The 144,179-nt window shown below is 35.8% G+C and overlaps 4 protein-coding genes across 6 annotated transcripts in view; all 4 read left to right on the top strand.

Moving 5' to 3' along the window:
* Window positions 1-19,548: 19,548 nt before the first annotated feature.
* On the top strand, window positions 19,549-47,959 carry LOC120629513 (guanine nucleotide-binding protein subunit gamma-e). 3 transcript variants are annotated; one of them, XM_039898461.1, is made up of 4 exons: window positions 19,549-19,603; window positions 25,715-25,776; window positions 33,413-33,535; window positions 45,273-47,959. In XM_039898461.1, exons 3-4 carry the CDS (start codon window positions 33,423-33,425, stop codon window positions 45,376-45,378), a joined length of 219 nt encoding a protein of 72 aa, XP_039754395.1. In that variant the 5' UTR covers window positions 19,549-19,603; window positions 25,715-25,776; window positions 33,413-33,422; the 3' UTR covers window positions 45,379-47,959. The 3 variants fall into 3 exon arrangements, with proteins under 3 accessions (XP_039754395.1, XP_039754393.1, XP_039754394.1); XM_039898459.1 differs by having other exon boundaries at window positions 19,558-19,603; window positions 25,711-25,776; XM_039898460.1 differs by lacking the exon at window positions 19,549-19,603 and adding an exon at window positions 20,154-20,241 and having other exon boundaries at window positions 25,711-25,776.
* Window positions 47,960-72,025: 24,066 nt separating this feature from the next.
* On the top strand, window positions 72,026-82,947 carry LOC120629157 (apolipoprotein D-like). Its single transcript, XM_039897978.1, has 4 exons — window positions 72,026-72,198; window positions 72,930-73,158; window positions 79,758-79,847; window positions 81,565-82,947. The coding sequence occupies exons 1-4, from the start codon at window positions 72,088-72,090 to the stop codon at window positions 81,777-81,779; spliced, it is 645 nt and encodes a 214-aa protein (XP_039753912.1). The 5' UTR covers window positions 72,026-72,087; the 3' UTR covers window positions 81,780-82,947.
* Window positions 82,948-98,419: 15,472 nt separating this feature from the next.
* Window positions 98,420-133,504, top strand: LOC120629489 (ionotropic receptor 75a-like). The gene is made up of 16 exons (XM_039898430.1): window positions 98,420-98,464; window positions 111,670-111,685; window positions 114,179-114,360; window positions 116,629-116,851; window positions 121,073-121,171; window positions 121,896-121,972; window positions 122,430-122,557; window positions 124,801-124,855; window positions 125,868-125,980; window positions 126,746-126,963; window positions 128,170-128,208; window positions 128,568-128,752; window positions 129,766-129,901; window positions 131,179-131,341; window positions 132,332-132,508; window positions 133,288-133,504. Exons 1-16 carry the CDS (start codon window positions 98,420-98,422, stop codon window positions 133,361-133,363), a joined length of 1,932 nt encoding a protein of 643 aa, XP_039754364.1. The 3' UTR covers window positions 133,364-133,504.
* A 7,033-nt stretch (window positions 133,505-140,537) lies between these two features.
* LOC120629158 overlaps window positions 140,538-144,179 on the top strand; it is a 5,496-nt gene continuing 1,854 nt past the window's right edge. The window contains exons 1-2 of the mRNA XM_039897979.1: window positions 140,538-140,712; window positions 142,004-142,217. Coding sequence (XP_039753913.1) covers window positions 140,605-140,712; window positions 142,004-142,217 — 322 coding nt within the window. The 5' untranslated portion in view covers window positions 140,538-140,604. The remainder of the gene's footprint in view (window positions 140,713-142,003; window positions 142,218-144,179) is intronic.

Genomic DNA, 144,179 nt, shown 5'->3' on the forward strand with positions numbered 1-144,179 from the left:
GTTATTCATCCCACTGCAGGGCACGGGTCTCCCACTATAAGAACGGTTTAGGTCGCAATCCACCACGCTGACCCAGTGGGTTGGTGGACTTTACTCGCCTTTGAAATCATTATGGACAACTCTCAGGCATGCTGGTCTCCTCAAGATGTCATGCTTCACCGTTGATATTTCTTGCTTATGATGGGAGACGAACTCGGACCCCGAAATTGAAGTCCGACCCAATGGACCCAATGGATGAAGAGTCGAAATCTTTTTTTTTTTTTATACTTGAAGTAATCCTTATGGAACGCAACGTGGAAGCACGTAGGTTTTACCTATCTACTTTAAATTAATGAAAGCTCCCATATTCATTATTCAGATCAACATAGTAGTTGTCCCGTTATTAACTTGTTACCAGTCGCATCAAAGGCTCGACTTGGCTGCCCATCAACATTGGATGGATCAATATAAATGCAAATGAGCTAATAAATTACGCACGATATACTCGTAACATATTCTCCAGTACGAGTTATGAAAAACTTAAGGATATTCATTGTAAGAGTTAAAAAAGCCTACCCTTAAGCATTTATAACTCATAATCGAGATTTTCTTACTTTTATATCATCTGCATACCCTGTGTATACCCTCTATGCACGCCACTGGCCATGTCTAACATCAAACTGCGAGGTACCGAAAGAATCTGCACCGTTACGTTATTGAAATACCATCGCCACGTACGAAGCGTTTAGCTTTTTCCTTTCTGATCCGCACCGCCTGGAATGTGCTCCCATCTTCCGTCTTCCCCGCTACCTATTATCTGGGTACCTTCAAATCAAAAGAGAATAGGCATCTTCTAGGCAAGCGCGCCCCATCGTAGGCTGCATCATCACCATCAGGTGTGATTGTGGTGAATCACTTGTCTAAACATAAAATATATAATATATTAAAAGATCACTTTTAGTGATAAGGCCGCCTTTGCACCCTAAGTACTATTACTGTTTTCCTTGTATTTTTCCTATTGGGTTGTGTTGCAATAAAGTTTCTCTATTCTATTTCTATTCTATATATATATATATATATATATATAGAATAGAAATAGAATAGAGAAACTTTATTGCAATATATATATATATATATATATATATATATATATATATAGAACGGGCGCACCAAGTTACTGGAGGAGGCGCCACTGACGCGCGAACTCCGTACCCTCAATGTGATAGCCGAGAAGACAGATTTATTTATTTTGTTGCACTCTGAGTGAACTCACAAATATAGCGATTTGGATTTTATCATATACATTATAGTTATATATATAATTAAAACTAGCGGACCCGCGCGACTTCGTCCGCGAACTGTTTTGACTGTTTTGTAAAACTTTAAAGAAACTTCAAATCCGATAATTCCGATATACTTACACGTTTGGCGTAACGTTTACCGTTCACGCGTCGCACGCATCTGAATCTTTCAAAATGGATATTTTTAAATGAATCTTAGTTAGATCGATTATCGCCCCCGAAACCGCCTGTATACTAAATTTCATGAAAATCGTTGGAGCCGATTCCGAGATTCCAATTATATATATATAACAATTGCTCGTTTAAAGATATAAGATTTACGTAACATCCTGCATTGTCGTATTAGGATAACTTTTTCCTGTATGACAAAATGTAAGATTGGGAATAAATAAATAAATATTTGCGTTTTATACCGCGATGTAACTTAGCCGGTATATTCGTAGGTTTTTGTTTTACAAGTTACAAGTTAGCCCTTGATTACACTCTCACCTGATGATGCAATCTAAGATGGCAGCGGGCTCCATAAAGGTCCATTAGATCCTATCTCTCAAAATGTCACGACGTCATTTCTAGTTGAACTACTTTCCATCATAAGTCACTTCAAATAATGTTCTGGTGATAATAGGCAGAGAGCTAATGGGAAATTTTGACGACGTATTTGATAAAAGCGAAAGACATTATGTCTACGTCTCACCGATGGGTATCAAGTGATGGCCATAATAAATTAAAGGTGCTCTTTATAACAATTTTTACATATCTTATTTGCAGTTTCATGCCAGAATGCGTTTCTCAGTCCTCCATACTCAAAAATTCAAAAATTCAAAATGTATTTATTTCAAGTGGCCTAATATAAGCATTTTTGAAACGTCAAGTCTGTCTATGTGTAGTGACTCTTCCATCGGTTCGGAAGGCAGATTCTACCGAGAAGAAGCCGGCAAGAAACTCAGTAGTTGCTCTTTTCCAATGTCAACAATTTACATTTTACATTTTAAAAATCATTTTTCTACCTTGTGAGAGATGAAAGCGGAGCCGGATGCTTCAGAACAACCTTGTCATTAAGAAATTCATCAATTGTATAAAAATCTCGCTGTAATAAATTTGTTTTAATACATTCTTTAAACTTATGCATCGGTAGGTCCAAAATTGCCTTAGGAATCATATTATAAAAGCGTATACTCAATCCCACAATTGACTCGTTTAATATGGCACGTCCACCTTGTGGACTATTATCAGCGGTGCATTTTTTGGAACGGGTTCACAATTTTAAAACTTTTAATAACAATACTTAGGCCTTCAAGTTAACAAAAGTGCCCGCCTGAACAAATAACTAAAATAGCTTAGTTGTTCTTAGTGCTTAGTTCTTTCTACTAAGTGGCTGCTTAGATTACTATTAGTGTTGTTTTTTATTATTATTATCATTATCATTGGCATATCAAAGGTAAGAATGTGATTATAAGGTAAGAGATGATTGCTTTTTTTTGTGCACGAAATATATTATATTTGCGAGATACCAGCGAACTATCATTATCATTTAAATTAAAAATGCTAGGAATGTAAAGGAATAACAATTCCAAATACAACCTTAAAAATTTTCTGCAAGCTCTTTAGCTATGATTGTAATTAGGATCTCCGAGGTGACAGTTTGACGTTGCATAGATTTTACAAGATTATGTTACTGTCGTCGCTATAATGGAATCCCCCATTTTACCACATTTTAATCGGAACTTTTAATATAGCTGGATTTTATTCTATTATTTATCTACTTCTATGCTAATAGATCCCCACAAAAGATTCTGAAACAGTTTAACTTATTAAAACACCCAATCTGACCTACTTACGATAAGTGAAATAACTAAGTTCATTTAATTATGATGTTAAATAACAGTACGACTAACCAAGTATGATAGGTAGAGTGTTGAAATATTTATCAGTGTGTGTATTTTATCTTTAACAAGAGACAATGGCTATTTTTTTATTTAAATTTAGGAAAGACATTGCTTTATCTTATTTTAAAATAATAACTTTAAAATATCATTGCATATAACAATTCATAACTAAAATCTTTAGCTACGAACGCTTGATCAAACTTGTGAGTGAACTCAGAAGGCAGTAAGACTGTGATAAGTACAGCCGCCAACGCCTTTGAGTCAATACGCTTTGAGTCCAGCGGCCGACTGAATGAACATCTATTGCAATAACTCCTATATTGCCCCACGGGCTTGCAAAGATCAAATATTGCAATAGAAACGCCGTCACTTTTTTTACAGTGTCGAAATGTGTCTGCCTTGAAATGTGTAAGCTCAAACTTTTGACAAGAATACTCTTACTGTGATATTTGTTCGATAATAATCGTAAAGTAATCTTAGAGTATCGAAACAACGTAACGCTTGAGCAAAACGGATCTAACTCACGTTCTCTAAAGCTCAAACTTATTTGCACTGGTACAGCGAGTACTACATTAAAATGATTATGTCTGTACTGGAAATAACATCTAGTTAGTTATATCCCTACCTTCTAATAATTCTTACTTTGAAGGCATATACTATAGTTATTGGAAATGATGTGAACATGATAGTAGCGTGGTGTTCAGTCTAACTTTCAGACATATACCGACCTAAATGTTTTTATTTGAATAGGTCAAACTTGTGATGACTGTTTTAAGTCTAATAAAGTCAAAGTCAAAGTCAAAAATATCTTTATTCAAGTAGGCCCATAGGTGGCACTTTTGATGCATACATAAGAATTACACGGCGGTGAGATGATGGCAATAACCACATTCGTAAACTTAAAACTAAAGCTACGAGGGTTCCAAACGCGTCCTGGTCTAAGAAGAAGCCCACAAAAAACTTAGCCGGGTGTTTTTTTTTTTTTTATCACCATCTTACAATGTCATTTTAAATTATTAGAAGAGTAACCTGGTTAGAGCAATAATTTACACCCAAGCTTTTTTATCGTTTACGTAGTCCTTTATACTATAATAGGACTTTTCTATAGGCTTACGTTTAATACAAACTTTGAACTTTTTAAGAGACATCTCCAAGATGTCAATTGGTAGTTTATTCTTCTAATGTTTAAATTATTGCAGTCACATTTTTTCTTAAATTTAGAAATGTTTTTATGATAATAGCGTTGATAACCCAGTGGGCAGGATTTCGACCCTACTTTCGGGGGGCTGAGTTCGAATCCCAGCACACATCCCTATCTTTTCCAAGTTATGTGCGTTTTAGGCAATTTAAATATCACTAGCTTCAACGGTAAAGGAAAACATTGTGAGGAAACCTGCATCCCGCCATGGAGGATTATGGAGAAGTCTCGTTCTCCATAATGCTCTCAAGAGCTATGTGGAGTCCACCAATCCGCACTGGGCAAGCGTGGTGGACTACCTTTCCAGCATTTGGAAGCAACAGATCAAATTAAGCAGGTACTTATTCGAATATTTTTCTGCTGCATGAAACGACCGCAATTGATTGAATTGATATCGCGAAATATATTTTTCCAACGACTTCTGAGTCACTGTTATACGGCAAAAAAAAAGTCACCGAGTAGTCCAGTAGCTAAGTAATGTGACATATGGTTAAACTCTAATCGCAGAGTGATAAGAAGTGGCATATCTGAAAGTTCCTTAGTTTTATAATCTCTGGTCTAAAATCTGTACGGATCAAAAGTATTATTGGATTTCTGTCTTTATGATATTCCTTTTTGCGCTAGACCACAGTTTTTTCTTTTATTTGCCTCTTGCACTGGATAGAATGTTCGAGAAAAAATATTATTTTCTGTGGGACTCTTACACAGTCTCGACTGGTATTCATTAGTCAAGAACACTCCTTGCAAAGTGTCCTGCCTGACTGATAAAAGTCCCATAAAAAAAAACCTAAAAAAAAATTTGACAACAAAAGCACCGATTTTCTTAGTCAGCGCCAAGTAAAATGTAGATAGTTACTATGGACAGATCATATACTTAGTATTCCTTTTTATATAGTAGCAAGGAAAAGTACCAGTATTTTTCTACATTTTACTTAGCACCTATTTAAAAATCTTGTAAAAAATATTTATTTCTAGCTTTTTAGTTGTAGTGGACTCTATTATGTATCATGAAAATTAAGCCTTATTTGCTATAGGTACTCCGCGAAAAGCAAGAGAATCTGTATGGTGTAATTTATAATTTCTTCAATCCTTATACTCCGCACCAAACAGATCTTCGGCAAAGTACGTTTACGCACGTTTCGCTCCGAAACCGGGGCGAAACGTGCGTAGAGGGTACATAAATCCTTAGGAGATGTTAAATAAATAAATAAATATACTACGACAATACACACATCGCCATTTAGCCCCAAAGTAAGCGTAGCTTGTGTTATGGGTACTGAGATAGCTGATAATTATTTTTTTATGAATATAATACACATAAATACTTATAATATACAGATAAACACCCAGACACTGAAAAACATTCATGTTCATCACACAGACACTCTCCAGTTGTGGGAATCGAACCCACGGCCTTGGACTCAGAAAGCAGGGTCGCTGCCCACTGCGCCACTCGGCCTTCAACCGTGTTGACTTTACAATGAATAATTGTAAAGTTAACATCTTCAGTGGGTAGATTTGCAATCATATCTGAGTTATAATAGGTGAATGTCAACTGCTTCCTTCCTTCAACCATCTACAAAATATTGCTTAAACGCAAACCCCTCATTCGTTTTTACGCGGCATCGTACCGAAACGCTTTAGCCGCTGGCAAGTCTTTGTCGGTAGGGTGGTAACTAGCCACGAGCGATTCCTTCCAATAGATCAACAGACCAGAGAATCAGTATTATAAATTCCCAAATTTCTCACTGCCGGGGATCTAATCCCGGACCTCTTACTAATAATACCAAGGCGCACACCACTGTACCGGAGAGTTCGAGCAAAGTAAAAATACATCATCACGTCAACCCATTACCAGCCTACTACAGAGCACGGGTTTCCTTCCACAATGAGAAGGGGTTAAGGCCGTAGTCCACCACGCTGACCCAGTGCGGATTGGTGGACTCCACACACCTTTGAGAACATTATGTAGAACTCTCAGGCATGCAGGTTTCCTCGCATATTTTCCTTTACCGTTGAAGCAAGTGATATTTTAAAACGCACATAACTTAGAAAAGTAAGAGGCGTGCTGGGATTCGAACTCGGCTACCCGAAAGTGAAGTCGAGCTCCTACTCAATGCGCTATCGCCGCTCAAGATACATTGGAGTCTTATATTACATTTTGCTACTGATATTGTTTCTCAGTTTAGCTGAAGGAAATTTAAAGGTAACGCACACTATGACGTGTCGTTTATCACGAATAAGAACTGCGAGCTGGCTCGCAGTAATAGTCGGCATATACAACTATGATAACATTGGATAGAAGCAGGCGTTACTTTGCGGAATTCTATGATATATTATGAAAATTAAGCTTAATTTGCTATACTTCGCGAAAAGCAGGAGAATCTGTATGGTGTTATTTATAATTTCTTCATTCCTTATACTCCACACCAAACAGATCTTCGGCAAGGTACCCTCTGCGCACGTAATTAATATTTAGTCATTGTAAAGTCAACATTCCTGAGGATGCTCCTGTTTCGGAGCGAATTGTGCGTAGAGGGTACATTGCCGAACAGCTGTTTGGTGTGGAGTATAAGGAATAAAGAAGTTATAAATTACACCGTACAGATTCTCCTGCTTTTCGCGGAGTATAGAAAACTACCTAAGCTTAATTTTCATAACTATGATAACGATTCAGCCGTTTGTATATTTTCATTGTAAGTTAGGTTGCTGCTGGAATATAGTTTATACTAGTATACTAGCATTTGTTGAGAAGTGAAGTACTTTTTTGTTATAACTATCTCAATATGTCTCAGTCCTAACGCGTTACAAAACGGACACTTAATCAATACGTAACGCGACACGGTTCCACGTGACGTCTCGCCTCCAATGTGGAATAACCTTGTCGCTGTTGGCAGTTGTACTATTATTGTCTCCGCTTGTAATATATTTCTTTCATGTCTACCATCTCGCCTAGTAATAATAGACAACTAGAACTGCTTGCCACTCCAATCACTCGCACTCTACTTCTATAGTGAATTTTATAAGCTGCTTTATGAAATAAAAAGATAAACCAATATACATCCAATTTATACAATTAGTAAGAAAATAGATGCATTAATGAACACGCACTGTCTCAATGTGTCTTAGTCCTAACGCGTTACAAAACGGGCACTAAATCAATACGTAACGCGACACGGTTCCACGTGACGTCTCGCCTCCATTGTGCGGTACCCTTGTCGCTGTTGGCAGTTGAACAATTATTGTCAGCCCTATTGTCTCTGTAGGGTTGCCAAGCGCTTGTAATATATATCTATCATGTCAGCCATCTCGCGTGATTATAGACATCTGGATCTTACAAGCTATGAGAGCCTAGTAACAGCGGTAGTAGGCCAGTGGTAAACGCTTCAGCCTCCCTTCCGCGAGAACCGATTTCAATCAAATTATGGCGTTTTTAATTTATGCAATTAAATATAAATTCATATTAAAGTTAACATTACTGTCTTTTACGGTGAACTAAATAGCCCGTTCGCTTGAGAGTTCTCTATAATGATCTCAATTGTGAATTTTACCAATCCACACTTGGCCAGCGTGGTCTAACCTAACCTTTTTTTTTTCTCGTGGAGAAATCCTCATGGATAACACTACACCACGGGGAGGTGCAGTGGTTATGCCGGACTCTTACCGACTAAAACCCCACGGTGTTCCAACTCATCGCCTGGTGACTGGGTCATGGGAACGCTTTTGCACACAACCGCAACCCAGCCAGCGGTGCCTACTGAGGCAGGCACTTCTCTGTAACAACTTCGGTTACCACTGAACACCACCGAAGGCAAACCAGGAACACGGGGTATGCCTTTCAACTCGAGGACCAAACTCCGACGGGCGACAGAATCCCCGTATCTATCACCCGGAGGTCATTCTCAAGGGGGCAGACGTCGGTTGTGCGCCAGCTGTCTACGCCCAACTCTTCTGCGGCGGAGCGGATTAGAGTCTAACCTAACCCTTCTCATTCTGGAAGGAAACTTGTGCCCTTTAGTTGGCTGGTAACGAGTTGATAAGCAGTAGAATGGCCCCATATATCAAGAGCGAATTATATCGCCACTCATCGCCAATATGCTAGGATCACAAAGTTTAGCTGTGGAACTATGTGTAGGTAAAAATTTTAACGAGACAGAGAACACTCGATTCTTACTCGAGATTTTTGTAAGCACTAACGTAGCGTTGTTTCAAACTATGTGCACCCTGCACATAGTTTGAAACAAGGACCTATCATATCCTCTTAAATAGAGTCAAGTAAAATCACGTGTTTGGTTTATAGGTAATCAATTAAGTTTGTAGATAATATTTTTTTCTCTAAGGACCAAAGATTCTTAGACTTATCCAGACAAACAAACTTAGGTTTTAAGGGGTTCCAAAAAAGAACTGTTTGAAGACTGAACAATGAATGCTCAATTTTAGTGTAAAATTGATTAAAAAAAAAAAAAAAAAATTCAAAATTTCTTTATTCATGTAGGCCTATCACAGGCACTTATGAAGCGTTCATACATAATTGTTTACATAATTGTAACGGGATGGTGATAACTTCGTTCGCCAACTTAAATCTAAAGCTACGAGGGTTCCAAACGCGCGATTTTAATGCCATCAGTGTATTTATTTATTTTTTTGCATGAAACCAAGATACATAAAGAATAATGTATTCACTTATACTCACGCTCTTTCAAGATACAGAACCTTCGGCTTTTAATGGATTTCTTTAACACAAAACCATATTTAAACGATTGATATAGATGAACTCTCTAATCACTAAATCGACATATAACGTCAGAATTAACTGACGACTATTGAACATTAATAATCTAAATAGTGCCAGCCTGAGTTGCAGATGAACAAACACAATGTAGTTCTAGCCTGTGTTAACACGTTTTGTTTTACGCAAAATTAAACACCTAGAAACGAAATACACAAAGTTATCTAGTTAGAATGAACTGGCTCTGTGTAGAGTGAATATTGAGCATTAATCTTTGTAACCGCACCCGAGAGCTTCGGAACTGACACAAATGTGCGCCGCTCACTTGTTACACTCCCTGGGGACCAATTTCATCACTTGTTGAGAACCTGACAGGTGATTTTAACGTGTCTACTCTCCGATTTACTTATGTTGTGCGATGATTAAAAGCACGTTGCACGCATCGTAAGATTTCCACGCATTAGACTCAATTAAGAAAACACAATAATTAAGCTTTAATTTAGTTTTATTATTGTAAAATTAATGATAGTACAAGACCTAGAAAATAAATACACAAAGTGATCTACGTTGGAACAAACTGACTCTGTCTCGAGTGAATTTTGAGCATTAATCTTTGTAACCGCTCCCGAGAGCTTTGGAGCTGGCGCAAATGTGCACCGCTCACTTGATACTCTCCCTGGGGACAAATTTCTAAGAATATGAGAGGTGATTTTGACGTGTCTACTCTCAGGATAACGTATGTGGAGTATGCACGCACGGGGTTATTTTAGCGCATCAAATGCAATACAAAAGAGCTTGGAATTGCCAAGCTCGTTCTACTTAATTAATAACATTATACTAATGTTCACGCGTGTTATGAAAAAAATGTTTGCTCGTAAATAATATTATTTATTTATTTATTATTATTTACTTACTATTTATTTATTGTTATTTAACTAAAACGGGTCAAGACCGATTACACTAATGAAATCAATTGATTGCAATATAATATAAAACAAAATAAATTGAAATACTTGACTAATTAAATGAATCGATCATATAACTATATAGAATTAAACAAACTGGATGATTAAAAATGATAAAGATGGAAAAAAATGTACATAATATATATTTTAATTAAATTTATAAAAATTTATTCATTATTAATTTTAGTTTAAGTCTTTGTTTGCACACCATTATGAAGTTAAGAAAATAAAAGAACAATAGAAATACAAAGACGCAAGTAGAATACAAAAGGCAGCCTTATCGCTTAGTACCGAACTCTGCAAGGCAACCTTAGGATTAGGACAAAATCTTTCATTACTCTTTAAAAATATTATTACTAGTTATTGGTAATTCTTTGCCCACCTTGGAATTTTTTAATGATGTCTACTCTCGTATTATTTAACGTGTACCACCATTTAGCATTTCTCCTCTATGTAACCTGAGTGATAGGCCATAATAAATTTGCCTATACTCGACACATTTAAGGATTCACGACTTAAGAAACATAAGTAAGACGCTCATATATATTACTTATGTTTCTATGAATAATAATATGTGGCAGTCCTTCAACTTAGCACGTTCACGGAACACAGCATCGTTCAACTTTAATGAAAACAAGAGATATAAAGTACAAACGATTTCCCAAGTTACTCACATGAATACTGAAAAGTTAACGTTAGAATAACCTGACTCGTATGAATACGGAGTATTAATCTTTGTAACCGCTCCATTGGGCTAAGGAGCGGACACAAATGCGCGCGCTCACTTGCTTCACTCCACGGGGACTAATTACATCACTGGCTAACTGCAAGTGGATATTAACGTGTCCACGTTCTGTTAAAGAAATACGTTAAAAGTGTCTAGTATCTTGAAAGAGCGTGAATATAAATGAATACATTATTCTTTATGTGTCTTGGTTTCATGTAAATAAATACACTGATGGCATTGAAAATCAGTTTCACACTAAAATGGGGCATTCGTAGTTTTTACCCCGAAGTCTTCGAAGAGTTATCTCTTTGGAAGCCCTAAGTTTGGTTGTCTGGAAGAAGTCGAAGAATGTTTGCTAACAATGTGTAGGGATTTTTTTCTAAACATTATACTAGTTGCTGTTTTTTTTTTATCTTGAGAATTATTGTCCCGGTGTTGGGCATTGGTCTTTTCTCTGCTGAAAGGGATTAAAAATGAATATGATTCTTATGCAAGCAAATTTAATACGTTACCTAAATTTGCATAGAGAGTAAAAAAGAAAATAAAAGAAACGGATAGGCTTAAATACTCCTAGTGCATAAAAACTGTCTTATTTATAGAGCTGATGTGCAACGTTGTGCAAGTATGTATTCATAAATCATATAAATGTATCGTATAGGTACGTATCATCGGAGTTTTGAGGATACAAACATACTAATTTATGTGTTAATTTAGTCCCCTTGGAACGCACGCCTGTGCGGGAAAAAAATCCTGGACATGGGATACAAACAAACAAATACACTAACAACGAGGCACATTTTGGTATTTATAATATGCTAGCGACCCGCCCCGGCTTCGCACGTGAGCAATGTATGTTAGTAGGTACGAGTATGTTATTTAGCGGGAATGTTGCGGCCGCCATCGACTCTGCCACCGCTTTATAAATTTAATATCCTCTTAGATAATCATTTTAATGATAAACTGTAAAGGGATTTGATTCGACAAAGAATGATAACCGTTTTCTTCAAAATAGCTTGGTAAATAACTCATATTTTTTTGTAACATGGCTACCGTGGGTTATATAAATCTTTTAGGAGACAAACATCGAGGACTTTTTAGCAGTCTGTTTAGAATATATTTCGTGGTACAGAAAGTTCACAATGTAAGCGCAAAAATAAGTTAACATTACAAATAGATTGCATTACAGAGTAAAGATGCTGTAGTGGCAATGACGGAAGCTCGGAGAACCAGTTGATGTTGGAGTCCCGTTGTGCTGGAATGGCGACCCCATTAAACACAGCGTTGATCAACCCTCAATTAGATGGACAGACGACATTAAACGAGTTGGTAGGTGCGCTGGGAACAAACGTCCCAGGACCTTGGATGTTAGAGCTCCCATGTCCAGAAGTGGACGTCGGCTGAGGTTATGAAGGGAAATAGGAACAGTACCCGCAGATAAATCTAGTTAGAAATTATCATTTATTCTAAGAGCAGTTCACAGCCCTGCTTTAAATAAATTCAAATGACTTGTGCGAGTGCTATACTTTCTATACAGCCAATCGACTCTATTTATGGAGCGACATATTTATTATGTACTCCTGCATGGTTTTAAGTCTCTAATGAGCAAGGCAGAAGGTATTTGGATGAGTAACCCGTAACTAAGTTAAGTGAAACGATGAGAAAGTGTTGTGGTTTTTGGAACGGTATCATTGCAGGGATATTTTATTTTTAGTACGAGCGACCCACCGCTGGTTTGCACGGGTGTAATGTAAGTTATTATGTACTTTGAATTTGTGTTTCGGAAGTTTGAATGTCGCGCCCGACACCCGTCCTACCCCCGCTTTTTAAATATCTGTTCCGATTGTCTAAGATATTCATTTTAATGATACTTAAAATGAAAATCTTACGGGACACTTTGGTACGTCATACTGCACAGGACAAGTTCACAGACAGCCTCGTAAAATGCGTTATTTTATATCCTTTAAAATAGTTTTGTAAATAACCCTTTTTGTTTTGGAGAATGTTAAAGATATGGTTACTAAAGGTTATCCCGGACATTTTTACTGTTAATGAGTTGTTATGATGTGGGTGATGATGATGTATTGTCATTTTCCCGCGTCCCAAATCGTGTTCTTCACCCACAGCTGGGGTCTATTCAGCTCGTTAAATGTTATACTTTTTGCACTTGTATCAAAATGTAATAATTCGGAGCTTTGCGTCTTCTCGTCTACAATCCCCCAGTGCCTGAAGACTAAAGTCGGAGCACCGATGGACGTTGTGGTATTAAATTGCTGGAATGGCGACCGGTAAACGCAGCTTAGGCCGGCCCCAAATCAGGTGGACAGATGACATCAGGCGAGTCACTGGGAGCCGCTGGAGGCAAGCGGCCCAGGACCGTGGATTGTGGAATTCCCTTCGATATACCTATGTCCAGCAGTGGACGTTATCGAAATGTAGTACTTTCTGACATTGTTGATCAATCAAGTCAAACTTTGGAAATAAAGAAAAAAAACGTGTGTATACTTATGTACACGAGTTAGAAGTTATACTTTGGCATAATAAGAAAAAAAACTTTTCAAAAATTTTACCGCGCGCCTTATTCTACATGTAGAAAAAACGACACTAACAATAGAAAAAACATATTTCATACCTTGAAAGTTTATTATAAAGCACTATCTAGTTAAATAAAGTTTATTTAAATATCACAAAAAAAATATTTCTACATAATTATCGGACAACCAAGTTTCACTCAACACTAAAATTTGAGATTTTTGTACAATTGAATCATTTAAATCACCGGAATAGGCCCGCAGACTTTGACAATTGAAAGTGTACACTGTCAAACCTTATAGCTATCTTCAGGGTGTCGGTTTTTTGTGAAGGTGTGCGCGCGCATCGTAAAAATTTTCTCTCATCATTTTCGCTAACGCTGTTTTAGTATCCTGAGGATGCTAAAACAGCGTGTCTGCTCAAACGGAAACGCGGCTAACATAACAGGCCAGTTTTTTCTAGAACGCCATTCAACTAGAACTAGCAATTCGTTGGGTTGATTGCGAATTGGTGCATTCGCGTGTCTAGAAGTGGGGCAGGTGTCGCTGTGGGAAAATTTATTCATTTCTGCACCTGTAGATACTCTATACAAACGTCCACATAAACTATACGTAATGTGTATGTTGCACAAACCGCCATAATATACAGAATTGAGTCGGTTTCCATTGATTTTTGTAGTTTAAACCATAAATAAATTTAATTTGATACTTTGTTTGACAATTTCCTGATTTGAAATTCTTTACCTTGACCCATCTCCTTAGCGAAACAAGAAGTGAGTAAGTGAGTGAGTCGCGTTTCTAAAGGTTGAGCAGGTGTCGCTTCGGAAAAATTTATTCATTACTGCACCTGTAGATACCTACCATAAACAAACACTACAAACTTCACAAAAACTAAGTAAATATGAAGCACCGTTTGGATAGAAGCAGGCGTTAGCTTGCGGAATCCTATGATATACTTTGAAAATACAGCTAAAGTTACTATACTCGGACAAAAAGCAGGAGATGCTTGGCGTAATTTATAATTTCTTAAATTTTTGTAGGTACTCCATAAATAGGTGGAGTACCTATAATAAACAGATCTCCGGAAATGTACTCTCTACGCACGTTTCGCTCCGGGCATCCTCTAGAGATGTTGACTTAACAATAAACCATTTAATGAGGATAATTTTGTGAAAGCTGAAAAGGAAAAAGTCTTAAAATACTAGGACTCTGCTCACGAGATTACCGCCTTGTGGAGTGTTTAGTCAACAGTTATTGTTTCCATAGTGGTTTCAGTCAACGCAAGACTCGCAAAAAGACACTACCTTAGGCTGTATCATCACTAACCATCAATCAGGTGTGATGGCAGTGAAGCGCTCGTCTATAAACAAAAAAAAACAAAAAATAATCTACACTGTAGAAAATTATTTTATATAAGCAAATGATAATAATAAAACAATTATTAACAGCGCCATCTAGTGGTACCTAAGCCTTTTTCCAATGATTGTCACTCGATATCGCTCTTTCGATACCATGTTAGCTGTACTTAACTTTCACGCAATCGAATAAGTAAATGTAGTAAGAAAATCTCACACTTGGCACTCTTTACATACTTTATGGAAGCGTTCATATAAACTAAACGTGGCAATATTTTTTGTCAAATAGCCTAAACCTTCGTCTAAATAATTATAATAATAATATCTTTATTTAATCAGAGAATAAACGCATACATTTCATAAGAGCTCTGTCTCCTACGGTAGTTTAGTGTTGCAGAAGGCAAACGTATGACAAATGAACAGGCAAAATTATATAAGGGAAAAAAATAATGATATAAACTTTTGAGGTTGGTGCATTTGGTTGGTGTGTGAGTGTGCGCGTGTTTATATATGTGTGTGTGCTTGTGTGTAGGGAACAATCAAATGAACTTTGATAATTTACTATAAAAGTTGAAACTCTTTTGACAATCTGCTCACATAAGAAAATATATACTAGCTATATTTTTGTTCTTTCAACCTTTATGCGAAAATAGGATATGGTAAATACTCTATAGAATTGCTCACATAAACTATAAGTAATGTGTATGCTGCACCGACCGCCGCTATAGAGTATTGAGCGGGTTTCCATTGATTCTAGTCTAGAACCAACCATTGTTATAGAAGACTACATGTTTTTACACAAGCTTATGTTATAAATATGTTATACGTATGTTTAGACCCCCTGGTGCAGCGGTAAGCGCTGTGAATTTAAGTAGGAACGCCCGGGTTCGATTCCCCGCAGGGGTAATTTGGGAAATTATAATTTCTGAGTTTTGTCTGTTCTGGTCTGATGGGAGGCTTTGGCCGTGGCTAGTTACCACCCTACCGACAAAGACGTGCCGCTATGCAATTTAGTGTTCCGCTGTGATGTCGCGTAGCAACATATTAGGGGTATGACTACCCTACTCCCCAACAGGTTAGCCCGCTACCATCTTAGCTTATTTGTTGTGGAATAAAAAAAAAACTTAACTCCGAAAAGCTAGATTTGCGTGGGTGGGTTCAAACTCGTTACCTCCGAAAGGGATGCAGATGAACTGTCACCGCTTCGTCGTTGGTATAAAAAAAACTGCAAGACGTCTTGTAAAGGTCGTGCCGTATGACAGTGGAGTCAAGCTAGTGTACCTTACTCATACTCATAGGCATTAAACGGTCAATATGCATTTATATGTAGACAGCTCGTTGTGTGCGCGGCTTGTTAGTGTGTAGGGCCCTTGTGTATTTGGATGGTGTTATGCTGTACCGAAATATTTAATACATTTTTTTTAATGCATTATGTTTTCACAATTAAAGCTGGTTTTGGTCTAGCTAGTTGCCTTTTGTGACAGAGCTATTCCGGAAACTTACTACATGTATATTGCGATGGACGATTGGCGCAGTGGGCAGCGACCCTGCTTTCTGAGTCCAAGGCTGTTGGTTCGAATCCCACAACTGGAAAAATGTTTCTGTTATGAACAATTTTTAAATATTTTTCAGTGTCTGGTTGTTTATACGTATTTATATATAATGTTCATAAAAATATTCAACAGTTATCTTAGTACCCATATCACAAGCTATGCTTACTAGCTGGCGTTGTGTGTATTGTCATAGTATATTTAATTATATTTAATCTGCCATCAAGCAGTGTTCAAATTCAAATTCAAAAATGTTTTATGACCTATCACAGGCACTTATGAAGCGCTCATACATATAAAATGTTACCATTAATGTTAGGTGAAGGTGATCATACAGTCGTTAACTTAAAGCTAAAGCTAGAGGGTTCCAAACACGCCCTGGTCTAAAAAGAGACGTGCTGCCAAGCGATATGGCGTTCTGGTACAAAGCTGCATAGAAACTGGTATAGGATATGAGTTTAATAAAACTGCCAGTTCAGGCAGCATCCTCAGGAGAAGTTAACTTTACAATGAATAATTGTTAAGTAACAATAAGTATAGCAAATTAAAATTAATTTTCATAACATATCATAGATTTCCGCAAAGTAACCAAATATTGGATAGAAGATCCAATATTTGTAATAATATAGATTTCATTCCAACGATAAAAAAGTCCAGTGATATGTGAAAAGGTACGTGGTTCCAACAATCGAGCAGTTGGTTCAACAAACTTGAATATTTTATCATTACAGCTAAAATATTTACGTACAAATTGCGACGAAAATAGCATGGGAGAGCTGGCATTAAACTTTCATACAAACATGAGGGAGTCATTGCCAGAGTTGATTCAATAATTGATGAGGCTTTTCTTTATCAAAATACTGAGATTCCAGTTTTTTATTACAAAATTAGAGAAACGAGTGAAGGATCATTATTTTTCTATTACGGTCGAACATCGATAGCTTTTATTACAACAAGAAAACATCAGAGGAACGAGTGAAAGATCACTTTTTGTCTATTTCGGTCGAGCATCGACGTCGAATAGTGATCCTTCACTCGTTTTTCTGTTGTTATAAAAGCATAACTTACCTGGAGTTTTGATTTATTGATGAACGTGTGAACATTGTTTAAAGGAAATAGGTGGTTTCATAGGTTTAAACTTAATCACAAGCCCCATGCTTAATCTCTCAATCGACCGGGTTTTAGTAAGGTTTATTATTTTAATCCTACAAAAAGGCCATAGCTGCAATGCCATCGTGTGGTTTGTGATGATGCAGTCTAACATAGTAGGGGGTAAACCTATAAGTGTATGGCAGTTATGTTTACCCTATATCTCTTTGATCCCCAGATAAAGCAGTTCATACAAATATTTTATAGTAAAGGATAAGTCAATCAAGGTATTGGACAAACTGCCCAATTTCAAAAATAAGCTATTAAAAATACTTGGATAATCAGATTTTGTTTGTTTAGTGCATAGTGTTCTCTCTTTCTTTTTAAATTCATTAATATAGAATTCGTTTGCCTTTTTTTTCTCCTATTATACTTATTAGTTGCTCTTTTTTTCCTTATTTTTCGTGTTATAGTTTCCACATTTATTAAGCGTCGACTTGAATAATTTTTAAACATGTAGTATCTACCTTTAAGTCAAATCATATGTATTTCTATTACTTTAGCTTTTATCAAATGTCAATGTATTACATGTGATTCTGGTAGTAGTGCTTTGAATAAACTTGCCGAGTTCGTCCCAAAAAGTGACAGCAGCAGCCGAATCTCCTCAAATGCTTAAGCGCCGTAAATACTCCCTTATTTGTAATGACTACGTTTTTGCGGCGCTTGCGTTTGAGACTCTGCGCCCATGGTCTTTGGACACGAAACATTTTATTAACATCGTGTCCCAAAAATTGGTCCTTGCGTCTGGCGACCCAAGAGCTGGCGCTTATTTAGCCCAACGGCGAAGTCTAGCAATACAAAGGGGCAATAGGTCATTTTGGGTACCATGCCCATGAGTGAACAGTTAGACGGTTCAGTCAGTTTATTTATTGTAAATATTAATTTTAGTTTGTAATTATTATTTCCCTTTGAATAAATACATTTATCCTTAATGGGTTTCACACACACTTGGTGGCACGTCTATAGAGTGGTAATTAGCCATAGCTGAAATCTGACCAGACCAGGAAAAGTTATTTATTCTTTAGAAATTATTAATTCCCAAATTGCACCGGCCGGGGACTCAGGACGCTCAGGACGCTCACTGCGCCAGAAATGTCGTCAACATTTAATTAGGCAAAAAATATACTTCTATCCTCTCAAAAAGCAATCAAATGAAGCATGAAATACATTTTCCTCTCAAAAGTAATTAATTATTCCGTGGTCCGTTCATTCGTAACATTTTCACTTCAGTACGCTCTTGAACTCATTATAATAGCAATCGAAAGATTTCTAAATTCTCTCACACAAAGTATTTAACCGCTATAAAATTAACATAGTATTATAATTAATTTCATTTTATTTCGGAATTTAAAAGATAGCATGTATCATTCATGTGATGAGATTATAAAGCGTTTGTATCTAAGCAGACGTTTTTGACTGGTGGCTTAGACATGGCCGTGGGAGATGCCGCGTAAATTATAAAGCGTATATTATATTCTAAGCTCTCAACAGGTTAACTCTTAGTGGAACAAGAAAAGATAGTATTTCGGATTTTGACAGAATTGTGTTGCCTTCGAAATGTTAAAACCGCAGTTTGCAGAGACCCTGTTTTCTGAGTCCAAGGCCGTGGGTTTGATTTCCACTACTGGAAAAGGATTGTGGGATAAGCATGAATGTTTTTCGGTGTCTGGGAGTTTATATGTATATTCCAAGTATTTATGTATAATATTCATAAAATTATTCATCAGTCGTCTTAGTACCCATAACACAAGCTACGCTTACTTAGGGGCCACCCTTTGAATTCTATAATTAAAGCCATCAATATGTGTAAAATTAATTCTGAGGGATGTCCAACAATACCTTACTTTTGTTGAATGTTAGCCCAGAAGTGGGAACGCCATCTAGGTATAATAATTGAGCTCAACTTTCATAGAAGTTTAAATGCTTTTTTTTTTAGTCTTAGGTTTGTCAAAATCAAAATATCTGAATATTTTATTTTTCACGGTGTCATATTTTTCGGTTATATACCTACTTATGTTATTAACTTTAAAGTGCCCGTTTTTCATTAATTATTAATATACAATATACTTTCGACGTTAAACCGCTCAGCCCATATATTGTTTTCTTTACAAATACTGTTAACGACTGCATAATGCCCTTTTTCAAATGGAGCGTGGACAGCGAAACCGTACTAGGTTCGTATTACAGTACTAGCAGTAGTAGCACTCAAGCCCGTCAGTAGTCAATAGCAATCACGGTACGAAATTAAAAAAAATACTCTTTTTGACAGCTGTCATTTTTGTATTTTGAATATATTAGTTGCCTCTGTTGGCTTTTATTCTTTTGCGTACTGTGGTGTTTCGCGTAGTGAAAAATAAATTTAAAAAAAAAACAAATTTTGACAACATTTGATACACAAAATTGTTTTTTTTTAATTTATTCTTCATATAAATTTTGTTCCATTCAAAAGTTCGTTGTGAATTAAATGTTTCTATTTAATCGTACTTTTGCAATAAAATAAACAAATTTTTTCAATTTTTGCTAATTGTTAACAGACTTAATGTGTGTTTATGTGTGTGTGTGTCAGTGTGTAGGTATGTAGCAGCTTGGCTTTGCAGTAATACAATTAGGGTTAATTAAATTACTTTCGTGGCAAGTTCTTGAGTTGAGTGAGTAAAATGGTAATGTAATTTTTTTAACGTTTTCTTCTTCTACGAAAGAAATTTCAGTGTAATTGTGCTATTTTGTTATTGAAAGTAAAATTGAAGTGGGCTACAGTAATCGTTCGATATTAATTAATATCTTATCCGATTAAAACTATAACCGAATACTGATTAGTTAATAATCTCAGATCTATATCGTTATTTTTATGTGGAGCAATTATTAATTTCAAATGTAAGTGTACCAACATATTGTCTTTGAAAAATGGTGTTGTTTAAAGAATGACTATGATCTTTAAACTTCTTACGTGATAACGAGACACAAATTCCTTGTCCTAATATTATAGGGATTATATCCGGTTCTATTGCAGGTTCGAATCTAGTCGAGTAACTTAAATCATTAACCCTTTTACCGGCCCAGTACAGGGCATGGGTCTTCTTTTAGAATGATAAGGGTTTAAACCATACCACGCCGGCCAAGTTTGGCCATTGTGGAGAACTCTCAGGCATGCAGGTTTCCTCACGGTATTTCCTTCACCGTTTAAAGCAAGTGATATTTAACAGCTTAAATTAAACACGCACATAACTCCGAAAGTCAGGGGTGTGTGCCGAGTAGCTATATTTTGACGAAAACCACGTATTGAACTGTGTTACAGCTTCATGCTCACAATAGGTCACGTCGGTCGGTCGGTCGGTCCTCAGAATAAGGAGGGTTAGGCTGTAGTCTATCACTCTAGCCAAGTGTGGAATGGTAAGGAGGACGATAAGGAGAACTTTCAGGCATCAGGTATTCTCACGATGTTTTCCTTCACCGTTAAAAAATTGATGTTTGAAGGCCAACCCTAAAAACAATTTTTAAACAAACACGACCTGACGTGACGTGTTGACAATGGTATCGAAGCTAGGACTTTATGACCCGTTGTCAAACAAGTTTACCACTAAGCCTCGAGCCGATCTGAGATAATAGACGGCCGATTGGCGCAGTGGGTATCGACCCTGCTTTTTGAGTCCAAGGCCGTGGGTTCGATTCGCACAACTGGAAAATGTGTGATGAACATGACTGTTTTTCAGTGTGTTTATATGTATATTATAAGTTTGATGTATATTATTCATTAAAAAATATTCATTAGTCAACTTAGTTTCCCATAACACAAGCTACGCTTACTTTGGGGCTGAACGGCGATGTGTGTATTGTCGTAGTATATTTATTTTATTTGTTATTTTAATATGGGGCTTTATATAATAAAAGTTCTAATGTAATTAAAAATGTATTCACCCCGAAAGTTTACCATGTTTCTAAATTATTTATGTGCGCTACGCTCCGTTAGAATACCTGTCCGACCAAATACCCAAAGGGTAGGTGTTCTAAATAGTCACACGTTACTCATTTAATATTCCGCGAGCCCTTGGTATCCTTCAAAGTGTAAAGAAATTTTTTATAGGTATTTTTCTTACAGTGGAAGCCTAAATTTGATGCCTAAATTACGAGCTAATGCTCGTTTTCACTAACGACGGACCAGGCAATGACTAGTCAAAGAAGATTCCTAGGCATACACTTACCTTTCTCTAGGCAACTCATATAACCTAACTTGTCTATTGTTCTTGACACAGTGTGTTGTATTTTGTGTTTGCATTATCATATATTTCATTTTTAATATGGATTTAAGGTTATTAAAAAAACCAATTTATGTTTTTTTCATCTGTCACGTGTCAGTTGCAGAGTACCCTAAACTTTACGATCCACCGAATTAGTGTCGTAACTTTAGACGACGCCTAGCTTCGTTTGTAACGTAACAGTTGTTGAAACGTTTATTTTTCTTTCCGAATCACCTAAGTTACTAGGCATCCGATTTAGGCGTTCCATAGGTTTAGTGAAAATGGGTATAAGAAACATAAAGCCATGAAATATTAGTAAACGTAACATATTCCTATGCAATTGTATTTTTTTTTTATTCCACTACAACTGAGCCCTTAACTGCAATCTCAACTGGTGGTAAGTGATGATGCAGTCTATGTTTGTAGCTGGCTTACCTGTTAGGAAGTTTGGTAGTTATAACTGTCATAGGTTTCCACGCGACATCGTACCGGAACAATAAATCGCTTAGCAGCATGTCTTTGTCGGTAAGATGGCTACTACCCACGGCCAAAGCCTCCCACCAGACCAGACCAAGGAAGATTCAGAAATTATGAATTTCTAATTGCCTCAGCCGGGAATCGAACCCAGGACCTCCTCCTTAACTTCACAGCGGTCACCATTGCGCCAGAGGTCGTCAAAGATCTGGCTAATTGTAGAGTTTTGACGACCTTCTTGGCGCAGCATGCGTTGTGTTTTTATAATTGGGAGGCCCTGGTTTCGAGGTAATTTTAATTTCGATATGATGAAACAGGGCTACTACAGGGCACGGGTCTCCTCCCACAATGAGAGGGGGTTAAGGCCGTAGTCCACCACGCTGGCCCAGTGCGGATTGGTGGACTCCACATACCTTTGAGAATATTATGTAGAACTCTCAGGCATGCAGGTATCCTCACGATGTTTTCCTTCACCGCTGAAATAAGTGATATTTTTTATTTCTTAGAACACTTCCCTAGTATAGTCCTTACTAATATTATAAATGCGAAACTGGGTTTGTTTGTTTGACTTTCCTTTATAATAATATTAGCTGTTGCCCGCGACTTCGTCTGCGTTTGATTTTGTTTTTTGATTTCATGCATTCAATTTAGTTGTAAGTCTAAAAAATTAAAGTCTTCAGTATCGCTATGCCTTAAATGAGGGGTTTGCTGCTGTCCGCTGAGGAGTTCTGTCGTATATCTGCAACCACATTCAGATCTACACAAATTTTGGACAAAATTAAATTATTAACACATTATAACCTCTATAGTACAAAAATAATAATTTAAATCGGTTATAATTTGTCGGAGTTATGATGTAAAATCGTCTAACACTTTCGTCCCCTCTCCCAAAGGAACCAAGCCTAATGTCGGGATAAAAAGTATCCTATATTACTTCTAACACTTTCAAAAATATGTGTACAAAGTTTCAGGAGGATCGGTTGAGTAGTTTTGGCGTGAAAGCGTAACAAACAAACTTACATTTACATTTATAATATTAAAGTAGGAAGTAGGATGAGTAAAGGCATCTTCTAGACATGCGCGCTCCATCTTAGGCTGCATCATCACTCATCATCAGGTGTGATTGTAGTCAAGCGCTCTTTCATAAAAAAAAAAAAAAATATATATATATGATAAATGAACCCTTGCATCACGTATCATCAGGTGAAATTGCGGACAAGCGCTCGTCTATAAAAAATGTATATTTATTTATTTATAAAGGACAACCAACAGTAGATACATTAAAACTTGCTTTTTTTTTGGAATGAGTCACATAGTAAATGTTCAACTATTTACAGGTTATCACAGCATGCATTCAAATGTAAAAAAGTCATTCTTATAAATTATTTACAATTAATTATTAGTCAGTTAACATAAACCTTTAAAGTATAAATATTTAAAGCTAAATTACAATAAAAAATTTAACTTAATCAATTATTAGGAGACAAAACAAAACAAAAATGAATTAAATCGGATTAAAATAATTAATATTGATGTCTTAAAAGTAATAAATAAAATTAAACTTAATAAACTAAACTAATATAAGAGTATATATGAAAAATAAACCTTTGACAGCGCTAGGTGCATGGATGGTTGCGATCTTAGCGCCATTAGATAACGTTTCAGAACAACACAATGCTTCATTGCGCGAACAGTTCGCTTTTTGTATCAAATATAATTACGCGAACTAATCACGCTATTGTTTGTGAATTGCATTTGATGTAATGGCAGCGTGATGACGGCTTTTGGGAAAAGTGGTCAATGAACGCCTTGTTACAGTAAAATGAGTCTAATAGACCGACTCCCTGGCAATACTGGCAGTTTTAGTAGCTAGTTTATTTTTATTTTCTGTATTTGACGGCCGATTGGCCCAGTGGGCAGCGACCCTGCTTTCTGAGTCCAAACCGTGGGTTATATTAACACAACTGGACAATATTTGTGTGACTAACATGAATGTTTTTCAGTGAGTGGGTGTTTATCTATATATTATAAGTATTTATGTATACTATTCATAAAAAATATTCATCGGTTATCTCAGTACCCATAACACAAGCTACGCTTACTTTGGGACTAGATGGCGAAGTGTGTATTGTCGTAGAAGTAGAAGTTTATCAGGTATAGTGTTATCAGGTATCCACGCTTAACGCACCACTGGGTAATTAAGTGAATCAGTATTAATACGTTTCCTTGAGTTAGTATACCCGGTAAATCCGATTAGCGAGGCCTACTTACCTATGTTATAAATTCTTTACTTTGCTGCCTCAATGAAGCGGTGTTAGCACATTGTGTAAGAGCTCGACTTCACTTTCGGTAGTTCCGGGTTCGAATCCCAGCACGCACCTCTAACTTTTCAAAGTCATGTGCGTTTTAAGTAATTAAAATATCACTTGCTTCAACAGTGAAGGAAAACAGCGTGAGGAAACCTGCATGCCTGAGAGTTCTACATAATGTTCTCAAAGGTGTGTGGAGTCCACCAATCCGTACTGGACCAGCGTGGTGGACTACGGCCTTAACCCCTTCTCACTGTGGGATTTCACTAGGCAACTCATGTAATCTAACTTGTCTATGGTTCTTGACACCATGTGTGGTTATTTGTGATTTTATTATCATATATTTAATTTTTCGTATGGCTTAAAAAAAATTTAAAAAATTAGATTATCATCGCTCTTTGTTTAAATTGAATTAATTTAATGTAACTCCTGCCTAACAAAATTTCTTGGTCGACATTATGAAAAACAACGAAACTTCTGATGCTAATGAATCAGTTTTATTTTCTAACTGTTCAAAAGTGAACTGTTGTATTCGTTAAACCCACTATTATTATATATATGTCTTCCGGTATACTAATTGTGTGTGTTCTTTAGTTACAAATCTGAATTCTATTATACTTTATTCTTCTTCGGTTAGATTGAATCCATCACCGATCTTTTTTTAAATTAAGGAAAAGAGTATATTTTCTTGGCTTGACTGGTACATAGGGCATCGCCAGAACGCGATCTTTAAACGCGATCGCGAGGCTTCCGTGTGTTCTTAATTCTGTGTGTCCCACCACACCAGGTCATCAAAAGAAAACAAAGCCAAACAATAGAATTCCATTAACATTTGGACGGCCGATTGGCGCAGTTTGCAGCGACCCTGCTTTCTGAGCCCAAGGCCGTTGGTTCGATTCCCACAGTTGGAAAATTCTTGTGTGATGAGCATAAATGTTTTTTAGTGTCTGGGTGTTTATCTGTATATTCAGAGTATTAATGTTTATTATACATAAAAATATTCATCAGTAAACTTGGTACCCATAACACAAGCTACGCTTACTTTGGGGCTAGATGGCGATGCGTGTATTGTCGTAGTAGGTATATTCATTTATATTCATTTTTTGTTTAACCGTTATACAGTTTCGGGAGCTGTAAAACGGAAATTTAACACAGAGTTTGCGTGGAATTGATAAAAACGCTACTTATCTGCACAAAAAGGAAGTGTTTTGTTTTAATCTCATCGAAGTAAAAGGCTTATTTCAAAGTTTCAGCTCTACGCCGAGTTTCCAGTGCTCTTCAAACAATGAGCTCTGCAAGTATTTAATCGCACAAAATTGTTTCAGACAGCGGCCGGAACCCTTCGTACTTGGAAACAAGTAGCTTCATTTCGGAAAACACGAGAGCATAAGGTGAGCTGATATGCATTTTTATTTTAATTTTTGGATAGGCCGCGAATTTTTTTTTTACTATTCAACTACAAGTTAAACCTTGACTGCAATCTCACCTGGTTGTAACTGATGGTTATCGGCGTGCATAGAGGATATGCACAGGGTATGCAGATTATATAAAGTGAGAAAATTCTCCAGTACGACTTATAAAATATAAAGGGTAGACTTTATACATCTCTTACAATGACAATCTTTAAGGTTTTTATAATCATAATCATAATCATTTATTTGCAAAAAACATGTCAAATTATAGCCCAATGTTTAGCCCATTTAAAGGCATGCAAATCTTAACTTATTAATAATTAATAACATTCAGAATTTGATTAATTACAATTGATTTCATTAAAGCTATATAATTACAATAAATATTTAATTAGTTATATTTTAGTTAAATTAGCTTAGTTTATTTTGTTTATGAACTGTAGCAAAATATGACAGATTTTCATACGATAACAAATTCATTATTAAATAAATTAATTAATAAAAATTCAACATAAATCATATAAAATGCATATATATATATATATATAACTCGTACTGGAGATTTTTTTTCACTTTATATCATCTGTTCGCTTATTGCACATCATCACATCACCATCACATCACCATCACATCACCATCACATCAACTGCTAGACGTCCACTGGACATAGGTCTTTTGTAGGGAGTTCCAAATTCCACGGTTCTGAGCCGCTTGGATCCAGCGGCTACCTGCGATGCACTTAATGTCGTCTGTCCACCTCGTTGGGGGTCGACCAACGCGCTTACCAGTTCTGGGCTGCCATTCCAGCACCTTGGGACCCCAACGTCCATCCTTTCTCCGAACTATGTGCCCATCCCATTGCCACTTCAGCTTCGCGACTCGTTGAGCTATGTCGGTAACTCTGGTTTTTCTACGAATCTCCACATTTCTGATTCGATCGCGTAGAGATACTCTGAGCATAGCGCTCTCCATCGCCCGCTGAGTGACTCTGAGCCTTCTTATGAGGCCCATAGTTAACGACCATGTTTCAGAGCCATAGGTCATCACTGGCAACTGTTCATCACTGGTCATGATGCAGTCTAAGATAGTAGCGGGCTAACCTGTTAGGGAGTATGGTAGTCATACCCCTAATCGGTTTCTACGCGACATCGCACCGGAACACTAAATTAGGTAACTAGCCACGGCCGAAGCCTTCAACCAGACACTAGACAGCCACTAGCAAAATTGCCTCGTAGGTTTACAATGGCTTTCACAGGGTTTACGACCAGGGTATGCATAAAGCAGGTACGAGAAGATGGCATAAAATGGAAAAATTTCCCCCTCAATACTAGTTATATAAAATAATTTGGGTATGCAGTGCTTTTGTGCATGTATGAAGTGCACGCCACTGTTGGTTTAGTGATTAACGAGTTCAACTACGGTTCACGAGGTCCTGTGTTCAAATCCCGTGTTGTGCCAAATTATATTATAAGTATTTTCTATTAATCAATCGGTATCAGCCCGCTGGAAGTTTGGTTAGGAAGTTAGCGTTATCAGCCTCCGTGCCTCGTAGAGCACATAAAGTAGTCAGTCCCGATTATCTTATATCTTTAAACGAGCAATTCTTGTATATATATATAATTGAAATCTCGGAATCGGCTCGAACGAAATTTTCATGAAATTTAGTATACAGGGGGTTTCAACAGGGGGCGATAAATCGATCTAGCTAGGATTCATTTATATTGGAATCTCAGAATCATTTGTATTGGACATACGACTATTTTTTTAAGTCGACTCATTCGCGGACGAAGTCGCGAGGGTCCGCTAGTTATTATTTAATTGTGGTAAAAGTCGTTAAAGCCCACACTCTTTTTTTTCGCACGTCTGTAGGCTGGCTGGTAGAAAATGCATTAAGTCCGCCGGGCCGGTTTCAAATTCCAGGGTTTACAAAAGTAAACCCCGGAATTTGAACCCGGCCCATCGAATGTGAAGTCGAGCACTTACCCACTGGGCTATCACCGCTTTTTGGACATAGTTTCAAAAAAAAAAGAATTTTATTTCATGAAATTGTGACGACCGATTGGCGCAGTGGGCAGCGATCCTGTTTTCTGAATCAAGGCCGCGGGTTCGATTCCCACAAATGGCAAATGTTTGTGTGATGAACATGAATGGTTCCCAGTGTTTTTGTTTTATGCTACAAGTATTCATAAATATATCATTAGTCTTCTTACTACCCATAACACAAGCTTTGCTCACTTTGGGGCTAGATGGCGATGTGTGTATTGTCGTGGTATATTTTTGTTAAATTAGAATTTTGAATTTGTGTTTTGAAATTTTAATTTAGAATTGAAATAAACAAACTGGCATATTATAGCGTGTGTTATATTAAGTAAATATATTATCGTAAAGAAAGTATTTTGTGTAGTGCGCAATACGTTCGCGAAGTTATTATAAACAGCGACAGCCGTTTGTGCTCCAAACAAACAATTTGAAGCAAACATCCTACAGAATGTAACTTTAGTCATAAAACTCGTTACGCTAAGAATAAACGCTATAAAAGACACATGAGCTCCATTCGAGGAGCACTCTAGAAACAGACATCTTGAATCGACAATCGACATCTTATTATACGTACATAGACTTGTTATATTACTGTATAGGTATCTACATTTTATATAACTAACTAAAAGTTGTCAGGCCGATTGGCGCAGTAGGCAACGACCCAGCTTTGCGAGTCAAAGGCCTTGGCTTCGATTCTCACAACTGGAAAATGCTTGTGTGATGACCATGAATGTTTTTCAGGCACGGCTTTGCCGTTAGGGTGGTAACAAGCCACGGCCGAAGCCTCCCAGATCAGAACCGAAAAATTCAGAAATAATAAATTCCTAGATCTGATTCCCTGCTGGAAGTCGTACCCGGCATCCCAATATAATGGACAAAGGACATAAAGCTTTACTGGCTTTAATCCATAAAACCAGGCCAATCTGCACGGTGCAATTTATAATTGTCTCAATCATTTGTACCATGCCGATTTTTCAAAATGCGTAGAGGACGCACGCTACCAGAGCATTCCCAAGAAATGTTGACTCTACAATACACAGTTGCTGAGTACTTTTTATACACTATAGCTTGTAGAACTTCCAAAACCCGCTCTTTACAAACGTTTCGCTCCGATAAACATCGTGAAGAAACCTGCATGCCTGAGAGTTGTCCATAATGTTCTTAAAGTAAATAAAGAAATAAATATACAACGACAATACACACATCGCAATCTAGCCCCAAAGTAAGCGTTAGCTTGTGTTATGGGTACTAAGATGACTGATGAATAATATACATAAATACTAATAATGTACATATTAACACCCAGATACTGGAAATCACTGAAATCAGCCCGCTTCGTAGGCCAAAATTTTGCTTTATTTTATTTAAACTTACATCATTAAATTTTTAATTTAAGTCTCATAATATATTAAATCATTTATTTCTCTCCGTATTCATTTTATTCTCTTCTCCAGCGGGTGAAGATCATTATCTACACCCATGTGCACCCAACAATAGAATATCATCATAGTAAATAAAAGCTGTATTTGACAGTTTGACAGTTCAAAAATAGGAGTGCTCCGATCGTCACCAAACTTTACAGCATTACTCGCCAGGTCAATCCGGAGATTCCCTGAAAGTTTCATTGAAATCGGTCGAGCCGTTTCGGAGCCTATACGGAACATACTCACACACTTTCTCTTTTATATATATAGATCATGGATTTTCGCAAAGTAACGCCTGCTTTTATACAAAAATAACCTATGCCCTGTACCGGTAATGGGTCGATATGAAGATGATCATATAATTACGCGAAGTAACATCAACTTCTATCAAATAGAATATAGTCAATAATATGTGTGTGCGGACTGCTTTAGGATATTTTGAAGTTTTCTATGAAAGATACATAAGTTGACATTATGAAGCAAGTATCTGATTGAATGAAGATTCCGTTTTGGATTTGTATAAGTTCAAAAGCAGTCGATCAGTAGGTAATGCGGTAACGTTGAGTGAGCGTCGAGTGGCGCACTTGACCTTTTAATGACATGCATCGTTTGAAATATCTTTCAATTTGTATCAATGAAGCCTCAAATAACTTTATTACAGTATCCCTAGTACATAATTGCTCGCTCGCATTCGAATAGTCGATTTCGAGAAAGGAATAATCAAATATCGGAGTAAAATGGATTTTATTTGGATAAGATTAAAGCTTATATTTGCCTACAATCCTAAAGGATTGTACTAGTAGACTAGTACGTCTTCAGTGGCGTGCATAGAGGGTATGCACATGGTATGCAGGCAATGAAAAATGACGAAAATCTCCAGTACAAGTTATAAATACTTAAGGGTAGGCTTTATATAACTCTTAAAATGCATATCATTAGGTTTATTTTACCTCGTTGGAGATTTTCTCCATTTTATATCATCTGCATACCCTGTGCATACCCTCTATGCACGCTACTGTATGTCTTTGCCGGTATGGTGGTAACGGCCGAAGCCTCCCAGTAGCAGGCCGGAGAAAATTCAGTAATCATAAAATTCTGAAAATTCAAAATTCATTTATTTTAATTAGACCTAATATAAGCACTTTTGAAACGTCAAGTCTGTCTGTGTGTAGTGACTCTACCACCGGTTCGGAAGGCAGATTCTACCGAGAAGAAGCCGACATGAAGCTCAACAGTTGCTCTTTTCCAACCTCAACAATTTACTTTACACATATTAACATTCATTTCTCTATCTCGTTGAGAAGGGCAAGCAGGCGTAAATCTTGCATACACCGCTGCCAAACGTCACTTTTCCATACAATAAATAAACAAAAGGGACGTTTGCAAGCAGAGATTGCAAGATTTACGCCTGTCACAAGCCTGTCGCGAGATACGTAATCACCTTGCGGAGCCAGATGCTTCCAAGCAACCTTGTAAATAAATTCCCACACTATCCCTCCAGGGTATCGAACCTGGACCCTCCCTCTTGAAACCACAGCTTCATCGTCAACAGTTCATTATCTTTGACACCCGTCCCCTCCGATGCTATCCATTTCAAAATAGGAACATGGTTTTTTCGGCAATTAAAATCAAAATGACCGTGAGAAAAACTTTAATTACAAGCATGACGGACTGTACTATCATTTTTTCCTTTATTTCTATAACTATACAATAATGAGAACATTCGGAAAGAATATGTAAACGATTTAGAACTCTGTCGCAGTAGTTTACCGCATTAGAGCTTTTGATTTTGCTAGTGGAATTTAATTCGACAAGGTTCTTCTAGAGTCTTTTGAGCGCGCATGTTTAATAGTTTTTTGACCTTATAATCTAGTATGATTTAATCTGTTTAATATATTAAGCTAATTTGGATTTTATACGAAAATGGCTTCCCATGTAAAATAAGCTACTTTGACTTAAAGTAAGCGAACGGAATGTAATGGCACGTATATTAAACTAGCTTTTACCCGCGGCTTCTCTCACTTTTATAGTTTTTTCTCACTTTTACAAAGGTTTAAAAAAATGTCTCGCTGCAAATATGAACATAAATTACTTAAAAAATCAGAAACTTACTTATAAATTTTCATCCCCTATTTGATGCCTATGGAGATGGAATTTTTAAAATATGTGAAACATATATTTCTTTATTATCAATCGAAAACCTAAAATCAAAGTTTTATGGAATTAACTTGAAAAATTCATTGATAAATGAAGGATTTTATACAAACTTTCATCCCCAATTTAACCCTCTTAGGGTAGGAATTTTCAAGAACTTTTTCATAGCGGATTCCTACATTATACTAACTATCTATGTGCAAAATTTCAGCCCGATCCGTCAACTGGTTAGAGCTGTAAGTTGATAGATCAGTCAGTCAGTCAGTCAGTCACCTTTGCCTTTTATATATATAGATAGATGATCCAATATACAATCTTATTTTGTAATCTACAATCTATTTTAGCTTATCAATAAATCAAAATCAATGATTTTTTTAATTTCTGTAATTTTTGTTTGTGTATTTCGTATGTAGGTTTATAATAATTGACTAACGGCCGACTGGCGCAGTAGGCAGCGACCCTGCTTTCTAAATCCATGGCCGTGGGATCGATTCCCACAACTGGAAAATGTTTGTGTGATGAACATGAATGTTTTTCAGTGCTGGGTGTTTATCTGCATATTATAAGTATTTATGTATATTATTCATTATAATATTCGCTACTATAATGTATAATATACATAAATACTTATAATATACAGATAAATACAGATATTAGCTACGCTTACTTTGGGGCTAGATGGCGATGTGATGGCGATGTCATAACTCTAATAGGTCAGCCGTTAGCCATCTTTCAGACTGCATCACCATCAGGTGAGGTTGCTATCAAGTGCTAACTTGTAGTGGAATTAAAAAAATAGGAAAGTAAACACGTTGCTGTAAACGCTTAATTCGGCGAGTTATTTCGACGCAGTAATGAATGAAATTGGAGCAATTGTAGTTGTAATTAATCTAGCATGCCTGTTTGCAATTCTCTGTGGTTCTATTGTCTATGCCATTATTTACCTTTGCTTAGGATTTTATTCTCGAAGTCAGAATAAATTTATTTTAATTTATTTAATATATCGTCAGCCTTATTACTTGTCAAAATTCGTAACTCCCTACAGCAGTTGAAAAAAAAAAGTTAACACGACAGAACAGATTAATGAAACTAGCTTAAAACCATTACATATTACGACTCCCTGGAATAAGGAAACTGCGTTCAAATCGATCTATCAGTTTCAGCGCTACGATAAAACAAACATACAGACAAACTGGTTATTCTTACAACACCCTCGTTTTAGAGTTGGTGGTTAAAAAATAGATGTCACTTATAAACCGCATGGAGACAATAGGAAAAAATATTAAACGTATGAATTGAGTTCACGTCTTCTCATTCGATGCATATTCAGAGTGCTGACACACTTGGATAATAACAGACTGTTATTTATTTGGGCTGAGATACGAATATCGCCCTTATCATAAACCAGTAACGGCGATAAAGGCTTAGTCGATTTTGACAGATGGCCCTCTTTTGGCTCCCGCAAGAGATGAAGAATAATGGGATACAAAACACAGGCGACTACTGGGCATTACGTCTAATTCATTAATTTTACACAAAGCACTACAACCCAAAACACACTCTATTTTAAATTTAAATAGAGTTGAAATTCAAATAAGCGGAGGTTTAACTAAATTTGCGCAAGCTTTGATTGTGTGTGTAGAGGGGTTGTCATAGAAACTGTAACACCATGCGCGCGCATTGAGCACTCACTCACACACCCCTAAATTCTCCCCTTACACCAAATGAGACAGCTTACGTACACTCAACAACATAAATCATTACAATTCAGAAATAGAACGCGTTCGATACCCAATTCAAAATTAAGTCTTTTACCCTATAAAGTTCCAAATAAAATAAAAAGTTCGTTTCTTTTAAAAATATGCCTTGTTTGCCACGGATTTCAGTGAAGCTTTTTGGCGTAGGTGTTTTGTATAGGACAGTACGTCATGCTCGCTTACATAGGCGCCAATACGTACACACTTTACTAATCTGTGTGTGGGTGTTTTATACCACAGATTCTGCGCGATGGATGCCAGTATTCTCGCAGCCATGGACAAAGAGGCACTGAAAAAGCAGATCGAAAACATGAAGTACCAGGCCTCCATGGAACGCTGGCCGCTATCGAAAAGCATTGCAGCGTGAGTAGATTCTTATTATTTTAAAAATCGAAATAGTGTAGTGACGTCATATTATCGTGAAGTGCGGAATTAGGTGGCCGGGAGTGGTTGGCGAGTGAGTGCACGCAAAATTAATGCTTTCCATTGCGTATGTAAAGTTTATAATAGCGTGTATCGGAGATTAAGTGAGACGTTCGACTTTATCGGACGGTATCGTGCTCTAAGGGGTCATTTTGAATTTGACGAGGTATTTTGTAAGTTCATTTTATTGGTTTTTTTTTCATGTTTCTTTTTAATTTTATACCTATCCAAAAACATTTTCTTTCATTTCTCGTATTAAATTATAACGTTTATTTTTATATCTACGTATCTAATTTATATTTTTTTGTTTTAATATTTTAATAATATTAGCTTGTTTACAATTTTTTAGTTTCGTATTCGTTCTAAAATTATGATCATGTTCTTAGTCTCCGTTAAATCTCAATCCGAATCAATTGTCTATAAAAACTCGGAAATTGTAATTCTGGGAATAGGAACACGGCTACCTAATTATTTAGCTGTAACATAGGGGCTGTGACGACAAAGAAAATTGGTTGTTCGATCCATTCTGACAACGCTATAACATTCTTTTGTTTGAATGTGTGTTTTAAAACCTTCAAAAGGCAAACGAAATTCATTGAAAAAAAGTAAAGAAATCGCAGTGAAACCATATTTAATTAAATACCTACGTAATTTCGAAAAGGTCACCTTTCTAAACGTTAAAATCGGCCTTACTTAGTTCAAAAATAAATATAATATGTTATAGAGTATTGCTACATTTACAAAATTTAATTCAGAGTTATATTCAGAGGTCCTTGTGCAAACAATGATTACAGAAATATTTTCTTGTTTAATGTCATTGTTGTTACTAAAATATAAGAGTTGTATTTGGAAAAATATTAGATTTTCTCTTTTTCAATAAAATTCTTTCTCTGTTATTACAAGAAACGAGAGCGCAAATCATTTAATTTCATTTGGCAACATTGATCCACGCCGGTCTTGCCTTACTACTTGCCTCGTAGAGCACGTAAATCAATCATTCCTTATAGTAGTATCATAAACACACCTGATCATAATCGTTAACTAAGAATTGCAGCATCTAAATAGTAAACGATAGTAGAGTAAACGAATTGACTGTGGGATGGTGATAGCAAAAAAACTGTTTGTGAAGCTTCTACTCAGTACAGAGCACGTTTGGAAGCCTACTAGCTTAGTTCAAAATTAAGAAATCTAGTGGAAACAATTGTGTATGTATGATATATAGGTGCCTTCGAAAGGCCAGAAGTAAAGAATTTATGAATTTAAATTTCAGCCCGCCAAGCTAAATTGAAGCCATGTCTCTCTCAAAACATATATTTTGCCCAGCTGTGGGATATTAGTCTGATAACAACGATGAAGTACAAAAACTTAGACAACAAGTTAGGTATAGATCAAAATAATTGTCTGTAAATCTAAATTTAAGCCCGCCAACCCACATTGAAGCCATGTCACTCACAAGAGATAGCTTTTGCCCAGCTGTGGGATATTAGTCTGATGACAACGATGACGTACAAAAAATTGGAAAACAAGTTACCTAGGTATAGATAAAAATAATTGTCTGTAAATCTGTAATTTGAATTTAGGCCTTCTGAATTAAGTTTCTTGATGCACTAGCTGTTGCAATCGACTTCGTCCGCGTTTTTTACTGATTTTCAACAATCCTGGCCTAAAAGCTATCTCATCTCCGCCTCAAATAGCGCTATTATGCGCAACGAGTTAAGTAAGTCTACCATTATCTCGTCCTATTTCATTCGGAAATAAGACGAGAGAACGTGCAAACATAATAACGAGTACTACTACACGGCGTCTTATGTCATCTTAGCCGTGTCTTATACAAAGAATCTATGCAAAGTTTTATCAAAATCGGCCTTATTGTTGAGTCATTGAACCATACTGTCTATTGGTAGCAAACTTTTTTTAATTCTCGGGCAATTCTCTGGTATCAAAGCTATTCCGAATGCGTCACCAGGATACAATCTAATTCTATGCAAAATTTCGTCAATATCGGCACTGGTTGAGACGACAATAGGTAACAAATAAAGAAACAAACAGTCTCACATTTATAACATGACTTACTTTTGCCCGCGACTTCTCCCTCGTTTATCGAATTTCGTTCTCCCAGGATAAACAAAATCTTCTATGTCCGCGTTCCGCACTCTATGTATATACATAGGCAATGATATATTTTTCTAAATTCCGCGGAATTGTTTTCCGGATGCTTTTCCAGGATAAAAAGTATTCTATGTCCGTCTCCAGGATATGTGTCGTATATTGTTCTAACCGGTGTTGTATTTCATCCGTAACAAACAAACAAACAGGCTTTAACTAACTGTAGCGGTCTCCACATTACAGAACTAGGTGGCGCCACAAAAATCCTGCATCGCGCTTGCGAAGTGTTCACAAATAATGCCTATATATACAACTTCCAAAAGCCAACTGCCGAATTAACCGGCCCCGATTTTTGACGTCATCCGGACGTGGATCCTTACCACGGTCACGGGGGCGATCGGACTAAACAATGATTAGTCCAAAAGTCCACCAACAGTCAGATTAACGTCGAACCGAGCCGAGGTCCGAGTCCTCGCAGGAGGCACCCTCGGGTCGACGTCTCCCACTCTCCCCCCCGATGTCGTCGAGCCCTGGGGCTCTTCTCATGGCGAGCTTTCGCGCTCGTCCCACTCCCCCGGTGACGCCGTAGCAACCCCTCAGGTGGTTATCGGCAAGTGTCCTTCCGAAAAAGCAAAAAAGCAACTGCCGAACCCCTAAGAGAGTAGCCCGATACCATTTAGGCTTAACTTATCACCTAATAAGATTGCAGTCGAGGCTAACGTGTAATAGAACAGAAAGCATGATGCCCACTTAGCCAATAGTACATTTATAATTATAACAGGAAAATAACCAAAAGATAAGGTTGCCTCGAGTTTCATAAATATAAATTGCTTGGTAGGAATATGAAGGAAACAGCAAAGCAATTTTAGTTCCCATTATCCTGTTTTGTTCATAAAGCTTATGTTTTGTTCGGTGTATTTTGAAAGAACAAAAAAAAACCATCTATTTTCTATCTATAACTGTATCTATTAAAAAAAAATTGATACAATTATTTTGGGTGAGCTTACTTTATAAGTCTAAGTTATAACTACTTTTGAAACTTTTCATTTTGTAGCACTTTTGAAGTATGTCATTTTGTAATGAGCGACTTTACCACCGGTTCGGAAGACAGAATCTACTGAGAAAAAGCCAGCAAGATACTCAGCAGTAGTTTCTTTTCAAAATCAACAATTTACTATATTTAAATGTATATTGGAAGTGGTGATGGCGCAGTGGGCAGGACTTCGACTTCACTTTCGTAGGGCCGTGTTTGAATCCCAGCACGCACCTCTAACTTTTCTAAGTTAAGTGCGTTTTAAGAAATTAAAATATCATTTGTTTCAACGGTGAAGGAAAACATCGATAGGAAACCTGCATGCCTGAGTTTTCTCCATAACGTTCTCAAAGGCGTGTGAAGTCCACCAATCTGCACTGCGCCAGCGTGGTGGACTACGGCCTTCACTCTTCCTCATTGTGGGAGGAAACCCGTGTTCTGTAATGGGTTGACAATATGTATGATGATTGGTAGGTCATCGGGTTAAGGATGTTAGTAGGATAATTGGCTACCTTTGGAATCATCATATAATTTCGTTGTACCTAACCTTACTCTGTGCTTGTAACTTGTCCTGCAGAGTAAGGAGTCATTCTCTCGTATTCTCAGGCAACGTGTCTAATGAATTTCACTATGCGGATGTTGCATATAGCTTTTGGATGGCCAAAGATGGCATAAAATAGAAAAATCCTAATGCTATACGTGTATTATAAAAATTAGGGTAGGCAATGCTTTTAAGCATGTATGAGGTGCATGCCACTGCGCGGCTGTGCATTGCTTAATATTGTGTTTTTAGAGTATAAAAATATTAGTGCCAAATTCAGTCAATAATCACTTATGATTTTTAACAATGGTCAATCATACAGAAAATTTTTACAAACAATATTTTCTACTACTTTTAGTAATATTTACAAAGATTTGTTTATTTTACTACATTTAGACCATTGAAAATCAATAAAAACATTGAAACGTAGAAGAAGACTTACTTTATTTAGAGTTTGGATTTTCTATATTATAACAATCCCTCTCAACTATTTGTTACCAATAGTAGCTTACAAAAACGATATTAAATCAATGATTGCTACAATAATTTCTTATGAAAGTTAAGCTTAATATGCTATACTCCGCGAAAAGCAGGAGAATCTGTATGGTGTAATTTATAATTTCTTCAATCCATGTACTCCACACAAGACAGATCTTCGGCAATGTACCCTCTACGCACGTTTCGCTCCGAAACAGGAGCATCCTCAGGAGATGTTGACTTCACAATGAATAATTCTTAACAAGTATAGCAAATTAAGCTTAATTTTCATAATATATCATGGATTTCCGCACAGTAACGCCAGCTTCTACCCAATAAAATAATTTCTTGTTTTAAATGAATTCATTAGCTTAAAACGAACGCGTTATTGAATCGGTATTGAATGAAAAGACCTTAATTAAATTAGGAAACATTTAAAAAGTACTTAATTAAATTACAAATACGATCGCCTTATGTACAATAACCAGCTGCTATCCTTGACTTCCTCGGAATGGTATTTCTAATTTTCTGCATTCCTATCTCTGTATTCCCAAGGTTTTTCTGACTAATATTACGGAGAATTTTAAAATTTTCAAGACCTTTCATTACCAGCTTTAGCTTCCCAGTTGTAGTTTAAAAGAAACTTCATTCATGTCTTTTGCGTAAACGTCGACAATTTACTTATCTAAGTTTGCCTTTTTTTTTTAATGCAAACGTTGGCAATCCTGTCTTACTCTAACTATTTATGGGAAGCTAGATTCTGTCCGCGACTTCATCTGCGTGGACTTCAGAATTGGATCTAAAGCTTCGCTCGTTAAGAAATTTTAATCCCACCACGGTTACTATTTGACAGATTGGGATAGAAAGTACATGTCCTTTTCCATAGCATTAGTGGTATGCATACCAAATTTCAAAGCTGTCTGCCCGCGGCTTAGCTCCTAAACAATTTTAAATTTTTACTCGGGAACTACTTAAGGAATCGGGATAATAAGTAGCCTATGTTCTTTTCCATGTCAAAGGCTACATGTATGTCAAATTTCATCCAAGTTCGTTCAGTCGTTTTTGCGTGATTGGGTAACAAACATCCATACTTTCACATTTATAGTAGGACTAGCTGTTGCCCGCGACTGCGTTTGCGTTTTGTTTTTGTTTTTTGAGACACATGGACATTAAATTTAGGCGTAGTTGTACTGAAATTCTCAAGTTGTGTATTCTTGTAAAAAAAAATCTTTTTGCATGATGAATATCTGAAAAGAACTGTCTGACCAGTCTCAGCTCCTCCTATCTCTTACAAAAATTAGTAATCGTTATAGGACGAATGGAAATGCCATTGTTAGTTGATTTATATGCTAAAGGTTAACGAAGAACATTTCCACCCTTTTTTAAATAGTCATTGTGTAAAATCGTCAAACTTTTTCATCACCTCTCCCAAAGGAACTGAGCTAAATTTCGTGATAAAAAGTGTCTTATATTACTTCTATTGTAGTGTAGTGGGCCTCATAAGAAGGCTTAGAGTCACTCAGCGGGCGATGGAGAGAGCTATGCTCGGAGTATCTCTACGCGATCGAATCAGAAATGTGGAGATTCGTAGAAGAACCAAAGTTACCGACATAGCTCAACGAGTCGCGAAGCTTAAGTGGCAATGGGCCGGGCACATAGTTCGGAGAAAGGATGGACGTTGGGGTCCCAAAGTGCTGGAATGGCAGCCCCGTACTGGTAAGCGCAGCGTTGGTCGACCCCCAACGAGGTGGACAGACGACATTAAGCGCGTCGCAGGTAGCCGTTGGATCCAAGCGGCTCAGAATCGTTGAACTTGGAACTCCCTACAAAAGACCTATGTCCAGCAGTGGACGTCTATCGGTTGATGTGATGATGATGATGATGATTACTTCTATTACCTCAAAGAATATGTTTCCAAAGTTTCGTGATGATCGGTTCAGCAGTTTTTGCGTGAAAGCGTAACAAACTAACTTACATTCACATTTATAATATTAGTAGTTGTAGGGATGTTTTATATTACGAGTATGGAATATAAAACACTATACTTAGGAGGCACCTCGTAAAGGACATGTTATCATCTTCAACTACGAGACGGGTTTAGGCGGGAGTCCACCAGGCTGGCTAAGTGCAGATTACTCTACTTCACACGCCCTTTCTAACCGCTAGTTCTAAAAAAAGATATCTATAATTTAAACTAGCTAAAATTAACATTTTTAACATAAATTTTAAAAAACCTCCAATCAATAAACTTTGTAAAGAATCAAAAAATACGATATCTCGTGAAAACTAATGAAGATAAAATTTCTTTGAGTTTCAATATTCCTTCCCAAACAAAGTACTTATCCCATGATGTTGTAATAAAAAATTTGCTAAAAATTGCGTCACCTTTTCGCAAAAAGTATTATTTCGCGACCCCATACGTATAAAGGCGATAAAGTATGATGGAAAGGTCTTTTAAAATGATATCCCGCCTACATTAACCGTTTTCCGTCATTAAGCACGGTTCCCGGAATACTTATTTGGCTTTGTTTACAGTGAGTGACACCTAAAGATATGAAAACGGTTTTAACGCAGGTAGGTAAATAGGTTTTTTTTTTTTCAACTTGCTTAGATCGATCGATCCATGAAAAGCGGACATGAGTAGCTTTGCTCTGAGTTGATCATGTAGAGACACTCGATAGAGATTAGAGTAAAGAGAGATATATAGAGAAAGTGAGATATAGGGTATCAGCAGGGCTATAACTAACGTGTCCATCTGCTTGAGCAGGGAACATGGAAAAGGAGAAGTTTACCCCCGTTTATTATTAGGATACCATTTCCACTTGTACGCCAGTGTCTGAGAGTTGATATAGCTGTGTGAGAAAATAATTTTTTATCCTTTCCCCTGGGATATAATTGTCTCCTGCCCATGCTAGCCGTGCGGGAGTGGGTATTACGATAAATAAAAGGTTTATTATCTTTCACCAGGCTTAAAAATTATTCAATATATCAATGTAAAATATTAAATTTACATGGCACCTAATCAACCCATCACTGGTCCACTGGTGTGTCCACCAGTCCGCACTGGGCCAGCGTGGTGGACTACGGCCTTATTCGCATTGTAGAAGACCGGTGCCCAGTAATGGGTTGAAATGATGATGATGGTGACAGAGTTCATTACTCGAAAACGACTCCTCTATTGCGAACGAATCTTGTACTTAGTTACTGTATTTACACCGGCAACGCGGCCTTCAGACTGGAACACATAAATGTATATTTATATAGTAGGTAGAAATAAGAACGGCGGGAGTATCGCCCCGGCCAAGCTCTATCACAAAAAGCTCCACCCAAACTCTAAAACTTAAAATAAAGAAAGAATAACGCCTTTTTATATGGACACACTTAGTTTCCCAACGTCCCACTGCGAATTTTAAAAAACAGACTAGCTGTTACCTAGGTTATCGCACTCAGACAAAAAATTAAAAAAAAAAATCTTCAGTTTATACTATTATAAACTGAAGATTTTTTTTTTTAATTTTTTGTCTGAGTGCGATAACCTAGGTAACACCTAGTGGTATTATCATAGCATAATAGGTGTAAATTAAGAAAGAAAATTATCCTCAAATTCACGACCCTCTGTTGTTGCGTGATATATGAGCAAACTAAGCAGACAACCCATAATATTTGCATTTACAATATTCAGGTATGGGTTTAGAATTATTATTTTCGTTAAGATAATTTAGGATTAGAGGCGTCTTTACGCAGCCGAAGTCGCGGGCTGCCATAAGTTTAAACTAAAATAGCCCCACATCAATTAGGTTAACGCGCCTTTCGCTAGACGAGTTATATCTAATCATAACAATAAATCTATTTTAGTTCAATTTAGTAAACTAAACTAAATATACAGATGTAAGAGCCCATGCACATGGCGTGTGTTTTACGCGCGAAAGACGGTAAATCGCATGGCGGTACGTCTTTGTTAATAGGGTGGTAACTAGCAACGTCTGAAGACCCCCAGCTGACCCGACCAGAGTAAATCCCGACCAGAGTAAATCCCGATTGCGTTTACATGAAGTTTTCAATTCATGTAAACGCAATCTAAAGTCCCTTCGCTGGACAGAAGCAGCGCAGAAACTTGTAGAAATCCCTCCTAAGATTTATGTCTAGCTGCGGAAAGCAGTCGGTTGAGAGATAGTTTTTATTGCGCGTGTGAAATGCGCTGCGTATACAGTCCCAAAAAGAAGTATTATATGGATAATCCTACTTCCTACTATATATAATATATAATAATAACAATATATAAATGTGAAAGTGTGGATGTTTGTTACTCAATCATGCAAAAACGGCTTAACAGATTTGGATCAAATTTGGCACACATGTAGCCTTTGACATCGGAAGAGAACATCGGTTGCCTTTTATCCCGTCCTAACGTAGTTCCCAAAAGAAAATTGAAAATTGTTAACGAGCTAAGCCGCGGGCAGACTGCTTTGAAATTTGGTATGCGCGTCACCTATACTATGGAAAAGGACATGTACTTTACTCTGAAATAGTTCCCGTGGTTGTTAACGAGTGAAGCTTTAGACCCAATTCTGAAGTCTACGCAGACGGAGTCGCAGGCAGAAGCTAGTCATATTATAATTGAGTGTTATAGTTTGTTGGTTTGTTCTTACTTCACGCCCGAACTAAGCAACCAATCTACTGTATTATTGGCATAGAGTTAGTTGAAAGGAATACCAGGAAAACAAACGGTTCCCACAGGATTTGCGAGAGACCGTAATAAAAACTGATTCAAGATTCAAAAAATTCAACGCAAGATTCAGAAATCATAGTCATTTAGATCTAACCACACTTCCTTAATCCATACTAAATAAATGCGAATGTGTCCCTTGTCTGTTTTCGTATCAACCTATGCAATGATCATAATGAAATGTCACACACTATATGATATACCTTGCATCCTAGAAATTGATATAGGATTAGGATACATATTTCCCCGAAAACACACCAGGGTATAACTTTACCAAAATATAGCCTTTACCTATACAAGGATTAACAGCAAAAACCTGAAAAATTATCCGGCACGGTCGTTATTTATTACCTCAGGAATTTGAAAATTTCGGCGTAATGGATGAATATATTATTTTATAAATCAAAAGACATTAGTGAAATTTACAATATTTGCCTCAAAGGCGCTACGCGAAGTTCTGTAATTTATAAAATGCATTAAATAGACATGAATTAATAAATAAAACAAAACAACATTTAGACTAATGACAACTCATATCTCACTCATATTTTAGAAATCTTTTCACAAGGATTTTTTTAACGCACTATTTAAACTAGTTCTTAGTACCTACTCTATAGTAGGTCCAAAATCACACAGCACATTCTCAATCCCACGAATTACTTCTGTACGGATTATGCAGATGTTACTTATTCACGTTTAATCGCTAGGCCATAAGCTTTTAAGCAAGTGTGCGAGGGTGAAGGGCGAGATATTAATCTTTACCAAACGAGTACCGCGAGCGAGTTTTATCTTTGATAGCTCTTGCCGCTGCGACAAACTAGTAGAGTAAGAGTTCTTGACGGCAGTGTGAACATTTAACAATCAACTGTGAATAAACACGGTGACTATTTTACGGAACACAAAAGTGACTCGGTCAACCAACGTTTTTTTTTGTCTAAATAACTTATTATCATCATGGGTAACCCGTTGACGGTCCAGAATGAGAAGGGATTAGGCCGTAGTCCACTCCGCTGGCCAAGATTTATAGACACCACACGCTTTTGAGGACGATATCAAGAACTCTCAGGCTAGCTGGTTTCTTCATTACGTTTTGCTTCAGTGATATTTTAATTGCTTAAATTAAAAACTCAGAAAAGTTGGAGGGACGCCCCGGGAATGTAACTCGGTTTTCCGAGCCTAAACCCTAACCAAAATAGGGTATCACCGCTTACAAGTGGATATAATTTTTTTCAAATTAAAAAAAATACATATATAAGAAGTATCCTAAATCGAGTGTAAGCGGTGCCATGCGGCGGCGGTATCTATTCTACAATTTATGATTTTATGCAGCAGAAAAAAATATTCGAATAGGTACTTAATTGGATCAGTTGCTTGCGTAATTCTTAGTGCAGAAATTGATTTTTTAATATTTTAACATTAAATTTTATTTGGCTTACTGCCAATTGTTTTGAATATTACTTACAGATAGTAATTATTATCATATATCCAAGTAAATATAGTTATAAGATTGAATGGATGGAAATTCGTCGGAGTAGCAACTTTAAAAACTTTATTTGTTAAGTGATTTACTCTCGCGGTAACGCGAGTGGATCGGAATACAATTTCATAAATAATTCAGTGTATAAAAGTGTCTTTGGAAATTTATGTAATGCGTATTCCTAACATCGCTAAGCCATTTGGAAAATTAGCTTTGTTCATCCAATTTTGTCGTAAACTTAGTTAAGTGCATTGAAATTAACTACTCTTAGGTTGGTTTTACTTTTGTATGGTCTTAAGTAACTTACCTAAGTATAGAAATTATTTTTTTAGGTATTTCCTGATTTATTTAACGTTTATTAATAATTTAACGTGTATGTGGAGTTAGCACAATAAGTCTTCTTCAAACTTTTTGGTTTTTAATTTGGCATATTTTTACAACATATCCGCTTAGTAAAAGTTTTTATTTGAGTTCAGTTCAAAGAGGTAAAGGTTGCAATCCCCTTTTAATCGCAAAGTCACTTAATCTTCTTGAGCGTCCTTATGATTTAATTCCAGACCATTTTGGAGAAATAGTAATTCCGTTATGGCAATTTGTGAACAATAAATTCAATAATTCTTCACAGAATCAAAAACATACAGAACCCACATTCAGCCATTATTGCATGCAGTACATTGTGTCCAAAAAAATGGAAACTCCCCGCGCACATATCACTGAGTGTGATACGTGCGCGGGGAGCGCGGAATGTTGCTAGCTCACAAACTTTTTCCCATTTCGTGGTAAACGTGTTTGTGGTAAACAAGGGCTTACCTTTAGTGTAATAAAAAAAACGAAGCGCATCCTTAATCTCTGCATAGACAAACAATAACAAACAGATGGTGAGCTTGGCAGTATTCTGTATTGATTTTGACGATGCTCCATCGAGGTTACAATTATATGAGAGACCGTATATTTAGTCTTTCATTTTAAGATTTCTAACCAAAACAATAGTCATATTTTTGTCGTCGGACACCGAAATTCCCTTAAAACTATTCGATATTATTGCTTAGAGCTACTGTAGTAACTCTAAAGTCTGGTCGGGTCTATAGATAAAAAAAACCATTAGAATCCTAAGCCTTAATCTTAATAAATGGTATTAATATTAATCTCAAGCAACTCATATGCAAAAACGCCCACGGGTTTCGTTTTCGTGGCTACCAATAATAGGACTTATTACCTGCAAGTAAATAGTGAATACGTTTATTTGAGGCTACACCTCTGGCTGCATCATCTATTATTATAATTTATCATATTTACCAATCTCTTTTTTTGTTTCAGAATGAGAGAATACGTAGAGGAAAATGAGAAAAATGATCCTCTTATACACGCCCCAGACAAGAAAAACAACCCTTGGGCCGAGAAAGGGAAATGCATCATCATGTAATCATAATCTAAGTAAAAACAACAAAAAAATATCACCAAAAATTCTAAAAGACATTATATCGTTTTGGCACGACGAAATCGTTATTGGTCTGGTCCGATCCACCGGCGCAATTGCAGATAAAAGTAAGATTGAAAAGAAGTAACAAACGAAATTGAACATTCGCAACTGCCAGACAATATAAAGAAAAATAGTAAAATAGAAACAAGTCAGAACGAAGAACGCTAGCCTTGCCAAAACACCAGTTCGATTCGTTTTACCAGAGATTCCATAAAAACGGTTTTCGTTCCCCAAGATAATCTAGTCCTCATAATAAAAATAATGTAAGGAATGTACATTTTGACTGTGCGCGTCGCAAGTATGTACTTATGAGTGTTTTGTTAAAAGGATTAAAAATGGTTGTAAATACGTTAAATTTTGTATTTCTAGTAAAGTAACGTTCGGTCGGGTCTATCGGTAGAGGATAAAATGGAAAAGTTAATGTGGGAGGAGTTAAAATTGTAAATTTAAACTTAAACATGACAATGTATGTTCATACCGACGTATTTTACTTTGAAGTTGAGAGATTTTAATTTGATGGGGAAACGCCTTGAAAATGTTTAAAATAGAGTAATATGATTGAGGAATCCAAGCACTTCCACGCAAAGAAAAGCAACTTCCTCTAAGAAATTTGCGTGGATCTGCTTTGGATTCTAATTTAAACAGACGAAGTACGCAGAACTTTGTTGAACTGCTTCGGGTAGTTTAGTTACATAAACCGTAAGTTTTTCTCATATTTTGGTCGTGAACAGAAACTTTGCCATCGCGATAGTTTTAAAACACAGTTAAATGTGAAGATTCATTGAGCTCGTGAATCTTTAGATTTAAACGATTAAATATAAAATAATTATAGTTAAAATATAGGGTATAATCGCACATCACAACTTAACATCTATTTGCTGGATCACAGAAATACGAATAACAACCATGAATTTAAATTAGGTATTGGCAATAAAGAAATCTTAGGCGAAGTGTTAAAATGACGAAATGTTAAATGTAGCGCAGTGAAAATTAATCTTAAGGTAACTTTCATGAATAAATGCGACATAATCTTGTTTGAAACAAAAGTAATGATAAGTTGATATAGGATACTTTTTTATGAACACAGGTACATTCCGCAGTGCCATTAACTAGTAATGCTTCTACTAAATAAATCTTAGCGTCTTATCTTCTACGCTCCTCATAAGCTTCGTTATGTATGTTTCATTATTTATGACCCCTCTATATATCCTCGTATTGTCCTTTTCTGCATTATCTTTCCACATTATGATTGGTTTGAGTTCATCTTCCCCTTCCCAAATATTTAAAATTAGAAAAATAAATCTATTAACTATGACTTTAAATCTAGCACTTGATTAGCTTAGTATTAATTCAAGATATAAATTGAAATAAACTTTACCTATGTCACGAAAATTATTCGCGAGCTATCGTAGTTTCCAAAATAAACTTCTTCTAAATTATATCTAAGATTAACGGGTCTGAATTGCTAAAATTCCTCTTGATTATAATATACATCTCCAAAGGTGGTGTTGTATTAATTAGGAGGTCTAATAGCTTCACAACCTCGCGTAGTGCTATTGATCTAACATTCCATTAAAATGGAATGACCTTTAATCCTAATTTTGAATAAAATAGAAAATTTAAACTTACGCACGGTAGGTAATTATAGATTAAATTAAAATCTAACCTAAAATTATAAACATAAATTTATAAAAAAAAAAACCTTCCTCCTTACCATTTCTAGACACGAACTATGGAGAATCATTCTGGCTGTGAGTATTTCCCATTTGTTTAGATGCTTATCATTGTCGTTTGTCCGAAATTTTGCTAAAACCGACAATAAATTGTTATCGCGGACTAACTTCTTAAATGATTTCATCTTTGCAATTTTGTCCCCCCTTAAAAATCTCATGTCAATTTCTAATTCATTATTTGTTCCTACGTCCATCACTTCATCTATTTTCAAACTATGCTCATCTTCTTCATCTACTTCTTCTTCCTCATTAATAAGTTTCACTTATACGTTCATTGAAACTGTCCTTTCTTAGTCGAGAATAGATTTAAACATAGGAAGTTAGAGAGTAATTCGTAGTCTTAGTTATAAATTAAAAGCAAAAAATCAAAGTTGTTTGTTAAATTACACGATAAAAGTTGCAATTCAGAGAATTAGCCGTAGTTATATAAAAGAAAATAATAAAAATGTAACGAGTTGATTTAAAAATGTTCTAGTAAATAAATTAAGGGATCTCAGTCGAGAGTTTGAACGCGATGACAAAGTTCTGTTTGACCACAATCACTTAAGCGAGTACAACAGTATATACATTTTCAAGGTGGTCCTCTTTAAAATAATATATTATTGCGTGTTTTGTTTTTAATATATAATAGTTTATTTTATTTCTAAGTTTTTTTGTTTGAATTAAGTAAACCAAAGATTTTTTGACTTCCTTCTTGGGCAGTTCTGTCCTTCCTAATCAACAAGTACATTTGTATTAAATACTTCGTCATATATGTGTGTGTGCAATAAATAAGTTGTAACCATGTGACGTATTATTTAATATTAGTGTTTTAATTAAGCTTAATCGGTACTTTTTAACGGATTAATCAAAAATTTAATAACTAGTTAAGGTGATATTGGAAATGATTTTTTTAGAATCAATAGGCTAAGGTATTATGTTATTATTAATATGTAATCAGTAATCACTGAAATAAATCAAAATCTGTAATTTCTGTGCTTATTTATTCTCCTATAAATATATTATTTTTTCTTTCCTACGCACAACTTTTACAAAAAGTTTATAGTAAGAGTTATTTTATTAAAGAAGTTAGCGATAATGCAGTCTAACGTCAGTTTTCAATAATCAATATCTGCGATGGGAACTCACGGACTCAGACGTAGAGTCAAGCAACACATTTCTTTCACTCTTACTTTCTGCATCTTAGCTGCGACCAAACTTTCTCAGAACTACAGTCGACTAAGATGGTCTTGGACTAAATATATCCATAGATATAACTAAATAAAGATAGGATCAGTGTACAGTTGACACCAAGAGCCACATGGCGGTAACCTGGTAAACCAGACCTGGGTACTTGCGTTTTTCCTCTGTCACAGCTGTCATGAGGTTCCCGTCATAAATGTGAGGCCCACAAAAACCCTCATCACGTCAAGGTTATTAGCTAGAGTCGTCCTGTCAGTAATAAGGGACAAGAGTCTGTAGAGCCAGACATCGTCATGCTTGAATACCGGCTCCGGTGAGTACTTATAGTGCGGTAACCTTCCGACCTAGATACCGTACGTTAGAGCAAACCTTAGACATAAGACCTTGGCGCCTTGGTTGTGTGTGTGCAACATCTCAGAGCTTGGAAGCGCAGAACAGCCGAAAAGCAGATTTCTGAGTGACTTGCCAAGATATCGACATGCTTGGCAGATGTCGTGAGTGCCATCCTACATAATGTACTTTCGATATTTCCACGTCTTAACCACCTAATCCTTATAAGGCACAGACAAACCCTGCTGTTTCCTCAAATAAATCTCTGGGCGAAGCTATTTGCTGAATTTTTTTATAATATAAGCTTCTGTGCAAGTCCTTCGCCTTCAATTATGCCTCCCGATCGGAATGCTTAGTACAACCGGTTTCTGCCAGTCGATGTTAGCCAAGGAAAGTGATTTATCATGTTCTATAATTACCGCACCTAAATCTCCATTTTTGTATCAAAGGTCCTAAAATTTGGTCCTAAAATATTCAGATTATGCGTGACGATTATCTAGACGTTTAGCCGGCCCCTACCACCTTACTTTCAGAGGATGTAAAATGTCACTACAGACGATTTCGGGTGATACATCGGCACTCACCACTGATTTTTCGGAGTTATTATTAAGCGGGAAACATCGTGAGGAAACCTGAATGCCTTCTCTCTAAAGTTCTCTCTAAAACGTTTTCAAGGGCGTGTGAAATCTTCCAATCCGCACTTGGCCAGCGTGGTAGACTACGGCCTAAACCCTAATCATGATCCGTGCCCTGCAGTGAACTGGTAATGGGTTGATGATGACGATGCGATCGAACATTAAAGTTGGTGACCTTTTCTATTCAATGAGTCAAGCAGGTCTGAATTAATTTTCGTTTCTTGGGTTCATTTTAATAAGAAGTCCATCTCCACGACGCAAGCCGAATTCCTTCATGATCTGTGAAATGGTTGAGCCAAACATAGGTAACAAATAAACAGACAATCCTTCGCAGTTTTTATGTTATTAACCATTGCTCGCGGCTTTGCTGGTGTTAATGTAGATGATCTTGATCAATTCCGGTTGTCTTACCTTGATATTAAGTCCTTGTCTGTACGTGCAACAAGTTACGTGCAAAAATTTTAAGACGATCGGTTGAGCATATAAGACGTGAAAGCTTACCAACATACATTCCCGTTTATATTCTTAGTTAAGATTAGGATAGTTTAATATAATAAAGCATAGTATGGGTTATGGATAGTATAGGTACAAAAACGTTGTGTAATTTTGAGGTCTGAGTAAACAAAACTGTATCCTAGGGATATCATAAAACCTAATCAAGGCTGACGCGAGAGGTAAAACTGGTTAAATGCGGCTAAAACCGGATCAGACCGCCTCTTGCCGGTGGAATACTGGCTTAAAGGATTCACCAAATGATATACCGGCTTTAACAGCCCACTGCAAAATAGTAATATATTGTAATAACACCGAAATAGGGCACTGGGATAAACATAAAGAATATTCTAGAGATTGTATATGAACGGGTACGCTCATAACATAGTTGTGTAGATTTAGTATGTTGAATGGGCTTTTAGCTACTTCGGTATCAACATGTCCTTACCATGTATTTGACAGAAGTAAAGAAAAGGCAAAGGTCGTTACCTATACAGCCGTCTGTACCGTAATTAAACATAATAAACTTCATTTAAACAAAACAGTCTCGTATTTTCTTTTTTGTTTGTTGACAATGTCAACGTAGATAGTTTTGTACATCCCTACTAATATTATAAATATAAATGTAAGTTTGTTTGTTACGCTTTCACTCGAAAACTACTGAACCGATCATAATGAAACTTTTTATACATATTCTTGGTGGTATTAGAAATAACATTGAAAAAAAAAATTACGTCAGATCTCATCAGATCAAAATCTTAAATGCTCATATATGACTATAGGTGTAGACAATGTAGCAGTAGGTACGCTGCCTCCCAAAATTACGCGGGCGAAGCCGCAGGGCACATCTAGTATAACTTATATACGTAAAATTATGTATATATATATATATATATATATATATAAACATATACATATATGATATTCATATTATATAAACGTACCTATATATGTATGTCTAATGTATGTATAATATATATGGATATCTATACACATATACCAGAAAGCCCCCACGTGACATTACGCTGTTAAACGAAATACACGTGATCAGCCCATAGTCAGTCACCCATACAGCCACCATAGTCCTATACTATTGCTAAACAACTGCGAGCACGCACGATAGAGTCGTGCTTCGCGCACTCTTGCACGTTGTAACATTACAGACAAATAAGAAGTACGGAACATTTAGAATATTAAATATTTCAAAAACTTTAGAGTAAAAAAAAGGTCGTAGAACAAAAGTTGTTAGTTTAAACGTAAACAACTACACGCAGAGAGCTATCTCTTATTTATATTTAACCTGTATATTGTTCAAAGACCCTCAGGTGTTTTAGCAGGGTCGTTTTCTCACTTTAAAGTCAAAGTCAAAAATATCTTTATTCAATTAGGTCCATAGGTGGTACTTTTAATGCGTGCATTAAATGAGAAATGTGTACACGGTAGTGAGATGCTGGCGATAACCATATTCGTAATCTTACAACTTAAGCTACGAGGGTTCCAAACGCCTGGTCTAAGAAGAAGCTCGCAACAAACTTAACCGGGTGTTTTTTGTTATCACCATCTCACAGGATCTGAGACGTGGTCGCTAACTATGGGCCTCATAAGAAGGCATCAGAGTAAATCAGCGGGCAATGGAAAGAGCTATGTTAGGAGTATCTCTACATGATCAAATCAGAAATGAGGAGATCTGTAGAAGAACTAGAATTACCGGCATAGCTCAACGAGTCGCGAACTAAAGTGGCAATGGGCGGGGCACATAACTAGGAGAACCGATGGACGTTGGGTTTCCAAGGTGTTGGAGTGGCATCCCTGCACCGGTAAGCGCAGCGTTGGTCGACCCCCAACCAAGTGAACAGACGACATCAAGTTTGGAACGCCCAAAACCTATATCCAGCATATATTTTCTAGCCATAGAGGAAAGGTAAAAGCTAAATGCTGTTTAAGAAACTTGTTTCATGCGCATGCCAAAACATGCACATGTCAACGATGCACTTTACTGATTCTAGCTTTCACCTTAAGGCATAATATCTCTTATTTCGAATTCAACATGGATAACTCATTTGGGTTGGAACCCATAAATGCACAGACGGCTTATATTTTTTGCAAATATTAAAGTTACATTGTAGTTATTATTTAGTAAACAAAATGAAATTACATTTAACCTAAATGACGGCCGATTGGCGCAGTGAGCAGCCACCCTGCTTTCTGAGTCCAAGGCCATGGGTTCGATTCCCACTAATGGAAAATGTTTCTGTCATGAACATGAATGTCTTTCAGTGTCTGGGAGTTTATCTGTATAATAAATAAATAAATAAATATACTACGACAATACACACATCGCCTTCTAGCCCCAAAGTAAGCGTAGCTTGTGTTATGGGTACTAAGATGACTGATGAATAGTTTTATGAATAATATACATAAATACTTAGAATATACGTATAAACACCCAGACACTAAAAAAATTCATGCTCATCACACAAACATTTTCCAGTAGTGGGAATCGAACCCACAGCCTTGGGCTCAGAAAGCAGGGTCGCTGCAAACTGCGCCAATCGGCCGTCGTATATTATAAGTATTTATGTATATTATTTATAAAATTATACAACAGTCATCTTAGTACCCATAACACAAGCTACGCTTTCCTTTGGTCTAGATAGTGGTGTGCGTATTGTCGTAGTATATTTATTTATTTATTTTAATTTAATAAAAATTATTTTAAAGGTAGTGCAAAGACATAATGTCATCGTTCATCCATATCTTTAATATCACCATATCAAATGACAATGTCTTTTTAATTCATTTTCTTTATTCTTTCCCGAAGGGAAAATGCATTGATTTTATGCTACTTACTTTTATTGTCAGCTCACATAGATAACTTAAATAAATAAAAAAATCCACACCCGGATTTATGCGCTTCCCGCAACCCTATTTCTCTGTTATAACACTTATATTACTATTTTTAGTGGCCCGCAAAAGCCTCTAAATCACTCGCTGAATCCCTCTAAGCCATATTCCAGGCCCGGTTCACCTGAATGTTTCTCTTCGTATGCGGTTTTTATGATATCCAAAGAAATCCCTAACTTTGATTACTCCTTCTATAATTTTTACGGTTGATAACGTTATGACAGCGGGAGCGGGAGATTAATTGCATAAAACGCACAAGTTAGAGGTGCGTGTTGGGATTCGAGCTCGCCCCCCGAAATTGAAGTTCAATTCCTGCCCACTGGGCTATCACCGCTTATTCTCGGTAAAATCTACATAAATAGTAATTATATATTCCAAAATTTTGACAGCTAATTAAAAATGTACCTAAAGTTTTTGTCCGAAATAACTTTGACTTAATATTCTCTCGAAAAAATTTTACTGCATCGTGTAAACCGGACAAGCATTCAGTCAGAAATTTGGTCAAGATTAACACATATTTTATTCGCAGTGAACAACTAGGTACATAGATTTTTATTAGCTTAAGTTATTTCAATCTCATATTGCAAAGCTCAAATTGAAAATGAGTATGCCGAAGATGAGAAAGCGTCCTAAAAGGCAAGCCGCATCACACTGCACCAAAAAGGTCGTCACACATAAATTTGAACCAGAACAAGTAAATCGAATATTGCCTGCGCATCTCAGATAAATTGTCCTCGACGAAGGTATAACAGAATGCTTGGCATCCGCCCAAAAGCGTGTTCGCAACATCAATACAACGTTTAACTTGTCTGCTTGTTCTACAGATAACAAAAACTCCGCTTAAAATTAAAGCGAATAACAAAAAATTTAAAATTCGAAATTAATTTATTTCAAGTAGGCCTAGAACTTTTGAAACACTTTTGAAACTTCAATTCAGTCTACTTGAAGTGACTCTAACACCGATTTTGAAGGCAGATTCTACTGGCAAGAGCCAGTAAGAAACTCAGATTGCCTATTTTCAACATCATTTTACAATTTACAATATTTATCCTTGTGTTTAAACTTATGCATTGGTATGTCCAAAATTACCTTGGGAATAATCAATGAAATAAGCGGTAATAAAAAAAAATATTCATCAGTCACCCGTATCGGTAACACAAGCTACGCTTATTTTGGGGCTAGATGGCAGTGTGTGTATTGGCGTAGTATATTTGTAAAGAACTCTTTTCTCGAGTTCATATATTGAACCTTTTCTGAAAGTCACCAATGTTTTTACAGTGATAAGTGACATAAAGAAAAGGATGTTTAAGAAAAATTATTTTGATTTTAAAGACCTGAAGTAAGGGCTTTAAATGTTGTTTCTTGTATTTTCACAGAAACGCAATATCGTCTTTATTTCAACTACTCATTGAAGGGAGTATTATAAACATTAGTATATATTTATATACAACTTCTTTGATTTTGAAGTTTTTTTTTTAAGTTTTATGTACTGCTTTTAAACTCAAATCGAATTGCCGTTATCAATAGAACTCACTCTCAACAATTTCAACTTTGTGTTGATACCATCTAAGAGCTTGGGCCGTCGCCAAGGAACGGTTCTACCTTCACCGTCAGGAACAATATATTATCTGTGATGTATGGTTTAATGGGTTTTCCAGCTCTGTTTTAAATTTCACGTTATTATATTTCTGTTTTGTCATTTTATCTCAGATCTAGAGTCAAGTCTAAATTTTATGTGAGTTGTGTTTATAAGCTTTTATATTATGAAGGAATAATCCTATTCTAACTTTAGTTTAACTAAAATGTTAAGAAGGTTTCTTTATTGCTCTGAATAACTTGTGCCGACCTTTCTAGCTTAGTTGTGTCTGGTGAGCGCTGTGAAAACATTAAACCTAAAATGATTACTGTCAACTGCTAAATTGAATGTAGTGACTTAACGCCTGTTTGAGACTGTGGAGTTAAATTTAAGTCGTTTAAACGGTTTCTGTATGATCTTAATTCTGTGGGGCAGGCTTCGGGGACTGCGGATAGAAGTGATAACTTAATCTATTAAATATTTTTTATTCAATTAGGCACATATATAGATGGTACTTTTGATGTGTATGAGTTTTAGATTAGCTAGGTCGGTTAAGTGCGATATTGATGTGGTTTGATGCCATGCAAAGTCAAATTCAAAGTCAAATATTTCTGTATTCAATAAGGCACATAGATGGCACTTTTAATGTGTGTATTACATGTAAACTATTAAATAGAAGTGAGTTGTGCTGCTGTATATAAGCTTCAACCACGGTGACAGCAGCAATTTGTAAGGTATTGGGAGTTAGTATTAGTTGTTCAGTTTAAACGACATAGTAAAAGTTCTGCATGCGTATGCGAAGATGCGTCTTTAGCAAATCGCCTGCGTAAGGTACATAGGTGATTTGTGGGATTGAGTAGACGCATTTATAAATAAACAAATAAATAAATATAGTACGACAATATACACATCGCCATCTGGCCTCAAAGTAAGCGTAGCTTGTGTTATGAGTACTAAGATGACTGACGAATATTTTTATGAATAATTTACATAAAAACTTATAATATATAGATTAACACCCAGACACTGAAAACCATTCGTGCCCATCACACAAACATGTTCCAATTGAACTCAGAACTCAAACTCAGAAAGCAGTGTCGCTGCCCACTGCGCCAGTCGGTCGTTTTAAAATGTGATACTTAAGGTAATTTTTTACCTACCAATGCATTATTTTATAGACTGTTAAAACACGTTACGCGCGAGGTTACTATACAATTGATGAATTTCTTAGTGACAAGGTTGCTTGGAAGCATCCGTCTTTGCTTTCATGTCTCACAAGATAGAAAAATTAATGTTAAAATTTAAATGGTAAACAAGTTGATGTTGGTAAAGAGAAACTGCTCAGTTTTTTGCCGGTTTCTTCTCAGCTGAATTTGCCTTCCGAACCGGTGGTAGAGTCACTATAAACAGACAACTTTACGTTTCAAAAATGCTTATATTAGGCCTACTTGAAATAAATGAATTTTTAATATGCAAGGAGTTTCTCTACGTGGTCAACTCAGAGAAATGAGGAGATCTGTGGAACAACTAGAGTTACCGACTTAGCTCAGCGAGTCGCGAAGCTAAAGTGGCATTGAGCGGGGCACACAGTAGATGTACGTTGGGTTTCTAAGGTGCTGGTAGGGCCACTGCTAAACGCAGCGTAGGTCGGCACCCAAACGAGGTGGACAGACGACATCACGGAAGTTGCAGGGAGCCGCTGGAAACAAGCTCCAGGACTGTGGATTTTGGAACTCCCTACAAAAGACCTATGTCCAACAGTGGACGTCAATCGGTTGAATTGAAGATGATGATGATGAGTCGGACTAAGAATTTCTATTTCTGTTAAAAGAGTTCTTCCTCGGTGCTAGGATAATATATCTATAGAAATATGACGCCTTAAAATTTATAATAGCAAATACATTTATATAAAGTAATAGTATTAAGATTAGAATTTGGGTCATTAGGTATTTTTGCAATAACTTAGCAAACAGTATACTTTAACCGCAGATTAATATGATAAAACGTATCTACTCTAACCATCCCTTTATATCGAATGAACAATAATATTTAACTATCGTTACACTGTTTATGTGTGTGTGTAAAAAGGTGTGTGTATTTTTTAATATACTTATAATTTTTGCACGCCTCATAAGCGAAGCGTTGAGGTGGGTATTACTGTCAGTTTACGCACACCGAGTGATTCTATAACTTAAAACGTCATTTTTTTTATTATTATAAGTGAATATAAATAGACAAATGTCGAGAAAAAACTCAATTTTTAACACTCATGATATTTTTAAATCTCTTTTTATTATTTATACTAATTAAAAAATTGTTTAAAAAGTTCTGTCTTGAACGTCAGTGTGTCTGTATGTCCGTAACCCCATCTTGTGGTCACGATAACGAGCGAAATACTTCACTTATCGAGTTAGTTTTTTTTTTTATAGGCATAAGTATTTTGAGGAAGCCTATTACTTTTCACGGTTTTTTTTACTTTTCTTTGTAAGCCATTTTTGCACGTCGCTAGACGGTATGGCTTTGTCGGTATGGTGGTAACTAGCCACGGCCGAAGCCTCCCAACAGACCAGATATGAGGAAATTCTTACCTACATACCAACGAGTGAAACCTGTGACATTGTACTGTTTGCAGATACTGTCAATAATTTACTTTTAAATGCAAAAAAACTAAGTGTGTGGAATTTATTTTTCCAAATGTAAAGAAAGTTAATAAAAATATAATAATAAATGGAGAATCACTAAAAATGGAAGATTCCACAGTTTTTCTGGGCATGACCTTGGATTGTAAGCTTCAGTGGGGTACCCATATAGATACACTAGCAGTAACGGTCAATATATAAACTTAAATCACGTGAATCCCTCCGTGAAAAATTTAAAGAAATAGTTATACTATATACGGTAGCCTCACAATATATTTATAACAATATAGTATTTGTAAGACAACATATTAGTCTTTATAAACAAAAAGTGGATATAAACAGTCGACTTACAAGAAATGGTCATAAATTAGTGACATCTGCATATCGTCTGCGAAAGGTGCAGAAGTCATTTGTGGGATTGAGTATACGCTTTTATAATATGATTCCTAAGGTAATTTTGGACCTACCAATGCATAAGTTTAAAGAATGTGGTAAAACACATTTATTACTGCGAGGTTATTATACAATTGATGAGTTTCTTAATGACAAGGTTGCTTGGAAGCATCCGGCTTTCATCTCTCACAAGATAGAAAAATGAATGTTAAAATGTAAAATGTAAATTTTTGATGTTGGAAAAGAGCAACTGCTGAGTTTCTTGCCGTCTTCTTCTCGGTAGAATCTGCCTTCCGAACCGGTGGTAAAGTCACTACACACGGACAGACTTGACGTTTCAAAAGTGCTTGTAGTAGGCCTACTTGAAATAAATGAATTTTGTTTATGACAGTCAACTGCTCGATTTAAACGCCTCGCCCAACAGGAGAGATTGCCATGATTGAATCACCATGCTGAGCAGACAGGTTTGTGTGGAGTATGTAGATGGAAGTAGAATGAAGCGGAAGTAGGACTTCGACTTCAGCTGTAAAGTATTACTTACTAGCTGTTGCCCGCGACTTTGTCTGCGTTTAATTTTGTTTTTTGATGTGGCATTAAATTTTGTTATAGATCAAAAAAAAATTTAAGTATTCAGTATCGCTAAGCCTTAAATGTGGGGTTTGCTGCTGTCCGCTGAGGAGTTCTGTCCTCTAAAAGCAAAATAAAACACATATTATAACCTCTGTAGTACAAAAATAATTATTTAAATCGGTTATAAGTAATTTGTCGGAGTTATGGTGTAAAATCGTCAAACACTCATCCCATCTCCCTTACATTGACATTTATATATTAAATACTTATACTTGTTACATATACTTATACTTATTACTTATTACTTTTAAGGGTATCCCGCAGATTATATTTCGCTTCTTTTAGGGTAAATCGAATCTATCCATTGAAACAAGCTTTATGAAGGGTTAATGGGTAATTTCCAGGCCAAACAACGATCTCTGCAGTAAATCTTGTGTGCCGGGGTCGACAGCGGGTAATTATTTCTGGCGGGGGTAACGCTAGGGCCCTAATTAATGAGGTAAACTTAATTCTCGCGTTGTTCAAGTTATTTCCAACTTCTATCCACGGTTCGACCGCGTACGAACTCAGTGTTAGTCTTTTTGAAGTGGAAGTTCTAAGGTGAGGCGATTCGATGTTTCTTTTAGAAATTGAGAGTGTAATTTCAATTAAACATTTACGCACATTGTGTTACATGAGCGAGAAGAAAAATACAACGTAAAAATTAAAAAGAAAGAGAACGATATATATTTTTTATATATTACAAATTTCTGTGTAATAAATGAGAGGAATTGGGAAATGTCTCTTGGGTTTTGTAGTGAGAAATAAAAAGATCAATATTGAATACAAATGGTTAGTTTATTATGAGAAAAATAGTACAAACAAAGTAGTATTTTTAAATCAAAGTCGGTAAGACCTATTATAAAAAGAATAGATTTAGCAAAATCTGGAGAGGTCTATACGGCTCGGGATTAAAGAATTAATAAAATAATATTTTATAAATGGAACTGCATCATGCATCTATTAGTCAAAATTTTAATATTCTTCCTTTGTCCAGACATTTCTACCATAAGTTTACACGTAATAAACATAGAGCTCTTATCAAAGTCAAAGTCAAAATCAAACTCAAAGTCAAAAGTATCTTTATTCAAGTAGGCCCGGCCCATAGGTGGCCCATTTGATGCGTACATAAGAATTACACGGTAGTGAGATGATGGCGATAACCACATTCGTAAACTTAAAACTAAAGCTACGAGTGTTCCAAACGCGTCCTGGTCTAAGAAGACACTTAGCCGGGTGTTTTTTTTTTGTTATCACCATCTCACAATGTCATTTTAAATTATTAGAAGAGCAACCTGGTTAGAGCAATAATTTACACCCAAGCTTTTTTATCGATTACGTAGTCTTTACTTTATTATATAATAGGAATTTTCTATAAGCTTACGTTTAATAAAAACTTTGAACTTTTTAAGAGACATCTCCAAGATGTCAATTGGTAGTTTATTGTAGAATTGTATGCAATTTCCTTTAAACGAATTATGAATTTTATGTAACCAAGTTTTTGTATAACACCACATATATGAAAATAGAGGCAACCGATTTTTTTTATGTCACTTAGGTTTTATTGGGTACTTAATAGATTTTCAAGATTCATATTCGCTCACTTTAATATATTTGAAATTAAGTAAGGACATGACCTTCATCCTGGACTCTTTGTGTAATAAACAAAATAAGGCCACAAAAAGTTACCGTATAAGATACACTAGTTGTTATTAGTACGCAATAATAATGTAGCGGTGATAGCTCAGTGGTTAGGACTTCGGCTTCAGTTTGGGGGACCTGTTCGAATCCCAGCACACTCATCTAACTTTATGTGCGTTTTAACTTTATGTGCGGTGAAGGAAACCTGCATGCCTGAGAGTTCTCCATAATGTTTTCAAAGGCGCGTAGAGTTCACCAATACGGACTGGTCCAGCGTGGTGGTCTACGGCCTAAATTCCTCCGTTATATTCCATTAGTCGCCTCGCCAACTGTATTCTGATCTGCCATCACAACTGCACAGCTAGCTATATATTTATAGTGTTCGAACAGCAAAAGTCACAGAAAACTGCAAATTTGTTTGATGTATCGCTAAAATGCTCTTCAAATTTAAGGTTGTTTCCAGCGCGAACAGAATTTCAGCGCAGTAAATCTCTCGGGCCGGCCGTCGAGAAGGGGTAATTGTTCTCAGTGAGCACAAGACTCGAGTTTCTACCTTAATTAATGAGCTGTAAACACCGACAGAACTGCCTCGTTGGTCAAGCGATAGCGTGTTCTACGAGTGATCATTCCCATGACCCGGGTTCTATACGCATCATCAAAATAAATGAAGAAAATAAATGAAGAATGGAGCTATGAAGCGATAGGGCCGCCGCCGTATACGTTGTTATGTTAAATACTTTCGTTTTTTATGTACTTTTTGTGGTGTGCAATAATAGTATATTCATTCATTCATTCTTCAAAATATTAACCCATTACCGAGTAACTACACGGCACTGGTCTCCGCCCACAATGAGAAAGGTTTAATGCCATAGTCCACCACTGGCCCAGTGCGGATTGGTGGACTTCACACGCCTGTGGCAACATTATTGAAAACTCTCAGGCATGCTGGTTTTCTCAGTAATCAGTCGCCGTTACTGCAAAACACACATAACATTGTTAAGTTAGACGTTTCGCAAAAATTCCAAATCAGTGCATCGAGTACGAGTTATTAGGTACAGCGGTGATAGCCTAGTGGCTAAAATTTCGGCCTTCTTTCGGCACCTCTGGCTTTTCAGAGTTAATTGCGTTTCATTATTATGAAAATTAAGCTTAATTTGCTATACTCCGCCAAAAGCAGGAGAATCTGTATGGTGTAATTTATAATTTCTTCAATCCTTATACTCCACACCAAACAGATCTTTGGCAATTGAAGAAATTATAAATTACACTATACAGATTCTCCTGCTTTTCGCGGAGTATAGCAAATTAAGCTTAATTTTCATAATATATTATGGATTTCCGCAAAGTAACGCCTGCTTCTATCCAATATTTGCGTTTTAAGCAATTTAATATTGCTTTAACTATGAAGTCAAACATCGTGGGGAAACCCTAGTGACTTAGCGTTTTCCATATTGCTCGCAAAGACGTGTGAAATTAACAAATCGGCACTTTATTTTTTTAATCTTCATATTCATTCATATTTAACCACAGAAATATGAACATACAGAAATTTTATACACGACTAATATTAACGTATTGTGGTTCGGTAATCGGTATCTAATTGGATCCACACAACTCAATGTCGCGAGAAGTGGAAGATGTTGGAGGAGGCCTACACCAATTTGGTGGGAAAATGCTGGAGTAGAAGACGAAGAAGGATCGGTAATGGATTCATATGATGATGATAACCCGTGATAATAAATATTAGACCAATGCGACAGATTATTGCCAAGTATTCCTTCATTTATTTTTTCAAAATTCATTTATTTATAATCAGACTAGCTGTTGCCCGCGACTTCGTCTGCGTTTGATTTTGTTTTTCATGTGGCATTAAATTTAGTTGGAGTTCTAAAAAAACAAGTATTCAGTATCGCTATACCTTAAATGAGGGGTTTGCTGCGGTCCGCTGAGGAGTTCTGTTCTCTAACCACCATTTGGCCAAAATTAAACATATTATAACCTCTATAGTACAAAAATAATTATTTAAATCGGTTGTAATTTGGCGGAGTTAGGGTGTAAAATCGTCAAGCACTTTCATCGCCTCTCCCAAAGGAACCGAGCTTAATCTCCGGATAAAAAGTATCCTATATTACTTCTAACACTTCCAAGAATATGTGTACAAAGTTTCATGAGGATGGGTTAAGTAGTTTTTGCTTAAAAACGTAACACATTGTCATTTATAATATTACGGATTACATTGGAGCAATAACAACAGAGACGATGGCGTCAGGAAAAGTTTAAAACTGCGTTCCAGCACCCACCTCCGAAACTAAAGCTGTAATTATATTATGTTCCAAACCAAGTTGTTGTATGGATAAAGTATACAGTTAGTTCAGCATGCAAGAAACATAATAACTGTTGTGTGTGCATGTGTAGTTGTGTGTAGATACGAGTATATAGGAAGATGCAGATATTATGCAGTATTAGAACTTCTGGTTTTATCACAAAGTCCGACGAAACCACATAGCCTCCGCAAATCTCTGTTATCCTAGCTTTTGCTTGCAGCTTTGTTTTTGCCAAGTCTGAGTAAATTACGCGAACCTATTAATTTCGATTCTTACTTACCATTCCTTTTACTTATTTACTTAAAAGTGTTGTAAATTTCTCGTTATTGTGATCGTCATCATCCCATTGCCGGCCCTCTACAGGGCACGGGTCTCCTCCCACAATTAGAAGGGCTTAAGGCCGAAGTCCACCACGCTGGCCCAGTGTGGACTGGCGGACTTCACACACCTTTGAAAATATTATGGAGAACTCTCAGGTATGCAGGTTTCCTCACGACGTTTTCCTTCACCGTTGAAGCAAGTGATATTTTAATTGCTTATAACGCACATAACTTCAATTCAGTTCAATTCAATTCAATTTTATTTCAATTCAATTTAATTCAATGATGATGATGATGTAACCTCAATAATTTTAAAAGCGATAAATGTCGTAGTCTTCGATCAAATTTGTATATACCATATTATATTTTATGTTTCACGAACACAGGAACATACACTCACAACATTCACGTACAGATGGGCGCACAGACCCATACACACGCAAACATAAATACACACTCGCATACACATAACCACACAATCACATTAACACACACACATACACACGCGTTTCAGTCAGCATGCTATTCTCACTTAACCGTTAGAGAACTAACTCAACACACCTTTGAAAGTTTCCTTTGTTAAAGTGCACTATATATTATCTCAATGATTGGGAAGGCACTGGCCCCTAAGATACGGGATTTCCTAGTTTAGGGCTCAGGATCCCAAAGACTTATTTTACTGAGTTTTTCTAATAAATATTTTCTATTCTTTCTATTCCTTCTTTCTGTTTAGGGTTCCATTCCTTATTCGCGTAATATATGAATCTATCCCAATATAATAAAGCTGAAAAATTGGTTTGATTTATTTTTAAAATACAAAATGATATTAGATAAGAGTTTGCCGGTTTTTCTCGGTAGAATCTGCCTTCTATATGAATAAAATAAATATGCTACGACAATACACACATCGCCATCTAGATACAAAGTAAGCGTAGCTTGTGTTATGGGTACTCAGATAGCTGACGATTTTTATGAATAATACACATATAATAATAATAATTATAATAATCATTTATTTCAGGCTTTACCCATAAAATTTAAGATCAGATACGACATAAAATTAAATGCTATTAAAATAAATACATGTGAAAAGTAAATAAAAGTAAATAAATAAAAAAAAAAACAATATTTTGTCAGTTGTGGGAATCGAACCGACTCAGAACGCAGGGTCGCTGCCCACTGCGCCAATCGGCCGTCGATATATGCAAAGATATACACACTAGGAGGGGATCAGGACTGCTTGAACACCCCCCCCAGGGAGGCTTGTGTAGTGACGGGTAGCTAGAAGTATGGACACCCCTCCCTTTATGTGAGGTCTTACTTAAGGACTCAAGGTCCGTCGGCTTTCAAAGGCTAAGTAAGACATAGGTACTTATTATAAGTTCAATACAATATTTTTAAGCACTACACAAATAACGATCTATAGGAAACTAGAACCGGACTTTTTCTACATTTTGTATGGCATTAATCAAAGACTTATTCGCTATTAAAATGATAACTATGGAGTGATCTAACTATTGTTCATAGAAAACTAAACATTCTGAGAAATACCGGTATCTATCATATCAAAATATACTAGGTTAATAGGTTTATAATAACGTCATAGATAATGGTAGGTAGTTATAATCTTCACTTATCTATTTTCACAATATCAAGCAATTATATTTTTATATAAATATAAATCATCATCATCACACTAACCCATCACCGGCCACTACAGGGTACGGGTCCCATCCCAATGGGAAGGGGTTAAGGCCGTAGTCCACCACGCTGGCCCAGTGCGGATTGGTAGACTACACACTCCTTTTAAAGAAAAATTAAACCCAAAGTATACATAAGTAATAGAAAGTATAAGAAATTATAAATTCCCAAATTGCCTCTGCTGGGAATCGAACCCGGTACCTCCCACTGCAACCACATCCATAACTACTGCGCCAGGGACAAAAATAACTCAGTGAAGTCGTTTAATTACTCCCTGGCGCAACAGGGAGCGCTGTCAATTTAAGCAGGATGTCCCGGGTAATTTATAATATTTGGTAATTTATAATATCAGAATTTTGTCTGGTCTGGTCTGGCGGGAGGCTTTAGTGGCTAGTTATCACCCCGCAGACGAAGTCGTACCGCTAAGCAATTAAGTGCTCCGGTGCGATGTCGCGTAGAAACCGATTAGGGGTTTGACTACCGTTCTCTCTAACAGGTTACCCCGCTACAATCTTACTCATTTACCAACAGGTGAGATCGCAGTGGAATAAAACATAAATGGAACTCGATCCCCCTGAAAGGAAGATCGATGCCCTAACTACTATATAACTATATAACGTAAAATAATCTTTAAAATTGCGCATTAAACATGAACTATGATGCAGTACTTACTGAGGAAGATATTTCAGACTGTCAAAAAAAACTTTTGAGAAACAATATATTACAAAGTTTTTGTCTTCGCGACGTTCCCCACTTCTGTATAAACCGCGCCTGAAAGTACCTACTTGTAATTTGACGCACAAGGAGTCGTCACGTCACGAACCTTTTCTTTTCGAAAGTAGGTTACAATGTCACGTCGGCTTTGGTAGTGCATTGAATGCTGCAGATATTGGTGTAACTTTAAGTATTTCTGGAATGTTACCAGTTTGTATGTATGTATATAAACTCAGGAAACAGATCTTCTTCAGCATGATCATTAACCAACTACCGGCCCACCACGGGCACGGCTCTCCGTATTAAATGGCATAGAATAGTCAGAAAAGAGAAGCTGAAGTGGATAAGGCATTCAATAGGGTATAACAGAAGGAAACATATACTAATATTATATTATACCAATAAATAGACGGTTATTAAACAAGAGCCCCTCAGCACGCCCTCAATATAACGGTTTTTATGATATTGAAAAACTTTTATTCCATGACTTTTTCCTGGAAACAGTACTTATGACATAATTGTTTTTATTAACCCCCGTAGCAAAAACAACGGGGTTGTTATAAGTTTGACGTGTCTGCGTGTGTGTGGGTGTGTTGTATATCCGTGGCATCGTATTCCCCCAATGGATGGACTCATTTTTTTTTTCTTTTGCAGTGTAAATCCAATATATCAGCTGGGTCAATATTACTACATTTAAGGTCAACACATTGGTTCACTGGGGTTCCAGGTTTATATTCGGTCAAGAAGTGTTTAATGCGCGTCCGGATTAGGATTATGAATTGAAGAACGTGGTTAAAATTATTAAATCCCGCCAACCTGTATTTGAGCAACGTGGAGGGTCTAAGCACTTTATTCCTCTCTCATATAAGATAGGATAGGTTTGTGCCAAGCAGGGAGATGCGAATAAATAAATATAAAAATAAATATATTACTACAATACACACATCACCATCTAGTCCCAAAGTAAGCGTAGCTTGTGTTGTGGGTACTAAGATAGCTGTTGAATATCTTATATGTATTATATGTATTATATTCATATAAATACTTATAATATACAGATAAATACCCAGACACTGAAAAACAATCATGTTCATCACACAAACATTTTCCAGTTGTGGGAATCGAACCCACGGCCTTGGACTCAGAAAGCAGGGTCGCTGCCCACTGCGCCAATCGGCCGTCAAATCGGCGAATGGGATAAGGACGATGATGATTAATATTTTAAACAATAATGTGTCAAACTTTTATTATTTTTCCACTGTGTTATACGTTGGAGGTGCCATATTGCGGCTTTCTATATTAAAAAACGCCATAACCATATAACCATAACGCCATATATGAATAACAGTTTATTTTGGTCATGTTTATAACAAACTAAAAAATTTAACACTGTAAAGTGCACATAGCAACTACGTAACATTTTAGGTCTTGTTTTACTTTTTTTCTTTGCAACGTTCCGAAATCGAGTCCGGTCTCAGCAAGCGCTTAAGATGTTCTCCTCAAAAACTTATACAAATCAATAATTTCACCTCGCTGCGTGTACTGTAATCGCAGCAATTTTACTGAATGTCGGTTTCGTAACACCACCGCAACATATACACGACGCTATTGTCTGGAAACAAAAGCTAAAAGCATTTCAACTAATCCTTTTTTGTTGGCTCCGGAAGGCTTTTAGTTTGTTTTTGTATGACTCCGCACTTCTTACTCCCACTCCTGACAGAGATATAGCCCACGTGACTCCTTAGTAGTAATAAGAGAAAAAATAAAAAGACCGGGCAGACGCGCGGGCAATTATCTGACAGGGTTTTATATCCCTTTTCACTTTATAAAATCCAAATGTAAACTCTCTATTTGGGTTTTATAAGATGGTAAATAACCTCTATGGAGGTGTGTGAAGTCCACTGGGCCAGCTTGGTGGACTACCGTCTTAACCCCTTTTTGTTGTGGGAGGAGACCCGTGCCTTGTCTGATATGATGATGATGATAATAACACTGAATTCATTGTAAAATAATTTTATGTGTTACTAGCTGACCCGCGCAACTTCGTCTGCATCAAATCGATTATTATCTATTTTAATATCTTAAAAAAACTAAGAACCTTATTGTAGCGCCACCTACTGGGTCCAGTTTTATTTCCAATCTATATAATACGCGGCCGGTCGCCCTCTGCATTTATCTTGCTTTTAGCATTTTTATACCCGTCGAAACTTCTAAACATAGGTCTGATGGCCATATGCCTTGCGACTTGCTGTTATCAGTGAAGAGTTATGCCCTTATGAGTTTATTTTATTACTATCTCCGAGAATATTTATCAGAACTTTCTTGAAATTAGACAATACGATAATATATACTTTCAAACAAAAAAAGAATTATTAAAATCGGTTCAAATTTAACGGAGCTATGAAGTAAAATTGGTAAAAACTTTCATCCCATTTCCCGGAGGAATCTTTTTGTTTATCGGGATAAAAAGTAGCCTATGTTGACCCGGAATATTAGCAACCGATTTACCAAATTTCATTTAAATCCGTTCTGTAGTTTTCACGTGATGCCCGGACAGACAGACAGACAGACAGACAACAATTAAATAAAAATCTGTTTTGGACTCGGTATCGATTATAAAGCATCCCCCGGTCAAAATTTTCAAAATATATGAAATGTACAGAAATATTCCAGTTACAGTTGTATTATAAGTATAGATAAGTGTAGGTAGAAAACCCCCTGAGCCAATCACTATCAGTCCTTAAGACTATTGCGGGAAAATACTTGGAATCTGAATCACTGATAGCCTCAAATATGACGGCCAACTGGCGCAGTGGGCAGACCCTGCTTTCTAAGTCCAAGGCCGTGGGTTCGATTCCCACAACTGCAAAATATTTGTGTGATGAATGTTTTTCAGTGTCTGGGTGTTTATCTGTTTATTCTATAAAGATATTCATCAGCTAACTGAGTACCTGTAACACAAGCTACGCTTACTTTGGGGTTAGATGGCGATGTGTGTATTGTCGTAGTAATATAGATTATCTTATATGAGCGGAGGTCTTTGCCCAGCAGTGGGAACATTAACAAGCTGATGATTATATGAAACTGTGATTAAGGAGGAATAAGAGCGATTTGACGGCCGATTGGCGCAGTGGGCAGCGATCCTGCTTTCTGAGCCAAGGCCGTGGGTTCGATTCCCACAACTGGACAATGATTGTGTGATGAACATGAATGTTTTTCAGTATCTGGGTGTTTATCTATATATTATAAATATTTACGTATATTATTCATATAATTATTAATCAGTCATCTTAGTACCTATAACACAAGTTACGCTTACTTTGGGGCTAGATGGCGATGTGTGTATTGTCGTAGTATATTTATTTATTTATTTATAAACACTTTACAGGTCAAGCAAGGGACACGTCCTGCAACGTCTACCACCCTAAGAAGTAGTTTTTAGTAGAAGCCTCATGTGCTCGCAATTACACAGGCAACCTTCCGATCGGAACACAACATAGCAAAGCAGTAATACCTCCCTGTATATATAGGGGTTGACAGGGCATTGTGTATAATTTATTTATTATTTATCTATACTCTTTATTTTCACACAAATAAAAATAAAGAAGAAGAATAAAAGAAAACAGAGACAGAAGAAGTATAGAAAAGGCGGCCTTATCGCTTTGTAGCGATTTCTTCCAGGCAACCTTAGGATAAGGAAAACAAAACGATAACATACTGCAGGTTGTGCATATTAAAAAAAAAATACATACTAATACTTAAACTAGATTACACAAATAAAATAATACATAATATAATAAATATTTAAAAAAATAATAATAATAAACTAATATATACAATTATACATATCATAAATACATTTACAACAGTTAATACTATTACAAGTCATCTTCAATGTGAACTATAGCAGTTTTTGACAGCTTTCTTAAAAATACTAAGTGATTTTTTCTTAAAAATTTGGAAGTTAGGTGGATTTTTATTTTTTAATTGAAATTAAATTTAAATATAATTTATTAGAATAGCTGCATAATTGTTCCATGGTTTTACCTAGACTTAGTTTAGGACTAGGTTAGGCAGTGCTTTTGTATCTTTATGTATTGCAAGCACTAAATGGATTTCACCTGTCAGGGCTTTTTATCATCGTCATTACCAAACAGTAAGTCGCTTACTAGTCATTAAATAAAGACCTCCGCACGTGAAGGCTGAACACTGCGCAATGCGGAGCATAGTCAGCAAATATACAGAATTAGTTAAAAGTTACTAGGTAGGTAGAACTTTTACTAATCGTGGTTTAACCCCTTTTATCTGTATAATTCAACAAATAATGTATTTCTGTAAAATAAGCTTTACTCCGGCGTTGATATACAATTTAGTTCTTCTTATAAATTCCATTACAATTTAGCCCTTCACTGCAAACACCTGGCGGTAAGTGATGATGCAATCTTAGTTCATAGCGGTCTAACCTGTTAGAGGTATGCCAGGCCCATACTCCTAATCGGTTTATACGCGACATCGTACCGGTACGCAAAATCGCTTGGCGGCACGTCTTTGTCTGGGTAGTAACTAGCCTCCGACCAGACCAGATTACAGAAAATTCAGAAACTACATATTACCAGTGTTTCATACCGGGGATCGAACCTGGGACCTCCCATATAAGACCACAGCGCACCGCCAGGGAGGTCGTTGATACACAAATTATGGTGTTGAACTAGGATTTCGTCCAACTTCGCCCCGGTTCGCATGACGTCCACTGCTCTACATATTTCTTTTATAGGAATATCCACATTCCACACCTATAAGAGAGAGAGTTTGTTCTCTTAAAGAGAGATATCTCTTCCATCATCATCAGCCCAACTCCAGGACACGGGTCTCCTCCCACAATGAGAAGGGGTAAGCCCGTAGTACACCACGGATTTATGGACCTCACACGACTTTGAAAACGTTATGGAGAACTCTCAGATATTCATTTCCTCACAATGTTTTCCTTAACCGTTGAAGCAAGTTGTATTTTCATTTATTATTTATTTAAACAACTTTATTGTATAATAAAGGAAACACAGGAACACTTACATTAACATAAATAATATGCAAAAGGCGGCCTTATCACTAACTTAATCTCTTCCAGGCTACCTTAACTATTGAAATACTGCAATGAGAGACGGGAAATCGCAATTCTATATAAAAAAAAATTATATACATAAATAATTAAATAAAATAATAAATGTAATAATATATATTAATATATATGCATAAATACACATACATATACATATACATTTAATATTAACATGTTTAGTGACTAATAGTGACTTTTAAAAATCGCAAAGGATTTAGAGCGTGGAATGAGTGTATTTCACAGGGAGTTTATTTCACAGCGTTGCCGCTTTTACTGTAAGGGACTCCAAATAACTGCGAGAGTTACACTTCATTTCATTTTTCATTGTTATAGCATAAAAAAAATAGAGGTGCATGCTAGAATTCGAACCCGGCCCACTGAAATAGTAGCAGTAGTCCTAACCACTCCTATCACCATTCCTGTCTGCATCCTTTTTCTATGTCATTTTCATGTAGGGGGTTACTTAGTTTCATCATAGTTTCCCCATGTGGGAATGATGATGAAATAAAATAATAATGACTCACGTATGAGTGACGCATGGCTCTCGTATAGTAAGAAATATAAGTTAAAATAGATCAAAGATACAAAGTTCTATTGATAAATAACTTCTATAATTATAAAATGCATTGAAACATAAAATACACTCATGATAAACATGATATTATGCTAAGGCATAGAATACATCTTTTATTTAATTAATGTTAATAACATTTAAATATAGGATATAATTAACTTGTCCACCAACACGGCTAGAATGGGCAGGCGTCAATTTTCTCCCCGGGGAAAGGATAAATATTTATCTTCTCCCACAGCTTTATCAACTCTCAGAGCACTGGCGTACAAGTGGAAATAAAATCCAAATAATATAAAATCTGTAATTATAAACGTGGGTAAACTTCTCCTATTCCCTGTTCCCGTGCTTTAGTAGGTGGACACGTTAATTATTTATTTAATTATTCGTAATCAACAGCGTTACAATAAAAAAATATTTATAAATAGTTTCACTTAAATCTAAGGCCACAAAGATTACATAAACATAACATTTTGAAAAGTACAGGTCTCAGATTTAACATAAAAATAATTAGGTATTTTGTATTAATAAATATGTAAAAGAGTTAATAACATTAAAGTGTGAAAAAGACTTACAGAAACAAAGAAAACTATTAAGACTAATCGATCAAAAACAATCGAATAAAAATTTATTCGTCGCAGCATGTAAAAATGCACATATTTGTGTGTGTGTGCGTGCTTGCTTGCGTGCGTGCGCGCATGCCTATGTGTGTCTGTGTGTGTGTGTGCGCGCGTGTGTGCGTGCGTGCCTATATTATATCCCTTGTCAGGGGATATAATCGGGGGATATCATTTTTGTCTCCTGTCTGTACTAGCCCTGCAGGGCTCGTGTCTCCTTCCACAATGAGAATGGGGTCGTTCTCAAGTACGAATGTTTTTGTAAATCAGCTTTGGGTGTCACGTTTGGGAACTTACTTGTTTTCCAGGACCAAAAGTAGCCTGTCTTACTAAAGCACGGGAACATGGAATAGGAGAAGTTTACCCCCGTTTATTGAAGTTATACTTCTTTCGGCGCGATGGAGAAAAATGATGAGAGTGAATTTTTACGATGCGACCTGTGAATTCTTCGACATGAAAACTATGTTTAAGTTGTATATTCTAGTATTTTAATATTTAGAACACGTGTTTCATTACAGTACAAACAGTGTGAATAAATAAATATTATTACGTTAATAAAACCTTTTTTATTTAAATCAAATCATTTTGATTAATATTTATATTTATCGTTAATCACTACTGCATTTTAGTTCTTTTTTTCCATACACCAAAGAAGTATAACTTCTAACGCGTGTACATAAGTACACACACACTTTTTATTACAGATATACTATTTGGATACGATTTCCACTTTTTTGACAGTGCTCTGAGAGTTGATAAAGCTGTGGGAAAAGATATTTTTATTTATCACATCCCAGGGGAGATAATTGTTTCTTGCATGCCCGATGATGATGATGAATATATCATTTATTATATCATTTTGTAGTTATGTACTGAAATGAACGGTTGTGACTGATGAACGGGTGCAGTTTGAACGGTAATTACTATTTAAGTATGGAAAACAAAATGAGAAATAAACATGTATTACGCGTTTATTTCCGTAATAGAAAAGGTTATTTTTTAACGCCCACCAGTGTACACTGAGGATTAAAAGATAAGATAGCAAAATTGTACTTAATATAGCACGAAGCTTAAACCAACGTTTTAGTTTTAACCGTATATTTCACACTGTGAAGTAAAAGAGTGTAAATAGATTTTAAGAAAAATTTATTAAAAATGTATGGTTTAGTTATCTTATTGTTTCTCTCGGCAGTTTTTGCACAACTGGAGGTTGATAGACCGTGCAATTTTACCAACATTCCACACGAAACTACATTTTCCGCATCAGTAAGTTTTTTTTTATTTTTTTTATTCCTACAAGTGTGCATGTGGATGTTAGCGGGCTAACCTGTTAGGGAGTGTAGTAGTCATACCTCTAATGGGTTTCTATGCGACATCGCACCGTAACACTAAATCGCTTAGCGGCACGTCTTTGTCTGCAGGGTGGTAACTAGCCACTAAAGCCTCCCACCAGACCAGAGCAGAGAAAATTCTGATATTATAAATTCCTGACCTGACCTGACCTGACTAAGACCTCCTGCTTAAATTGACAGCGCTCAATTTGCTTAGTTCTCAATCATTAGTAATATTATGAATGCGAAAGTGTGTTTGTCTCTTCATAACGCCCTGACTCAATCTGCCTGAAGCAATCAACTTGGTTTTTGGCAAAGAGTTAGTTGAAAGGACTGAGGAGTAACATAGGCTACTCTTTATCCCTGAAAAAAAAACACTATACGGTTTTTCAACGGGATTAGCAACATTAAAATTTGAGATTTTTGTAAAATTAAATCAATTAAAACACCGGAAAGCGCCCGCAGACTTTGACAATTGAAAGTGTACACTGTCAAACCTTTTTTTGATAAACTAAAATGTTGACTATGCTAACTTCAAGGTGTCGATTTTTTGTGACGGTGTGCGCTTATTAAAAGATTACTCTCATCATTATTTCCTAACGCACCAAAAAAAGTATAAGTTAAAAAATATTTTTAATTTTTTGTCAAATTATAATGTTATTTCAGATTACAGGTACCTGGTATCAGATAGAAAGGATTCCAAACAGCGTTGAAACAGGGGAATGCTCGCGTAGCGTTCTCCGAATATCAACAGAAATAGTCATAGAAGCCAATGTAACTAGTGTGCAAACAGGTTATAAATACGACTCCGAAGTGGTAAATGGTAAACTTGTGCTACGTAATGCCACCATTGCCAACATGACGGACGATGGGATCGTCCAAGCGGCATACGACGGTAATGATCAATTTACGTTTTTTTATTTTTTTTATTTTATTCGTGTTTTTATCTACACTTGGAATTTTCAATTTTTGTAAATTTATAATCCATATAAAAATTTTTGGAACCGACAGGATTTGATCCTGCGACTCTCTGGCAATCGCGACCTGAACCCTATTAAGCTACGGCCCTCCTACCGTCAATGCCGAAATTAGTATATGCCTTCAACATGAGTCTTATAGCGACTGTAGCGTCATCTAGTAGGCCGCTAAAGTTCCGATTTTTTTTTTATGCTTTTTTATAAAAATTTACGTTTTCTTTCGTTAAATACAAATTTTTAACCACCGACGCTAAAAAGACGGAGACGGAAAATGTTTGTGTGATGAGCAAAAGTGTTTTTCAGTGTCTGGGTGTTTATATGTATTTTCTAAGTATTTATGTATATATAATTCATTCAATTCATTCAATTTAAATATTCATCAGTCATCTTAGTACCCATAACACAAGCTACGCTTACTTTGGGGCTAGGTGGCGATGTGTGTATTTTGTATATAAAAAAAAATATATATATATAGTGACATTTTTGATTTGTGCCGCAAAGCAGTATTGTTGCAATGCTGTGTTCCGGTCTGAAGAGAGTGGTAACAGGTATATGAGGCTTAATAACTAAGGTCCAAGGTCATGGACACAGTTCGGCATATTGTTGGACGTGTTCCTTACATACCCTGCGAAGTGGTGCTCTGGTCGCAGGCGATCGTTTTCCAGTTACTATCAGCTTGTCCATCTGTATAGTTCGTCAGCTATTACAATAGAATTGTGATTAAATAAGTAATACAATTATTTAATATGACACTATAAATCTCAGAACATTATTTTATATAGTTGATAACAAATACGTTTTTTTTTTTTTAAGTTAAACAATTTTTACTACAAAATATAAATATAACCTTAAATAAACTAAATAAAATCTAAAACCTCCTGGAAACCACCGCAGCGAGGCACAGTTCCTAAGATGCTGGCAGCATTGCCCCTTTGGATGGCCAAACTAATTAGGAAATTATTAATTAATTACCAAACCAAACTAATTATATTATTATCAATATCACTGAATGTTTAAATTATGCATGTTGATGTATTAACAGAATATGTTGGAACTTTAAATACTAAACACCAATAACTAACCCCATATTTAGCAAAATAAATATTTCATTTCATTTCATTTTAAAAGAAAATATAATACAAAAAAACTAAAAAACACGCTTGGTATAAAAAAAAACCAAACTTATTTCTATCTTTTACTTCGGTTCAGTTATATAAGCGTGTTGTTTTTAGTTTTTCTTTAACTATTACTTTTATTAGAGCAAACCTATTAAACCCATAAACATAACCCATAACCCGTAACCCATTTGCCATGAAATTGGTAAGTATTAGAGAATTCGACTAAAGATAATGGTTGGAAATTAAAATTAACATAATTTCTGCCTTATCAACTAGAGATGCGAAATATATAGATTAACATAAATCTTTTTTTGAAAATTGAAAAATGGAATAATCTCATCAAATTAGTACATTGTCGTCGGTCAATTCAATTCAAATTCAATTCAAATTCATTTATTTCAAGTAGGCCTACTTTATAAGCACTTTTGAAACGTCAAGTATGCATGTTTGTGTGACTCTACCACCGGTTCGGAAAGCAGATTCTACCGAGAAGAGCCGGCAAGAAACTCAGTAGTTGCTCTTTTCCAACATCAACATTTACAATCATTTTGCTATCTTGCGGGAGATGAGAGCGAGGCTGGCTGCTTCCATTCTACCTTGTCATTGAGGAATTCATCAAATGTATAGTAACCTCGCTGTACTAGATGCGTTTTTACACATTTTTTAAATGTATGCATTGGTAGGTCAAGAATTTCCTTAGGAATCATGTTGTAAAAGCGTATACTCAACCCCACAAAGGAGTTCTGCACCTTTCGCAGACGATATGCAGATATCACTAATTTATGACCGTTTCTGGTAAGTCGATTGTTAATTTCAGCTTTTGATTTATAAAGAGTAATATTTTGCCTCACAAAGACTATATTACTATAAATGTATTGCGAAGCTACTGTAAGAATACCTATTTGTTTAAATTTTTCACGAAGCGATTCGCGTGATCCAAGTTTATATATTGATCGTACGGCTCTTTTCTGTAGTATAAATATACTTTCAATATCTGCAGCTTTTCCCCACAGCAAGATCCCATAGGACATAATACTGTGAAAGTATGCGAAATAAACAAGCCTAGCTGTTTCAACATCGGTAAGCTGTCTAATTTTCCTGATTGCATATGCAGCCGAGCTGAGTTTACTCGCTAGGCTTTCTATATGGGTACCCCACTGTAGCTTACAATCTAAGGTCACTCCTAGAAAAACAGTGGAGTTTTCTATTTCAAGTGTTTCTCCATTTATTATGATGTTTTTATCAATTTTTTTTACGTTAGGCAAAACAAATTCCAAACACTTAGTTTTTTTTGCATTTAAAAGTAAGTTATTAACAGTAAACCAGTCTGACACATGTGACAAAGCACGGTTTACGTCGTCAAAATTATCTTTGTTTCTATCAGTCTTAAAAATGAGAGATGTATCATCTGCAAACAGTACAATCTCACAAGTGCCCCTGACATGGTGTGGCAGATCATTTATATACACCAGAAACAATAAGGGACCCAAAATTGAGCCTTGTGGGACACCCATTAAGGCAGATGATCCCTTAGACTTTATGTCTTTTACGCATACCCTTTGAACTCTATCACTTAGATAAGAGGCAATTAAATTGAGTGCAACGTTTTTGATGCCATAGTGGCTTAGTTTTAATAACAACGTTTTGTGTTCAACGCAATCGAATGCTTTGGACAGATCACAGAAAACACCAATGGCATTCTGCGAACGTTCCCAGGCATCGTAAATATGCTTTATGAGTCTTGCGCCTGCATCCGTTATACTACGACCTTTAGTGAAGCCGTACTGCTCCGGATGAAGTAAGTTATTTACATTAAAATGATTTAAAAGTTGATAAAGTATAATTTTTTCAAAGACCTTACTAAGAGTTGGCAAGATTGAAATAGGCCTGTAATTGTTAAGGTCATTTTTATGACCGGATTTAAAAAGGGGTATTAATTTACTACATTTCATTAGGTTCGGAAAAATACCCATATCAACACATTCATTAAAAATTACAGCTAGATAAGGGGCAATAACGTCAATAATGTTAGAAATGACCATCACCGACATACCCCACAGATCACCGGTTTTTTTCAACTTTAATAACCTGAAATTCTTTACAATATCTATTGCAGATATATGTTTAAAATTAAATAAAACATTGCACTCTTTAACATTATCTCTCAATATACGCTGAGCTGCTATTGGTGAAGAGCTTAGAGACTCTGTTAACAAAATGGGAACATTCTGAAAGAAGTTTTCGAAAGTATTAGCAACCTCCCTGTCAGACGTCGCTTTATTGTTATCAACAATAAGTTCAAAATCCACATCACGAGATTTAGTTTTTCCTGACTCGTAATTAACTATTTTCCAGGTTGTTTGTATTTTGTTATCAGATTTCATTATACTATATTTAATGTGTAGCGATTTCGCATTAGTGCAAACATTCTTAAATATTTTAGAGTATTTTTTTACGTGTTCTACGAAAGTTGGAGTATGATTAAATTGTTTTTCATCATACAGCTCATACAACTTCTCCCTACTTTTATATATACCTACAGTAGCCCAGTCACTAAATTTTAATTTATTACTGACATTGATGTGCTTAAAGTTGAATACTCTATTAAATTCGTTGTTTATAGTATTAAATAGTGCACTATAAAGACTGTCCGGATGAAAATGTTCGCACGCAATACCAGGGATTTTCGCAGTAATTTCACGTTTAAATCGCATTAATTTAGTCTTAGTTATTGGCCTACACTTTATAATTTGTCTGCTTTTATTGATAGTATTTAAAACAGTAATAAGTTGACCACAATGATCTGACCTTAAATTATTAATTATTCTTTTATCTAAAATGTCACAATTGAAAAAAATATTATCTAAGCAGGATGCTGAAGTTGCAGTTACTCTAGTAGGTTCACTAAAAGTGTGACACAAATTAAAACATTTAAATAAGTTAAGCAATCTAGCAGTTGTTGCATTTTCTAGTAAAATGTCGACATTGAAATCGCCACATACAATTACTTTTTTAGTAGAAAGACACAAACGCTTTAGTACATCCTCCATGACATTCTCGAAATCGCTAAAATCACCTGAAGGGGGTCGGTATACACTCACTATTATAAATCGCTCCAGCTCCACACAAGACAGTTCTGCAATGCGTTCAACAGAAAGACCAACTATGTCTTTTCGTTCTTTACAAATTATATTATTACGTACAAAAATTAAAGATCCACCGTGAATTGCAGTCCTTCTGAAGAACGCACTTGACAATATAAAGTTATCGATGTTTACTGCTACTTGTGTACCAGTGAGCCAGTGCTCAGTTATACACAAAATATGTACATTGAGTTTCTCCACAAACAGCTCTATTTCTAATTCTTTGCCGGTGAAGCTCTGTATATTTTGGTGTACAATGTTCATATGGCAGAGCTCCTCCGTTGTCTTATTAACTAGTTTAAATCATTATTAAATTTCTTAATAGTACTAGCGCAAGTACTAGGGTCAGTAATAGAAATAGAAGTACTTGAAGTACAATTTGTAAAAGTGTCAATAGACTTTGTTACAACAGTTGTAACAGTATCATTTAAATTATAAGCTAGTAAAAACGCTATCTGCTGCTTACACTTTTTAGGCAGATACAATTTATCTCTTGTCATTACAAATGATGACGTGAATTTATTAATGTCAAAATAAAAAATTGTGTCGCTATGACGGTATGTCAAATTATAGATTAATAAGTTTAATTTATAAATATGTTCATTTTGTTTTGAGTTTAGAGTGCCACAATAAGGAAAGGCACACATTACAAACTTACATTTAGTTTTGTTATTTAAAAGCAGTAATTTTTCAATGCATCTTATAATCTGATGCTTTTTGACATTTAAACTGTCCCCTAACAATAAGACAACATTTGTATGCCTATCTAGATTTTTTTCATTTAGGCTATTAATGACACAATCAAAACTAGCCCCCGGTGAACATATATTTGTCACTGAGTGGTTTAGGTAACAATTCATAATAGGACCTAAACCTCTACCTATTTTGTCAGATATTACTATACTTTGTTTTTTAGGTTTAGCAGATAAAGTAGAATTTAAGGATACAGGAACATGTGTTGCATTTCCAGACCTCTCTGGGCAAATATCCAAATTGTCAGTGAATATATTACTACAGTCTTGACTAGGTATAGGTATGTCATGAGTACATTGACATTTATTTGTTAAAGACTCAAAACGAGCCATATTATACGTTCCTAGGGCTAACAACTCATCAGCTGCCTGGATTTGCTCATGGATCTGCTTTTGTGACAGCTCATATTTGGAAGTGACAGTTGTCAAGGAATCTTCCAACTGTTTAATTTGATCATTCAAGTTTTGGACATCTGTATCATATTTTGCTGTTGTTTTTTGAAGTGAGAAACAATAGCTTTTTAACTTATTCAATAATAATACCCTTTCTTTCCTTAATGCCAGGTTTTTGGTACTTGCTTGCTGGTTTTTAATTAGATTTTGAGTTTTTTTGATAATTTTACCAATTTTTATATATTTTTTTAATTTATTGTGACTATTTAGATATGGATGAATATCTTCTTGATATACCTATATAAAAAGTTTGAACACAATCAGACCGTTCGAAGAGGGTCAAAAGAGTCGTTTACAAACACAATATATTTATAACAATATAGTATTTGTAAGACAACATATTAGTCTTTATAAACAAAAAGTGGATATAAACAGTCGACTTACAAGAAATGGTCATAAATTAGTGACATCTGCATATCGTCTGCGAAAGGTGCAGAAGTCATTTGTGGGATTGAGTATACGCTTTTATAATATGATTCCTAAGGTAATTTTGGACCTACCAATGCATAAGTTTAAAGAATGTGTTAAAACACATTTATTACATCGAGGTTATTATACAATTGATGAATTTCTTAATGACAAGGTTGCTTGGAAGCGTCCGGCTCCGCTTTCATCTCTCACAAGATAGAAAAATGAAATTTAAAAATGTAAAATGTAAATTGTTGATATGGGAAAAGAGCAACTGCTAAGTTTCTTGCCGGCTCTGCCTTCCGATCCGGTGGTAGAGTCACTACACACAGACAGACTGGACGTTTCAAATTAGGCCTACTTGAAATAAATTAATTTTGAATTTTTAAATTTTAAACACAAAAAAATTGACATGTGAAGTTTGTAAAAAAAAAAACCCAGTTGCCCTTCTCTTCCCGCGGTGTCATACGACGTGAATAATGGATATCGGTATAACGAAGAATGGGCTCTAACCTATGTGCACTACTAACATCTAGTGGTGATTATGAGCAAACCCTACTGTTCGGAGAGGCCTTTAGTCCACCAGAGGACCGTTAGGCAATTAATGATGATGATGATACTTCATTGGTTGAACTTTTTGCAGATGTTACTCAAGACTACGTTGTTCTGGGCACTGACTACACTGAATACCTCGTGCTTTACAGTTGCAGGAACAGTGGAAGCCGGTCGATGAGTATGTTTTTTTTTACTAACCCCAGACGCAAAAAAGAAAGAAATCAATTGTATATACATAATTTCTTACTTAGGTATAAAAAATATAACTAACAAAATATAATTATAAATCACAGAATTAAGAACGTACAGAATCCTCATACAGCCATTATTGCATGCAGTGCATTAAAATGGAATGAAAATACACATATAACAAAAAAAAGAGTGTGTACTTATATACACGCGTTAGAAGATATACTTCTTTGGCGTATGGAAAAAAATAACTAAAATGCAGTAGTGATTAACGATAAATATTAAACTTAATCAAAAAGATTTTATTAACGTAATAACATTTATTTATTCACACTATTTGTACTGTTGCGAAACACGTGTTCTAAATATAAAAATACTTGAATATACAACTTGTTATCGATTTTCATGCCACCTAGAACTAACTTTACGATGTAGAACTAAGGTGTCGGTGGGCGCGCGCATCGTAAAAATTCACCCTCATCATTTTTCTCCATCGCGCCAAAAGAAGTATAACTTCAAAAACAAAATATAACACACAGGTACAATGGGCGGCGTTATCGCTAAAAAGCGATCTCTGTCAGGCAACCCAACAAAGGAAGGGGAAAAAAAAGTTAGACCATAGGGTTAGGTTGTACACAAGAAGAACTAAAAAAAAAAGTGTCCAAAACCAGTACAAACGCCACGCGCAAGTCTCACTTTACACCCGCGGAATATTGCCAGTTCACAATTTCGTTTCCCATTTTCCAATTTTATGGTAAACGCATATAAAGTGAGTAACCGTTTGTTTGATAAATCAATCTAAAGTGGAGTGGTTTTTGATGCTTCAATATTATACGGTTTCTGTACGTTTTTAGTTCTGTCTTAGATATATAATTAACTTGGTAATAATTAACCAATATGATATCCGAGTCGAAGACAAGGTCCCGCCTCAGCAAAACACGACTGAGTTGTGTGATGTGTCTGTGTGTGTCTGTCTGTGGCTGTCATTGAACGGATGAACCGATTTGGATGTGAAACATCTATAGGCGATACATGCCTTGGCGATGCGTCGTATCATACGCCTTGTGTTAATTGTATACAGTATTGTTTACCACGTTACACATGTGAGGATAACTTGTGTTTTACGTATACCAATATTTTTAACAATAAAATATGTCTGACAGCAATAATTCAGAAAGTGAAAGTGTGCAGCCTCTTACAAAGATAGCAAAATATGCTATGATTGTAATGTTTTATCTTAACATAAATAAATATTTTAAAAAAATCTATCTACAATGGGTGCTGTGAAAGAGTATTGGGTTTACTGACAAAAAGTTATTTTTTTTTAATGAATATATAGACTAGCGCTTGGCTGCAATCACACCTAATGGTAAGTGATGATATATTGAGTGCGCTTCTTTAAGTTTTTAGTGCTAGGCCGAATATTGGGAATTGGCGGTCAATTGCCCCCGTGCTTCGGAGAGCACGTTAAACTGTATGTTCTGAGCCTGATCTCTTTCTGGTCGTCTCGGATCTGCCCTCTCATCGAACTAAAAGTGTGTGTGTGTGTACACCTGTGTTCGCGCACACACTTGTGCACTATACCTATTATCTTCCGCGTAGTTGAAAAATCTATCTAGAGGTTAACCACCCTGGCCGAAATCGGAACTGTAGAAGTGACGAAATTACGTAAAAAAAAACCACTAGTTATAAAATGTTCATTTCAGTAAGTGCATGGAAGTATGGCCGTAACACCACATATTCCGAAATCGCTGCCAATACAACACGGACACTGGTGGAAAACGCGAACATTAATACCACTACCTGGAAGACGGTGTCCCATTCTGCAGAAGCCTGCAAAGTAACGGGCGCCGCTGCGAGTCTTCGGATATCGCCTATAATACTTCTTATAATCGGATTCGTTTTAGCCAAGGAGTTATAATTTTTGTAAGCCGTATAAAAGTGTTAGGTCTAAGGGCAAACAATGGAATGTCACAAAAACAAAATCCTTGGTGCATACATAATTCAATTTTAGATTTACAAGAAATTCAATTCGGATGTCAATCCCAAGGCTGGCTGGTAGAAAACGCTTTAGCATGAAATCCACCGCGGTTGTTTTATAAAGAGAAAAGAAAATAACGATACAAATAACATTTTTTGTACACTGTTATTAATTTGTCTCAAATGTTAAAGCTTGTGCTACTATTCCAACGTTATGCCACCATTAATCGCCACCAACTAATCTACACCCATCACTGATCATATAGATGACATATAAACGTAGTAACATACTTAACTACGTATGTCTACCGATACTAGATATAGTAGTAATAGTATATTCGTTTTTTGTCTCTGATTGATTGACGCGTTTTGGCGCTGTAAGTCTAGGTATATTAGTGTCTGGAACTAATAGATTCAAATTCAAATTCAAAATCAAATTCAAAAGGTTCACGTGGATTCATTTAAAAGAAATATGTCTATTTAATGAACTCTATCTAGACGGAGTCCTTCTTAGTCTGCCGGCAATTCTATTGTTCCAGTGGCACTGCTACTTTAATTATAGTTCATATTATTTATGTTATTTATTGTAGTTTATGGTTTTCTATAATGTAGAAAGTATTTCTTTTTATTCCATTTACGTCATTGACTATTATTATATGATAATAAAAATTAAAAAAAAAAATTACTTGGATTGCCCACATCCGGTGAAAAGTTTAAGGTACTTTTTTTTAGTGAAATGTGATTACGAGGCGTGCATTTTTGGATTTTCCAATTTAAAATAACTATTCTTTGCATATTATTATTTTATTGAGGTTTTTGTTGTATGGTGTACACTAAATTGTTCTTTCATTTAATTGTTTTTACTTACTAAGAGTTGGAATGATTAGTTTGTGTCTACTAGCTTCAGAGTTGTAGCTTTAACGCCGAAGTACCTTCACCCTACCTAGGTTGCTTTCTGCGGAAGTGAATCCTCTTCGCATTCAAGAAATGCAGGTGACCTTTTAAATTACTATGTATTTCCAACAAAGTTATGTTTCAGTATTAAAAGGAAAAATTATCAACCAATTAACTTATTTTTTTAATACTGGATTTAATATTTATTTATTCTTTAAAATAATTGTTTTATAAATATAACCTAAAATAAACTAAATAAAATCTAAAACGTCCTCGAAACCACCGCAGTGAGGCACAGTTCCTAAGATGCTGGCAGCATTGCCCCTTTGGATGGCCAAACTAATTCGTTGGCCAAGGTTACTGCCCGCTCTAGGATCACCGGTAGACTCGATAACCCTTTTCGATAATTCTTTAAAAAGAGCTCGTGCCTCCGGACCCCACAGTCCCAAAGTCTCTACTCCAAAAGGCACAAAAATGAAGCTGCTATCCAGGTTTTCATATTTACGCCTCTTGGCCTGCTCGGCACTGGTAGCAGCCTCACCCACCATTGACGAGGTGGCCTGGATGTGTCACGCAGCTAGGGTATCAACACAAGTTGCATCCCACACAAGTGACCTTCCAAGCCTCCAAGGTATGAGCGTCATACCATCAGGTCTCTTGCCATCGCTCCGCGCCAAACCAATTAACTATTTAAGTAATTTCGAATAACTGGTATTTATTTATGTAATTTTATACGTATTTTTTGTACAGAGGTTTTAATTATTTTAATAAATTATTCAAAATAATATATGCTTGTTTTGTTTACAACTTTATTTCAGTGTTTGTATGCTCCAAAGATAGCTTATTAACTAAAGTATTATACTAAAATATTAATAGTCAAAGTAATCTATACACATATCTATAAAAAATATAAATATACTACTATCTAGCCCCAAAGTAAGTGTAGCTTGTGTTATGAGTACTAAGATGACTGGTGAATATTTTTATGAATAATATAAATACAAACTTATAATGCACAGATAAACACCCAGACACTGAAAATCATTCATGTTAATCACACAAACATTTACCAGTTGTGGGAATCGAACTCATAGCGTAGGCTCAGAAAGCAGTGTCGCTGACCAATGCGCCAATCGGCTGTCAAATACCTACGTACTACACTATAAGTAACTAAAATCTAAAACGTCTTTTAAACCAAAGGTTTAACCGAGGCAAAGTAACTGTCAGCTCTAAGATCACCGATAGACTCTATTAATGTTAGTTATTTAAGTTTTTGGCGACTTCCCTGGGGCGCAACGATGAGCGCTGTGAATTTAAGTAGGAGGTTCCGGGTTCGATTATTGGCAAGGGCAATTAAGTAATTTATAATTTCTGTATTTTCTCTGGGATGATTTGGCCGTGGCCAGGCCTTGCCCTACCGACAAAGACGTGCCATAAGCGATTTAGGATTCCGGTGCGATGTCGCGTTAAAACCGAGTAGGGATATGACTACCATACTCCCTAACAGGTTATCCCACTATTATCTTAGACTGCATCAAGATATACCACCAGTTGAGATCGCAATCAAGGGCTAACTTGTATCGGAATAAAAATAAAGTTAAAAGTATAAATTTCCACACGCCATATCACTTTCGATATGAGTATAAGTGCATAAACAAACAGCAAACACTAAAGATAAGGGCGAATCAACACTTGTGAATGATTCATTTTTGTATACGCAGCAAAGGGAACTACCGCTGAAAGAAAATAGTTTCAGCTATAATACCGCTTTATAACCGGAGCGTTTTTGTATTAATTAATTTATTTACTTGGGTCCACAAACAACAACACATTATCACTTTACACAGTGTTATACATAGTACAAATACTCACTTCACAAAACCACATAACTGTTACAAGAATATTTTGTGCAGTAGGCTTATGTAAAATTTAATATAACATTATTGTTGCAAAAACTTCTACAAAAATACACCCAAAAAAAATTTTGTAAGGAAATCTTATAATTATTTATTGATGTAGTAGCTTCTGCCCGCGACTTCAACTAGGACTTCAGAATTTGGTCTAAAGATTCGCTCGTTAACAATTTTTAATCTTATTTCAATTTTTAATATTTGAGAGATCGGAATAGTAAGTATAGTCCTTTTCCATAGCATAGATAGCATTCGACGCCTACCCCCTACCCTACATTTCATCTAGAATTAATCGCGAGTTTAAAAATTTAAGGCCTACATTATAGCATGTTTATAACTGAAAAAAATCTTGTATTAGGATACACAGCTTAAAAAAATGCTTTAAAAACAAACGCGGACGAAGTCACATGCAAGAGCTTGTTAATAAGAAATTGCGAAGAGAGCCAACATCTTATTTGCTCACATGGAAAACAAAATACTTGAACTCATTATTTGAGAGTGTAAACGTTTACTGAGTTATCATTTGTCAAGTATACACGAGTACATTCTGTCAAGGGAATTGAGGAACATTTCATATAAGCAAAGGTGCAAACCTGGGACTCAACGACCATAAAAGTAGGCGAGAAAAAGCCTATCTCATCAAAATTTATTAAATAATGATTGAGTATCTTGCTCCCACACTCCACGGTGACAAACTGGCCCCTCCAAAAGTGAAGTCGAAGTCCTATCCACTAAGTTTTTTTTTTTTTTTGACAAAAAACACATCAACATCTAGCCCCAAAGTAAGCGTAGCTTGTGTTGTCGGTACTAAGATGACAGAAGAATATTTTTATGAATAATATACATTAATACTTAGAATAATGTATATTCTATATACTTAGAATATACATATAAACACCCAGACACTGAATAACATTCATGCTGATCACACAAACGTTTTCCAGTTATGGGAATCGAACCCACGGCCTTGGACTCAGAAAGCACGGTCGCTGCAAACTGCGCCAAGCGGCCGTGAAAGTTGATTTGTCCGTACCAATTATTTATAAAAAAATAAATTAATAATGCGGCTTTAGTACTTTCCCGAACGAGCTCTGTCACAAAAAGATGTACTAATACAAAAATTTAAATTACACAGAAAATTCAATGAAAGTGCCACCCCGCCAATGGAAAAGGAAATCTCTTCTTTACCAATGTATTTCCTTGCATTTACCATTGGGTTGTGCTCCTCCTGAAACAAAGTGATCTAATTCACAATTATTATATTTTAAGGCAGCCTTAGACAATTCATTAAATTCATCTTTCTGATAAAGTATTAATGCTGGGCACGCGCATTTAGGAGATGAATTTAGAATTGAAAGCATCCAATGAACAGTTTGTGAAACTAATAAATACGACTGCCTCGTTGATCTAGTGTTTGGAATGTTTTACTTAGCATCACGAGGTCTTGGGATAGAATCCCGGGCGGGCCAAAGAAGTTAAAGAATTCCTAGTACAAATCCGGAGTTAGGAAATTGGCGCTAACCCCCGTTACTCGGAAAGCACGTTAAGCCGTCGGTACCAGTTGTTATCACTAAACTTTGACAAGAGTCTTATAAGCCCACTAACCCGCCTTGAAGCAGAGTGGTGGGTCTGGGTCTCTGCTAAGAGTGTTAACTCCACGTCATGACTTGACAACTGTTACACAAAATAATTTTGTAACAGTTAAATCTAGTTCTTTTTAACAAGTTTCCATAAGACCAGACCTAACCAGGATGAGTACCTACAGCGTGACCTGGTCAAAAGATTTATGTCCGTTTTCACTAAAACTAGAAAATAAATCGTGTGCTCAATAATTTGGGCGTACAAAATAAACGTTTCCCTTTATTTGCACACTACTAGTTATAGAAAACAGAAGAAGACTAAAAACACAACCAGAAGCGGTATACCAGAAGCAACCTTATCGCTCTTTGCCAGGCAACCTTAGGACAAGGAAAACATTAGGATAAAAGTCTGCAGGTTGTGCATAGTAAAAAAAAACACATACGAATAACTGCATACTAATACTTAAACTAGTTTACACAAATAAAATATAATATAATAAACTACTAACTAACTAAAACACTGTCAGTAATCAACTCTTACTACGACGTTAGGTGTCATCTGAAGTTACGATACCGATTCGGCAGTGCATAATTTTTAGGAAACTCGTAAACTTACACTTGACAGATGAAAATACATAAAAAATCTAGTAATACAAACACAACATATACTACACTTTGTGGCAAGAATCATAGACAAGTTAGTTATTATAAATTGCTTAATGATAAATAATCGATTGGCGAAAGGTAAATGTACTATGCCTAGGAATATTCTTTGATTAGGCGTTTCCTACTCAGGCATTGCCTTGTTGTGAAAACGGGCATTAGATATCATTGTCTACGGTCTTGGTCTATACCATACGCAACTTTAGGCATGAACAGAATGAGCCTGGAAATGATATGATATGATAATAAATGATAAACATACTATATTCAAAAGATTCGTAATTCTAACTTAGGCTTCTTTACATGTTAATGTTGCGAAGTGTTTTCCGTTCATTAGGCTAAAAGCCTTTTCATATTGGAACAGGCGATATATTTTATTTAGTACAGGCTAAGTAGATATTATGTGAACGAATGACAATGTTAATAAAATGTTACGCCTTATTTAGGGTTCCAAAACCATTTTTGTCTTGTTGGTCCATTCATTTATAGATAGGTAGCGGCCATTTAATAAGTGGACAAAGATAGTGACAGAAGAAGAGTGAAAAGTGGGTGCCACGTAAAGGGAAAAGAAAAAGAGGAAGACCAAGAAGACCCTGGGCGGATGTTATTGGGCAGGTCAATGGCCCACTATGGTTGAGGAAGGCAAAGGAAAGGAAGACATTGAGAGAGCTGGGTGAGGCCAAAGAAGATACCTAGACCGTAACCGTACCAAACGGCAAACCTTAAATCACAGAGACCTAAGTGTAATTATATGATATTATTTCTAAGGTCCTGAATTTAATAGCGATGGTAATACATAGTAATTTAAATTTGTTAGTGTAGATGCTATAAGTTAGTGCATTCTTTTATATATTTGCGTGTTTTTTGTGCACAAGTGTGGGTGCGCAAACACAGGTGCACGCTCTGTTCCCTTACTCTTAGAGTCTGATGGGAAGGCAGCACCAACACAACCAGAGAGAGATCAGGCGCAGGACCGGCAGCTAAACGTCTCTCCTAAGCACGGGGATGAATCACCGCCAATTTCTATACTGAGGGCTGTTACTAAGAAGCAGTGGCGTGCACTTCATACATGCACAAAAGCACTGCATACCCAAATTATTTTATATAAGTCATATTGGAGGGGAAAATTTCCATTGTATGCCATGGCATGTACCTACTTCATGCATACCCTAGTCAAAAACCATGTGCATGCCACTGCTAAGAATCTATTGATAGAAAGACCAAATTTGCCCAATTCAAATTCAAATTCAAAAATGTTTTATTCATGTATACCTTTTCACAGTCACTTTTGAAGCGTTCATACATTTAACATGTTAACACTAATGTTAGTGATGGTGATAACTGCATTCGTTAACTTCAAACTAAGGCTAGGAGGGTTCCAAAAGCGCCCTGGTCTGAGAAGAGCCAACCACAAACTTGGCCAGGTTTTAAATCAATATCAAATTCAAAACTTCTTTATTCACGTAGGCCTATCACAGGCACTTATGTAGCGTTCATACATATATGTTTACATAATTGTAAGGGGATGGTGATAACTTCGTTCGCCAAATTAAACCTAAAGCTACGAGAGTTCCAAACGCGCCCTGGTCTAAGAAGAGACCACAACAAACTTAGCCAGGTTCTAAATTTAAATTAAAACAAACAATTTACTAACTGGCCCGATCCGGGGATTTAACCTAGGTTTTCGCGATCTGTAGTTAATCATGCTAACCGGTAGACTAGTAGACTAATTAATCTAAACAAGTATGGCTGCCAGTCTTCAGTAGCGTGTATACAAGGTATGCACCGACTAGGCTCAGGCCATGCACTAAATTCAAAAATCTAAATTCAAAATTCATTTATTTCAAGTAGGCCCAATTAATAAGCACTTTTGAAAAGTCAAGTCAGTCTGTTTGCAGTGACTCTACCACCGGTTCGGAAGGCAGATTCCACTGAGCAGAGCCGGCAAGAAACTCAGCAGATTGCTCTTTTCCAACATCATTTTAAAGTTTAACAATCTTTAGAATTTTTCTGTTTTGTGAGAGATGAGAGCGGAGTGGCCTGCTTTCAAGCAGCCTTGTCGTTAAAGAATTCATCAATCGTAAAACACATTTAACAAATCGTAACCACGATTTGTTAAATGTGTTTTAATACATTGTTTAAACTTAGGTAAAGGTAGATCTAATATTACCTTCGGTATCATGTTATAAACTAAGTGGGCAAATGATATAAAATGGGAAAAATCTCCCGTACGGGTTAAAAAACTTCAGCTTTTTATATCTCGCACAATGTCTACACTAAGTTTACATTAATATCTGAACCAAACTGGATGGAATGAACGACTCGCATGGAGAGCGCGTGAAAATTTCGAATCGTTAACCCAAATTTTATTAAAAAAAAAACCAAATATTAAGCAAACAAATACAAAAATTAAGCAAATTCTTGGTAAATACGCATAAGAATTTCAAATAAAGTACACACGCGGAGTCATAGTCGCGTTTTACGACATCCCCACTCTTTATGAGGCCCTTAAAATATGTACATAAATGATAACTGGGGACTTAAAATTGAGTCAGCGATGCCATAACATTTTATATAGCGTGTGTATTAGTGTATTATTTAACTTTATATTTGTCGCACACTGCTTCAAGAGCCGTTTAAGCAACTATAAATTTGGATAAGGTACTTGGGTGCACTAAGGTAAAGTAAAAGTCAAAAGTCAAAGTCAAAAATATCTTTATTCAAGTAGGCCCGTAGGTGGCACTTTTGATGCGTACATTACAAGAGTATTACACGGTAGTGAGAAGTTGGCGATAACTATATACGTAAACTTAAAACTAAAGCTACTGCATCGGATCTGATAAGGCGAATGCTTTTTAGCGATAAGGCTGCCCATTGTGCCTGTATGCATTGGCGTGCATAGAAGGTATGCACAGGGCATGCAGATAAATAAATAAATATATGTATTACGAAAATACACACATCGCCATCTAGTCCCCAAAGTAAGAATAATATAAATATAAACACCCAGACACTGAAAACATTCATGTTCATCACACAAAAATTTTTCAGTTGTGGGAATCAAACCCACGACCTTTGATTCAGAAAACAGGGTCGCTGCCCACTGCGCCAATCGGCCGTCAATGATATAAAATGAAGAGAATCTCCTGTATGAGTTATAAATACTTGAGGGTAGGTTTTTTATAACTCTTACAATGCCTATCCTTAAGTTTTTTATACCTCGTACTGGAGATTTTCTTCATTTTATATCATCTGCATACCCTGTGCATACCCTCTATGCATGCCAACGCCTGTGTGTTATACAACGCGTAAATGAATACCGAAATAATACTTCCGAGGGTTTAGAGATACATTATTTACTGTCTCTGAGACTTCTCTGTGAAACCGAAACGCTAATAGTTTTTATTGAAGAAAATCAGATACAGCCCTAAAATCACAAGCAAAATTAAAATCGAGTTACTCCTGTCACCTTATTAGGTACGCGTCGCGTAGCGTAGGTATGCTATGCCCGCGTCGGTCTTTATTTTTAATAAGGATTTTTTTTTTACGACAATACACACATCGCCATCTCCCCCCAAAGTAAGCGTAGCTTGTGGTATGGGTACCAAGATAGCCGATAAATAATTTTTTTTTATGAATATAATACACATAAATACTTATAATATACAGATAAACATCCAGACACTGAAAAACATTCATGTTTATCACACAAACATTTTCCAGTTGTGGGAATAGAACCCACGGCCTTGGACTCAGAAAGCCGGTTCGGTGCCCACTGCGCCACTCGGCCGTCAAGTTATTAGTTTAATAAGGTTGTTATAAGCTGCTGTTTTTTTTCCACACACAAAAAGTTATCCCTTGATTGAATTTCATCCGGTGGTAACTGATGATGCAGTCTAAGATAGTTCCGAGCTAACCTGTTAGGGAACTTACTCCACTTACTCAGGGAACCGGGATCTCCTACTTAAATTCACAGCGCTTACCGTTGCATCAGAGAGTTCTTCAAAATTTGGTTAGTCTTTGTCTATGAATCAACCGTAGGATTTTAAAAAAATTTTGTTCCTTTAAAAGTTTTGAACATAATTATTCTTAAGCCCTCTTCTAAAATATACCATCCACGGAGTTTAAAGTAAACTTAGCGTAAATAAAGATGAAACTTTAAATTGAAGTAAAACAAAACTTTTGCTTCTTATGACCACTCAAAGGATCTTGGGCGACACATTCAACGTTTAATATTCTTAGGGCTACCGCACACTTTATTATTTTTAACGCGTTTTTATTTGTGTGGAATATAAGAATTGAAGAAATTACAAATAACACCATACAGATTCTCCTGCTGTTCGCGTAGTATAGCAAATTTAGCTTAATTTTTATAATGTATTATAAATTAGATAATTATCAAAATTAAGCTTAATTTGCTATACTCCGCGAAAAGCAGGAGAATCTGTGTGGTGTAATTTATAATTTCTTCAATCGTTATACTCCACACCAAACAGATCCTCGGCAATACACCCTCTACGCACGTTTCGCTCCGAAACCGGAGCATCATCACATTCACTGGTATTCATAAGTATTCTACTGTTTGGTGTGAAGTATAAGGATTGAAGAAATTATAAATTACACCACACAGATTCTCCTGCTTTTCGCGGAGTATAGCAAATTAAGCTTAATTTTGATAATATATCATGGATTTCCGCAAAGTAACGCCTGCTTCTATACAATTAGATAATTGTAAAACTACCCGCTTAAGAGCGTGAAAAACTTATTTTAAACAAGTAAAAAGCTAAAGTAAATATTTTCTACAACAAATCTGAGTCGGTGCCAAATCAAAAAAAAATGTCTTAAGTGTGTTGTAAGTTACATTAGTAAGAATTAAAAAAATATTAAGAAATATAAATTATTGCTTTGTTTTATAAGAAATATCCTACGTCGAAAGTAAGCGGCATGGTGCGACGGGGTTTTTCTATTCCATCCAGGAGCAAAAAAAAAGAAATGGTATTATAAACTCAATTTGATCAGCTCTATCCGAATTTCTAAATGCAGAAATTAATATTGTAAATTTCTTATCCCTGGCGAATAAACTTCAATTATTTTGAATATTGCTTAGAGTAACTGTAGATCGGATGAATTTAAAGGGGCTGTCGAATATCAATGTTCAACAATTCTGGCACCAGTTTAAAACATTCGTGCACTTTTAGTTCCAGGAAGATAATTAAGATTTTTGTGTCAGAAATACAATTGTTATTTTAAGGAAAGATTTTTCATTTTATAGGCTGTCATTTTAAGAGAAGACTGCTTTAAGCGTTGGTAGTAATCTTCACGACAGAGCGGTAGTACTTCCCGAAACGAGCCGAAAAGGTACAAAGGTCATTTGTGGGATTGAGTATACGCTTTTATAATATGATTCCTAAGGTAATCTTGGACCTACCAATGCATAAATTTAAAGAATATGTTAAAACACATTTATTACAGCGTGGTTACTATACAATTGTTGAATTTCTTAATGACAAGGTTGCTTGGAAGCCGGATCCGCTTTCATATCTCACGAGATAAAAAAATAAATGTTAAAATTGTAAAATGTAAATTGTTGATGTTGGAAAAGAGCAACTGCTGAGTTTCTTGCCGGCTTCTTCTCGGTATAATCTGCCTTCCGAACCGGTGGTAGAGTCACTGAAAACAGACTTGACGTTTCGAAAGTGCTTATATTAGGCCTACTTGAAATAAATGAATTTTGAATATTTTTTTTGAGCTCTGTCACAATAAGGTCTACTACTAAATTACTATTTTGTAACAATAAAAAAGCCCTTTCAACTTACTAATTTACGTCGTAAGTTGGGAAATTATCTATGTTGTTCATGTTATAAAAAAAATGGTATGTAGGTAGCTAGTGCCTACATATATGTTTCTGGAACATGAAATTGGGCCGCAAGCACAACACTTGGCTTAGAGCCATTCGATTTGTTCCCTCGAGATTAGGATGAGAGGCTGCTCCAAAGTGACATACAAATGTATATGCTATATCAATTTCAACGTTTTAGCTCAAATTCTCGAAACTTTACTAGTTAGACGGCTTACTCTGAAGAATAGACATAAAATACAAACACACACACACACGCACGAACACATAACATAATCGCACTCGCACTGCATGTCTTACTCGTACGTCAGAAATAAAAAAATGTTATATTTTCATTTAAAAAAAAATTCCTTTTAAAATTTTCATTTCAAAAATGAAATAAAACTTGATACAAAAGCGGAAAATGGCTGTTTGCTCCTATAGCTCGATCCCTTCCAAACCAGGCGTTATGGCTACATTTCCATAATTCTATGGCTAATTTTCCAAGTTTCTAAGCCACAAAATGTCTATAAAGCCTTTCTGGAGAAGAATTAACGCCATGCTCTTTTCTGCCACCAAGCAGCTTGGCTATCCAGTCTGAAGTGGTTACCGGTGTTATAAGGGCACTAGAGGCTTAACACTAACGCCTCACGTTAAAGGACGCATGGTGGCACTCTGTAGTATGTGTTCCTTGCATGTCCTAAATCTGATTGGTCCGTCAATCCTAACTAATTGTTAGGTTAGTGAGAATAACTAATCGTTAGGTTAGTTAGGTTAACTAATCGTTAGTTTAGTTAGGATAACTAATCGTTAGTTTAGTAAGGATAACTAATCGTTGGGTTAGTTAGGATAACTAATCGTTAGTTTAGTTAGGATAACTAATCGTTAGGTTAGTTAGGATAACTAGCTGTTAGGTAAGTAAGGATTGACGGACTAATCAGTTGACCCACCTGATGATAAGAAAAAGCTTCGTTTACAAATAAAGCAATACTTCTATTCTGAATTCCCCTTGATAGTTAGGAACTAATATTATAAATGCAAAAGTGTTTGTTTGTATGTACTTCCTTTAAGTCTTTTTTTATTTTTTTATTCCTCACCATACTTATCTAACTAACTGGTGGTAAGTGATGATGCAGTCTAAGATGGTAGCGGGCTGACCTGTTAGGGAGTATGGTAGTCATACCCCTAACGGTTTCTACGCGACATCGCACCGGAACACTAAATCGCTTAGGGGCAAGTCTTTGTAGATAACAAGCCACGGCCAAAGCCTCCCACCAGACCACACCAGAGAAAATTCAGAAATTATAAATTCCCAAATTGCCGGGAATCGAACCCGAGACCTCCTACTAATATTCGTTGCGCCAGAGAGGTTGTCAAACCTAACTAACTTACTACTGGAACTTACTACCAGAACATATTAGACACTGCTGATCGGTGCACTCTTTTAAACACAATGTAAAGGAGCATTATCTATCGTTGTCATAGTATATTTATCACTGTTTACTTATTATAGATATATATTTATATTTATATTATATAAATATTTATTATATTATTTTTATGTATTTTGTATTATATATAATATATTAAATTTTTATTGTATTAGTATGTAGAATTTTGTTATTATTTAGATATATTAAATATACTTAGTAGTTATGAAGTATATTGTACCTTTATTTGACCTATACCACAATTAAATCTTCTTACTCACATCCTGGGGTAGCTGGAAGAGATCTCTTATAGAGATAAGCTTTCCTTTGTACACTTCATGTATCTTATGTTCACAATCACAATTTATGGTACATAAATAATAAATAAATAAAATAAATAACATAAAAATAAAAGAAAGGACGTCGAGTAACATTGGCTACTTTTAGTTCTGGAAATCAAAAAATTCCCAGGTAAATTTAGGAGAAGAGAAAAAAAATATTGTTATTACAGGTAGGTATTCTATATGAAAATGTGAGTGTGTTATGTGTATATTAGTGTACGCACGTAAGAAGTGTAACTTCTTCAAATAAATAAATAAATATACTACGACTTAATGCACACATCGCCATCTAGCCCCAAAGTAATAGATTGTGTTATGGGTACTAAGATGACTGATGAATATTTTTATGAATAATATACATAAATACTTATAATAAACAGATAAACATCCAGACACTGAAAAACATTCATGTTCATCACACAAACATTTCCCAATTGTGGGAACCGAACCCTCGGCTTTGGACTCCACTGCGCTAGTGGGCCGTTAAATTTACGAGATTACAGTCGTATTAATTAATAATTACTAGTTTAGTACAATTATTTACATTATCATCATCATCATCACATCAACTCATCACCGGCCCGCTACAGGGCACGGGTCCACCACGCTGGCTCAGTGCGGATTGGTGGACTCCTCACACCTTTGAGAACATTATGTTGAACTCTCACGATGTTTTGCTTCGCGTACATAACTTAGAAAAAGTGGAGTCGAGCTTTTACCCAATGCGCTATCACCGCTTCCGCTAAAAATTACCGCTTAGGATTTTTTACATTTACTGATATTTACAATCAAAACTGATAATTACAATAATCACACCCACCTGTTGAATTTATTAGAAATAAAAATGGCACGTAACGTAAAATGTGACTCAGAAATGAAGATGTTGCGTAACAGAAAAAGATGGCGCGTAACGGAAAAATGTGACGCGTAACCGAAAAATGAGACGGTAAATTTTTTCCGAACGCCGATAAAGAAGTTTCACTTCAAAAATACTTTTAATCCGTTTTTAAGAGAGTGGCCTTAAATTCCTATGATCAGTGTGCCATGTCTGTAGACAGCGAACTTAGGCTTAAAGGGTTAGAGCTTTCAGCCTCCTGGTACCGGTAAAGCCTTTGGCACGCCTCCAGCCCGCGAATTGCGGTCTTATTGCTAATACCTAACATGAAAGAATCAAAACCACTTGAGAATTAAGAGAGGAAATTTTACTTTTGAAAATGTCTTCAATTCCTTTCACATCAGTCTTATAGCGTCATCTAGTAGGAAACGTTGCAGTTTCGATCTACTTTTTCAAAGGTCCATATTACAATGAGACACTTTTGAAACAAGAGATGACACATGGCTTTTTATAAATTTAAAAAAAAACCTACCCTACTAGATGACGCTACAGTCGCTATAAGACTGATGTGAAAGGCATATACTAATTTCGGCATCGACGGTAGGAGAGATGTAGCTTGATTGGATAAAGCGCTCAGGCCGCGATTGCCAGAGAGTCGCAGGTTCAAATCCTGTCGGTTCTTTTTTTATATGCATTTTAAATTTATAAAAATTGATAATTCCTCCAAATGTAGGTAGAAACTATAAAAATTTTAAGAGTATACATAAATAAATAAATATGTTTAGTTGTATATACAAATACTATTGTTGTTGTTTGTTACGGTTTTTGGCAAATTCGTGCAACCGATTGTTTTCCAGGGATAAAAAGTAGCTTATGTTACTCTCCGTAGTTTCGAATTACAGCGCACCTCTAACTTTTCTAGGTGACGTGCATTTCAAGTAATTAAAATATCACTTGCTTCAACGGTGAAGAAAAACATCGTGAAGTTACCTGCAGGCCTGAGAGTAATGTTTTCAAGGCGTTGCGTGGCATGATTGTTGAAAATGATTGTATGGCCTATAGTTCATAAACAAAACAACATCAACATTTGACAATCATCATTCCGATCGTGGGAAATGTAGAGATCTTTGCAAGGCTATGGTTAGTTATGGTTAGTGGACTCTTGTAAGATGATGATGATGAAGTAAGACGAAGTGTGAGCAAAAGTTAAGTTAAACACGCGGACAATCCCACGGGCATCAGCATACAATAATTTAATAGAAAAAGTTTTTTGTTTTTCTTGGCGCTTTTAATTACGCAATTTAATTCTGAAGAGTTTTTCACTCGGACAAACAAAAGTTTTTCAGTTTTACCACAGACTAAAGCAAAAAGATAGAAGTAGCATAGAATATTTTTGTGGTTAAAGACTCAAAAGAAATTACAATTTCAAATATCTTCCGGGAATTAGAATATCTTTATGAATTTTAATACACGTTTATAATTCATCCTATAATATAATTTATCTAAATACGTGTATTTATTGGTTTGACCTTCCTTCAAGGCCTAAGTATGCAGCCAATCAACTTGAGTTTTGGCACAGAGTTAGTTAAAAGGACGGAGAGTACCTAACATAAGCTACTTTTTTTTCCCGGAAAACCAACTGATCCCACGAGATTTGTAAAACCCGTAATAAACGAAGACAAGGACGCGGAAAACAGCTAGTTTCGATTTATATCTTTGAATTATTAAAAATAGATAGATAGATAGAAAGTCTTTATTGCACATACATATACATGAAAAATTGCTCAAATTAACGAAACAAAAGAAGAAATCAGTAATAAAAATTGATAAGGTTATTTATTTAAAACTTTAATTTAATTTGATTAAAACATTAAAATAACTTTAGTTTTATTTTATCGTATTTTATTTTATTAAATATACCAACGATACACTTATTATCATAAATAATTTTAAATTAAAGTTTATAGTCCGAGTACAGTTTTCAATAACAGGTATACACAACAAACCAAATTTGTCGGCCGACTGATACATTTGAATCAATTGCAATTTTTATGTCTTGGTTATTAAGTGTTATTGAAAATGAACGGCTTCACTTACACACCCCTTATTTTTTAAGTTATGTGCCCTTCAAGTAATTAAAATGGTGGATTACGGCCATTATGGAAGGAGCCCCCTGGTAAAGGTTTGAAGTGTTGATGATGATCTTGATAATTATGTGTTATTAACTATTTCATAGAGTCTAATAAAGAATCATTTTTTCCGAAGTGAATTAATTTGACGGCCCGTGTACCGTCTAGCTTTTTTATTGAATCGCTAAACAAACACAAACAAAAGTTTTTTTAATAAGGTTCGTGACGGTTTTGATAATCCGTGGATTCGAAGCGTTAAAGTTCATCTTTTCATTTATTTATTATCTGTACTAACATTATACATGCGAAAATGCGTTTGTTTGTTTGTTTGACTTTACGTCCTAATTAAGAAACCAATTGACTTGACAACTGCCAGACTGCCATAAGAATTCGCCTCTCACGACTTTTAGGAGAGTTATTTTCGAAATACTTAACTATAAAACTTACTTATCGAATATTTAAATGACAATTTGAGGTAAAATTTGTCTTGAAATCTTTAAATGAATTAAATTCATTTTTTATTTTGTATTTTTTTTTTTCTTCGAATAATTTCTGACTATACTGAATAATAATAAATATCATTCAGTATAGTCAGAAAATATTTGCACACTGTCTTATTTACTTATTGTGACCCACAAATCTAGCAAACAAATTATTATTATTATTATATCTATCATTTATTTGTATAAATTTTATTTTTTAATTTTCAACAGTGTGAATTATGAAAAAAAAACAAAAAACACTATTAAAAATTTCCAAAAAAAACCCCCTCTTCCGCTTACGGGGCTTTTGAGTAAACAAGCAACCGGCGATCAGGGCTTCTGAACGAGGAACCTCCTCACAATACGTGCCGTTTCAAGAATTACTGCCTTCTGTATACGAACCTTAATCCAACAACCAAGCAAAAGCTTCTTAAGATATTGGTCCAAGCATTTCGCGAGAAGACTATTGAATGTAACAACTATGACTGTTGACTTCACACCACATGGCGGTAATATCGTGAGCAAGGTATTTTGAGACTTTTTCTATTATTATTAATGATTTTCGGAGATAATCTTAAGCAATTTTTTATCCCACCAAAACGAACGGTTCCCACGTTCAAATTTTATACATTAAGAAAGTGTATTTTTGTTGTGTTGATAAAAAAATAAAAAAAAAATTGAATAATATACAGCTGAATTACAAAAATTAGCTCAATGTATGTACACATTTTGTTATAGAAGAGCGAGACCTCCTGGTACAAGTATATTATATGCTTAAAAGGAGATCTCAGCGTATTAATTAATTAAGAATGAAATTGTTAATGAAATAAAATTTATTATTATTATTATTTTTTTTTTTTTTTCTTTGAGCTTCCTTCACACCCTAACTAAGCAAACAATCTACTCGAGTTTTGGAATAGAAAATTCAAATCAAAATTCAAAATTTATTTATTTCAAGTAGGACTAATTTATAAGCACTTTTAATAATAATAATAATAATAATAATAATAATAAAATCCTTTATTGCCATACACTATTGCTAATACAAGATTAATAACTAAAAGAATCATCCATTAATATTAACAATATGGCAAATGGCCGCAAACTCAGCCTTATGCTGTGCATTAGCAACAATGCTCAGCGCTGATTTTCAGTCTGCACCAGTATCCGACTGAGCAAACAACCGCGACGCCCGAGTAAATTTAAGAAAGAAATTTAAATAAAAGAGAAAAAAAAAAAAAAAAAAATCCAAATAAACTGTAAAAGAGAGCCAATAAAACTAAAACTAACGCAAACTTAAATTAAACACGTAGGTAAATAAAAGTAATTAAAAAATTAAAAAATAAAATGAAAATAAAATGAAATGAAATGAAATTGTAGAAAAAACAAAAAATAAATACATAACATATACATACTTCCAAACAGTACTCATTTTGCATAGACAAATCTCGCTGCTTCAATTTGTAAGTTAAGGTATAAATTTTTTAGCTTGTGTTTAAATACTATTTCGCCAAGAATATTATCACATGTACGGAACGGAGGAGGAAGATCATTCCAGATCTTGGCCGCAGCGAATCGAAAGCAGCCCCTGAACCCTGCCTTTTTGTGTTTAGGGGTGGCTAGTTTCCATTTATTAATAACCCGCCTTGTATCATTATTTCTTTGCCAGTGCATTTTCTCGTACAGGTACGGTGGACACTTACCATGCAGTATTCTGTATATCATCATTGTCAGGTGCAGGTTCCTACGTGATTTCATATTCAGAATTTTGTGACTGTTAATTACGGGTGTGATATGACTTCTACGGGGCAAATCGTAACAGAACCTTGTACAAGCATTTTGCACACGTTGTATAGCATTTTCAGTTTTCCTTAACAGTCTAGGTCCATATATTGCGTCACAGTAATTAAACGATGACAAGATAAGAGACTCCACCAGAATCTGGCGAACTTTCTCTGTCAGAAAACGTCGTACACCGTAGAGTACCTTTAACTTATAGAACGCGTTACGTATTTTGATATTAAGGTGTTCACTAAATCTCAGGTCTTCGTCTATGTAGAGACCTAGGTTTTTTGCAACAGCGACGCGTTCTAAAACTTCACCATTCAACGAAATCAACGGGTTCCTCCCCTGTATCATTGCCCTTTGATGTTTGTTACCCAGAATCATATACTTAGTCTTTTTCGCATTAAGAACTAGCATATTGTCCTCGGACCATTTTGCAACGGACTCTAGGTCCCGCTTGACTAATTCCACCGCGTCTTTTGTGGATTTGGGTTCGGAAGGCAGATTCCACTGAGAAGAGCCGGCAAGAAACTCAGCAGATTGCTTTTCCCGACATAATTTTATAGTTTAACAATCTTTAGAATTTTTCTGTTTTGTGAGAGATGAGAGCGGAGTGGCCTGCTTCCAAGCAGCCTTGTCGTTAAGGAATTCATCAATCGTATAGTAACCACGATTTGTTATATGTGTTTTAATATATTGTTTTGATAGAATAAGTTGAAAGGACGGAGAGTAGCATCATCAAACAAACTGTTCCCTGTCACTGTTAAAACCCGTAATAAACGCGGGCGTAGAACGGGAGCAACCACTAGTCTTTTATATATTTTGTTATTATTGTTTTAACAATTATTCATTGAAAGTCAATATCTCTTGAGGATGAGGCTTCGGAGCGAAACGTGCGTAGAGGGTACATTGCCGAAGATCTGTTTGGTGTGGAGTATAATGATTGAAGACATTATAAATTAGACCATATAGATTATTCACGGAGTTTAGCAAATGAAGCTTAATTTTCATAATATATTTATATATATATATATATATGTGTTTTTTTTTATTATTTAGGTTAGTGTTTATTTAATTCTGTTATATAATAGTGTAGATGGGTCATAGTTACCAAATAAAAAAAATATTATTATTACTATTATTATATCATGAAATTCCGCAATGTAACGCCTGCTTCTGTCCAATATTTTATATCTGTATCCACCCGTATAAAAGCCATTACACAAGGCTGTCACAACACAAAGTGTGAAGAAAAACATCAATATCTCTATAGAAAACTATGCAAGAAAAATGACTTTTGACAGACGTTCGCACACGCACACAATGGTAATTTATTTCCGGTGCGAAGGTACAGGACACTCATAAATTTAACGTCTCACCCATTGATATACAATAAAAAGCTACATTGGTAAAGCAAAAATTTTTTTATCTACAACTTTCTTGTATACGTTTTTTGTATACAATTACCAACATACGATACAGAATCCTCATTCAGCTATTATTGTATGCAGTACATTGTGTCAATTTCAATTTCAATTTATTCAGCGCAATACATAATGTTAAATTTATAATACAATATTTTAAAAAAATGTAAATATATAATGTAACGTATGTACACCCAGATTAGGCGCAGCCATTTTTTTTTAAATTAAATAATTTCATTAATTTTTAAAACATAAGTAAGACATCGTATAGTTGGGTAATCAATTTCATTGGGGATACTCAATATAAAAAAAAAAAAATTGCTCTATGAGATACTTTTTTTATATTTTGTTAAATTCATTGTCATTTTCAGAGTTCTTAATATAATCTGGCAGATGGTTAAATACTATTATACACATTGCGAATGGAATTTGCTTGTCCAAAACGTTTCACCTTAAACCCGCGAAATGCTCACAAACATTTTCCCATTTAATAGTAAACGTTTAGAGCATAAGAGGTAAAATTAAACTTTCAACTGCTAAATAGTATTGAAGTGACTGTATTTTTGTTCGAGAAACACTACTAAAGTGGAGTGGTTTTCCATGCTTAAATTTTAGTAGTGACACGGATTCTGTATGTTCTTAATACTGTGAAAATTACTATCTGTTGCCCGCGTTCTTCGTCGGCGTTTATAACGGTACAAATCCAGTGGGAACCGTTGGTTTTCCTTTGAAATTTGGCCTTTGTTACTTTCGGTCCTTTTAACTCGCTCTATGCTTAAAATCAAGTTTATTGGTTGCTTAGATTGGGTGCTAGGGCGTGAAAGATGGACAAACAAATAAACGAACACATACAAAAGTGCACTTTTGCAATTATTATATTAGTAGGGATAATTGAATATATTTAAACTAAAATTATAAAGATTAAGATCTTTTTGTTCGTTTGTGTGTTTGATTATTTGTACCCAATAGGCTCCGAAAGTTCTGAACCGATTTTTACCATTTCTCCGCAACAGTAAAGCTAAACTATCACGATATTAAATAGGCTATAATCAATATTCAGAAAAATAGAAGATTCTTAAGAAAATAGAAATAATGTAAGCCAAAGTAGTAAAATTGTTACCATAAAATTAATTATTACTTGGCGTGCGCTGACAAAACTTTTGATGATAAAATAAACCTTGACTAAAAAATTAATGAAATAAACCTTGACTAGATAAATAAATAAGTACTGATACAGAAAAGTTATGTAGTTCATAATTGAAGTACTAATCATTACTTTCAAAAAAGTTGGTGAGGTAATATCGTATTGTCGATAAAGCTGTAACTAGCCACGTTTGAAGCCTCGTACAATACCAGACTAGAGTAGTATTTCTTGGTTTTTGTGTATCAACGGTGTCACCCCATAAAAGGTTGCACGCTGCTGACTGCGCTACCTTTCATAAGGGTAGGAACGTATTTCTTATCGAGACTATAAATTATCCCACAACTTGTGCCCGCTCCAGTCTTTACGGCCTAAGATTTTATGGTGACTCAACATTTGCGGTTTTACTTAATATCGTTTTATTTTTAACCCCCGACGCATAAAAGACGACGTGCTATAAGTTTGACGCCTATGTGTGTGAGTGTGTGAATCTGTGTCTTCGAATTTCCCGAATAATAATAATAATAATAATAATAAATAAATATGCTACGACAATACACACATCGCCATCTAGCCCCAATTTAAGCGTAACTTGTGTTATGGGTACTAAGATGACTGATGAATATTTTTTATATATAATATACATAAATACTTAGAATATACATATAAACACCCAGACACTGAAAAACATTCATGCTCATCACACAAACATTTTCCAGTTGTGGGAATCGAACCCACGGCCTTGGACTCAGAAAGCAGGGTGAATTAGTCGGAAGTGTGTATTTTTTCACAACTCCTTCAAAATGAGTATCCAAAAAAACCTTCATTAGTAGAATAGTCAAAGTCAAAGTAAAAAATATCTTAGAAGTATTCCCATAGATGGCACTTATGATGCGTACATTACATGATAAATGTGTACATGGTAATGACATGATGGTGATAACCATATTCGTACTTTTGAAGCTAAAGCTACAAGGGTTCCCAACGCGTCCTCCTCTAATAAGAAGCCCACAACAAACTTAGCCGGGTGTTGTTTTTGTTATCACGATCTCACATTATCGATTACGAAGTCCTAGATACTAAAATAGGGCTTTTCTATAAGGTCTTGTCATGTCAGCGGGTAGTTTATTGTGAAATTGTAAAATTGTAATATTATATTTAAATATATACTATAATTGTAAATCCAATATGGGCGCCACCATAAAATAGCGAAATAAATTTTATTTATCATTTTCCTCAATATGAATATCAAATTAAAGGCCTTGACTGGTAAAATAATTGTACACTGTATTGGAAGTTGTTTTTTTTTTAATTTTATATTTTTATATTATATTACTAGCTGTTCCCCACGATTTTGCCCCCGTTAATTAGGGGTCTTAATGTTATGTTACACCAAATTATTTTGTCAACCGGCGAGACTAAACATGCAAACCACCATACTAACTATGCAGACACCAAAATTTACTACCTCCGTAGGACAGCGGCGAGTGCTGTGGGTTCATGAGGGAGGTTTTGGTTTCGATCACCGGCCAGGGCAATTCGGGAATTAATAACATCTATAACTTCTATGGTCTGGTCTGGGGGGACTTGGCCGGTTGCTAGTTACTACCCTACCGACAAAGAGTGCCGCTAAGCGATTTAGCGTTTCGGTACAATGTCGCATAGCAACCGATTGGAGGTATGGGTTTAAAATTATAACTGCCATACAATAAGCAGCATTGTTGCGTTGCTGAGTTCCTGTATGAAGGGCTTGGTTGCCGCTGTAATCAATTTTAGGTGTTAAGCCTGTAACATGAGGCTTAACACTTATGTGTGTATGGACATCGGGCGGCATGTTTCAGGACCTGCTCCTTGCATGCCCTGTGAAGTGCTGCTCTGTTTATATGCGATGGTTTTCCACTTACCATCAGGTGGGCCAGGTGGTCGGTCCGTCAATTATTACTATAAATATATATATATATACATTTTAATTATATTGAGGGAATTTCATTTATATGGAATATCTTGATTGATGTAGTAAGTAGGTGGGTGGTAATTAATTTCTTTAGATGTTACCTTTTGTCGACGGCACGGTGATGTACGGTAAAATTCGTAAGAATTTATGATTACACCATAATAGTTTTAAGTCTTCTTGTGAATTTTGGTTAATAAATTATTATTATTATTATTTAATGTCACACGGTACAAAACCCACATTCCGATTCATACACAAAACGATGTAAATTCTGTAAATTCCCAAAAAAATGGATTATTCCTATTTGTCCCCCTGCTCTTTCCCTTTAGGGGGACAGATAGGAATAATTTATTTTTTGGGTCAGGTCAAAATATTTTTGTCAGCTTTGTCGCCCTGCTGCTTTTCTTAGGGGGAAAGATCTCCATTTTCATTTCAACACATTCTCTTAAATAGGGCAGGTAATTTTTGCCCCTTTTTGACAGCCCTTTTAGCGATCTCGCCCCCAGAAACCCTGAATTATTCAAATATCACCTTTCACTTAAAATACGGCCTCTTAACTTAACTTGATTACATTCTTAATTAAAGGTTTGTGATTTAGGGACACGCTTTCATATTAAAATTTAATTCCCATATCATAATTTATTATGTCTTATCTACATAATATAACTTGCAGACACCGACTCAAATAATGCAGTTTTAACTTTTTCTTCATGAAATATTGATAATCTGACCGTCCGTATATAGACCGTATATAGTCCGAGACACTTAATCGTACAACCTACCGGAACACTAAATCGTTTAGCGGCTTGTCTTTCTCGGTATGGTGGTAACTAGCCACGGCCGAAGTCTCCCACCGGTGAGACTGCCTCGCAGGCAGTGGCGTGCACATCATACATTCACAAAAGCACTACTCTAAAATTTAAATATAACTCGTATAGTAGAAGAATTTTTCCGTTTTATGCAATTTTCCTGCTGTATGCGTACCCTGGTAATAAACTCAGAGACTTTCTTATAGAGCCTCTTGTGAAACTGTGTAGGTTGACACTTGCACAAAGTGATAATTGCTCGTTTACTTACATGTATGCGACCTGCGTCTTACAATGTAAACCTTTACATTTCCAATAGCACTTGCAATTTGCATCCAAAATACTTGCACAATGGAAACGCGGCTTTCAAAACAGTGGCTACAAACTTAGGGCGCTTAAAGAAAAATTTAAATTATTTGTTCGAAATTCCGTATTTGTGGGGTGTCCATAATATTTCTTAGAATTAATTAAATCCTAATCCTTATTAATATTATAAATGCAATGTGTTATTATTTGTTTAACAAAGTCAAAGTCAAAGTCAAAAATATCTTTATTCAAGTAGGCCCTGGGTATGGTATAGGCACTTTTGATGCGTACATGAGAATTACACGGGAGTAATACAAACTTTTTAAGAGAAATCTCCAAGATGTCCAACCAATCGTCTTGATTTTTGCTAAGAGATAATTCAAAGGACGAAGAATTACTAGGGCTAATAATATTCCTGGAAAAACATTAAAAAACACCGAAAGTCGTCCCTCCTTCCGTGCTATGCTCCACGTGAAACCTCTTAGGGGTATGACTACCATACTCCTTAACGTGTTAGCCTGCTACGATTCTAGACTGCATCATCAATTACCACCAGGTAAGATTGCAGTCAAGGGCTATCTTGTAGTGGAATCGAAAATAGTCGAAGAAAGTCCGGTAGGAGACTTTGGCCGTGGCTAGATACCACCCTACCGACAAAGACGTGCCGCTAAGCGATTTAGTGTTCCGGTGCGATGTCGCGTAGAAACCAATAAGGGGTATGATTACCATACTTCTTAAACGGTTAGCCCGCTACCATTCTAGGTTCCAGCTAACTGCCACCGGCTAACTGTAGTGGAAAAAATGGCATACATTCAATGCATGTACAAAAACGATTGCTAGTGATCCATGTAATAACTCCCAAAGTTTCGGAAATCTATTACCACCCGAGCTAACATCATCTCGAAAGGCAAACTATCATAGTGGTATCAAACGAAGTTATATCAGACACATTAAACCGGCTTAAACCGGCTTAAACCAGCTAACTAGCTATCAACTGAAGTCAACACCGAGTGAAGTTTGTTTACACAAACAATGTTATGGCTCGCTAACCATAATATTAACTTTCATTACAGTTTTGCCTGACTTAGTTAGTTGAACCAAGTGTACAGCCGCGGTTGGGCAAGACGCCCATGTTAGGGATGACAACCAGGTACGGCGAATTGCCTTGCTCTTGAAGGCACGGGGTTCGTCATCATCATCATATCAACTCATTACCGGCCAACTATAGGTCTCCTCCCACATTGAGAAGGAGCTCAGGCAGTAGTCCACCACGCTGGTCCAGTGCGGATTGGTGGACTCCACACACTATTGAAAAACATGTTGCCCGGATTCTTCGTCCGAGTTTATTACGGTTGTCTTAAATTCCGTGGAAACCGTTTGTTTTCCTGGGATAAAAAGTAGCTAATGTTACTCTCCGTCTTTTCAGGTAACTCTGCGCCAAAAATCAAAAAAAAAGGCCTTAAAGGCGGACAAACAAATAAAACAACAAAGTTCTATCTAACGATGTTGCTTCTTAAATATTTTCAAATGGCAATGTGAGATGGTGATAACAAAAAAGAAAACCCGATTAAGTTTATCGTGGACTTCTTAAACCAGAGCGCGTTTGGAACCCTCAATCCCATGTACATTTTTGTATGTAATGAACGCATCGAAAGTGCCGTCTATGTGTCTATTTGAATAAGTATAGAAATTGTTGACTTTGACTTGGGCTTTCAAACAAACAAACACACTTTCGCATTAATTATAATTGGATTTGTGTTTTTAACAGTTGCTCACCTCCTATTTTCTTCTTTTCTTTTGTTTAACCTATTCTCCTTCCCTCTCCATTATTTTATTGCCCAGGGTAGAGATCTCTTATAGAGATTCCTCGTCCACATCTTTCGTTGTTTATGATTATGTCACTACTTTTGGTACAAAAAAAATTATAAATTATTGATAATTACTGCGCAGAACTGAAAATTCCTGTTCATGGCGAAGGCGACTGTGCGGTTTACCAATTCCACATATATTTGCGCAATCTACATCTATCTCTTTGAACTTGGGACCACCGATAAACAGACTACTAGATCTCCAACTCTTCAGGCTACGATAACCACAGCCGGGTCAGAAAAGTCACAAAATGCAACAAAAACATTTGTATAAATTCGATTATAGACTGAGATGTCACATAAAATGGTCACCTTACATTGATGACGTAACGCTTACAGCTTTGAATTGAAACGGCATTCTGAAAACTATTCGGAAACGATTCATCCGACGGGATCAGTTGTCCGTGGAATTGGTACAGTTAGCAGATACTTGCATTTTATACATAGTAGATAGTGATTCTCTTGATTTCTCCTTTGGTCACGCAGCAACGGCTTGACTTTATTTTATGCTTTCTTTGAGAGGGGAAAAATTGTCATGGATGCCTTGTGTACACCCGACTCCATTGGGAATGTTGCCCATAAATTTTATGCCGCCATAAAAAAATAAAAGATTTCATTTATGGAGCAGATTAAAGAGATTTGCAACTATTTAATACCTACCTACGGTTTATGTATAAAAAAAAAGATTCCGACGAATTGAGAATTTCCTCCTTTTTGAAGGCGGTTAAAAATGAAGAAAATCTCCAGTACAAGTTCCAAAAAATTTTTTTTCTTACTATCCTTATGTTTTTACAACCCGTACCTACAGGATATTTTTTAAATTTATATCAACTGCTCCTCAGTGCATACCCTGTACAGACCCTGTATGCACGCCACTGAGCCATAGCTTGCTACCGCCTTAGACTGCATCATCACTTAGCATCAAAAGAGAATCAAAGGCTAACTTGTGGTGTTTTTTTTTTAATATAACAGAAGCAGCACAGGAACAGAAGCACGCAGGTAATAAGTATAGCAGAAATAAGCTGTTTGATATACCTAACTGCACGCAGTGGCAACCAACATTTCCAATTCAAATAGCACTCAAAAGTGATCAGCAAATCTGTCAACGTCGCTTTTATCAGTTACCTTTTAATAACGCTGTAAAAAGTTTTATATCTGTTACGCTTACATTTATGTTACAGACACGAAAGTGTTTTGGGTTAACATAAATTATTTAAAAGCCAAACAAATAAGTGGTGATAGCCTTGATTTAACGGTGAAATAAAACATCATGACAAAACCTGCAAGCCTGAGGTTTCTGCATAATGTACTCTAAATGGTAAACTATAACGGGTCAAATTATGTACACTGAATATTTTAAGAAAATTTTTATACTTTCTTTAACGATTACTATTCTTTGTTAGTGATGTACTGCTGAGACAGATGGATACCAAGTTTTCAAACCCATCAATATACTGACTTAGACAACCAATTGACGTCCACAGCAGGACATAGGTCTTAGGTACGGAGTTGGACAATCCACGGTCCTGGGCCGCTTGCCTCCAGCGGCTCCCAGCGACTCGCCTGCTGTCATCTGTTCACCTCGTTGGGGGCCGACCTATGCCGCGTTTACGCATTCGGGCATCGATTAATATAGTCGTCATCATTAATCTAGTACCGACCCATTACAGGGCACGGGTCTCCTCCTCCAGAGAAGGGGTTAAGGCCGTAGTCCACCACGCTGGGCTAGTGCGGATTGCTGTACTCCACACACCTTTGAGAAAATTATGTAGAACTCTCAGGCCTGCAGGTTTCCTCACGGTTTTTCCTTCCCCGTTGAAGCCGGTGTTATTTGAATTACGGAAAACGCACATAACTTAAATAGAAAAGTTAGAAGTGCGTACTGGGATTCAAACCCCCCCGCCCCCCCCCCCCCCCCAAACAGAAATCGGCTCTTAATGACCTCGAATTGTAAATCAACTAAGTATTGATTTATATGTGGTGCTGCTATTATTTGTTCATGGAATTAAAAGTAGTACGAGTATGTGATGCGAGACGAGAATGGATCCCCGGGACGGTCATTGTAATTGGCAAACGTGATTGAATTTGACGGCCGACTGGCGCAGTGGGCAGCGACCCTGCTTTCTGAGTCCAAGGCCGTGGGTTCGATTCCCACAACTGGAAAATGTTTGTGTGATGAGCATTAAGTGTTTTTCAGTGTCTGGGTGTTTATATGTATTTTCTAAGTATTTATGTATATATAATTCATAAAAATATTCATCAGTCATCTTAGTACCCATAACACAAGCTACGCTTACTTTGGGGCTAGGTGGCGATGTGTGTATTGTCGTAGTATATTTATTTATTATTATTATTATTATTATTAATGATTAAAGCTCCAAAAGCAAGAACGTATCTATGTAGTATTGAGGATTTGCGCGGACCAAGCCGCAGAGCACAGCTATTATTAAAATAATACTGCTTTAAGCAATAGCAGTAGCTCGAAGACGGTTTATAAATACGGGCCTTAGTTAGGTAACCGTGTTACATATATTATCTTAGGAGTCCTTTGATGCAAGCCGGCCTCCTTTATGCAAGCTCACGTTTTCGGCCCTTTGCGAGCCACTCGGATTCTATCGCTGCAAGCCTCAGCACCAAGGAAGATATTCGCAATTTCGCCATACAAGCGAGTTTAGGAGTTAGAGCATAAGCAATGTTTATATTGGATGCTACTATGCAAAATCCATAATCTATAAACTAATAATAAATCTGGAGAGTTTGTTTGCTTCTAACGCGCTTAGCTCTGGAACGTTATGCCAATTTTCACTAAAACTAGGTAACGCCTAAATCGAAAGCCTAATGATTTAGGCGATTTCTGTAGAAAAAAACGTTTCACCAACACTTAGGTGATAACTATTGGTTAACGTTAGATATATGTCTAAGACTCTCCTTGGATTAGGCGTTACCTATTTAAGCAATGCCTTGTTCGTCGTTAGTGATATATATATATATATATATTCAAGGAAAACAAACAGTACTATTACACGTGTGTCGTACTTTTTTATATAACATAAACCAATAAAGTTTCCACAACTTAGACTATGCAAATAATAAACTTAGAATATATAAATAATACTAGATTTAAAGGGCGATTAGCGCAGTGCTTGCTGTAGATTCGATTCCCACAACTTCTGAGTAAAAATATATATCAGTCATCTTAGTACCAATTTTTATTTGATCAAAAGTTAAGTTTAGTGTGAACTATTGCTCTAAACAGGTTGCTTCGTAGATATTTTCAAATGACAGTGTGTGATGGTGATAACAAAAAAAAATACCCGGCTAAGTTTGTTGTGGGCTTCTTCTTAGACCAGGGCGCATTTTGAAGCCTCGTAGCTTTAGTTTTAAGTTTACGAATGTACACTACTAACTGCTATGTACACATTTTGTATGTAATAGTAATAATAATATTTGTTTATTTCAGGTAAAACCCATCTAAGGTAATCAACGCATCAAAACTGCCATCTATGTGCCTGTTTGAATAAAGAAATATTTAACTTTGATTGCATGTCACATGTCAGGTTTTCGTGACTACATAGGACTTAAAAGTTTCCTTTGATCATTCCACAATATAATGATATCAAGACAGTGACAGGAAAATTGTAACAATTCAATGGAATACGAATCAAAGTGAATTTATATAAAAAGCCATTATCGAACAGGTAATGAACATAAAGCCTAATTTGACGGCCGATTGGCGCAGTTTGCAGCGACCCTGCTTTCTGAGTCCAAGGCCGTGGGTTCGATTCCCACAACTGGAAAATGTTTGTGTGATGAGAGTGAATATATTCAAGTGTCTGGGTGTTTTTATGTTTTTTTCTAAGTATTTATGTATATTATTCAATAAAATTATTCATCAGTCATCTTAGTTCCCATAACAGAACTTTAACTAACAGTTTATTGTACCCACCAACTATGTAACTCAATCTGCAAATAAAGAAATTTAAATTTAAATTGAAATTGAACAATGCTGCTTGGCTGCAGTACTCCACCGAAGTTGAACATATTATCTCCTGTTTATGACAATTTATAACAATTCAATCTTTGTAAAACAAAACGTTAACATTAACAAAACAATATAAAAAAGTGGATATAAAACATAAACTGTCATAAATTTGTGATATCAGCATATCGTCTTAGGAAACTACAGAAAACCTTTGTGGGGCTGAGTATATGCTTTTATAACATGTTACCGAAAGTAATATTAGATTTGCCATTACATACGTTTAAAGAATGTATAAAAACACATTTAACACATCGAGTTTACTATATTGATTAATTTCGTAATGACAACAAGGTTGCCTGGAAGCAAGCCGCTCATCTCACACAAGATAGAACAAAGATTGTGAAATTGTAAAACGATGTTGGAAAAGAGCAACTGCTGAGTTTCTTGCCGGCTTCTTCTCGGTAGAATCTGCCTTCCAATGGTACTTTAAGTTTTAGTTCTATTATGAATGTGATATTACAATCAAAACTCTTACGGATTTTAGACCATACATGGAACAGTCAAATTGCTCAGTTTCCGGAGGGAAAGAAACAAATTTCCTACCGTTGAATGGAAAAATTCCCTCTCATCGCATAAAATTTTCTTGTTTACCAAATCAAGTTCAAAATTTATTTATTATTCAGACGGCCGACTGGCGCAGTGGGCAGCGACCCTGCTTTCTGAGTCCAAGGCCGTGGGTTCGATTACCACAACTTCAAAATGTTTGTGTGATGAGCATAAGTGTTTTTCAGTGTCTGGGTGTTTATATGTATTTTATAAGTATTTATGTATATATAATTCATAGAAATATTCATCAGTCATCTTAGTACCTAACACAAGTTACGCTTACTTTGGGACTAGATGGCGATGTGTGTATTGTCGTAGTATATTTATTTATTTATTTATAAATAAATAAAACTATCATGTTTATCACACAAACTTTTCCCAGTTTTGGGAATCGAACACAGTCTTGAACACATAATGCAGCGTAACTGCCCACTGCGCCAATCGGCTGTCAAGTTGTTTAATACAATAAAAGCAATCGTATATCCTCGCTATATCAAATGTGTTTTAATACATTGTTTGTATAATGCATTGGTAAGTCCAATATTATTTTAAAATTTAAATTCATTTATTTCAAGTAGGCCTAAAATAAGAAGTTTTGAAACGTCAAGTCTGTCTGTGTGTAGTGACTCTACCACCAAATCTACTTCGGATTCATATTATTGTCAATCAGCTATGTAACATCAAAGCGAATAACTCACTTAATGACGATCTTAATATTTGATGGCTTGAGGTCCCCATATAAGCCTTGTACTCATCCCTCATTCCTTATCACGAATAGCATCGTCAAACACGTGATATAGCGGTCGTAACCAAGATGCTATTTAATGTTCGATTATTAACGTTTTCGTGTGTAATACCGTTGATATTCGGTGACTGGATTAATTTTTCTCTTGACTATTTCAAGGGAAGACGCGTATCTTTTGTCTGTTTGTTGACGTGTGGAAGAGATTTACGTGAGCTATTATTTTTAGAAAAGGAAGGAGGAGGAATTTAAGGAGTGTTATATTATATTATATTTTTTTTAAGGAGTTATTTTGGGATTTGTGGTTATTTCGACCCAGTTGCATGGATCGTGGTCACAGCGGGACTCACCCCGAGTCCCGTCTAACTATATTTAAGAAATGTTTTTTTGTTGACGGCCGATTGGCGCAGTTTGCATCGACCCTGCTTTCTGAGTCCAAGGCCGTGGGTTCGATTCCCACTACTGGAAAATGTTTGTGTGATGAGCGTGAATATATTCAAGTGTCTGGGTGTTTATATGTTTATTCTAAGTATTTATGTATATTATTCATAAAATATTCATCACTTATCTTAGTACCCATAGCAAAAGATACGCTTACTTGGGCTAGATGGCGTTTTGTGTATTGTCGTAGTATATTTATTTACTATTATCATTTATTAACCACGAAAATCTTAGTTTAAAATCTTTAGTTCGAGTATAAATCTGTTATATATAGACGGATTCGTATATTTCTTATTTTGTTCGAAAGTGATTTATTTCGAAACAGTCCTTTTTTAGTTTCATATACTTAGATCTGATGATGAATTTTTTAAACAGACAACGGAACTTCTCAAAGTACTATGCATTTCGCACAACATAACATAACGAGTAGAAACGAAAAGTTTACGCATATATATAATATACTAGCTATTGCCTACGACTACGTCTGCGTTTGATTTTGTTTTTTTTTTTGTTTCGCTAAGCCCTAAATGAGGGGTTTGCTGCTTTTCGCTGAGGAGTTTTGTCCTCTATCTCCAACCACATTCATCAGATCTACACAAAGTTTAAGTTGGGCAAAATGAAACACATATTACAACCTCTATAGTTCAAAAATAATTATTTAAATCGGCTATAATTTGTCGGAGTTATGGTGTAAAATCTTTAAACACTTTCATACCCTCTCCCAAAGGAAACGAGCTTAATGTCGGGATAAAAAGTATCCTATATTACTTCTAACACTTTCAAGACTATGTGTACAAAGTTTCATGAGGATCGGTTTAGTAGTTCTTGCATGAAAGCGTAACAAATAAACTTACATTGACATTCATAATATTAGTAGGGAAGTAGGGATAGGGATAGGGATAGGAATAGTAATAAAAATAAGCTTTATTTATATCCATACAGATCATTAAAACTAACAATAATGGGAATCTATAAAATTATTATGATTTGAGATACAATTGTTACATGTATTATATTGGTGAATTGTTATTCTTGTATCTCCCTTCGGGTAAAAGCCTCCTCCAAGGCATTCCACTGGTCTCTATGGCTGTGGCTAGCCATATCCGACCCGCTACCGCTATTATTTCATAATTTTTATTGTTTTTAAAACAAACAACAAAACTAATATTTTATCATTCTCAACAGGTTATCACCATAACTTTGTTAAATTAGCAACAATTAAAAATATCGCCGTTTCAAGTTGCAATATCGATATAAATATCGAAAAAAACTCTTGGCATCTAGATTTTTGTCTGAAACAAAGTGAAACGTTGACTGGGGTATTACTAAATCCAACATGTCCTAACTTCGAAGAAATTATGTACTACGTAAGTAAAGTGTACCTAACAATCTAATAGTATTAAAAATACCACTTCAAATCTTTATTTTTAGTGTCTAAAGTTCAAACTTTTAAGTGTTATAGTAATTTGTAATATAAACTCTAAACATGTAAGAAAATCGCACGCCAGAAAGTGGCAAACTGTTGGTACTATTCCCACTTCCAATACCGAAAAAATTAACACAGTTATGCAATCATATTTATTCTATTCTTATTCTATTCTCTTCTATAACCGGTAGACTAATGATTATTTGTAAATAATAATTAAACTACATCTAATTACCACATCTACTACCGTGATAAGTAATAGGCTTCTGTTCCTCAAAATACTGTAGCCTATAAAAAAAACAACTCGATAAGTGAAGTATTTCGCTCGTTATCATGACCTAAAGATGCGGGATCCGCACATACAGACACACGGACGTCCAAGACAGAACTTTTTTTAACAATTTTTTAATTAGTTTATATTATAAAAAGAGATTTAAAAATACGATTAGACGTGTTAAAACTATTGTTTTTACACGCTTTATATTAGCTTCACTTGTATGTTTGTTTGTAACCGACTTCTTTGGGCGCGATTTTGACCCACTTTAAACGGTCAGATTTCTTTCAAACTTTGTAGACATATCGAGGACCGATGACAATACACTAATCTGAAAAGATTATTCCAATTTTCACTATAAAAAATAAGATTTTTTACTAATTACTACTGCGCCATCTAGACCCAAATGTAAAAGACCTATGGCGTTCGCGTACCTAACAAATTCCACAGAAAACATTAAGCTACTAGATGGTAGAGGGCGTTAGCTATTACTTTTTAATGGCCTGTTTTAAATAATAATTAGAACTTGCATTTCGAGAGACGAACACACTGAAAAAAAAAAAAAAAAAAAATTTATCTCTTTAATGGTGGATGGGTTACCGATTAATTTTGCTCTAATAAAAATAATAGATCAAGAAAAACTAAAAAAATCGCTATTATGAATAAACTAAAAGAAAGAAATTAGTTAAGTTTTTTATACCAAGCGTGTTTTTTTAGTTTGTTTGAACTATTTAATTATTCTCAACATTTGTCTATTTATATTCACTTATAAAAGCAATAAAGAAGAAGTATTTTTGCCAATATTTCATAAACAATTAATTACAGTTCTATCCGCGGGGCCTATTTATGTTCATACAAAAATAAAAAAAAAAGGAGAATAATAAAAATATGAAAAAAATAAATAAAAATGAAACATAAAATGTAATTTATTTCCTTTTTCAATTCGCCCAGCGAAGCGGGCTGGAAACGGCTAGTTTATATTATAAAAAGAGATTTAAAAATACGATTAGACGTGTTAAAACTAGTGTTTTTACTCGCTTTATATTAGCTTCACTTGTATGTTTGTTTGTAACCGACTTCTTTGGGCGCGATTTTGACCCACTTTAAACGGTCAGATTTCTTTCAAACTTTGTAGACATATCGAGGACCGATGACAATACACTAATCTGAAAAGATTATTCCAATTTTCACTATAAAAAATAAGATTTTTTACTAATTACTACTGCGCCATCTAGACCCAAATGTAAAAGACCTATGGCGTTCGCGTACCTAACAAATTCCACAGAAAACATTAAGCTACTAGATGGTAGAGGGCGTTAGCTATTACTTTTTAATGGCCTGTTTTAAATAATAATTAGAACTTGCATTTCGAGAGACGAACACACTGAAAAAAAAAAAAAAAAAAAATTTATCTCTTTAATGGTGGATGGGTTACCGATTAATTTTGCTCTAATAAAAATAATAGATCAAGAAAAACTAAAAAAATCGCTATTATGAATAAACTAAAAGAAAGAAATTAGTTAAGTTTTTTATACCAAGCGTGTTTTTTTAGTTTGTTTGAACTATTTAATTATTCTCAACATTTGTCTATTTATATTCACTTATAAAAGCAATAAAGAAGAAGTATTTTTGCCAATATTTCATAAACAATTAATATTTTAGAAATTTCAAAAAAGATTCTGAAATAGGAGGAAATTTCCAATAAAACAATCAAAAAAAAACTAGACTAATTAATTCGCTTTTAAGCCTAAACCGAGAACTGGGGCTTCAGACGCATTCTAGTTTATGGAGAAGCCTACAAACTAATTTTTTTTTGCTACCACTATTTCAAAGAGGCAATTGATTAGTTATTACGTTAGAGTAATAAAAACCCAAAACTTCTTCCAGCTAAAAATAATTTATACCTAATTAAAAAAAATGAAATATTTTGCACAGGCTTCTGAAAACGTTCGATTCGATTCGAAGCACAAATGGCTCATTATTGAAGACAACGTAATTTTGTCAAATGATTCTACTTTTGTAAATGGAAACGAAGATTTTGATAAACCTCTTTATAAGGAAACAAAGTATATTGATGAGAATGAAGTGGTGTCAATAGCAGTTCTCAATAATCTAAACTTGAGTGTCGACGCTGATGTCACTGTGTCTGTAAAAATAGGTAAGTGTGTTTACTATCTATAATAATTAATGTGAGATAAATATTTATTTATAACAATTTTATAAATTTAAAATGCATATAAAAAAATTTATATGCATTTTAAATTTATAAAATTGATAATTCTTCAAAATGTAGGTAAAAACACTAATAAAAATTACCAAAATTATTTATAACAGTCTACTAATTAAAGGGTTCGAGGCGTGGAAAGAGTATATGTCTTGATTTTTCTTTATATGGACGAAGTAAAAAGCATTTTTCAGAGCATTCGGCCAGAACTTGTACACAACATGGTACGTGCGTACAGTGATATAAGGATCCAGTATGATGATGTTCAAAGTTTGTATTAAGCGAAAGCTTATAGAAAAGTCCTATTATAGTACAAAGGATTACGTAAACGATAAAAAAGCTTGGGTGTAAACAATTGCTCTCACCAGGTTGCTTCTTAAATATTTTCTAATGACAATGTGAGACGGTGATAACAAAAAGAACACCCGGCTAAGTTTGTTGTGGGCTTCTTCTTAGACCAGGGCGCGATTGGAACCCTTTAGTTTTAAGTTTACGATTGTAGTTATCGCCATCACTACTCACTGCTATGTACACATCTTTATATATATATTTCTTGTGTGCGTGTGTATGTCACTGAACTCCTCCTAAACGGCCGGACCGATTTGAATGAATTTTTCGGTATGCGTTTGGGTGGCACCCTGGATGGTTTAGATTCACAAATCAGCCCGACAGATGGCGCTGGGGTCCGCTAGTTTTGTATATAATAACGCATCAAAAGTGCCAGCTATGTGCCTATTTGAATAAAGAAATATTTGACTTTGACTTTGATGCTTACCGCATTCTGATGAAGCTACCGCGAATTTATAGTGCTTCAAATATGTTCGCCTCTGTAACATTTCCTGACTTTTTTTTGCCTTAACACGTTTCAGAATCGCTTCCTTTTGGGAATGATTACCTCGCTCTAATAATGAGATTCTCCGGGCAATATACGAGCACTTGGATGTTGCCTTCTTCCGGCTTTGGTTGAAACAATATCGCAGTGTGAATCAAAAATAAAGTTTATTAGATAAATTTAATTTTTTAGTTATTGAAATTTGTTTTTTTTTTTTGTAAATAATTGCAATTTTCATTTGATCTAAGTTGCATTAGCCTGAAAAAAAAGCATTTATTATTATTAATATCGAGACTTACTCTCACGCCCGTGTACAAAATAAATATACATAGTGAGCCAAAACAACATTAATATACTTACTTAGATAAATAGAGATTAGTACACTTAAAGATACATTACATAAATACATATTTGCACCGGGCGGTGGATTACAACCCGGCAGGGGCGACCAGACGGCCGGGGGTCAGGGCGACTGGCTAAAAAATTGGCGGACTATCCTAGCCGAGTCGAGCAACACCACTTTCTGCATCTTGGCTGCCAGTGAGCTGCCACGGAACCCCAGTCACCTTAGATGGTGTGCTAGGCTTACTGGGTTTAAACAATTCGCAGTTATAACTATAGGGAAGATCTGTATTCTTGTAAAAAAATAGTAGAGTTCGTAAAAATAACTTTTTCAATTAACGGTTTCTCTAAATAGAGCTGTTTTTTCCTTAGTTTTGATAAACTTGCGATAATTTTGACATTAAATCTCCGATTGGAATGATGAATCAAAAAGTAGTTTACTGCATTAAATATGCATTTTATTTTAAATAATTTCAGCTTTCTTTTGGCAAAGAAATAGTTAAAAACAAACATACAACAAAATAGTATAGACTGTATTACAAATTTAAATAGCCCAATTCTTAGAAAAACCTGTACAAAAAATTAGGCAATAAGTTCAACAGAATCGTTTTGCTCCAATACTTTCACTTCTAGAGTACGGAGTCATACCGCGACGGCCGGTTGGCGCAGTTTGCAGCGATCCTGCTTTCTGAGTCCAAGGCCGTGGGTTCGATTCCCACAACTGGAAAATGTTCGTGTGATGAGCATGAACGTTTTTCAGTGTCTGGGTGTTTATATGTATATTCTAAGCATTTATGTATATTATTTGTAAAAAATATTCAACAGTCATCTTAGTACCCATAACACAAGCTACGCTTACTTTGGGGCTAGGTGGCGATGTGTACATTGTCGTAATATATTTATTTATTTATTATTATTATTGTTCACGAGAATGAGTACTTGGCTTGGGTTTTTTTATTGGGCTCCCCAGTACACCTTTTTCATTACAATTTTCCTCCGTTCTCTCAGGTGTCCGCACTAGCGAAGTGGGGCCAATAGTTAATTCACATAACATGTTGTTATTTAGTCCGCTAAAACCATCCCTATAGATATAACTATAGGGATGATTTCAGCGGACTCCACGGGCTCGGTGGTAAGCTCGTGAGCTAAATCAAAATACTTACGTTTTTTCTCGGTCTCAGCTCTCACGAGGTTCTCGTCATACGGAATCGTCATGTTTATTATTATAATTAATTTCTATCATTTATTATTTTTCTTTTTTTTTTAAATTATTAACAATGCTTAAGAATAAATTAAAAAACACTATTAAAAATTTATAAAAAAAAAAAACTTCCACCCTCCGCTTGCGGGGCTTTTGAATGCCCAAGCAACCGGTGGTCAGGGCTCCAGAGTGAGAAACCTCCTCACAATACGCGCCGTTTCAAGGACTACTGCCTACTGTATCCGACCCTTGATCCAACAACCAAGCGAAAGCTTCTTGAGATGTCGGTCGAAACTTTTCGCGAGAAGACCATTGACTGAAACGACGATCGGAACAACAACGGTCGACAATAATTAATATTATTATGGCTTTTATCCCACCTTATGTGTTTATTTTGTATCATATACATTATAGTTATATATATTACTAGCTGCGCTCCAGCGCCATCTGTCGGGCTGATTTGTGAATCTAAACCATCCAGGGTGCCACCCCAAACACATACCGTAAAATTCATTCAAATCGGTCCATCCGTCTAGGAGGAGTTCAGTGACATACACACGCACACAAGAAATATATATAAAGACTAGTTGGCCACATTTAGGGGGATGAAAAATAGTTGTTGTCCGATTCTCAGACATACCGAATATGCACCCAAAATATCATGAGAATCGGTCAAGCTGTTTCGGAGGAGTTTAACTACAAACACCGCGACACGATAATTTTATATATTAGATTATTATTTACATAACATGCTGCATTTTCTTATAAAGATAAATTTTCCCTGTAATGACAGAAACGTAAGATTGGGAATAAATAAATAAATAAATGTGTTATGTGGTAATTTTAGGAGTGGTACAGCTTTTTATGAAACAGCACGTCTAGAAAAGTACTTCCTCCATGCATTGCAGTGTTCCGGTCTGAAAGATGCCCTTCAGACCGAAACGACGGTCGCCGGTGTAATTACGGGCACATGGGTCTTAACACCTACGCCTAAGGTTAACGGAAAAAAGGGCACCAAACAGTAGGATGTGTTCCTTGCATGCCCTGCGAAGTGTTATATATTATGTCCTTTTTATAGAAAATGTTGTTTCACTCATTTTTTTTTCTAAAAGAAAGAAATACTAGATGGTTGGGTTTTGGTATATTATTAACGCTTTATGAAGGACCTGTGTGACGTCAACCTAGCTCGGAAATAGTTTGTTAGTTCATAATCAGACTTTAATCGCAAAGCACAGAATTTAGAACATACAAAACCCGTGTACACGACTAATATTGAAGCATCAAAAACCACTTCACTTTAGACGTCTTTTTCGAACAAACTAATCACTTCATACCATTTAGGAGTTGACAGTAATTATTTACCTCTATTACTCTAAACTCTTACCATAAAATGGTAAAAAGTTTGCGAGCTCCCAACATTCCGCAGGTGTAAAGTGAGACGTGCGCGGGCTTTTTTACTGTTTTTGGACAAAATGCACTCTGCACACAATAATGGCTGATGACGCGAAGTCAGTCATTCTTTCGGTACATCCTCACGCATAACATGTTTGCAAATAAACATAGATAGGTTCTTGACCTGTCTTCTGTGTTCAAAGTTCAAACCAACGGAGAAGAAGCCGGCAAAAACTTCGCAGTGTGATCGTTTCACAATTAGATATGGGCACATATCTAATTGTGAAACGATCACAGTTCATCATTCTTCTATATTCTAAGAAGTTCTCAAACCCGTCTTGATTCCTAATGAGCATTCTGTTTTTAAAATATACTTTATGTTTCGTAGATAATTCTTCGTATGAATTGTACGAGGTATACAATTTTGGAAAGACGCATAACGGAACATTTGTCATTGAAAGAATAGGTGATTGGAATATCGATAAAGGTAACTTCATTTTACAAGCTCCTATTTAACTTGTATGTTAGTTTTGTAGTCAAACATTGCAAGTAAATTTAAAAACAGTTATGCAGATGATTTGAATTATTGAAAATAAATTTTGCATAGACTTTCATTTTTTATGATCTTGCATGGTAGTTTAGTTAGGTACATTATAAATCCAGGATGGCGGACTAGTTATTTTTATGCTCTGACATTATTGATATCAATTAAATTATTTTACTAAACAACATTATAGAAGTTTCTTAATTTGATCATTATTTTAAATAGATAAATGTGTCAGCAGTGCAGTGTGTAGCAGAAATAACCCTAATAATGATTATTATAAGTCCAATATGGTGGACTTCAAAAGATGGCGGACTTATTATGATCCGCCATTATTGATATCAATTAAATTATTTTACTAAACAACAATATAGAAGTTTCTCAATTTGTGTCCTTAGCAGAAATAACCCTAATAATGATGATTCGTGTTATTTCTGCACCCGGGAACTGAACCCATGATTTCTGCAGTCGAACATACTTAGTAGGTACTAAAATAACGTGGCCGTGAAACGTACGTACACAAAATAAGTTTTATTCATATCACAATACTATCATTTTAATAATAGATATATGTTGCACTACATATTCAGTTCATTTTGAATATCCTAAAAAATAATACAAATGTACTTTTTTTTTTATAAACTATGCTGTGACTTTATTTGTTTAGGCCTGAACATTTCAACGGCATTTAAATATTATAGGCGATGGGATTTCCGGCAGATGGCCTTCGAAATGGCAGTTGTAGTAAGTGAGACATATAAAATAATAGAGGTTCTGATAAGTAAAAGAGACGAATTGGACAACTGTAATGTCTTCACGGGGTGCGTTGCTAAATAAATAAATATTTTACTCTCCGTCTCTTAGTTGCTTGGTTCCTTAGTAACGGCGCAAAGGAAGGACAAACAGATAAACAAAGTTTCGCATTTATAACATTAGTAGATTAGACTGCCAATTGGCGCAGTGACCCTGCTTTCTGAGTCTGGGAGTAAAAAGATTGAAGAAATTTCAAACTGAACCATACTGATTCTCCTGCTTTTCGCGGTGTATAGGAAACTAAGCTTTATTTTCAAAGTATTTTTTTTAAATTATATTATGGAATTATTATAATTAATCGTAATATTTCATCAGCATTGACCCCTCTCAGGTAAAGACCTTCTCCATCACCTTCTCAACTGTACGAATAACATTTTCTGTACTCTAGATGACGCCGATCCCACCAGTGTTCGAGCCGCAGATGATTCTTGGAAGTATTACTGACCACAGGGTGTCAAAGATATCGCACACTGGTGCCACGGTCTTGCATGAGATCACTGGAATTCATAATTTTAGGTAATTTGGAATAACTAGTATAAAATTTCACTGTATTCGTTTTACACAGACAGACACTTACATACTTACACACAAAATACATACACACTTACACACACACTCGAAATCAAGATTAAAATGTTGCATGTATCCCTTTTTTGTATCTTATTTTATTTTAATTAATATTTTTGAATGTATTTAGATTTTTTGATAAATATCAAGTGAACAGTGGTAAATTTTAAGTTTTGGAGGTGGGCGTGATCACTGTTATGCAGTTTCATACTTTTACAGTGATCATCGTTTCATTCATAAGTGGTTAAGATATGTTATTGTTCACAAATAAATAAATAAAAATAAAATAATTTCATATTCCTAAAGCCAATAAGGCTCGTCCACGAAAAAATGAATTGTTCGTGGTCCCTTCTTGTAGCACTGTTGCACGAAGGATGTCACCTATACCGCGTTCAATGGCGTTATTCAACTTAGACAGCATTGCTCTATGGAATCCATACCATGATGTATGGACAGCTTTGTACCGCGAATCCTGAGGTATTCTTAGAATATTTAGTTACCTCTTTTTAAATATTCGCAGAGTACCACTAAAATACACTATATTCAAAATCAGTTACCGTCGATAATGTCAGCATCAAGTTGTCCAAAAATATAACTATCTAGGTCAAATTATAAAACTTGGTAGAAAGAACTTTGACAAGGAAGCTGACAGAAGAATTCAGTTGGGCTGGGCAGCGTTTGGAAAACTGCGGCAAGTCTTCAATTCGCCGATACCCCAACACCTAAAGACGAAAGTCTTTAACAAGTGTGTCCCGCCTGTAATGACATATGGAGTGAAGACGTGAACACTGACAGTCGATATTTCTTAAACATAGTTCAACGGGTACATTCCGTGATAATATTTTATTTGAAAAATGTTGATTAACCACGTAAATCTTAGTTTAAAATCTTTAATTAATGACTGTCGATGTCATCCACAAATCCAAAGTCACGCAACGCTTTTGAAGCGAGCTATGCTGGGAGTCTCTCTCGCAACGAGGAAATCCGTAGGAAAACCAAGGCGACCGTAATAGCTCAAAGGATAAGCAAGTTGAATTGGTAGTGGGGTCATATCTGTAGTAGGACCGATGGCCGTTGGGGCAGACGCGTTCTGGGGTGGAGACTGCAAATAGGCTGTTGATGATAGTGATTTTTTTCTTTGTAATATATAGACAATTGCTTGACTGCAATCACACCTGATGGTATGATGATGCAGCCTAATATGAAGCGCGCGTGCCTAGAAGATGCCTATACACTCTTGATTTGAAGGTACCCAGATTATAGGTATCGGGGAAGACTAAAGATGGGAGGGCATTCCAGGCCTTTGCGGTGCGGATATTGATGAAGATACTATATTAATATCATGTCTTGCATGATGATTAATGTCATCTTTCATTAATTTGTGGAAATGTAATTCCATCTAGTTAGTGTAAGTAGGTAGCCCTGCCGTAGGTACTAACAAGATGTTAAAAAAAAAAATGAATATCTTAAAAACTCGCATAATGCAGTTAATAATATAATAATAAATAATTAAAATCTTTATTCAAAGGTATAACACCAGTTATTAAAATACAACGATATAAATTTAATTTTTATAATTTTTATTAGTTTTTTTACCTACACTTGGAGGAATTATCAATTTTATAATGCAAATAAAAATTTTCGTAATCGACAGGATTTGAACCTGCGACTCTCTGGCAATCGCGGCCTGAGCGCTTTCTCCAATTAAGCTACGGCTCTCCTACCGTCGATGCCGAAATTAGTATATGCCTTTCACACCAGTCTTATAGCGACTGTAGCGTCATCTAGTAGGAAACGTTGCAGTTTCGATCTACTTTTTCATATTACAATGAGACACGTTTGAAACAAGAGATGACACATTGCTTTTTTATAATTAAGAGATAAATTTAGGTTTAAATTACAATAAAATAATACCTAATTACAAATAACAACCAAAATATTGCAAACGCCCGTCCTTCATAATAATTACTCTTTCTAATATCAAGCATAAGTAAGCAATAATATTCTTTCTAAAATGCGTGGTTTTCGAGACCTATGTTTCTTAAAACCTGTGTCTCTTTCAAACATCTGGGCAAGCGCGCAAAATCTTAGGTCAAACCTACTTTCCATCTGCTGAATTTATGCTGCACTGGTCTCCTCTCTCATAAGAGAGAGGAGACAAGCCAAATCAAATCATTTAAAACCTCTTTCAGATACAATTACACTGTAGTAGACCGATGGGTTGGCGACTACGTCAAGGAACATAAGGTAAGCAAAAAATGTATACTCTTCAACTGCAGGTCTTTTAGCAGGTATTCCACCAATATGAGCTACGATATATATATATAATATATATATATATAATATATATATCGTAGCTCGTATATATATATATATATATAATATATTATATATATATCGTATTGGTTGTCGTAAAATATGGTTATTTTGTCATCATCATCATCACATTAACACATAACCGGAGCACGGGTCTCCTACCACATTGAGAAGGGGTTAAGGCAGTAGTCCACCACGCTGGCCCAATGCGGGTTGGTGGACTTCACACCTTTGAGACCATTATGGATAACTCTCGGGTATGCAGGTTTCCTCGCGATGTTTTCCTTCACCGGTGAAGCAAGTGATATTTTAATTACGCACATAACTTAGAAAAGTTAGAGTTGCGTGCTGGGATTCTAACTGCGATATCACCGCTTCTTGTGTATATCTATATAATTTAAATGAGAGCAACAACAGAGCTAAAGCTTGATGTTGCATTCAAGACGTTCATTGTAAAGAGTTAGAATTACCTATCTACAGCGACCTATTTATGACACGATCCAAAATTGTGATTCTGGAGACAATGACATTTATTTTATAAAAAAGAGGTCCCATCTTAAGGACTTGGCACATTAGGTTACTAGCTCCATGCTTTAGTTTTAAGGTCATAGTAATTTATGTCCCTGTGATAGGCCTACATGAATGAAGAATTTTTCAATTTGAATTACTTTTGCTCCTAAAAATAAATCTCATTTGTAAATCTTGAATTTAAACTAAAAATACAAATAAGTCTTTAAAGGCAGATAAGAGAAAGAGACATCACATTTCGAAAAGCGTCCATTATATCGTGTTATCCCTACATGCAAACAAAACCGATTATAGAGACTCTGCAAACTGACAGACTAGACTTTCAAAAGTACTTATAATGTAGGTCTACTTTAAATAAATGGTTTCTAATTTTGCATGTTGAGCTTTTGCTTAAACACTTTAAAACCAATTTCAGGCAGCGACGAACGCACTGTATTTCCGAGAGCAGGACATAACACCAGTATTGCGTCTAATTCCTCATCACTTTGACAGATACGATGTCGCGGCTCCAGCGGTCTCCTTTATTGAGTAAGAGTAATCAATTCCCAAACTATTTGAGAACCTTTCTTGACCAAGAAAAGCAAAGTGTAAAAGGGGGACTTAATGTTACACTATACATTCACCCCCAATTCAAAAAAAATCGCACTATCATCCTATTTCAGAGCACTGGTCCACACCACAAAACCACCACCATTTGAGACGAAGAATCCTAATTTATTTCCTACATTAAATGAAATTTATCCAAACAGGAGGGGCAGACCATTTCCTCGATATAAACTTTGGGTACCAGGAAAAAGGTTGGCTGTCTTCTCAAACAATTCATTTTGTATGGCTATAACTTTGTATAATAAACTTCCGAACTGTAACAAAAATCCACCACTAGTAAAATTAAAGCGAGCAATTTTTGAAACTCAACAAAAAATAACTATAATAGTGAAAAAAATACTTTAGTGACATTAATATACCTATTTAGTTAACTTTTGTGACTGTGAAACAACATTAGTAATTGTATTATTTGCCTAATTAATTTTAAGTGACATTATTACCTATTTCTGATTATTTTAATTCTTTAAATCTTTAAAGCATAATCGTTTTTTTATTTAGTTTTTAAAACATTTGCATACTGTCTGTGACAGTCGAGTGTGAAAGGACTGTTTAATTAAATGTTTACTTGTTATACCCACATTCCGGTAAATAAATAAATATTATTATTTTTAAAATTTTAATTAGTTAAAATTTCTATAATATGTTCTTAATTCTGTTATTTTATTTCTTATGTATTGCCTTTTGTAGGACGCGTTTTTACTACCGCATCCCATCTCAGGGCGTGGGAAAGTTCGAGAACCAGTTCCTCCGTCCCTTATCACCTGCCACCTGGTGGTGTGTGATAGGGGTGTGCGGTCTATGCAGCTTTGTTTTGCTGCTGTCCGCTGTGGTAGAACAACGACCTATCAACGTGTACTACTGGTATTACTCCATCTTCTCCGTACTGGCTCTGATATGTCAGCAATGTAAGTCAAATTCAAAATTCATTTATTTCAAGTAGGCATAGTTTATAAGCAAGTTAGTTTATTAGTAAGTTTGTAGCGATTCTACCACCGGTTTGGAAGGCAGTTTCTACTGAGAAGAGCCGGCAAGAAACTCAGCAGATTGCTCTTTTCCAACATCATCTTATAGTTTAACAGTCTTTAGAATTTTTCTGTTTTATGAGAGATGAGAGCGGAGTGCTTTCAAGTAGCCTTGTCGTTAAGGATTTCATCAATCGTGCACTAACCACAATTGGTTAAATGTGTTTTAATATATTGTTTAAACTTAGGTAAAGGTAGATCTAATATTACCTTCGGTATCATGTTATAAAAGTATTTACCCATCCCCACAAAGGATTTCTGTACTTTTCTCAGACGATACGCAGATATCACTAATTTATGTCCGTTTCTAGTTTATATCTACTTTTGGTTTATAATTACTTATGTTTTGTTTAATAAAGATTATATTATTATATATAAATATATAATAAACTGCGATGCTACTGTAAGTATACCTATTTCTTTAAATTTTAAACAAAGGGATTCGCGTGATCTAAGTTTATTTATCGATAAGTAATATCTTCTTTGTCAAAAGCCTAACACGGGAAAAACCATTGCTTCAGACTAATTAAAAAAAAAATGTCGTCATCAATAGCCTGTAACAGTCCACTGCTGGGCTAAAGACATCTACCAACGGGAGGGTTTGTAGTATATGGTAGTATGTGCACAGAGGACGCTGCAACCCGTTTTTTGTAATATTCTCTTAATCGTCTCGTACGATAACCACGATAAGAGCAGGGGTGGTGCAACTGTGTAACACAATGTATTAATCATAAAAACCCTTTACCGTGAACTAAAGATTCCTATTCAAACGCTATAGTTAATTAATAAAGGGGGTAAATACGAATTCCCCTTGCACCCTCTGGTGGAAGAAGTTTCTTAAACAATGCTTTCGATTTCTAACCACCTTTCCCTGAAGATAAAAGTTAAAGATAAATGAAATATAGCAGAAGAAAAAACAAAGTTTACGTAGGGTACATATTATGGTCGTAAAACTCCATGGCCTTCATGGAACAAATATGTAACGCCCGATGAGAGAGGCATATTTGTTTACCGGATTCAGTCACGAAAGTAAACCTTTTTTCCTAGCTTAATTGGTTCGGATTACGTGTCATTTTGTTTTTGTTTCAGTTTTTGAAGAGTTTGAAGATTTACGACGAGTATCGGAAGGTACTTTAGCTTTCAATTTTTTTTGTTCATCTACATCTTAACGACTCATTACAGGCCCATTAAAGGGCACGGGTTGAGTGAGTGAGTTGAGTTGAAGTGAGAAGGGTTTGGGTCGTAGAATACAGTGCTCGTCTAATGCAGATAGGTGGGCTTCTCACGCCTTTAAGAACATTATGGAGAATTCTCAGGCATGCAAATTTCCTAGAAACCTTTTCCATAAACGATAAAACAAGTGATATTTTTTAAGCTTAGTAAAGTTTGAGATGCTTGCTGGAACTCGAACTTCACATAAAATAAAACCTCTAAACTACTTATTCTACCACTGCTAAAACCATTTTTTCTCTTTCTTCATTATCCAGCCAGGAAAATGACAATTCTAGTAACCGGTCTCTCTTGCCTACTGATCTACAACTACTATACCAGCAGCGTCGTGAGCTGGCTGCTGAACGGTCCTCCACCTTCCATCAACTCTCTGTGGGAACTGATAGACAGTCCTCTTCAGCCGATATTCGAAGACGTTGGATACACTTACTCTTGGTTACAGGTATACCTTTCGTCACCATCATACACATGCCGTAGTGACAGGGCACGGGCAGTGGCGTGCATAGAGGGTATGCACAGGGTATGCAGATGAAATAAAATGAAGATAATCTGCAGTAAAAGTTTATAAAAATTCCTAATAAGTATTTTTAACTCGTACTAGACATTTTCTTCATTTTATATCATCAGCATACCCTGTGCATACCCTCTATGCACGCCACTGGGCACGGGTCTTCTCACACAATGACAAATGGTTAAGGCCGCAGTCCACCACGCTGGTCCAGTGCGGATTGGTGGATTCCACACACCTTTGAGAAGATGCAGGTTTCCTCACGATGTTTTCCTTAACCGTTGAAGCAAGTAATATTTTGAACTGCTTCGAAAGAAAATTACTAAGAAAAGTTGTAGGTGCTGGGAATTCGGCCCCCCGAAAGAAAAGTGGAAGCCCTACTCACTGGTGTATCACTGCGCCAATCGCCGTCAATATTCTGAAACGTGACCCTTACTTTGTAGTGAGCCGGAAAGGTATTGATAATAATGATTATGTTTGAAAATACATCCCTATCCCTATCCCTACTAATATTATAAATGTCAATGTAAGTTTGTTTGTTACACTTTCACGTAAAAACTACATAACCGATCCTCATTAAACTTTGTACACATATTCTAGGAAGTGTTAGAAGTAATGTAGAATACTTTTTATGCCCACATTAAGCTCGGTTCCTTTGGGTGATGGGATGAAAGTGCTGACGATTTTACACCATAACTCCGACAGATTTGTACTATAGAGGTTATAATATGTGTTTCATTTTGCCCAAACTGTGGTTGGAGATAGAGGACAGACCTCCTCAGCGGACAGCAGCATTCCCCTCATTTAAGGCTTAGCGATACTGAATACTTGAATTTTTTTTAGAACTGCAACTGAATTTAATGCCACACGAAAAAACAAAATCAAACGCAGACGAAGTCGCGGGCAACAGCTAGTATACAATAAAAGACAGTAATGTATTTTTACAGTTACCAGATTATTACTACAACAGAAAAAAGGCAACAGCAGAAGACGCGTTGAAAAGGAAAATGAATAATTTGCTGAAGAAAGGAAAAACCGTAATTGCGTCTATGAACGAGGGCATTGAGTTGGTTAGACAGGGAGGTAATTAAATTCCATGTCTGAAGATACCGGGCTATTAATAAAATACTATTGTATGTTTCCCACTACTGTGGAATCATCATCATCATATCAACCCATTATCGGCCCACTACGGGGCCCGGGTCTCCTCCCACAATGAGAAGGGGTCAACGCCGTAGTTCACCACACTGGCGCAGTGCGTATTGGTGGACTCCACACACCTTTGAGAACATAATGTTAAACTCTTAGGCGTGCTGGTTTCTTCACGATCTTTTCTTTCACCGTTGAAGCAAGTGATATTTTAATTGCTTAAAACACACATAACTTAGAAAAGTTAGAGGTGCTGGGATTCGAACTCGCCCCATCCAAAGTGAACGTAGAGAACGTAGCCTTACCTACTGGGCTATCACCGCTACGGTGAAATAGCAGCTACTAAATATATCTTGTGAACTGTTTGTTTTCCTAAATAAAACATAAGTCTTATATGCATATTATTTCTTGGTGTATTTTTGTACCAAATTTCAGCAAGATCGGAGCAGTGGATGTGGAACACTAGTAGTTAGCACACTGTTAGGGATCTGTTAGTAGTATTAAACCTATTTTATACCCCTGAGACCTTTACCTAACGCGAATTCACTGGACAAGTCCTGGCCGAATCCACTAGGCAAAAATAATAGAACTTAAGTTTGTTTTAATAATTCAAAATTTATTCATTTAAAGTAAGATTTGTTTGTAAGCCCTTTGAAACATCTAGTCAGTCTGTTTGTAGTAAATTATAAGTAACTCTTACTTAAATTTAACTATTATCGAATAAATGTAATTATAACATTACTTAAACTATACTGTATTCATCCTTGTATTTTTTTTTTCTTGGGGAACGGGCCTGTCGGCTTGAGACACAGGTTTTACCTGGTTCAATCATCAGTTCCCGCATTATAACTGTGTAACAAAATAGCCCATTATATTGTACTTATATAAGTAATGTGAAAAAATAAATAAATCATTCATTCATTCACTCAGTAAATCTACCACCGGTTGGAAAGGTAGATTCTACCGAGATATGGCAAGAAACTCAAATGCTCTTTTTCAACATCGTTATACAGTTTTAAAAAACTTTCCAATGTTAGTATCTCGTGAGAGATGAGAGCGGAATCGTTCGTTAAGGAATTAATCAGTCATGTATTAATCACAATTAATTAACAGTGTTTTAATACATTAAGGGTAGTTCTAATATTAACTTTGGTATCGTGCTATGAAAGCTATGTTAGTTAGCTATGTTTTGTAAAACTATTCTACTGCAGGGTATGCATACCACGCAGACACGAATGCGGCGAACGAAAGAATATCTCGAACGTTCGACCAGAGGGAGCTGTGTGATCTGGATTCCTTGCATTCCATGGAGCGTGTTTCGCTTTACTCTTGCTTGCAGAAGAACAGCCCGTACAAAGAATTTTTTTGTTGGAGGTATAAAAATTGAATTTTATAACGTATTCCGTTGCTCTTTCTTTTTTATTTTGTCCGTATAACTGCCTTCTTAAAAAGCCTGGCAAAATTAATGCTACTCACGCCATATTTTGATTATTGCATCCTAAAACTGTATTCAAGATTCAAACTTTTTATGTGCTAAATTTTGCCGAAATCGATTGAACTGATAAACTGTGCTTGAGTAATATGCTTTTACGGGATAAAATCGATCTCAGGGATGTGAGATCTCACTGTGGCAAATTCATTGCAGTTGCAAATGAAAACAACAATGAAACATTATGAAAATGAAGCTTAATTTGCTATACTCCGCGAAAATCTGTTTGGTGTGGAGTATAAGGATTAAATTACACAATACAGATTCTCCTGCTTTTCGCGGAATATAGAAAAATTAAGCTTAATTTTTTATAACATATAGAAATCCCACAAAGTAACGCCTGCTTCTATCCAACAATGAAATAAAACTTTCGTATTTATAATATTAGTATGAACTTGTGTTATGGGTAATAAGATGACTGATGAATATTTTTATTAATAATAAACATAAATACTTATAATATACAGATAAACACCCAGTCACTGAAAAACATTTATGTTCACCACACAAACATTTTCCATGCGGAAAGCGAACCCTTGGCCTTGGACTAAGAAAACAGGGTCGCTGCCCAACGCGCCAGTCGGCCGTCATTGCCATTTAAACTCGCTGATGCTTTAGTTCTCCTGCATATATATCTCTTCCTTCAGGGAAACTCCTAAGTTTAATAATTGCTATTATAGTATATTTAAATGTATATCGGTATTTTTGTAGTTATTATCTAAATGTAAATGTATTATTTACTATATATGTTATATCCACTTTCCACTTTTTTATTGGCTTCGCACGCTCAGGTTGCACTATTTTCCTTGTGTTTTTCCTATTATATTGTGTTGCAATAAAGTTTTTCTATTCTATTCTTTTATATACTTTTGCAGTTTAGCTCGTCTTCAAGAGAGAGGTGTTCTAAGCTGGGTGCATGAGCGAACCTGGTCGCGTGAGGTGAAGTGTGAAGGCAGTTCTCCGAGAGCCTTGGCTTTGGGCGGAGCTGCTCCAGCTTTCATTGTCTTGGCTGCTGGATTTATCCTGGGAACAGTTATTATGGTGCTTGAAAGGTATGCCTTTTCTTTATAGTAACAGCTGACAGACAAAGCAGATGGCTCACCTGATAAACAGCAACACTTCGTGGGCATGTCGCCTGGTCTCCATCAACGTGAGAAGTGGCTGTTAAGCCTCATGTCCCTGGAATCGTACCCAAAACCACGCTCCACAGCACTGCTTGACTGCTTGGCGGCAGAAATAAGTAACAAGTTGGCAAGTTGACGTAGAAAGTTCTACTTCTTTTAGAACTTAAGATTAACTTAAGACGTTCCTGCAAATATTTTTTTTAAGAGATTCGCTAATCATCATCATCATCATCATCATCATCATCATGTCAACCAATCGACGTCCACTGCTGGACATAGGTCTTTTGTAGGGAGTTCCACAATACACGGTCCTGGGCCGCTTGCCTCCAGCGGCTCCCAGCGACTCGCCTGATGTCATCTGTCCACCTCGTTGGGGGCCGACCTACGCTGCGTTAACCGGTGCGGGGTCACCATTCCAGCACCTTAAGACCCCAACGTCCATCGGTTCTCCGAGCTATGTACCCTGCCCATTGCCACTTCAGCTTCGCGACTCGCTGAGCTATGTCGGTAACCCTAGTTCTTCTACGGATCTCCTCATTTCTGATTTGATCATCTAGAGATAATCAAATCAGAAATGAGGCTTCTTCTTCATCTTAGCTCTCTCCATCGCCCGCTGAGTGACTCTGAGCCTTCTTATGAGACCCATAGATAGATAGATTGGCTAATAGATTGTTGTCATTAACGTTATTTTTATATTCACTTTATAGGATATGGTGGAAGTACAGCGCCAAAAATAGAAAACCTGTACCAAAAAGTGACAGCGAAGAATGGTGGAGCACTTAGTCTAACTTACGCACTTACCTGTCTGTACTAATTCACACTTTGTTTGGTATTAGTTTTAGTTTTTAGAAATAGTGTGAAGCGTGTTAAATTTTGTAATTTTAGAAAATTACATAGTTCCAATTACAAAATTAGTTTAATACTACCTGTAAAATTAGTTTAATTCTACCACAGAACAGCGAGACACCGTGAGCGGTGGCATCCTTATGTGGTTGATATTCCATCAACACGCACGAAACTTTTTTTATCCACGTTTCTGATACGTGCCGCTAAGATGTGGACCAACCATTCATCTTTGGAAGTTGTATGGTAAATATTAGTGAGCACGTCGTTAGCGCGAACTTTGTGGCGCCATCTAGTTTGGTAATAAAACGACCGCTTCATTTCTTTGCGTCCTTATCATTAAACCTAATCATCAGCTACCTAATAACCTAGCAGTAGAATGAGTGGCAGTTTTTTAATAACCAAAGTGCCATGTATGAAATTTTCTAGCTACGTTAACGATTCGATCGCGTGAAAGTCAACTACGTTTTATATGGAATCGAAAAAGCGCCATCTAGTTACAGTTGTGGTAAGTTGATTGCGACTACAAAGAATTGTAGTTAAAGCCCCCTGGAAACCGCTATTGCTAAGCAGTAGTATACTCTTGCCATTTGATACCATCGCTTTTTTTATAGAAATCGTCACAATCACTCGCAGTCCACAGTTGGGCCCAGGCTTCTTCGCTCATAGATTGTAGAGCATAGACCCAACCCGCTGCTCCTATGCGGGTTGGAGGGCTTTACACCTATTGTCACAAATTAGTAATAATAACTGTGACCGACGGCTTAACATGCTATCCTAGGCACCGGAGTTGACACCGCGAATTTCCTAACTTTCGGCTGGCACTGAATTTTTTTAAAGATAAAAACACAGTAATTTTTCATTTTTGGCCCGACCTCAGATTCGTAGCCAGGACCTCTTAATTCTTAGTTAACGTTTAACAAAAAAATAACTAACCAGACCAGGCAGTCAGTGCAGTTTTATTCAAATACAATACAATAATTCAGATTGATAGGTATTGTTTTAGACATCAACAAACAGATAAAATAAACACTCGAAATCGAATTTTATATATTAGTGTGAATTTTGGAAATAAATGTTAAAAGTTTTATTTTGATTGCATAGCGTGCGGATGGCGCCGTGCCAGAGATTGATGAATATGCAGATCAAACAATACCGCAGTGGCGTATTTATGATGTTTACTTTTTAATTGTTTATTCTATTCAATTATACAAGGCTTGTTTGAGAGGGGCTAGATATCGGTTATGTATTCTATATGAATTGCTGTTCGTTAAACTCCAAAAAAGTCGAGAACGGCTGGATCGATTTGGCGAACACGACAGTAATATGTAAACTAATTAAAATACTATTTTTTTATAGCTCAGTGGGTAGGACTTCGATTTCACTTTCGGTGGGCCAAGTTCGAATCCCAGCACGCAGCTCTATCTTTTCTAAGTTATGTGCGTTTTAAGCAATTCAAATATCACTTGCTTCAACGGTTAAGGAAAGGATCGTGAGAAAATCATGCATGCCTGCGAGCTCTTCATAATGTTCTCAAAGTTGTGTGGAGTCCACCAATCCGCACCGAGCCAGCGTGGTGGACTACGGCCTAAAACCTTGTTATTGTACAACGGCGCAATGTAGATTTTTTTTTCAGTTGTCTTTGTTTTACTTTTGTTCCTCTGTGTTCTTTAAATAATTATTATATTTTGTATGTTGCTTCAAGAATTATTGTGGTCAATAAAACTTATTATTTGCCTTTTTGTTTTTCAATAACAAAATTCAATTTCCAGAGACATTTTTCAGCTACTCGGAAGATATTATAGCGCACAAGTGTGTGCGCAAACACAGGTGTATACACAACACACACACACACACACACACACACACACACACACACACACACACACACACATATACGAATACGAACTATGCGTATCATACTGCGCCTGTATCCGACACGACCAGAAAGAAATCAGGCGTTGGATCGACAGCTTAACTGTCTTTCCGAGACTCGGGGATAAATCACCGCAAAATTCCAAACTCCGGGCTGGTGCTAAGAATATCTTAATAGAAAACTCAACACTTTTGATTGACCCCACCCATGAATCGAACCCAGGACCTCGTGGTCTGCAGTCGAACATGCTTACCACTAGACCAACGAGGTAGTTGATCTTATTACTAATACATATTATTATTCTTTTACTGTTGATTTTCTTGTTAAAAATAATAAAATATTAATTACCATCCCTATCCCTATCCCTATCCCTACTTCCCTACTAATATTATAAATGTCAATGCAAGTTTGTTTGTTACGCTTTCACGCAAAAACTACTAAACCGATCCTCATGAAACGTTAGAAGTAATATAGATTACTTGTTATCCCGACATTAAGCTCGGTTCCTTTGGGAGAGGGGATGAGTGTTTGACGATTTTACACCATAACTCCGACAAATTATAACCGATTTAAATAATTATTTTTGTACTATGGAGGTTATAATATGTGTTTAATTTTGCCCAAACTGTGGTTGGAGATAGAGGACAGAACTCCTCAGCGGACAGCAGCAAACTCCTCATTTAAGGCTTAGCGATACTGAATACTTTAAAGTTTTTAAGTCAACAACTAAATTAAATGCCACATCAAAAGAAAAAACAAACGCAGACCAAGTCGCGGGCAACAGCTAGTAAAAAGATAAATTATTATTATTAGTAAGTATTTCTCCATTACCTACCTACATATTTCATTTGGACAGCATAAAATGGTAATTAGTTTTAAACAAGTATGAGTTCTTGTACAATGAAGTATATTCATACCAGATGAAGCGGCGTTGCCGTGTTGTTAATAACAAGATAGAATCGGGCATAAGTTGCTGGTTTACCAGACTTTGGGCTAAGATGTTGGGATATGTATAGAGGCGTTACTGACGTAGCTTAATAAGCAACTAAAAAAACTAATGGATCAATAACTACAATAGCAAATAAATCAGAGTGCTATTCAATTTGGCTTATTGGAAGTAAGGTTTAAAGGAGCACAAAGGAATAATTAACATTTTACTTTGTTTTATTTTTATAGTGTGTATTGAAGGTAGTATTTTTTCTCACCTAGGAATTGGTGCGAATCCCTTGTGCAGTGGTTTTATTATCGGGAGTTACCGGGTCCATCACCAGGTGTAAAATTTTAAATTTAATAACTTCTGAATTTGGTCTGGTTTGGTCTGTCTACAGGTTTCGGACGTAACTATTTAAATACTATTCTATTAATAAAGACTTACCGCCAATCTTTTTGTTTTCCAATACGTTCCAGAGTAAAAAACGATTAGGGATGTGGATTTAATATAACTGTCATACTTAATAGGACGTGTTTCTTGCATGCCCTGCAAAGTGATGTTCTGTTTATAGTTAGTTTTATACGTACCAAAAGTGGGAAATCTTTATAATAAACTACCATCTGATATAAAGGATGCCGAATGTATGTTCTTTTTGAAGAAAAAAATTAAATTCCACTAGACATATAACATGTCACTATAAATCGTTTCCAGGAATCGATGATATTTGTTTTGGAGGTGCTGGAATGGTGCACACACGGGCTATAGGAGGGCCACACCCAGAGCCTGGTTTGTTGGGCCGGTATAGTTTAGGATTTAAGTTGTCTAACATAGGATAGTGGTTTTTTATTGTTACTAACATTATATTTATTTATTTTAATATTTGTTTCGTGTTTAATTATTAGTATTTTATTATTTTTAATTATTTTTATTATTATTATTGTTAATTTAATTAGTGCTTCTTTTTATGTTATTTTTAAAAACTGTTAAGTGCACACTATATGGGCTATGCCTGAAATAAAATTTTATTATTATTATTATTATTTAGTCTTATGTTTTTGCTCGTTATTATTTGTGTAACTACCCGCTTATCTGAACATTTTCTTTTTAGCTGCATTTAGATATGCTAATAAATAATATTATAGTTTATAGATTTATATATATTACACCTTCTATTTTATTCATTCAAGGGCAATTGTATATTACTTTATAATAGAATGAAAAGGTTTGTTTGTTTGAAAACTTAAATGCACACACATTTTAATCAAAGTAACCACATATACAGAAGAAACTTATAAAAGAAAATGGGGCGTGCAAAGGCGGTTTTATCGCTGAAGCGAAGGAACGGGTTGGTGTAGCAATTTAAGTTTAAAATATATAATATTTAATATATATATAAAAGTGATTGTTTAGTGGACATTACCCCTTTCATCATCACAACAGCTGTCCTTAATGTGACTTGGTTAAGTAGTTGTTTGGTTATTAATCATCATCATCTTTGACGACCAAGTGGCGCATTGGGCAGTGACCCTGCTTTCTTTGCCAAAGGCTGTGGGTTCAATTTCCACAACTGAAAAAAAAATTCTGTGATGCACATGAACATGAATGACGTTTTTTAGCGCCTGGGTGTTTATCTGTGTATTGTAAGTATTTATGTATGTTATTGATAAAAGTTATTCGTCAGTTATCTTAGTACCCATAACATAAGCTACGCTTACTTGGGGGATAGATGGTGATGTAGGAATGAATGAATGAATACACTTTTATCGCACACCATATAAAAATAGAGAAGCAATTTTAAATATAAAGATTAATATTTTTAACAGTCAAATAATTAACCACTATTCCACTTAACCATAGGGATTATATATTAAATGTAAATATTATTTTTTAAGAGTTTAGTTTTTGTTTTAACTTTAATTTTATTTTTAATTTTTGTTTAATTTAATTCTAAGTTGTGTACTCATACTTTGCGTTTTAGTTTAGAACAAAACCTGTTTTGTGTACCTAATAACTATAAATTACACGATGAGTACAATTTGGCGTCCTTATCGGTAGATACATGTGTGGTATTGTTTCATATATTTATTTTATTTATTATTTATCACCATATCAATACTCAGACAAGAGACATAGATGCCGGATGCAGTCCACAGTCAGCAGTCCACAGTCCACACCTTGGCGAAAGAATTTGAAGGCATACACTAGAATAATCTGGCAAAAAAATCCCAGAGTTACTACGCAGTAATCCGTCTATTTATACAACATCATCGAGTTTGAGTAATTAGTTTTAGGAAAGTTTTCCCCTCACTGGGCGTTGTATGCAGTTTAGAGGAGAGTAATTAACTCTACATACTGTTTGAACCGCAATTTGGGGTAAATAATTGTGAACTTAACGAATGAATTGCATGGCACATAATGAAGTTTGCAATGTTATCTAAACATATAAATAAATAAGCCAATATTTATCTGTACATATAAATTAAAATAATAATATGAAGCGGTGATAGCCCAGTGGGTAGGAGCTCTGCTTCACTTTCGGGGGCCTGAGTTCGAATCCCAGCATGCACCTCCAACTTTCCTATTATATTATACTAGCTGTTGCCCGCGACTTCGTCTGCGTTTGATTTTGTTTTTCGATGTGGCATTCGATTTAGTTGTAATTCTAAAAATAATTAAAGTATATCGCTAAGCCTTAAATGAGGAGTTCTGGCCTCTATCTCCAACCACGTTCAGATGTACACAGAGTTTGGGGAAAATTAAACACATATTATAACCTCTGTAGTACAAAAATAATTATTTAAATCAGTTATAATTTGTCGGAGTTATTGTGTAAAATCTTCAAACACTTTCACCCCCTTCTTCAGTAAGTAACCGAGCTTAATTTCGGGATAAAAAGTATCCTATATTACTTCTAGCACTTCCAAGAATATGTGTACAAAGTTTCATGAGGATCTAAAGATTAAGTATATTTTACGTGAAAGCGTAACAAACGAACTTACATTGACATTTATAATATTAGTAGACATTCAAATATCACTTGCTTCATCGGTGAAGGATAACGTCTTGAGGAAACCTGCATGCCTGAGAGTTCTACATTATGTTCTCAAAGGTGTGTGGAGTCCACCAAACCGCACTGGGCCGGCGTGGTGGACTATGGCCTACCCCTTCTTATTATGGGAGGAGGTGCCTCGTGTAGTGGGCCGGTAATGGGTCGATACGATGATGATGTTACATGTGATTCAGTTTGTGGTGCTTTGAATAAATAAATTATTAATTACGGCCGACTGGCGCAGCGGGCAGCTACCCTACTTTCTGAGTCCAAGACCGTGGGTTCGATTCCCACTACTGGAAAATGTTCGGTGATGAGCATGAATGTTTTTCAGTGTCTGGGTGTTTATATGTATATTATAAGTATTTATGTATATTATACAAAAAAAATATTCATCAGTCATCTTAGTACCCATAACACAAGCTACGCTTACTTTGGGGCTAGATGGCAATGTGTGTATTGTCGTAGTATATTTATTTATTTATAATTAATCAAATATTACGCGTGGCATGGGTAGTACTTGCCCGGACGAACTCTGTATTGTGAAGCTCTGTTCGCCTATGAGAGGCCTATGTCTATCCGTAAACACTAAAATACTGAATATATTTATAAATACTTAGAAGGAAAAGCACAAGTGTCTATTCACCGTTTATCACACACTCGGGTGAAAGATTAGGTTTGTTATCTTGAGTACAAGTTTATTTACTCAGCTTTAAGCTACGCATTCATTGTGAAAGTGTTTAGACCATATTATTAACTACAGCTTGAGACTCGCATGTTGGACTTTTCTTTAGTTTAAATTGGTTCATTCACCTTAGCGTATTAATGTCCTACTGGGCACAGAACCCTCATAAAAGAACATTTTATATGCTTAAAAACGCTGTACTTCACCCTACCACCCAAGAAGCTGCTCGAACGTAGGTTGGTGGGCTTTAGCGATTACTGGGTAAATAATTGGGAATCACGGTTTAACGTTATCTCTGAGACATAGGGCTGGAAACTTTTAAATAGAAAGATCCAGTAAACAACAACTACTGACCCGATGCGGGAATAGAACCCAAGACTTCGGGATCTGTAGTAGTAAAACAACAAGTAGTAAAACAAAGCACCATACATCCCGTACAGGTTTAATCCTTGTTTTCGTTTTTAGCACTTTTGCGAGTAACTTACCACTTGCACTTGCCTAGTGGATACGCGCCGTTATTTGCTGATATCTTTCTGGCAACAACTCGACGGGCAGTAGAGTTTCCATAGAATATGTTGTAAAGAGATGTACATTTATGTAACGGAGTTAAAAATAATTGTTTTTTTAACATATTTATAATATGTTTAAAGTGGTTTTCTTGTTATTTCTATCACCTGCGTATGCGCAGCTCGATCTTGATAAAAACTGTAACTACACCGACTTGATAACTAACTATACCTTATCGACTGTAAGTACGTATAACTAACTAATATATCTCTCCGCTCTAAAGAAGCGGGAATCATAGAATAAAAATGTTAGAAATGGGTGCAAGTCTCTCTTGGAGAGAGCATAAGACCCTCGCTGTGCCAAAGTGACGACTAAACGTGCTCTCCTAACTATAGGTTTAAACCAAATTTGAGATAAATCAGTCAATATAATTTAATTTCTAAATTTTATCCATTCAATAGTGTTAGTAGGCAAGCTAATATATCCGCTTTAAATAATAGCACGACATTAATTATTCTGATGATGTTGAATCTAAAGCTTGCCTGGTACACTTTTACAATTATTTATTTTTTAAAACGTTTTATAACAGTTACCTATTGGATAGAAGCAGGCTTTAATTGGCAGAATTCTATGATATATTATGTAAATTAAGCTAAATTTGCTATACTCCGCATAGTAAAAGTAGGAAAATCGGTGTGGTGTAATTTATAAATTTTCTGTATCTGTATAAGATTGAAGAAATTATAAATTACACCAAACAGATTTTCCTATTTTATACTACCTACCTACCGCGGAGTATAGCAAATTAAGCTTAATTTTCATAATATACCAGTTACTTATAAAATTCTAAATTCATTTATATCAAGTTTGGAAGGCAAACTCTACCGAGAAAAAGCCGCCATGAACAAAGCAGTTGCTCTTTACCAAAATGCAAGCAAACATTTACAACCATTATACGGTCTTGTGAGAGATGAAGCGGTGTACGTTACTTTGAGGAAACCTATGATATATAATGAACATTGATCTAAATACATTGTTGCTATAACCCACGAAAAGCAGGAGAATCTGTACGGTGTTATTGCTCCACATCAAACAGATCTTCGGCCATTCATTCTCTAGTGTCGGAGCGGAAAGTGGGTAGAATATTGTGGAAGATCTGTTTAGATGTGTGGAGTATAAAGATTGAGGAAATTATAATAAAACCATACAGATTCTCCATTACCATTGTAAATATACTTCGACCTTCTGAATAATAATAATCTTATATAATTCTGCCAAGAAGAAGCCGGCAAGGAACTCAGCAGTTGCTCTTTTCCAACATCAACTTTTTCGGTTTTACATTTTAACATTCTACTCATTGTCTATCTTGTGAGAGATGAAAGCGGAATTAAATAAAAAATTTAAAATTCATACAAAAATTTCGGAAGGATTGACATACCTGATTGATTTACTCATGAAGCTACAGATGTTATACCACCGATACCGAAATTATAATTTGCTTTAGTACCAGTCTAATAAAGACACTTTTATAGATAGCAGGCACGTGGTATCAATTAGAGAGAATCCCAAACATCCTCGAAAACGGTGACTGTTCCACCACCACGTTCACCGCCATCTTGTCCAATGGTTTCACAGAAGCACTCGAATTCTCCAGCAGAGAGGTCGTTAATGGCACGCTGGTTTACAGGAACGCATATGTCACTTTCAATAGAACTTCTTTGGGCGTTTTAAACTTTACCTTCACGGGTGAGTTGATTTTTGGTCGAATACTAAGTCGCAATACCTCAGCGAGGAAATGAAGTCATCGGTCCAGTTTATTCTCAACTAGCTTCTGCCCGTGGCTTCGTCTGCGTGGGTCTTAAGCTTCGCTTGTTCACAATTTGTAATCCTACCATAGGAACTATGAGAGAGATCGGTATAGAAAGATAGAAAGTACATGTCTTTTTCCAAAGCATAGGCGACATGCATACCAAATTTTAAAGCTCACTCCCTGCGGCTTAGTTCGTCAACAATTCTCAATTTACCCTCGGGAACTACTTAAGGAATCGGGATAAAACGTAGCTTATGTCCTTTTCCATCTCAAAGTCAACATGCATGCCAAATTTCATTCAAATCCGTTCAGTTGTTTTTGCGTGATTGATTAACAAACATAGGATAGAAGCAGGCGTTACTTTGCGTAAATCCATATATATTATGAAAATAAAGTTAAATTTGCTATACTCCGCGAACAGCAGCAGAATCTGTATGGTGTAATTTATAATTACTTCAATCCGTATGCTCCACACAAAAGATCCTCGGCAATGTACCCTCTACGCACGTTTGGCTCCGAAACGGGAGAATCCTCAAAAATCTAAGGAAGATAGCGTTAAAAAATCAGATTTGGCCAAATGTTAGTTAACCAAACTACGTTATAGCTTGAAGAGGGCATATTTAAATTTGGTTTACTTTCTTTTGGTTGTGATAAATAAAGAAGTTAAAAAATCCACAAGAAAGTTGAAAAATCTTATTTTGAACGCAATTTAAAATTATCATCAGTGTCCACTGCTGAAGATCATGGCGTCTCCACGACAAAAAATTTAGTTCACGGAAGAAAATGTCTTACAAATACTAGACTTGGAAAGGAAACGGGTTATGTGGAATTCCAGCCAACTATACCCTATATATAGGGGGTTTACCCAGCTTCGTTTGTTGTGAACTTCTTCTTAAGATCGGGTCATCATACTATTCAGAACCTTGCACACTAAAACGCGACCTATAATGCGTCCGCACCGTCAACATTTCGTTTTCACTGTTTTTCAAAATGTTTGATGCTTAAATAAAATTAAACACAACCAAACAATCAGTAGTCCCTACTGGATATATAGAAAAAAACAATATATTTACATTGTGATAATTGAATATAGATTTTTTTAAATTTAATTTGGTCGCTCCCTTCTGGATTTACCTAAACCGCATACCTAGTATTTGCAGTAATAGGTATGTTAAAACTCTGGTTACAACTATATGTATAATATAGCACTGTATTGCAGAGAATGGGTAAGGTTCCAGAGGTACTCTTAACAATAAAAAAAATAAAGTTAGAATATTTTGGTCATGTGATGCGGAACACCAAAAAGTATGAACTTCTTCAGCTTATCGTACAATGTTAAGCAGGCAGAAGAAGGCCTTGCCGAAGAAGAATATCATGGCTTAAAAATCTACGACAATGGTTTGGAAAGAGCACCAAATCATTATTTAGAGCAGCGGTGTTCAAGGTAGAGATAGCCCTAATGATTGCCAACCTTCGTAATGAGACGGCACCCTAAGAAGAAGAAGACAACTATATGTATGTGTGTACAATAATGTGTATAGTTTGCAGTCAACTACGTTCACTAAGTTCAATGTAATAAACATTAGGTGGTATTGAATGCCATTGATTTTCCCCAGCATGCCTGAAAACACGTCAATTCGTAGGTAGGTGACGCCATATTAATTTAGGTGATGTTGAGAATGATAATGGGTTGATACGATGATGATGACAATGATAATGCTCTGGAATATTCTGAGGTGTGTTATAAGCACTTTTGAAACGTCAAATCAATCTGTTTGTTGTGACTCTACCACCAGTTCGGAAGGCAGATTCCACCTAGAATAGAGAAACTCAGCAGACAGCAGACTCTTTTTCAACATCATTTTAAATTTTTCAATCTTTTAAATTTTCTATCTTGT

This window comes from Pararge aegeria, chromosome 14, assembly GCF_905163445.1.
Source record: "Pararge aegeria chromosome 14, ilParAegt1.1, whole genome shotgun sequence".
Classification (NCBI taxonomy): domain Eukaryota; kingdom Metazoa; phylum Arthropoda; class Insecta; order Lepidoptera; family Nymphalidae; genus Pararge; species Pararge aegeria.

What these genes read in the sequence shown, in the direction of transcription:
- LOC120629489 (XM_039898430.1), top strand. Translation starts at nt 98,420, where the DNA reads ATGACTGTTGACTTCACACCACATGGCGGTAATATCGTGAGCAAG. An exon ending in GGCTCTGATATGTCAGCAAT is followed by an intron (nt 126,964 to 128,169) that starts GTAAGTCAAATT and finishes TTTTTGTTTCAG; the next exon opens with TTTTTGAAGAGTTTGAAGAT. An exon ending in GTTATTATGGTGCTTGAAAG is followed by an intron (nt 132,509 to 133,287) that starts GTATGCCTTTTC and finishes TTCACTTTATAG; the next exon opens with GATATGGTGGAAGTACAGCG.
- LOC120629513 (XM_039898461.1), top strand. Translation starts at nt 33,423, where the DNA reads ATGGATGCCAGTATTCTCGCAGCCATGGACAAAGAGGCACTGAAAAAG. An exon ending in CTATCGAAAAGCATTGCAGC is followed by an intron (nt 33,536 to 45,272) that starts GTGAGTAGATTC and finishes TTTTTGTTTCAG; the next exon opens with AATGAGAGAATACGTAGAGG.
- LOC120629157 (XM_039897978.1), top strand. Translation starts at nt 72,088, where the DNA reads ATGTATGGTTTAGTTATCTTATTGTTTCTCTCGGCAGTTTTTGCACAA. An exon ending in AAACTACATTTTCCGCATCA is followed by an intron (nt 72,199 to 72,929) that starts GTAAGTTTTTTT and finishes ATGTTATTTCAG; the next exon opens with ATTACAGGTACCTGGTATCA. An exon ending in CGTCCAAGCGGCATACGACG is followed by an intron (nt 73,159 to 79,757) that starts GTAATGATCAAT and finishes AACTTTTTGCAG; the next exon opens with ATGTTACTCAAGACTACGTT.